The 101,576-nt window shown below is 32.3% G+C and overlaps 7 protein-coding genes across 8 annotated transcripts; 1 reads left to right on the forward strand and 6 right to left on the reverse strand.

The window, feature by feature from the left end:
- The first annotated feature begins 10,785 nt into the window (after positions 1 to 10,785).
- Positions 10,786 to 13,372, forward strand: LOC133294779 (acyl carrier protein 1, chloroplastic-like). Its single transcript, XM_061493533.1, has 4 exons — positions 10,786 to 11,036; positions 11,846 to 11,956; positions 12,710 to 12,832; positions 12,967 to 13,372. Exons 1-4 carry the CDS (start codon positions 10,965 to 10,967, stop codon positions 13,093 to 13,095), a joined length of 435 nt encoding a protein of 144 aa, XP_061349517.1. The 5' UTR covers positions 10,786 to 10,964; the 3' UTR covers positions 13,096 to 13,372.
- Positions 13,373 to 14,219: 847 nt separating this feature from the next.
- On the reverse strand, positions 14,220 to 16,132 carry LOC133294778 (protein CANDIDATE G-PROTEIN COUPLED RECEPTOR 2-like). Its single transcript, XM_061493532.1, has 6 exons — positions 15,626 to 16,132; positions 15,233 to 15,424; positions 14,979 to 15,141; positions 14,790 to 14,892; positions 14,610 to 14,691; positions 14,220 to 14,470 (listed from the first exon to the last, which is right to left on the reverse strand). Exons 1-6 carry the CDS (start codon positions 15,899 to 15,901, stop codon positions 14,393 to 14,395), a joined length of 894 nt encoding a protein of 297 aa, XP_061349516.1. The 5' UTR covers positions 15,902 to 16,132; the 3' UTR covers positions 14,220 to 14,392.
- Positions 16,133 to 21,888: 5,756 nt separating this feature from the next.
- On the reverse strand, positions 21,889 to 28,327 carry LOC133294776 (sodium/hydrogen exchanger 2-like). 2 transcript variants are annotated; one of them, XM_061493530.1, is made up of 15 exons: positions 28,307 to 28,327; positions 27,146 to 27,457; positions 26,832 to 26,950; positions 25,595 to 25,692; positions 25,308 to 25,367; positions 25,184 to 25,230; positions 24,910 to 25,104; positions 24,719 to 24,765; positions 23,972 to 24,038; positions 23,784 to 23,884; positions 23,587 to 23,688; positions 23,154 to 23,292; positions 22,996 to 23,058; positions 22,776 to 22,859; positions 21,889 to 22,496 (listed from the first exon to the last, which is right to left on the reverse strand). In XM_061493530.1, the coding sequence occupies exons 2-15, from the start codon at positions 27,317 to 27,319 to the stop codon at positions 22,161 to 22,163; spliced, it is 1,632 nt and encodes a 543-aa protein (XP_061349514.1). In that variant the 5' UTR covers positions 27,320 to 27,457; positions 28,307 to 28,327; the 3' UTR covers positions 21,889 to 22,160. The 2 variants fall into 2 exon arrangements, with proteins under 2 accessions (XP_061349514.1, XP_061349513.1); XM_061493529.1 differs by lacking the exon at positions 28,307 to 28,327 and adding an exon at positions 27,805 to 28,264.
- A 20,965-nt stretch (positions 28,328 to 49,292) lies between these two features.
- LOC133294676 (probable serine/threonine-protein kinase At1g54610) lies at positions 49,293 to 55,703 on the reverse strand. Its single transcript, XM_061493390.1, has 8 exons — positions 55,527 to 55,703; positions 54,642 to 55,079; positions 53,836 to 54,120; positions 53,409 to 53,726; positions 51,951 to 52,178; positions 51,071 to 51,171; positions 50,427 to 50,538; positions 49,293 to 49,983 (listed from the first exon to the last, which is right to left on the reverse strand). Exons 2-8 carry the CDS (start codon positions 55,023 to 55,025, stop codon positions 49,660 to 49,662), a joined length of 1,752 nt encoding a protein of 583 aa, XP_061349374.1. The 5' UTR covers positions 55,026 to 55,079; positions 55,527 to 55,703; the 3' UTR covers positions 49,293 to 49,659.
- A 1,264-nt stretch (positions 55,704 to 56,967) lies between these two features.
- On the reverse strand, positions 56,968 to 60,673 carry LOC133294752 (double-stranded RNA-binding protein 2-like). Its single transcript, XM_061493499.1, has 4 exons — positions 60,491 to 60,673; positions 59,118 to 59,365; positions 58,567 to 58,786; positions 56,968 to 58,359 (listed from the first exon to the last, which is right to left on the reverse strand). Exons 2-4 carry the CDS (start codon positions 59,361 to 59,363, stop codon positions 57,194 to 57,196), a joined length of 1,632 nt encoding a protein of 543 aa, XP_061349483.1. The 5' UTR covers positions 59,364 to 59,365; positions 60,491 to 60,673; the 3' UTR covers positions 56,968 to 57,193.
- A 13,779-nt stretch (positions 60,674 to 74,452) lies between these two features.
- LOC133294744 (uncharacterized) lies at positions 74,453 to 75,376 on the reverse strand. Its single transcript, XM_061493488.1, has one exon. It carries the CDS (start codon positions 75,374 to 75,376, stop codon positions 74,453 to 74,455), a length of 924 nt encoding a protein of 307 aa, XP_061349472.1.
- A 5,313-nt stretch (positions 75,377 to 80,689) lies between these two features.
- Positions 80,690 to 98,513, reverse strand: LOC133294694 (uncharacterized). Its single transcript, XM_061493427.1, has 19 exons — positions 98,389 to 98,513; positions 96,691 to 96,797; positions 96,022 to 96,180; positions 95,147 to 95,212; positions 94,937 to 95,026; positions 94,462 to 94,767; positions 94,179 to 94,276; positions 93,327 to 93,362; positions 93,105 to 93,225; positions 92,736 to 92,972; positions 92,362 to 92,457; positions 92,173 to 92,238; positions 91,968 to 92,006; positions 91,722 to 91,856; positions 90,506 to 90,870; positions 89,826 to 89,919; positions 82,691 to 82,882; positions 81,762 to 81,884; positions 80,690 to 81,312 (listed from the first exon to the last, which is right to left on the reverse strand). The coding sequence occupies exons 2-18, from the start codon at positions 96,787 to 96,789 to the stop codon at positions 81,786 to 81,788; spliced, it is 2,298 nt and encodes a 765-aa protein (XP_061349411.1). The 5' UTR covers positions 96,790 to 96,797; positions 98,389 to 98,513; the 3' UTR covers positions 80,690 to 81,312; positions 81,762 to 81,785.
- Between the last annotated feature and the right edge of the window lie 3,063 nt (positions 98,514 to 101,576).

Raw genomic sequence — 101,576 nt, forward strand, 5'->3', positions numbered from 1 at the left:
CAATGGATATGTATTTTTTTTATACAGATCAGAGGCACAACCCCAAAGAAACGAAAGCAGAAAAGAAACCAAAAGAGAGAAAACCAGAAAAGAGAAAACCATAAAACAGACAATAGAGGACTAATCAGCGAAAACCATATCAAGGTTTATGAGACCCTTGGCTATTTGCTGGTTTCGTTTATTGTTTTTGCTAAAACCAGTGAAAAATCAACAGAGGTGGCTACTTTTATTTTATTTTTTTAACTAAGATTGGAAGGAGATGTGAAATGTGAATATTAGGATTTTGGAACATTTGAGCCACTTCAATCTTTTTTCAACTCAATGGGCCAAATCTAACCTCACTCTTCTTGTAGCCCCATATAGAAAAAATTAATAATTTTGAAATGACTTTTATATTTTCATTTTTTTTCATGTATCATATTTTCTTCTATTCATATGTATGCAACTTTATTTTTATTTATTAATTTATTTATGGTAATATGTTCATATTCATTTTAATTTAAAATAAAGAATTTATAATCAGTATCCCCAAATTAATAATTAATATATATATGGGTCATGCGGTTGAACTAATGTCCCAATACTCCTACCCATTCAATAACCGGGTTATATATATATATATATTGAATTGAATTGAATATTAAGCTGGCACGCGACATTCCTCTTTTATTGAACTTTTTTATTTTATTTTGCTATCCTTACATTGATTATTTAATTGATGCATCCAATTTTGTTAAACTCATTTAAAGGTTATTTTCTCATTTATTTTCTTTATTTCCAAATATTTAATTTAATAATTATCAATATTTTATAAAGAAGTAATATATAACCATATTATTATTATTATTATTAATTTTTAAGTTTAACTTTGTACCCTTTTTTTGGTATCCTAGTTGGGGACAACCCCCTAGACAGGCTAAAAAGAAGCAATACAACGAGTCTTATCGAAACCACCTAAGTCTGCTAAATATAATAGATAAATACCAAAGGGGGGGTCCAGGAAAGAACAAAAGTCTTCCTGTGCTGGGTTCACCAAATGAAAGTTTGAGAGTCAATGTACACAACAATTCCCTTCTCTGTACGTATGTTTTACCTTCACTATCCAATCTCTGTTCAATAATGCCTATATACGAGTAATAAGATGAGACTCACAGGCTGATCCACCCCTTTTGGTGAGCCACGTGTTGCAGTTTTAGAGTCACTTTCAATAATCACCCTTCTCCAGCCACCCTCCTAAGCAATTTGAATTACCTTTAAGATCCCCCACAATTTTGTCACTATGGCACTGCAATATCTTATCCGAAAGCATAAACTTTTTAGCCACCTCAAGCACTGTCCCTTATCACTCCCCGACATGAGCCAACCCCGAATTACCTTTTGCGGCACCACCAGTATTTACTTTAACCCATCCCACATCCGGAAATTGCCAGGGGATTGAAATCTCAATTTTGTCAGTACAAAGATTACCATTTGTTGTCCTTCTAGCTACAGCCTAAATGTCACTCTATTGGCTTAAAATAAATTATAATTATATGCATTATGTAGGCTTTGTCCTCTATGAATCTTCTCTTCCTCCATTTCCAAATTACCCAAATAGTAGCTGCAAATATAGTATTCCATGGAATATCCCTATCATCCACGGTTTCCAATTGAAGATTGGATATGATCGATCTATTTCTTGTCTATCATTGTGAAAAATATGGGGCAAAATATTTGGGCCTTAATCTTCTCCAAATGAGACGAATACAACAACAATCACAAAGAGCATGCATCAAAGATTCTTCTTCCACGTTACACAGCATGCGTAAAGCATCGCCTATGTGCATATTGGCTAGTCCCTTCTTTGTTGGCAACCTTTGATCAGCCACCTTCCACAAAAGAGCTGAATCCTATGAGGACCTTTCCAACTCCAGATAGTTTTCCATATAACATAATTATCACTTACATGAGCTTGATCTGCTAAAATTTTATAGATACCTTTTATTGAGATTTCACCTTGTGCGGGTAAATTCCAAATTAGCTTACCATGCCATCTTGCTGGTGGGGAGGGGGCAAGACACTTCTAATGATTTGTACATCATCATTAGATAGCCAATTGGACAACATCACCATATCCCATTCCCCAGCATCATTGATGTAATCAGCAACCCTCTTCGATGCCTCCTCCCAAGGAATTGGACATCGAGTCCTATCTATAAGTCTCCCAATATTGGGTGTCTATCTCTCCTGCCAAAACTTCACCTGCTTGCTGTCTGCTAGTTCCCAAACAGAATGCTTGTCCATTATCCCCCAAACAAAACAAATATTTTTCCAGAATGTTGAGTTTCAATTTTTGAACGAAAAAGGTCCATACTTGTTTGATCGGGGCATATTTGGATTTTAGCAATTTCACCTACAAAGCTTGAGGATTGGAATAAATACTCCAAGCTAACTTTGTTGAGATATATAGTCTCACATTGATTGGATGGACAACTAATATGGCCTTTATAAAGCCTTGGGCACTCCCACCCTTTGAGCTAGCTTTTGGGGTGGTGTATCGCAAGGTTCTTTACATGATATCAAAGCTTGAGCCCTCACTGCCTCCCACTTTAAAAAAGTGGAATTAAAAATAAAAAGCACAAAAAGGTAAACCAAAAATTGGGCCTGTGCAATTCCACGCTTCTAGCCCAAAGGGCTCTTGCGTGAGGCGGCGTGTTGAGATATATAGTCCCACATTGATTGTGTGGGCAACTAATGTGGCCTTTATACGGTCTTGGGCACTCACACCCTTTGAGCTAGCTTTTGGGTGGTGTATCCCAAGGTTCTTTACATAGTCCCACATTGATTGGATGAGCAACTAATATGGCCTTTATAAGACCTTGGGCACTCACACCCTTTGAGCTAGCTTTTGGGATGGTATATCCCAAGGTTCTTTACATGGCATCAGAGCCTCATCGTCCCCCACTTTAAAAGTGGAATTAAAATAAAATGCACAAAAAGGTAAACCAAAAATTGGGCCTGTGGGACTATGTAAAGGCCATATTACTTTCATAAGTTTTTCCATTCCGTTTAACTTTGGACTTTTTTTTTTTTTTTTTTTTGATAACATTAACTTTGGACTTTTAGTGAAATAGAATCAAATCAGATACTTATTTATTGATTGTTAGAAATCTTGATTAATAATAAAAGTGAATCCCTATACTAATTTAAAAAAAAAATGATGAAATATATTTTAGTTAACAACTTTGTGAATATGATTAGTGAATTATATAATGTTGAACTTTGACTTCAGGTATATACTCATAAATAAATAATTAAAAAATAACATATAAATTAGGAAATTGTTATCTTCTTTTTAAAATAATACAAAAAATAAATATAATTAAATAATCCCTAATAAATATTTTTAGGATCCTAAGACTCTTTGTTTATTCTTGTAGTTGTAGCTAGCTGCCTACCTCCTTCGCCTGGCTAAGTGGCTCCTATTACATGAAAGCCGATTCAATAATTTAAATTGGAAAACATGATGCATGCAATTGGACGGCACTTTTTCCTTCTTTATTCTTGGCCTCTTAACGTCACGACTCACGGGACGGTGCCAAGTAGTGGCGTTGTCGACGATCACAGCAGTACTTAGGATTTTCAAATTATAATATCCATCGCACGCTTTGTTTTTCTCTTTTTTTAATCTGCGCATGATTTGGTTTATTATTATATTGAATCCGGGTGAGTTATTATTCTACAATTATTTCGGTGACGTTTGCGGCCATGATCCACTCAAATTGGACTAATAAATTAAGGAGGATCTGATTTCGCATTTTACTCGAAGCACAACCAAAAAGAAAATTATATATATTTGATATTTCCTCCCTTTATGCTGTATACTTCTTCCATTTATATGTTTTATCGAACTCTTAAAAATTCTTTTTTAAAAGTAACATTGAGAAACTTTTAACCAATTTGTTTTCTCGTTTTTGCTTTCCTATACACTTTTCACCAAATGGTTTAGCTCGAAGGCACTTTTTTCATAAAAATAAAATATATCCTTTTCAGTATTTTCTTAAAAAAAAAAGTAACATGTTTGTCGGAGAATCGTATGTATTCAGATAAGTGAAGAACAATTTTAATTTTAAAATTAAAAACTGAATGACTTTTAAAAAATAATTACATGTGAAAAAAATTATGAAATAGACACTACATATTATAAATACTTCATTTAACGTTAATGATGTTCACCTATCATTTTGGTTCTTTAATATAATTACTTTCTATTACCATATACTTGTCCCTCATGGATAATATGTACTCTAAAAGTTTATTCACAATTGTCTATGAGAAAATATTTTCTCATGAGAGTTATTTTCTTCTACTAGTGACTCTTTGATTTTTGTACAATATTTTCTTTTGTTTTTTTATTATTTTAATAGATGTGGGCCCCACGTAAGATGTGTCTACAACATGAGATTTTTTTTTCCTACTGGATGAGAAAATCGAAACCCTTGTCTATATATATAGTGTTCATGTCTTAAAAGGTGCGGATCTTCTCCCATTTGTATTATTTCACTGATTGTCTATGTATAGGGTTCATGTCTTAAAAGTAGAGCCAGCAAAACGGGCTCAGCTCGGCGGGCCAACCCGCCCAACCCGTCAAACGGGGCAGGGCGGGCTGAGTTTTTCAACTCATCTCAAAAGCAGGGCAGACAGACTCATTTTTTGACAGGTTGATGGCGTGCCGAGGTGGATCAGTGTAAAATAGGCTCAGGCTGGCGGGCCAACCCGCCCAACTCACCAAACGGGACAGGACGGACTGAGTTTTTCAGCCCACTTTCAAAAGCGGGACGGGGCAGACTACCTCATTTTTTGGCAAATTTATAGCGGGGTGGGACGGGGCAGGGCGGGCCACCCACTTTGACACCTCTACTTAAAAGTTAGGCCCAATAAACTATTACAAAAAAAAATTGTATATAAAAAAAACTATTACAAAATAAGATTAAAATAAAAAATTAGTTAAGACACGTGACCTATTTTCACCTTCTCTCTAAATTACCTTTCTTGTCCTCGATGGAACACGGACAACGATTCGATTTGTTACTCCTCGTCAGTTGTCACTAGGGGTCTAAATAGGCCAGGGCAGGGCAGGCTTTGGCCTTCCTGGCCTAGGCCTACACACAAAAATGTTGAGCCTATCTAGCCTATGAGCTTATCAAAGGCTTAGTTTAAAGGCCAAGCCTGCCCTGTTATTAAAAAATAAAAAGCCTACATGGCCTGTGAGGCCTTTTAGGCCTACCATATTGCATATTAAATTTAAAAAAAAAAATGAAATAATTAAACAATATTTCTAGCATGTGTCCAAATTATTAAAATTCTACAACAGATTTTTTAACAAGAACACATATTATAAAAATTCATGACAACAAAGATTGAATTTTTCTTGGCATACTAAAACAAAAGCAATTAGGTTATCTAACTTTTAGAATAAATAAATAAATATATAAAATATTTTTTTTATTTAAATATTAAGCAGGCCGGCCTACAGGCTAAAAGGCCAGGCATTTTATGTTTAGCCTACGGCCTTGTTTCTAAACAGGCTCATGTACAAGCCTTAACCTACTCTTCTTACCTCGTAGGCCAGGACAGGCCAGGCTTTTCGTAGGCCAGGCTATAGGCCCCTGTAGGCTGGCTTGGCCCATTTACACCCCTAGTTGTCACTCCTCTCCTCTCTTAGACCCCGAAAGCCCTCCTCTCCGCCGGCAGAAACAAAAGAATAACTTAATTCTCCTTATCATTGGGGAACTCCTCGGGACAATTAACACGGATTCTTCCCTAGGTTCGTAAGACTTCAACTAACTAAAAAGAAATTGAAGTAATTTTAGGATACTAGAAGCTTTGAATTAAAAAAGAAAAAATGACTACTACGATATATATATGGGGAATATTACTCTCATTTCATAGGAGGCATCTTATCTCATTTTCTCTCACTTCGATTTCCGCACCTCACCTTTTTTTTTTCTTTCTTCTTATAATGGTGGGACCCACCTATTTTCTCTCTACAACATAAGATAATTATCTTATGTAAAAGGAGATTAATAAAACCCTATATATATATATATATATATATATATATATAATCCACATAAAAGCATTACACATTATAAAGAAAAATAAAATAAAATAAAATATGAATAAGAATATATAATAGGACAGAAGAGAATAAAAAGGTAAGAAAAATAAATAAATGAATAGATAAATAAATAAAATAAAATAAAATAACATAAAGAGAGATATAGGAAAAAAGAAAAACAAAAACAAAATAGATAGGAGAAAAAGATTGAAAAGAAAAGTGGAATAAAAGAAAAGAAGAAAGAGGAAAGAAAGGGGGAGATAAAGAGAAAAAAATTAAAAAAGAACCGTCTAGTGAAATGTAGGAATAAAGATGGGTTTTATATTCTATTATGTTTATAGATTTTCTTTACTCGGTCTTGAAGACACATTATTTATCAATTATATCTCATTTCATTAGTCTTATTTTACTACCTCCTTCAAATAAGTTTTGATATACTTCTACTTCTATTTTTTTTTATATCAAAGTCTTAGTAACAAACCTTTATTCATATGAGAGCCTTCTTATTACATGCTTAAACAACTTCAATTTATATTCTGTCGTGATATGAAATATATAATAACATGTTTAATATGCAACAATAATTTTGTAAGTCAAAAGAAAAAAGCAGAATATGATTATCAATGGAATGGTCAGTGAATACATAATATTGATCATCGATGAGCTATTACCGTTTTATTTTAAGGGAAATTATTATCTCATTTTACATGAGATAATTATCTCATACTATTTTTACATAAAAAATTATGTCACCATTTTTCTAAGGGAAAAAGATCCCTCCTTTTTTTTTTTTTGATAACAAAAAATCCCTCCTTTAACAGGAAAACAAAGCAACATTCTTGCTGATCCATCGATAAATGTGTAAGCATTCCTTTTGTTTTTTAATTTTTGTTCGATAGTGGAGCCCACCAAAGTTCGTGTCTGTAGGACTTTTATTTCTTGTCCTGTTAAAGGAGGGATGTATTTTCCTTTTTTTAATATGTGATGAATCCCATCACATTATGTATCTATAGTAGGAGATAGCTATCTCTAACAATACGAGAAAATAAAATCCCTTATTTTAATTACTTTTATCTTTTGAATTGCCATCATTTCATTTCCTTTTTTATCCCTTTTTTTAATAAAAATTTAATAATTCATTAATTTAAGCTCATCTCAGTCGATTAAGATCAGGCTTATGAGAGTTTAACTAAAAACATTACGTTAACATGCTGATCATTATTTTCAATCTCAATATTCGAAACAACTTATATTATATCTCTATCATCCTTTTTTTTTTTTGACAAGAAAAATAAGTTTTTACTACAATACGTAAGCTTATCTCAAACTTAATATATAAAAAATAGTTTACCGAAAAAAAAAAGTTATTGGACATTATGAGACCCGAAATTTAACAATCGAAAAAAGAGAGAAATCTCTTTGAAATCAACGTTTAACCAAACCAATATTACATGCGACTAAGAAGTCCTTATCATCATTATTGAATTATTTTCTTGTAGCCCCTTGTACAATCCAAATTTGCGTAGAGCATAGACAGAGGGAGGGTTAACATCAAGATACAATAAGTATACCCGTTTTTGACATTTAATTTCAGAAGGACGAAAATGAAAGAAACCAGGTGATTGGTTAAGAATCTGAAGGAGACTTGAGATAGCCAATGGGTGGACACCACAACGAAAATCACTTCTGACCTTTACTTATTTGTTTTAAAGCTACAGCACCTACAGTCCAGCAAAGGAAAACGGACATACCAACGTCAAAAGTTCAAACTGCATAAATGATTGACAAGGCAACTCATTAGAGCTCAGCCAAACGCGTATCAGTCACATTAAATGATGATAAAGAACAAACACAAATTATACACAATGAAGCACCCCAAACAAACGACAACCTTTTACATTTGTCATGGATTACGCTTCACACAAGTTCATCACGTGCAGGTTATAAAAATATATATAAGTGAAATTCTATTTGTAAAAATAAAAACAGGGTAAAGCCAATTATTAATTTTTGGTCTTCAGATTACTGAATGTCTGAATTAGCAACATGAGGTTTTTTTTTTTTTTTTTTTAAATAAAAAGCTCTAATCCAAATAAACCTACAGTGAGAAGCAGAATTACTACTTTCAAAATGGATTAGTTGGTCCCATTAGGTTCTAGTCCATGTAGATTAGAGTCAAAAAATTTACAGAGCCAAATGACACTCTTAATAATAAAGGCTTGCACAAACAAAAATTCTATGGGCAAGAGCTGGCCAGCGGGCCGTTCAAAATTATAATTTCATAAAATTTTATTTTATTTTATCATATTTAATACATTAACAATTATTTTGAGAGTTTGCTTTTTCTGCAATTACTACAGATAAAATATCTGCAGTAAGCCAACACGATGTTATTTTGGAGCAGAAATCATGGTATTTTTATAATTTTAATTTATTTCAGGATTATAATAGTCTTTATTTTAAAAAATTATAAAATTTCAATACCAAAATGACGTCGTTTTGAGAATAAATGCAGATAACTTATCTGCATTAACTGTAGAAATATTTTTTTCCTTATTTTAATAAATAAATATTTAACAAATTTTAAATTTTTATAATTTTTTAATAAAATAATATCTATACACAAATATACAAATAAAAATGTAAACAAAATTTTAATTTAGGTAAAATTTTGATACTACCTTTACTAAATTCGTTGTTAAAGGATATTATCAAATAAATATTTTCTCTATCAAAAAATATATCAGAACAAAGTAATTATAGTGAAAAACCAAAAGTAGCGATAAAAAATAATCTTAATATAAATAACTGCTCTTAGTATGCTATATATTTAAAAGTTAAATAATTGATTTTCTTCAACTATTATAATTAAAAAAATATTTTTAATTATTATTATCTACTAAATTACCAAAGTGCATTGTATCCAGTATCTTTCAGTGCAAATTTAGATATATAACATGCTTAAACATCAATATAAAATTTCATTTTTACTGATGTGCAGATGAAATTCTCTGTTTTAACATGTCACTGTTGAAAAATTCATTTTTACTTATATTATATTTAAATTTATATATTTTTATATAATAAAAATTTTGATGAAGTAAAAAATTTGGCATGCGGTTTGGTCCTAACCAAACCTGCTAATTTACAGGACTTTCAGGGTTAGAGAAAAAAAAAAAAAAAAGTCCTACTACAAAAAGACTCTAATTTGTTAAGACTAAATATATAACTCTGTGGGCTGATTTGCAGGCTTCAACCTAGTTTGACACTGCATCTAGGTACTTTTATTTGCTACAAGGATTACAATATTAGGGTTAAAAGGGCTGTCATCTTGTCTATTTGGGCATTTCAAATGATGATAAAAAAAAAAAACAAATTACACAATGAAGTACCCCAAACAATCGACAATCTTTCCGTCATGGTTTGTGCGTCATGCACACACAAGTTATTCAGTTCACAAAAAATTATATGAGTGAAATACTACTTATATAAATAAACATATTCACTTTACATTGAAAAGTAGGACTAAAGACCGAAATCTCAAACCTCTTTTTATGAAGAAGAGTGATTGATTTCATTTATGAAAAGGATGAAATAATACACAAGCGGAATCAAATCGCCATACGCTTTTTGTATTGCAAGATTTACTTTGAATTTATGTGAAGTCATATCAACAGTATTGTATACAAATTATCACCGGTGAAATGAGGGAAGGGTTAATGGTCGTTTGGATAAGTTTTTAAAAAAATAATTTTTTATGCATTGTTTTTTTTTTAAAATAATTTTTTTAAAAAAGTAAAATTATTTTATGTTTGGATGTATGATCTGAAAATCAATTTTACATAAAAAAAATGTTTCGATGTTAAAATAAAAAAAAAACACTTTTTATATATAAAATTATAATAAAGGAGAGATAAAATAACATAATTGTAGGATAAGTAGAGATAAAATAGATATGATAAGATAAGATTAAAATTGTATTTTAAAAATTTATATTATCTTTTTTTCAAAAAAAAAAATTATATTATCTTTTAATTTCTGTTTTTTTTCAAAAGCAACCAATTACTAGCTATAAAAAAAACAGTATTTTAACTTTTATTTTAAATTTTATTTTTTAAAAAGTTGTTATCCAAACATTTAAAAATTCTCAAAAGAATTTTTATTTAAAAAAAAAAAAACTTTTTTAAGAATAAAAGCCCATCTAATCGGGCATTTAAGAGGGTCGTTCAACTCCTTCAAATTTATATAAATCTTTAAATGAATATTATTTCTAACTTGTTGATCATATATCTAATGCTAGTCTCCTTCAAAGTTTCAAAAAATATGTAATTGTAAGTATCATTTATATTTATTTATTTTATCATATAATTAAAAGGAAAAAATTTGCCTCCTTAAAAATAATTTCTGACTTCTCCATTGCAAATCGTATGAAAAAGGCACAGTTCCACGTATACTTTTATTTCTTTGTAAACTTAATATTGCCCTTTTATGTACTTATTTAACCGACGATTTTGTACTAATTCAGGTGATTTTTGTTGAGTTTCATCTTTGCTATATGGACTAAACCCAATTCCTGGGCCAGTGAGTAGGACTCAATGGCTTGATTCCAGCCCAACTAGTTTGGCCCAAATCCGATACGAAGACTGTTTCAGCTCACTCCGACTTGGCAGAGAGAGAGAGGTGGCTCGAATCAAAGATCGAAGCGAAGGCAGCGCAAGCAAGCAAGCAGCTATTTGTTCTTTCTTTAACGCCCTCTTCGCTTCGCGGTTCACGCTCTTCGCGTTCTCAAATCAAAGCTCTATTCTCTTTTTTTTTTTTTTCTTTCTTTTTTTCTCTGCTTCTTTGCACAACCGCACCAACCTCCATGGCGACAAATACGTTCACCGGAGCAACACTCTCCATGCGCTCTCTCCGTCCTCAGTTGAATCAGAAACCGGTATCATTTTCATTTCCCGTTCGATCCTCCCTCACTCTTTGTAGCGCTTAATTACAACTGCTACTGTGCGCTTTGCTTTACTTTTCTTTCCTTTTCGCAATGATTGATCTATTTACAAAAGTTTCCGAATATTTGTTTATTTGCCTCTCTTTTCATTCTTATTCTCATGTGCAAGTTTTCTCTGAATTCTGTATTCTAGTTCTCTGGAGTTTCGTTTTCAGAAATTATACTTTGTGGTATTGAATACATTAATATCTTTCATTCATTGAGATTGGTTACTATTTGCTCTAATTTGTCAAATGATTTGCATATACACGCAAGTATATACCTCCTGCGTGTGTATCGACATGCGTAGAACATGTTCTGTGGAAAAAACCAGGTTGATTTCTCAGGTTGTGTTGTTTTACCGTAAGAAAAGAAAATGTGAGATCCAAGACTTGTATCTATCGAGTGTGCAACAGAACCGTACAGCCTAAGAAAGTGCCTTAGTGCTTATAGCATTTGCTCTATAGTTAAAGAACAATTAACTCGAACATTGTATTTTGTGGTCACCTTGACTCACTTTGCTTGCAAAGCCATATTATGGCTCACTATCCAATTTTGTCAGTGTAGAGTTAAATTGAAGCCAAAAGTTTTGGACCAGAATATGTGAAATACTCTGCATTGCATATCAGGCCAACATCTTGGTGCTCAGTAATAGTTCACTATTATTCTTTAATTAAACAAAAGCAGCGTTAGTATTTTGTTCTTGCTTTGTTCTTTTATATTCATTCTTCAATGAAGTTTCTTTTAATGCATGTGTTGAACAGGCATTCAATTCAATTTCTGGCCCGATGTCTACCTTAATGTCAAGCTATGGGAGAAGGAATGTGTCTTTTAGCTCGCGGCCGCGTTCAGTTCACCTAAGAGTTTCTTGCGCTGTATGTAACTCCTTGTGAAGTGCTTCAACCTTCTTCTTTTAGAGATTTTACATTTTGCCTGCACGGTCACCAAATTACTAGATGATAGATTGCTTGAAACTGTAGTCAATAGTTGATTAAGAGAAATGTGATGGGAAAGATGAAATGGTATTTTCACAGAAAATTAAAAATATAAATATAAATATAAATATAAATATAAAGATGAAATGGTGTGTACATATTTTATAACCTCAGATCGCACATCTTAATTTTCCTTTTATAGTCAATGAGTATCCTTTGTCTCAAATCCCAATTTATCTCTGGCTAATGGAGGCCTTTGTAAGATTAGAGATGGTTTTATCTATTGAAATTGCGGCATCTAGAACCTTTACATTATAATTTTAATTTTATGCAGATATAGCCGTGTGGGTCTTTAACCCTTTTATTGGAGAAGGTTCTTAATTCTCGAACCTTGTGTTTTATGAAATTTCCTGAGGCTTTATAAGACCATGTTTAATGCTGATAGTTTGGTAGTAGTCTAACTTTATCCATATTTCAGTAATCCATATAGATCTGTAAGTTCATATAAATACTTGATTAAATCAACTTGAATCGTGTGATGTTTTTTGAAAATGACTAATATTATCTTGAGGCATCAGACAATTCCAGGATTTCTTTGTTACTGAATACTCTTTAACTGGGGGTGGGGTGGGGTGGGGGGGGGGGGGGGGGTATATCTTCTATTTTCATGCTTACGTTGAATGCCTTGAGCAGGCCAAGCCGCAGACCGTAGAAAAGGTGTGCAAAATAGTAAAGAAGCAGCTGGCTTTAGCAGATGACTCTAATGTTACTGGCGAGTCAAAATTTGCTGCTCTGGGAGCTGATTCACTTGACACGGTAATCAACATCTTGCCGGACATTTCAATTGCTACTGTTTGATGCTCCTTGGAGTTATTTACCAAAATCTGAGTATATAGCCATATCACTTGATTTGATTATTGTGAATTCCATTTACATGCCATGCCCATTAGGTCGAGATTGTGATGGGGCTGGAGGAGGAATTTGGTATCAGCGTTGGAGAGGATAGTGCACAGAGCATCTCAACAGTTCAAGAAGCCGCAGATCTTATTGAGGAGATCATTAGTAAACAAAGTCCTTAAGAGTAAAATGTACCAGATGAAACTAGTAGACATTGTTATCCACAGATTATGGGGTTGTTAGTCTTTAGTGTTTTATCTTCGTACTCTGATATCGCCTTGTTCCATAGGTCTGAAAAGAAAAATAAATTAGCCGAGCCACTTGATTTTTGGGGAATTTTATGAAGGTTGTTTTTTGCATTAGGAAGGTCTTATAAAATTATGTTAATTGTACTTAATGTTATTGAGCAATGTATGCAATCACATAAAATTGCTGCATAAATATATATATGAACATTGATCATTGACGCAATTCCAGTCTGCCTTTGCTTTACAATTAGGATACCTACAATTAGGATACCTGCAGTCCGAGCAGGTAACCTGAATAACATAAACTGTCAAGTAGATCATAAGTCAGTAGTTTTACTAAAATTTACGACATTTTTTATTTTTCTGGGAATTGTATCATTCTTAAATATTGTGTAATAACTATTTCACGGTCTATGAAAGCAGCTGGAGAAAAATACAAGAGGATTCCCAAAGTAGAAGAGTTTTAAATGCAAACTTACCATTACCAAAGAAGTCAAGTGCCTATTTCGTCCTTTATCATTATTTTTCGATCCTTTTTGTGCACTTGGGGTTCGAATTCGAACCAGGTAAGGAACCTTCACTTATTGAACTTGGATCAAGAAAAAGGGAACACCTTTTTTTTATTAGCAATCTAATGTGCCCAATGCTTGAAGCTTTCGAAGCCATAAGTTGGTGATATGTTCTATTCAGGCAATAAATATTTGAATTCTCATCCTGTGCTTATTGACGGACTTTCCAGCCGATGTACAAGAAAATCAAATGTCTTGTACCCAAAAAAATACTCAAAATGAAAATGTCACTTTTGGGTAGGATTGTAATCGGAGTCGAGTTGAACATTTGATACTTACTAACATAGTAAGATAAATAGCGTTATGTAATGACTACCCTGAAAGATCTGCATAAAATCAATAATACTGTTTTACATATGTTAATTGCTTAAAACATGATTGATTGTTCTAGTCTATATTCTTTTTAAAAAAAATTGATTCATTGCACTAACAGACTACCAAAATTCAATATAACCACATATAGAACATGCTAATATAGCATTTACCCGTGGTTGATGTAATCTGGTAAATAACCAAACAGTCAAGGAGCGAAATGTCTCAACAAACATCTTTTTTTAAATTCTATATAAAAATGTGATCTACTAACATATTTACTTTATTTACATACTTCGTGAACGGGATGACCTGCACCTTATTAATCTAATCTAACAGTTGACACCACATCAGTCCCAATCTGCTTCGAAGAAACCAGCATCTTTCATTTCAGAGTAATACACATTGTCCAAGTGCAAATCTTCCTCCTGTAATCAACACAATAAGGAACAATCTCGGTCAGATCAATGAAAGAAGAAAGGATGTCCTAACTCCTAACTACAAACAATACCGAAGTTTGAATAGTAAAAACTGAATGCAGGGCATCAAGTGGAGGGGCATTATGACCTGAAAAAAGTCTGCCAGAAATGTTATATAGAGCAGGGGAAGATAAAAGGCATGGTAACAAACAACTGTGACACGATAGAACCTGTGAACAAAAGTAAACACAAAGCTTTAGAGAAAGATGCCAAAGAAAAAAAAGCTCAAAAGAATTTCTTTTCTGCTAAGCTTAGAGAAGAACCAAACCAGAAGGCAAATGCAGCACCGTTTCCAGTAATCCCACAAGCAAACAACGCAATTGCATTCAAGATGAACATAACAGTAACATACTTATAAAACGCAGGTCTTGCTGCAAAAAAAAGAAAAAGAAAGAAAGATAAATTACTCAATTATAAAACTAATTACATAATATGACAATCCAGACAATTGACTTACCAGGTAACCTTTCTATCCACCTGGAATGATACATGAACAATATCACCCCATAAACAGCGGTAAGCAACAGCTTGTGGACAACCCACAAGTTCCACTTCACGTGATGCGTACTGTCACTGCTGTCAATGAATAATGGGATCCCAAATCCAAACAGATACACAGCCTAACCAACAAGTAAAAAGGTGCAACAATTCATACATAAATCACAAGGACAAAAGCAGGGTTCTAGTGAAAGAATAACCAAACAAAATTACCTTCAACAAGATATCAAAACCAACAATGATCCCAGATATACCAAAAGTTCGTGTCAATGCTTCTAAGCCACTCGCACTATTCCCTTGAAGTAAAAAAGCCAGCAAACTCACTTCAAGAAACAGCATTCCCGAAGTAGTAAAAAGGGATAACAAGTTCCATGCCAACTCTTTCCCAGAAGAGCATTCCCATGACTGAATCAACCAAATTAACAAAAAAAAAAAGCAATTTTAATTTTTAGTATCATTGCATCAACATTCACCAATGCCAGTAAATCATAAAATAACACAACAAAACAAATGCAGAATCCATCGACCACTATATAAATAAATAAAATAACAATTTTTTTTTTTTTTTTGCTTGATTAAAGAAATTGAAGAGAAACATAGGGTGACCTGAAAAGAGCACCAAGCAAGATTGAGGACGCTGACAACCCAGAGGGTGACGTAATACGATATTATGATATAAGAGCGGTCATGTGAGAGCTTGTGGAAGCTCTGTTTAGCTTGCAGTGCCAAGTACAACACGAAGAGAAACGACGCCGTAATCAACACCGCATTGTGCCAGAACCCATGGCACTCGAACACCCAATTGGAGAATCTCCCTGCTAACACTGGGCTTGAAGATTCCGACCCTTGCGTTGCTATTGCTAGCACCGATTGTTGAACCATTTCTCCGACTACTCGGTTTTAAACGGATAAACCCTAATCCCCAATCTCAGAAAGCGAATGGAATGAACTACGGAAAATTGGAATCGAGGAAAAGAATAAGATTAGTTTCTATGTTGTTTGTAGAGTATATCGTGGGATGAGCTTGCGGAACAGTAACATCTGAATATACGGAATCACAGAAACATCGATGGTTGTTATTGTGGTTATGGCATTTCTGTGCTTTGGTTTTGGGTAAGCTTCGGAATTTCTTATTGAACTCCGTGTTATCAATACTTTATTACTAATCATTAATAATAATTTGAATTTTATAAGAGTTACGTTGTAGGAAAAGTGATTGTGTAATGTTATAGAGATTCGTTTTGCGTGCCTTAATTTTTTATTTATTTTTTGATTTTAAAAAATGTGGGCCCCACAAAATGTTGTGAGGGTAGGAAAGTTTGTTGTGTTATGTTAAAGGATAAAATGAAAACCCTAATAATTTATACTTGAAATCGGCCCGGTGAATGATCCGGTTGTGTTATTGGGTCATTGGTTCTTCAATCCGTGGGTCACTGATTGAATTGTATGATTCGGTAATTGTATATAAATCTATAATTTATATTAAAAAAATTATAAAAATACTCAAATAGTTGAAAAAATAATATAAATTCTAAATATTTTAAGGGAAAAAAGTATCTAATGTTACTTTAAATAACTTTATCTAATGTTCATCAAAGCGACGCCGTTTTGGGTTAAAAAATTTAAAAATTAGAATGATAAAGACTATTATAACCCTGAAATAAATTAAAATTATAAAAATACCATAATTTCTGCCCCAAAACGACATCGTTTCGATAAACATTAGATAAAGTTATCTAAAGTAACTTTAGAAAACACAAACTCATATTTTAATATAAAAATAAATGAATTATACATTATTGTCCAATAAAGGATCAAACAAATATATAATGCTTGTTATATTGGTGTTTTAGGTTCGGTAAACGACATCTCTAACTATAAAATCAAAATTTCCTATATAGTGCATAACTGAGATAATATTAAGATGGTAGGTACATAACTTATATAAGTCAATAAATAATAGATCACTCAAATATATCAATTATGATATATTTTTTGGAAAACTTTTTTTTCTTTGAAAATATTTTTTTTTAAAAACCCGAGCCGGGTCACCGAGTTTTCACCAAAACTGGTCGGGTCGCACCGGGTCGTACCGAGTCCGATACTTGACTGATCCAATGTGATAACTGGACCGGTCAGATGACCTCTTCACCGGGTTCCGAGTCGACCTGGCCGGTCCGGTCTGATTTTCACAACATTGATAGATACTTTCTCTTTTTCTTATTACCTCTTACTATCAAATCTCAACCTTTGATTTTCGTCGATCTAACGGTTATAATTTATTATAAATTAATAATTAATAAATAAGTATGACCCAATAAATTACAATCGTTAAATTGACAAAAATCAACGATTAAGATTTAATAATAAAAAATAATAAGAAAAAGAGATAATTACTATAACCGTTCCTAAATAAAATCTCTGTTTTTTCCCCTTCTGATCTAACAATTTTCACTTTCTTTGTTATAGAAAATTTTAAATTTACAGTTGCGTAGATTTGTGAATGTAAAGATGTTAAATTAAATTAAATAGAATTGAAAATTGGATTCGTGTCACGTAAAGTAACATCTTTATTTACTATTGGCATTTTTTTTGGTTTTATAAGAATTATGTTGTAAGAAAAATGATTGTGTTATGTTATAAAACTTCGTTTTACGTGGCGTAATTTTTTTTTTCTTCAAGACAGGCGAGTCCTATAAAATGTTGTGTGTGTAGGAAACTTTTTGTGGTCATGTTAAATAATGAATGTAAATTTCTTCTTTTTTGTTTAAAAGTAACCGCATAATTAATAACATTTTGATTTTATATGTCATTCAGATCCATCTCAGATATTTTTTTAACCCACTTGACGTGCCTTCATTTCTACGTACTACATATTTTAAAATTTTCTATTTTACCTTTAGATTCATCTAAAATGTGACATGAAATCACTGAAGCATTATAGACTTTTTTTTTTTTTTTTTTTTGTAATCAAGCATGATAGACTTTTAAGGTGTATGGAAAGGTAAAATCGAGAAATTTTAAATACTCAAAGTTAGTTTATAAAATATCCGTGTGAGGATCTGTAAGAAATAACGATAGAACAAAATGTTAAATACCTGTCATCCTCTAAAGAAAATATTGACAGTGACGTAAAGGTCAATAAATTTTTCTTTCGAAACTCTTAACAACATTATATTTACAATGGCAACATTATTTTACAGCGGTATAAGTTATATTTTATTTATATTTAATGGCTTTAATTGATTTAATATATGAGTAATTAGATATAAGTGAACAAACAACAAAAATTGAAGCAGATTTTTTTTTTTTTTTGTATCGACGTAAATTAATCCTACTCTCCCTACATATATATGTTTTTGAAGAAAGTATTGCACTGTTTATTTTTTATTTTATTTTTCATATTTGAAAAATCATAAGCGCTATCTGCTCTTGAGAAACTTTGGATGATGATAAAAGAGTGTTTAAAATCAAACTAATTCAATTAGAATTAAAAAAAATTGAGTTAAATATTAAAAAATTTATTTTTAATATTTTTAAATAAAATCGATCTAATTCAAAATAAACTGAGTCTATCTATTTTTAAAAATAATATTTTACATGAAAAGAATTTATAGTATTCATACTCATTTCAGGACATTTCTATTTACACCTTAAGCCAAACTTTATTTCATCTCTTGAATTCGGACATATATTGTAGGATTAAAAATTAAGTATGAATTAATTTAAAATTTAAACTTATTTAAATTAAATTAGATTATATAAAATTTAAATTAAACCAAACTTATTATATTATAAGGAAACCATTTACCTTAAATCGATTTTTATTATTTTTGTCAAAACTAATCAAATTTAACTGTCGATAGAGTGAACCGAAGGCATGGAAGTCACATGTTAAAAAACCATCACTTTTATGCTTGTGGAAGCTTTTTGTACCGGGTGTTATTTCAGGCAGCGTAGCTCTAAACTCTCGTATCCACCGTGTTTAATGATACAAGGAAGAAGTATTATTTAGAGTAAATATTTTTTTTTGGTCTTCAGTAAATTTTACGATGCCCGTTTTAGTCCCTAGCAAATAAAAATGCCCATCGTGGTCCCTAAGAAATTTAAAATGGACTCATTTAGTTGAAATTGTGATCCCTCACAAATTCAAAAAAGACCCCTATTAGCCTCTAAAAGGACTAAAATGAGTTCATTTTGAATTTTTTAATAACCACAATGGACCTTTTGATTTGTTAGGGACTAAAGCGGGCATCGTGAAATTTGCTGAGGAGCAAAAATGATATTTACTCTATTATTTAACATGATTATGTTATATGAGAGAATTTGTGATAATTTCGTCACTCTCTATCCTAATATTTTTGCTTTCTCATCTCTCATCATAATTAATTTGTTTCTGAATAGTTGAAATTCTCTCAAATTATTAAATAAGAGGATTAATTCCCGTCTACCAAATCTACCATAAAATCGGTATGTCACTTTTGTGTAAGATAGTAGTAACATATGTCAAGTTGAACATATTTAAGCTGTATTGTGAAATATGGATATATCCTAATTACCTATTCATGAATCTCTTGATGGATAATGACACAATTATCCTAATAGCATAAGATGATAAAGATAATGAAAATAAAACTTTTATTTTTACAAATAAGAAGTTAAGTCCTACATCAATTAAGAGATCTACACAGTCCAAGTTCAAAAGATAACTCCTATAAATAAAAAAAACTAAAGACCCTCAGGTACACACACTGAATCTCATTTACTACTACTACTAATACTGTGCACACACCCACATTTTAACTATAAGTCAACCAAAATATTTGTCTATAAAATATGTCTGAACGCATACCTTACGATATAATTCTTCGGTTCTCTGAAACCGAACTAGCTGTATAGTAAAGGGTAAGATCTATGGTGTTGTAGCCGATAATGTTACGAAATAGCGGAATATCTGCTAAAAAGAATCTGTATACAATCAATATGTTAACATCCTTTTGTTCAAAATATCAATTGCAAACACATTGATATAATCTAATACAGTCACAAGAGCTTTGAGGAATATTGTGGAGTATTGAGGTAAGTTGCCATAAACTGGCCACACCCTCATAAACATTTGCCATCAAAATTGGTGTGCACACGCCCCGAGAAAAAGAGTCTTTATTTAGTATTCTGCTTGAGTCTGCAACATTCCTTTATCATAACCGATGCTCACCCCTCAGATGGGGGAAATTTTACTAGTAAAATCTGAAATTGAGGATAAAGTACAAAAGGATACAAGCATAAACATAGAATAAATTTTTGAATATAATTTTAGATATATTAATAATGAGGAAGATTATTCTTACAACTTATTTTAGTTTACAACATTTTATAACCACATTTTAACCATTGATTTTCGTCAACCAATTGTTATTATTTTCGAAAATCAAACTCATTAATTAATTATTAATCCGCAATAAATGATAATCGCTCATGGTCAAAAATAACGGTTAAGATATAATTATAAAAGATTGTAAACGAAAATAGGTTGTAAATATATTATTTCTCATTAATAGTATAATTTAATAATATGTTCATATACAAGCTCAATCGGTAAAAGCATGATTATTTGAGCTCATATAAGCTGAAGTCCAATAGCTTGCATTATCTTTAAGATTTTTTAAATCAGAGAAAAAATGGTTCCAAAATCAATGCCTCTTAATATAATATTTCAAGTATCTCAAAATCCTTCTATCTCAAACCGATAACCTCCTCCTTACAAACCCTAACCTTCTGATCAAAGACTGCCTTGACAATATGTTCGGATTTTTATTTTTTAATTCACAAAAAATAAAACCTTATTTTCATTTACAGGATCTTTTTAAAAGCTCAACTGCGCTGTCTAAATAACGATATTGGAATTTCTTCCCAGCAATCTACTAATTTTTTTTTCTTCTCCGTATATACATGCAGACGAAGAATTAAGGACAACTTTGATGATATTTCCTTAAAATAATTGTTTTGGCATGTCAAAACTAATATAACCTTAAAATAAATTAAAATTACAAAACTTAATTGCTGATTTATGTTGAAGTTTTGGCATTTTCATGAGAAAACTTAATTAGAGACATTTCTAGTAAAGTAATAAATTGCGTTCAGAATGTTTCAATTTTTTAAAAAATATCAACAACCTCAGCTAGGAGATTGGCAGAAAGAAGAATAAGGAAAATAAAATAAAATAAACAAAGTAAGAACAATCAATGCAATTGCTATCATAAACAAGACCGAGGTGCAACATAAAGAGCATTTTGTCACTCATCAATCATCCCATAATAATCCAACAGGTTCTTTCAAGAGATCAAAACATGGCTTTCTTTTTTTGGTAATGCGTGTAAGGCTAGGATAAGATAAGAGGGGTTTAAAAAAGAAGGGAAAAGTTCACCAATGCCCCTGTGGTTTACTTCAGAATCACATATGCCCCTGTGGTTTTTTTCTTATCACATATGCCCCTGTGGTTTGTAAAAGGGTATGTTTTTTATCACATATATCCCTGTGGTTTCTTATTTTTTACAAAGCATAGGGGCATATGTGACAGGAAAAAAATCACAGGGACATAAATGATTCTGAAGCAGACCATAGGGGCATTGGTGAACTTTTCCCAAAAAAGAAAGAAAAAAATGAGCCTTTGGGTGCTCATTAATAGGGACAAAGTTTGCAAATTCAGTATTGCAACCATTTCATAGCCAGTGGTATGTCCTGTCAAGTTCTCATCTATAGGATAGTAGACATTCCTATGGTAATCAGGTACACTAAAAATCCATCATTGCCTCATTAAAGGCATAAGCTGTGCAGAATAAAACCAATATAAAAACTTGTGTAATGTGGAAAATATTTAGTTTTTTTTTTTTTTTTTGAAATTAAAATATTTAGCTTTAGCTAATAAAATTTAGTGCAATGATAATGATGGGTCAGAAAATCTATTCAAATATTCTAGTTTGCAGGAGACGCAGAGAAGAATTATGGTACACAGCCTTCTCAGTTCTCGCTACCCAAAGAGCTAAACAAAATTTCATTAAGGTATTCTTAAACATGCCCTTGCTTTATCTCCACAAAATGTATGCAATTCACAATGCGTTTCACATATTTATTGGCTTTCTTCTCAACGCCATGGATGACCATTGCGTTCATTTGGTGAGCCAGGTTCTACAGGAACGAAGCCCCTGCCACCAAAAACGGGACGCATGAAGGCGTCATCAAACTTACGCCATAAACGATGAACAGTGTGTGTTGGAGTGCTTAGTAAGGCACGAATGCTGCTTGGACGAGGAACTCTGCTATCAAGATCGGCTTCTGAATCCTGAGCACTTCCTAGAAGTGGGACATTGAATGATTTTGGAGTAGAGGGATCTGTGCTTGTCATGCTGTTTGTGCCTTTAGAATGAGGGTCCTGAGGCAGTAAAAGCCTTATGAGCGGCTTAGTCATCAAACCAAACACCTGCAAGATTGTAATTAAGTTGTGTCAGTACCATCGGCAAAGAAATTTTTATATAATATATAACCGCGTCTGATTTGTAGATAATTTGAATAATTATAAGTATCACGACGTGAAGGTGTCACTAGACAAGTGGGCATTTCATCTAGGTGCTAATAGAGTATAGATTTCATATCAAATCTCTAATCTAGTAGAATAAATATCAGTGATGCAGCAATGTAATGAAAAGAAAGCAATGGACCCTGTTTAAGGATGTCAGAAACTACAAAACAGATAACTTACCATTGTGCTGAAAAGCACAACAGTGATGGTGCTAGTAATCATGATTGCATTGCTTCGCAGTTGAGTATGTCCCGACATGGTGAACTGCATTTATAATTGTATCAGTTTTTAACGCATCAACTTTAAGATACTATCAACTGTGACCAGTAATTTTTTTTTCTTTGGCTGAATCAGTGGTCAATCATTCAAATTAGCCAAAATCGAGTAGTGTTACTCCTACCTGATTATATGCGAGTGCAATTGAAACAGCACCTCTCATGAGACCAGCCCACCAAATGATCACCTAGGATAAGAAATAATAAGAAACTTGTCAGCGAAACTTGACAATAGTACAAGAAATTTAGAAAAAGGGTCTCGATGAAATAAATATAGCCATACTTGCTGTCTGAAGGAGATTTTATCATTTGGTGATTTTTTAGTCAAATTGGATAAGAAGGATAAGGGGAAAACAAAAGCTGCTCTTCCAGCAAGTACTAGACCCAACAATACTGCACTCGTTGCTACAGATGTTCCAGGGCTGCAGAAAAAACCAAGTGTGGCACATGAATTGTTTTCCCATTATAAGAGAAGGAAGTTTTGAGAGTGAAAAGATTCAAGAATAAAAGATAAAATGTCAAAAAAGAAAAGCAGAAAACAATAATATAGAAGAACTCTCCAGTCACATCAAGTAATAAAAGGACTGTTTCAGTAAAGCAGCTCATCATACCAATTGTTGATATGAAAGAATGACATTCAACAATTTTTCATGAGTACAAAAAAGTGAGTGTATCAATGACTACTCACTAGTCTCTTGAGAGAACATTGGACATACCTATCACTGACAAACCTCCATTTTTCAATGTCCAAGGCATCCATACCAACATAAAGGAAGATAAAGATCTCAGCAACAAACGACAAGGTTGCAAACGCATGCCTGTGAGAGTCACACGAAAAGTATAGGTTTAGATATATATATATATAGACTTCGACATTGTACGTAGCTCGTGGAAATCTGTTTAAAAGACATACTTAGTAGTGATTCTTGAACTCTCAGACACGTTATGCCAAGTATAATGCGACATAACAATCCCACAAAAGAATACAGTGAGAATGCCACTCAGATAACATAACTGCATAGTATATAGATACATCAGCATCATGATAACGACAAAAGTTGACAGCATCCATAAAACATACTAAAGTTCTTTAAAACGTACTTCAGCCAGCATGTAGGAGAGGTATGCCATTAGCATCATAAGAGCAACTTCACGATCTGTAGAGTGCCTGAAATTAAGGAGAAAATTGTTGATCCTCAATAAAGAATCATATCATCCAGTGCCAAGTCTAAAAAACCTCGTGCTCAAGATAGAAAAACAAAAACTGACAGATAGACACGGGGAAAGACAAGAAGTTGTTAAAAAATTCTACTGAACTAATATAACTTTTTTATCCTAAAAAGGAACAAAGAAATTAAGACAATAGAAAATCATAACAATTCATACCACAACAAGAATTCTGGGAGTATGTCCTTGTATTTTATACTAGAAACCCATGCCTAACTAGTTCATGCAATTTAATCTTTATCGGTATCTCTTCATCAGGTTATTTGATTAAATTTATTCCCTTTTATGCATTATGAAATCATTTATAAAACCCTCATTAAAAAAATTAATGAACCCGGTTATTCTGGCTTCAAGCTGGAATGAACTTCTGAACCAGTTAAGATAGATGGTTTCTTCTAAGTTCAAAAAAATAAAAAATAAGTTCAGTACAATCGTCATAAACATTTTCAAGCTAACAAATAATACATAAAATTGAGATAAGCAGGAACACTATTTATTATCATAGATATGTCTACAACTTTAGTTTTACAATGAATTAACTGCCTATATACAATATAAAACAATGGAATAACACATAGTTACTGAAGTGACAAAGGAAATGGAAAAATGACAAGAAGATACCTGCCAATGTACAGCTTTTTAATAATGTAAGCACTAAGAAGACCTGTCTACAAGGTGATGGAGATACATTAGAACAGAGTATAAGTAATACCAATATTTACATGCATGCTCACTGTTAATATGGATGTTGTCTGTGTGTCTGACTCTGATTGACATATGCATGAAAGAGTTAGAGGGAGAAAGACAGTTACCAAAACCCCAAGCATGGTACTCGCGATAAACAGATATAAGAAGTTGCCAATGAAGTGCAAAGCAATTGTAGGATCAATTTGGTTGAGGTCAAAGCTTTGGATTGCATTGAAAAGCACCACCGATGTAGCATCATTCACAACACCCTCCCCAAATACAAGACTGTACAGCAAAGGTGTCTCATCCTGATTTAGCACCTGCATCATCATTTATAAGTTCAGTAATTAGCTATGATACCTAGTTGCTGGAAGAATGCAAAAAACATATGTTTCAAACCTGCAACGTGCAAACAGAATCTGTCGCAGCAAATATTGCACCAATTGCTGAAAATTATCACAAAATATTAACTCACAAACTGAATAAGAAGTTCCCAAGTAGACGAGGTTGACAAGTATAATACCTAGATAATCCCCAATCTCCAGTGGACCAATATCCATCCTCTTAAAAGCTTGCGTAACGCCTGAAATAATGCTTCAAATTTAAGTCAGCAGAACTAGAAAATTTCTCTATGGTCAGTTTCCTTAAATTAACTATCCATTTTACTGAATTAAGTTGTTCTTCAAACCAAAAAAAGCTTCCAATTGATAAATTTGGGTTAGTAACAAAATGACAACCGTAAGTTTACAAATTATTTTCTCTGTCAAAACTAAGATACCAAATAAATACATCTAAAGGGGTAGGACATACCCAAAGTTATGACGGTACAAGATATTAATGTACCAATAGCACCAAACAACATGATTGTAATGAAGTTAACAAAAAATTGCTTCTTTTTCACCTGAAACCTGAAATAAATCACAGAGAATAAATTCATAACAAACAATGACTGCAATCTACCATGCACATGATGAAGTTAAAAGATAATAATAAAATATGAATTCTCAGATGCAGAACAAGAACTTTTGGATGGGTAAGATTCTGAAGTTTTTCGAATTCAGGATTCAGTCTCTTTACAAATATGTTAGGGGTAAGACTGTATATAAGAATTGCCCTCACTCCTACCCTCGCTAGTGAGGTTTAATGGGGAGTGGTTTATATACAATTAACGCTAATATCACGGGTAAACAGTTTAGCTGTTTTTATCTACACAGTCAATATAATATTTATTACACAGAAGAGATGAAATCGCCCATGGTATGTGCAAGCAGGAGCCAAGAAGACTCAACATCATCAACATCAATATCACCTTTATTCCAAAATAGTTGGGATCGGAGAACCCAAATAAAAAACAAGAAAAAATTGGGAAAATATTAAGGGAAAATAAAAATAAATAAGAAAGAAAAAAGTAAATACATAAATGAATAAATATAAGGAAAATAAGTAAAACTTATTTAAGTTGTATATTTTTCAACATTATTGAAATAATGGAAGAGGAAAATCCACAAAACTAGGACTTATAAGTGCAGGCAAGTGAACGGAATGCTATAACCATTTCAAACTCCAAGACTGCACAGATTTCATATGCCCCTGAAGTTTCTCTGTCATTAATTATGTAAAGTTAATTATGACTGCTTCTGCAAAAATACGTTTTTTTCTACCAAAAAAAGAAGAGATAAAGATGTGCATTATTCGTGCAGTATGCTATAGTATCAGGGAAAATCTAGGCCTTCTAGACCACTTTCAGATTACCACATTGGGATGTCTGCCCACAAATCTTTATTTTGTTACTAGTTTATGGTTTTAAGGAGGCAAAACATAACACTCCCCAATTTTAATCAGACAACGATAAATACAGAGTCAAACATCGATTTTGATTCTTGGGTACGCAGCCCTGTTAAGACTTTGGTAGGGAAAACTTTGTTGCCCTTATCCTGCCTGCCTCGCCCGGATTAGTCAAGTAATCGATTAATGAACCCTGGAGAAATCTAAAAAAAAAAAGTACATGGATTCCTTACTAGACAATGAAATGGAGCAAAAAAATTACCCGGCATTAAATATAATAGGCGGCAGAAGGTATATAAAGAAAAGGTCTTCACTGAAAACAAGAATATGCGAGTTTGTGCCACCACTAAACAGCAAAATGACTACGCCAGTGCAAAGACCCTGAGAACAATCAATATGAAATTAGGTCATCATCCAATAGAAAAAAGAAAAAGAAAAAACAGCATCCAATATTGTTCAAACTAAGCATCAATACACAGATCTTATTTCATCTTAAAGGATAGCAAAATATTTGGAGGAGTTGGTTTCCCTGAAATGATTTATATGCAAACAAGCTAAAGAAAAGTGAACACTTACAATCAAAAGGGCAGTGATAGACTCATTCATCCACCGATTCTCCTCAAGAAGATGACCAATGACAATACAAGCACATAGAAGTGCCACAAATAAGTTCATGGAGACTACGGAGGAATGGTCGGAAGTGGATACCATTTGCAATTTTGAAACAACAGAACTGATTTCAAAAGCCATTTTGTCCTTGCAGAAGAAGATTGTACGTAATTTCAGATTATTGCTGAGTTGCCTAGTTCAAAGTCAATTAATGGTCCGAAATTATGTCTCCGAGCTGTCCATATTAAGAAACTTTGGATCTCACAGATAAATGAATTTCTGCAATCAGAGCAACAAACATGAATGTAAAATATTCCATAATAAAGAGAAAAAATACACCCAGCACCTATTAGGTAACATGATTCTATTTCAGATGCAGACATTTAATAAGGCAAAAAAAAAATTTAATTTTTTTTGGGAAAAGGCGGAAAAAAGAGAGTATATTAGACATCAAAGTACATAATTCAAAGCAAAGGGTAACTAAGAAAACTAGGAGGAAATTAGGGCATACGGTTTTAGAAAATATAATTATTTAGATCCTGTTAAAATCTTCAACAACAGAAGATCAAACACTGCTACAATATTTAGGACCCAATAATTGGTTCACATAATTGCAAAATGCTCACCAAAACGGTCGATAGCAGCATTGATTGAAAGGCAGCGATTTTCTCAGTATTTTGAAAATTCAAATAATCCGACGTACAAAGAATTCGAACAAAGAAAGCTAGGAAACCAATCTCTTGTTCGAATTCCTGGCAAATTGGAACACTTTACAGCTCTCTGCAATGGTTCCACCCAGGAATTACGCACGGAACACGCTTGAAACGAGAAGAAAACAAGGAATGGAACTACAGAACAAGGACAAAATTAAACGTGAAGCTCAAGGTTGGTGGTTGGAAAAGGAAATTCGAAAAAGAAAAAGAAAAAAACAAACAAACAATAGCTGAGGAAATGAATAGAAAGTTTTTGCAATTTTTTATTTTATTTTTGTTTTAAATCAGAGTGAGAGAAAAAAAAACAGGAGGCTACGAAAGCTCTGGAATTATAGAGAAATTGGAAAGACGATGGTTTGAGTATAAAAGGAGAGAGAGAGAGAGAGAGAGAGAGAGAGAGAGAGAGAGAGAGAACCGTGTGGACGCAGAGACGGACACAAACGGAGGAGAAAGAGAACACGAATCAAAATTCTAATTTATAATTGAGTTTTGTTACTATGCGACGCGTTGGGGTTAAGCCCCATAGAGGAATCGTATTCGCAGCCCTTCACGCTTCCTCGTGATATTTATGTTTATTGAATCATGTGGTGGATGATGTGCCATGCAAGAATCTTGGTTGCACTATTGCGGTCAACTATGAGATTTTGCGGAAGCAAATCGAGATATTAGATCGGTAAGTTTGGTCCCTTGATTAATATATAAGTACGTCATGCTCATACTATATTAGGTCTCATATTTAACGTGTACTAAACAAATAGTTTCTGTTTAAATAGAACAAAATTATATAAATTAATGTTATTAAATTCGGAACGATTACGGACTCGTCAAAGTATTTGGTCACTAATATATTCAGTGGGTTACTAGTTTAATCGCATGATCCGATAAGTATATATAAATTTATAAAAAAATATACTTAAATACCTTTAAAAAAAATGATGTCAATTTCAAATATTTAAATATGAAAAATAATAAAATTACACATTATTATTCAACAAAATATCAAACAAACCTATAATACTTATGATACTAGTACTTCAAGTTCAGTGGAGACATCTCTAACTATATTGTAAGTACATAATCTATGTAAGTTAATAAGCAACAGATCACTTAAATATTTCAAAAGAAAACAAACCATTTGTATATGAGAGTGAAAAAAAGAAAAGTATCAATTGATGAGAACAAAACGGTTTTTTTTTTAACTGGGCGGGGTTACTGATTTTTACAAAAATTGATTGGGTCGCACCAGTTCCAATATATAGCCGACCTAATATGAAAATCGGACCGATCATATGACCGGTTCACTGATTTTCGGATCGACCTGACCGGGTTAGTCTGAGTTTTATAACATTGATATAAATAGATAGAAATATATTTTATAACATGATTTTACATAATTTTTAAAGATTTACTTTTTTTATTTTCTTTTGACTTATTTTTTTATATTAATTTAAATTTTTCAAAAAAATATAAAAAAATAATATTAAGTAAAATATATAAAATAATTTACAAAGTTTTCAAAATAAAAAATTATTTTTTAACCAAAAAAAAAAAAAAAGATTTGCATGTCGTATGTTGTGGAACCAAGCCTATAGCCCGCTTCGATGGTAACCCCATAAATTATTGAAAAAGCTTCTGCTTGAGGAGGAATTAATGGTTGCAACAACATGCAAAGGAGAGATAAAAAATTGATAAAAAAATATCAAACTGAGAAAAAATAATCTAAGCATGTTACATAAACTAAAATTGTTGAGATATATAGTTCCACATTGATTATGTGGGCAATTAATGTGGCCTTTATAAGATCTTGGGCACTCCCACCCTTTGAGCTTGAGTAACTATAAGGTCACAAGTTCAATTCTCATGGCCCCCCACTTTCAAGTGGAATTAAAATAAAAAAAACACAAAAAGGTAAACCAAAAATTGGGCATGTGCAGTTCCACGCTTCTAGCCCAAAGGGCTCTTGCGTGAGGGGGCGTGTTGAAATATATAGTCCCACATTGATTATGTGGGCAACTAATGTGGCCTTTATACGGCCTTGAACACTCCCACACTTTAAGCTAGCTTTTGAGGTGATGTATCGTTCTTTACAAAAATAACTCATAAACTAAATATTTTAAAGTTTTTGATTGGGATGTAATGTCTAAATCTACTGAGTTTATCATTTAAACGAATTGATGGTAGTTTTGCAATTACGCATAGCTTATCAATCATGCTGCAGAAATGATAAAATTATTATATTTTGTTTTTATCCTGTTATCCGGTGCTCTTAAAGTATATAAAATATAAATAAATATAGAATTTAAACTTTATTTATTAAATTTTAAAAACTTATAAAATTGTGAATTAAAACAAGAACAGGTCTTGAGTTAAAAAGAATAAATTATTTTCTTAATAAGTCTTAGGAACTTATTGTTATGGAAATCAATATAAATGAATAAATTATGTTTAACTCGATTCCACCTAGTTCATTTCAGTTTTGTGAACCTTCCATCAGCCACCATCACCTTATAAGATACCTTATAAGATTGTACATTTATTCTATTTTTATTATTTGTTGAAGTCCAGTAGTAATCAGTTGGTGGCGGTGGCTCCTTCTATATTCACTTGTGATAGAACTGGTCATGTACTAGATTTATGGCTTTGATTTCTAACAATCCCTTAATGGTATTTGTTATCCTAATCTGTCAATTTACTTTTTTACTATGGTTTATTGTAATTTAAGAATATTATTTATTTTGTATAGGAATAAATCTTCTAATACTGGGACTTCTAGAAAAAATAAATAGAGAAGTAAAGAAAAATTAGCATTCCTCCTATTTGATATTATTTAAAAGAATTTGTGTTTTTTTCACAGCAACTGATGCTTCATTTACTTTGTTTTGTTAAGAAAAAAATAAATACATGTAAATATATACTCAACCTTACATAAATTACTTCACATTCATACTTTTCATTAAAAAAGGATAATAAATGATAAAGCCTGTGAAATTTTTATCCTTCCAAATCTTTTTCTTTCCATTAGTAGCTACAAATTAAGGGATGAGGTTCATTGTCCCAAACAAAAGCCTAAGGTGGTGTTTCGTTGAGAGGGTTTTCAAAGTTTCCTATACAAATGAAGGAAGGAATCCAGAAATGACTTGTTTGGTTGAATAGATTCAATCTAAATACCCAGCTATCCTATTTGCATTGTTTTTTCCATTTGCTGGTGGAATGATAGGTTTTGCCACTGTTGAGAAAGATTTGTTGGAGGTGATTTTTGTGTGAAAACTAGCTAAATGACTGTGTAGAGAAATTGTTAGAGACCATTATACCCTCTTAAAAAGGAAACTTGTAGCAACAGTTAACTCTCTCGCCAAAGCATCCTCTATTCTTGCTCTCTTATTATCCCTTTTTGCAACAAAAATAGACACAGGAGCAAAACGAGGCCTAAAAAAAACAAAATCTCAAACATAGATTTTCGTATGTTTGAGATTTTGTAATACCAAACATACCATAAAAAAAAATTAAAATCAGGGTTATTTTCGTAATACCAACTTGTTTTCCCATCTATATTTTACCTTCAACCAAACATAGATTTCATAAAAGTTACCTAATTTTCCCAGTAAAGTTTTTCCCCACCAAACAACTTTTTTTTTTTACATTTTCCTACCTATCTCACTTTATCTCACTTTCCAACCATTTCCTTATCAATTACATTTTCCTAGTATTCAAAAAATTTCTCCAGAATCAAACGCCCAATTTGAACTATGTAGACAAGGTTGGGAAAGGTTGAATTTGGTCATTAATTTTAATTAATCCAATTTTCATGATCTCATCATGAATCATAATAAGGTTAAGGTTAAGTTATAATCCTTTTAACTTAATTTAGATACTTTCTTTATGGTATTTTGATTATTTTCTCACTACTCTTATAAATATGTTTGTATAATTGTATCTATTACCTTTTTTTTGGTGACATTTTCTAATTCAATTGAAAACTACATAAGAAATGAATACGATATGTATTATTTGCGGAAATATTTATTTTTATAAACTCTTCATAAGTTATAAGGCGAATACATTTTGATCAATTAAAAAGTCACAATAAAATTAATGCATTTTTTAATATCTTATATATTTTTTTGAGTATGGTTATATTTACAAACTAAATTGTTTACAAATTCTTACAACCAAATCATAACTGTTGATTTTCGTAAATCTAACGGTTATAATTTATTGGATCACACTTATTAATTAATTGTTAATTCTCTATAAATTATAACTGTTAGATTTATGAAAATCAACAATTATGATTTATTGTAAGAATTTGTAAATTATTTAATTTGTAAATATAACTCTTCGCTATTTTTTTAGGTACGTGACTAATGTTTTTGTGGAATAAAATTTTACTTAATTTGTATAAAATGAATTCGTATTACTCAATTACATTAGAAACTTCTTATATATTTATAGAATGTAATATTAAATATTAAAAATATAAATTTTGCATGCACATTCTTTTATATATTATTTTCGAACACATTTGATATGACTTGTATGACAAAAATAATTTGATATCATAAAAATGATTTAGCTCATGTAATATAATATTCACTTCTTTATTTAATATTAAAATAATAATATAATATTAAAAAATATAATTATTTTTTAAGTATTTTCATGAGATAAAATTTTATATCTATTTTAAATGATAATTATTTCTTAAATATAAAATTTTGATATATTAATTGTAAAATCTTGTAATTTGATCATTTTATATCTATGAAATGATAAATTTATAATATTTTCAAAACAAATTTATAGTGTTATCAAACACAATTATATTCTCAGGAATACAAATAAATTATTTTATTAAGAATTATAAAAATAAAAAATAATTATTTTTCTCAAAAAAAGTGCCAAAAAATAAAATGATTATCATATACATCCCTAACCATTAGCCATTAATTGTGTATTAATTGAAATAAATTAGTACTTCCGAAATGTATAATTCTTTATTTAAATTATAAAAAATGGATCATAGTATTAAAAATATAATAAATAAACTAAACATAATTAGATGAGTTTTTCATATATATTATTAATTTAATGGGTGTCTCCGTGCTAATCTCTCCTGTGAGCATCGATTCCTCGTGAACTAGTAAAAGTAAATATATTATTGAAGCAATGTACTACTCTCTTTTTTTTTTTCTTTTTTTTGGATACAATGTGTACTACTCTCTATATATACTTAAGCCTTCAAATTTCATACACTTTGTTCAGGAATATAAAAGATTTAAATTAGATATTGACAATGACTTAATTTTTTGTAAAAAAAGTTTCTTAATCGGTTCATAAATTAATCAATTAATCCGGTTGAGGCGGATAGGATTATAGGGATAATAAAATTTTCCGTATCAAATTTTTGTTGGAATTTATGAACAATAATCCATAGGTTATAAATAAGAAGTGGGTTAATAAAGAAAACAGAAAAGTGAAGATGTAGAGGTGTGTGAACAAGTCTCACATTGGACAATTAGTAGGAAGTGAGAGAGTTTATAAGCTCTCACCTCAATCTCCTAGATTGACCCTTTGAGTCACTACACATTTTGTGGAGGGGGAGGAGCTAAGTGGGCTTTGGTCCACCACGCGCTACCGCTGCCGTCCGGCTCAGCTCGGCTCGGCTGTGTGTAATAAAAATATTTTTTTATTAAATATTTTTTAATATTTTGTCTAAAATGTATCTGTTGCTTCCTCCAAAATTTCGAACCCAAACGTTTCTACCCGCTGGTTTTTTGAGCAATTTTGAACCGAACCGGTTCTTCCCTTTCGCGAACCGGTCATCGGTTGTGTCTGCTCGCCAAACCGGTCACCGGTCGCACTCGTTCGCCGCCGTCAGTCACGGCTCATCGTGACCGATCAGTGTTTATAAATAGACACTGACACCTTCAGAAAATGGATCCAATTTTTTCTGCACTAAAACTCTATCGTAATTTTTCTCCTTCCGGTTTGCATATTCCTGTTCATACTCTGGTGTAGTTTCCTCTGGAATTTAGTTGTGTTCGTTTGAGCTGTTGACTGGTAATGTCGCCACTCTTCAAACGAAATCCGTTCTATCCTGGGAGACAAGTGTCCATCAACCTTTGGCATCAGTGAGGGGGCAAATTGTCTTAAAGAGACACGTTCTGTGGGCTCGGATTTTATTCCTTTAATACTGCATTTTTTCATTCTCATGATTCTGTCTGTTTCATACATATCAAGTAAGTCTGTTTTTAATATTTATAATTGCACAGTGATAATCCTGATTATCTACCCCTTCTGTTCTTTACATGAGCTCAAATCTCTTAGTGATATAATATCACTCACTGTCTTCAATAACAATTTTTAATACAATTACATACAAAATTATCCCTACTAAGATTTTAACATTATTGGATATCCAAAAATAAAATTCTAATTTAACATCACTAGTTAAGTTGAAATACAATTTAAATTATAATAATAGCCGCAACTCAGTCAACTGTATAAGTGGGGTTATGTACAGTGGCGGAGCCAGGCTCCAATCGGAACTCGGGCTAAAAAATTATATGTGTATTTATTTATTTATTTATTTTAGTTAGTTTATATTATAATATAATTAAATTATATTAAATACAAAATATCTGAGCAGATAGCATAAAAAAGAGTTACAATTTTATTAAATATTTTTTATATAAGTGAAAATAGAACACATAACTTCATACAACTTACTCAAATCTCTCACCAAATATATTTTAATTTTTTGATAGGGCCAAATTACAAATTTTAGCCCGGCCAAATCATAATTTTAAACCGGATCAAATTATAATTAATTATATAATTATAGATAATAAATATAATTTGTTAAAATTTAACTCGGACCGAGTCCATTATAATAGCGTGGCTCGGCCACTGGTTATGTATCATTCATTACTCGCTGGCGTTAGACAGTTGATCTCTATTTAATACATTGCCCCCTTTAAAGAAACCCGAATTAACAGCACCAAAAAATGTATAGCTGTCCTTTTCTCCCTTATAACCCTGAAATAAATTCAAATTACAAAAACACCATGATTTCTGCCCTAAAATGACGTCATATTGGGCTTATTGCAGATAACTTATCTGCAGTAACTGCAGAAAAAACGAACCCTATATATATATATATATATAAGATTTTATAATAGTTATATTGTAGGAAAAGTGATTGTGTAATGCTATAGAGATTCGTTTTGCGTGCCGTAATTTTTTCTTCTTCTTTTTTCTTCAAAAAGTGTGAACTCCACAAAATATTATATGTGTAGAAAAATTTAATGCAAACCCCATATATATATATATATATATATATATATATATATATATATATATATATATATATATATATGATATGGTTATATACAAAATCATAATCATATAAAAACAGATCAATAGTAATCATATAAAAATGTTGATCTATTAACAATATAATGTTAAACTCTAGCTGCTAATCATTCGATAAGCCCCTCTAAGACTAGACTCATATCAAGACATTCAACACATTTTTATTGTCCATATTCATTCATTTTTTCTTCTATATATTTCATCTTTATTTTAATTTGACTATTTTATATATAATGTAAACCGTTTAATTATATGTTTAAATGGAAGTAAAATAAATAATATTTAATGTTGATCTATTAAAAAAAAAAAAAAAACTTTTAATACAAATAAAAACACTAAATGATGGAAAATGCAATATTTCCTTTTTGGTACACGAAAATGACATAATTTATTAATAATGTGAAATTTTAAATTAATGATAAATTAAATTAAAACTCATCACAAAACGCACATACGCAGACAACATATTGTGAATCTAACAGGACAGAAGATGAATACCCGAATACTAAAGAGCTGCAATATAATTAGAACAATATTTATTTTATTTTTTCTATTATTTATTAAAATTAAAAGATCCTTTTTCTTATTTTTGCAAAAAGGCACATAATTTAGGGTCACCTCAACGGAGGTCTCATGAGTCATAAATATTGAAATAGCGATACCCACCCTGACCCAACCATGCAAGTCCCTCATGAATCACGAGTAATCCATATCAAAGTAGTCTTCCTTTCAGGGTTTCACATGAAGACAAATTTGAAATTTTAATTTTAATTATGATATAATTTAAATTAATTAAGAGTGTTAAGGACGATAGCTGCTGTCGCTAGAGGATATTGACAATGAGTCAATGACAATAGATTGCCATTGGTACATCACGGAGGTCAGTAGCAATGGTTGCTGTCGACAATCGTTATAGAAGTGTATGCTAACGAAAATGATTTTTAGAGTATGGAAGTGATAAAAATAAAAGTAATAATATTTATCATGTTGTATAAGATAAAATTATTTTCTACGCACTTATAAAAGTGTGTGAAGCCCATATAGAGTCATTTGAAGAGAAGAGAGAAAAAAAAATATGGGTCTCACATACTTTTATGTGAATATAAGAGATAAAATTATCTCTTATAACATAAGAAATATTAATTTCAAAAATAAATAATAGAATATGAAATGTCGATTTTAACTCTTGCCTATGGTATTTATTTATTTTTATTTTTTGTATAATGACGCTAATTACCTCTTCGAGATGAGAACAGTGTCAAAGTGTCACTGTTTGACAAAATTTTTACTCAAATGTCACGGGAATAGTATTATTTCCAGACTGTCACGTCACGTAATTTGCTACGACTGGTAGCAAATTACGTTTGCTAAAGATTTCGTGACCCGTAGCCATATTGCGTACCAAATTCGCTATCACTAGTAGCGAATGAATTACGTCCAGTCAATTTTTTTCTGCGAAAAAGTGTCACGTGTCACAAAATCATTGGCGAACGCAATTTGCTACCAGTCGTAGCGAATTGCGTAACGTGACAGTCTGGTAAAAAATACTGTTCGCATGACATTTGAGTAATTTTTTTTTTCAAAGAATGGCACTTTTTGGTGGATCTTCCCTTCGAGGTGAGTTGAGCCCTCGCGTAATTCTATAATCTTCAACTTTTTGAGTTGATTATGAGACTAATCTTGAGTCAGGGTTTCATCACAGTTAAATTTCATTGCTCTTCCCTTTGTATTTGATGAGAATTGAATTCAAGTTCTCATATTTAAAATTTTAATTATTAAGATATAAGCTAAGAATTAATTAGCATAATATAAAATAAATATTTTTCAATTTTATTTAATTTAAGTCAGAGTTCGAAAGTATACACCAAATAAGATAATTAGAACCGAAAGGTATAATTATTAGTTAAAAAAAATTAGGTAGGGTGAGACCGGGTGTCCCACCAAAATCAAAATAAATCCCAATCTATTTGAAGAGGAATACATATGACATATCGCACCACCGGGGTTTTTTTTAGTCTTTTATCCTTCATTAATTAATTAATAATTATTTTGCCTCTTATTCAAAACTATCTATCAATCTGCCCATGTTTAATCGATTAACTTAAAGATTTAATCGATTAAATGGTCAAAACTGACAAAAATGGTTGACTTGAAGATTTAATCGATTAAATCTTCAAGTTAATCGATTAAATCTCTCAAGGTCAAATCTCCTCCATAAACAAAAGCAGATTTCATGCATGTGAAGCAAATCAACAAGAATAGATATCTAAACAAACAAAGAAACCAACAAAAGAAAAACGATTCTTGGAAACTGGATTGATTTACATGAATAGGCCTGGCTCCATTTCTACCTCTCACATGAAAACCTTGCTTATTACATGAATAACGGCGAGAAGTGATCTTATTGTCAACCTCAGAACGATGACAACGATCAAGCCGAACAACGAATCCTTTCCGTCTTGCATATTCATCATAAAAATACTTAATAGAATCTTAAATCAGTTTTCCGTGTATTGGATGTTATTTGAATTTTGAATTTAATATAATAGGAGTTGATTGCGTGTTGTATTTAATACGAGCTGATTGCGTTTTGTATTTAATAGGACGCAATCAGCTCCTATTAAATACAAATCGCAATCACCTCCTATTACATTAAATTCAAAATTCAAATAACCTCCAATACTGTATTTGTCTCATTCAATCAATGCTTTCACGTTCATTTGAGATATTTAATCGATTAAATATAAGTTTTAATCGATTAAATCAATTAAGAGGGATATTTAATCGATTAAATCTTCAAGTCAACTATTTTTGCCAGTTTTGACCATTTAATCAATTAAATCTTCAAGTTAATCGATTAAAAAAGAGCAGATTGATATATAGTTTTAGATAAAGAGCAAAATGATTACTAATTAATTAATTAATGAAGGACAAAATGGTCAAAAAGTCCAATTAGATGGGCCAAATGACTCAATAGTATTAGAGTAGATATTATCATAATTTGGTTTGTTAGTTTAGTCATCTTGTTACTTAAAGTGAGACACGTGATTAGTTAATCTTTTAATCTACACACGTTAGATACTGGAAGTTATATCTCACGTATTCTATCAATCAAAAAATTTAGGGCCTGTTGATTATGTTTTGATTTTGATGTTTTTAAAATTATTTTATGAATGGTTATGAAAATAAGTGTTTTATGTATTTTTGTTATTTTAAAAGTTAAAAGTCAAAATACAAAACAAAAATCACTCAAACATATTCTCTACATTTGATTCTAAAAATAAAAAAAAGTTACAATTTTTAAAACTTTTTTTTACAAAATAGATATTATCAAATGAGTTTTTTTTTTAATCTTTTTATTCTGAAAACCAAAAACTATTTTTAGAAATGGGGCGTTAATTTCTTATTTTTCACTTCCTCTTAATTCTAATTGTGGCTTTTGCCAGATATATCTGCAAAAAAGAAATTGAAGTGGCATGAGTCATGAAAAGGAAACAACTTTCTATTTGAAAGCGAAATTTCAAAAAGTTGAAATGAAATCAGTATTTTGTGTGGCTCTTCTTTTTCCATTCCACGTTCATATTATGGTCAAGTGATCTATTCGAGTCTATTTAAAATCTCTCTTTGGGTGCGTATGTCTATGACCAAGTATTCATAACAATTTGAAAGCAAGTAGTGTACGCACATGTGATATGATATGATGCATATAGCGTTGCGAATTGCATTAAAAAGGTGGACGAGTGAAAGAGAGAAAGAAGATTGAAAAGAAAAAGGGTATTTTGGACAATTTGAATTAATCATTTCTTAATAAAATAAAATTTAAATAAAAACAGAAAAAATGCAAAGCATAATGATAAACTAAGGTGTGATTTGCTTAATTACATATATTAGAGTTAAACTATTTCAAAAAAATTCTTAGACCTACAGTCTAACTAGACTTAAATAAACATTTAATTAAATATGCTAGATTCTAAACCTTTGAAAAAGTCTTCTCGTCTAATGGATATTTATGAATACATAATTTATCTAAAATTTATTATGTATAATTACTAATATAACATAAGACAATTTGACAGTTAAATTTATTATATTTATATTTTACAAAAAAATATGAAACAATATGAATATTCAAAATTCCCTTCAATTTACCCAAGTGTGGTGGGGACCGAGTGGTAGGAGATAACTTCGGTTCAAATTCCACCGATATCATATGGGAAGAAACATAAGTACCGTAATCTTTAAGAGTTGAACCCATGAGATAACAAGAGTTCTGATTCACCTCAAAGAAATAATTAGTATCAATTTAAAAAAAAAATTCCCTTCAATTTGAGACGTGGACGGCAGCACTCGTGAGTCGTGATCACGTTGCGTTACGAGTATTTTTCGGGCCATGCTTTTAAAAAAGCAGGTTGGCACGAAGTTTGAAAATAAACCATATCATATTTCAATTCATTATTATTTCTTCTGGGGCCATCAATTACTGCAGGAGAAAACAAAATAAATGATTGAGAGATTTTTATTTTCCCAAAGTCAAATGAAGATTCAATCAGATAAAGGATTAGCCGGTAAAAGAAAAAGAAAAAATACTACTTCAAAAAATCCCTCACAGATGAACAGAAAATGATTTTTTCGTTTTTTATTTTATACGCACTCTAAATGTATGATCAATTTATATCAGTATAAAAATAATAAATTTTATATCAAATTTTAATTGTTAATTTTTGTAAATTTAATGATTGTAATTTATTGTGTCACACTCATTAATTAATTATTAATTATTAATAAATTATAATCGTTACATATAAGAAAATCAATAATTAAAATTTAATATAAAACTTATTATACTTAGTGAATTGATATTATTCTTTTTTTATTCAATCATTTACTTTTCTACATGTTTTTGTGAGGTTTTTACTTGTGCAACAATCAAGTGTGACAAAATAAAATGGTTCAAATTTCAAAACACAAAATGCATTAAAAAAAAAAAAAACTATACCCCTCTTCTATATGATTGGCCAATTGGGGTAACAATTTTCTTTTTCGTTTGCGTTCAATAATGCATATCTAAATTTGGAAAGAAACAATTATTACCGATTTCTGAGGATGATTTCGTTAGACAATAAATGGTTTTTATCTGTCCGTCGAATAATAGTTGGAAAAAATGATGTACTATCTTACATTAGCCCAGCATCTAGGATCAGTTCTACACAATTCTAATCTTAAATCATTAGTTTCAGCACATGTCGAGAATACTAATGCAGTGTTTGTTTCAAGAATTTTGTCGATTTTTCCAGGTAAGTGATTCTAAGTTTGTCAATTATCTGCGTTTGTTGCACGGATTCTCAATTTTTACCAATGAATATCAGTTAGCTAGCTATCCACAGTTACACGTTAAAAAAGAAGAAAATAACTGTTCCTGAATGCTACTTTGAACATGGTATTTCTATAAAAATTGGATAAGTAGATATAGTGATACAACACATTGACAATATTATCCCTCACACGTGAGCAAAGTTTGCACAATAAGTTTTGTAAAAGCTAAAGGGTTATTTTTAAAAGGATAATCTTGTAATTTCAATAAGTTTTCTCATCAATATTTTATATTCAACCAAACACACATTCATGAATTTCACTCAATTTTCCTGGTAAAATTTTTTGAAACCAAACAACTTTTTTTACAGTTTTCTACCAAACTCACTTTCCAACCATTTCTCTATCAATTACATTTTCTTAGTATTCAAAAAATTTCTCCTCAACCAAACGCCCCCTAAAGGTGTCAAGTTTTACCATGATATTTTAGTAAATGTTGTATTAAGATATATGTTTTTTTATAGGATCAAGATGTAAAAATAATAAGTCTTATAGTTGATTTTAACTATTGATTTCTGTAAATCTAATGGTTATAATTTATTGGGATTTAATAAGTGTGACCCAACAAATTATAACTGTTAGATTCACAGAAATCAACGATTAAGATTTAGTGTAAAACTTATTATTCTTGTATCGATATAAGTTAGTCGTGTCCCATATTTTTTTCTTTCTTTCTATATTAACTTAATTATGTGTGAAAATGTGATTTATATAGAGACCATGCGGGTGTCAACAACAAAAGCATGTCACGCAACATGGATTATATATACGGAAAAATATTTTTATTTTAAATGTAGAAAACTTTATCCACAGTTTATTATGTCTGATCAATAAGACAACGATTTTTTTTTTTAATTAATGGGCCCAGTTTTTTTTTTTTTAAAAAAATTCTCTACAATAAATAGATCCTTGATCCTTCTATGCCATAACTGCAAATTCGATGAACCCTTATATAGTTATATATAATGCAAGAACATAAGTTGTAGCTGCCATTAAAAAATTCAAAGCCACGGATGAGCTTCTGATGTGAGTATGATTTTCATGAATCACGTTGATATTATAAAGATGAGTAAATATCTTTTTTAGTATATGGCAATATCCACAAAGCCCTTCTCAGTCCCTAGCAATAAAAAAGGGACAAATTGTTCCCTGAAATAACAAAAAAGAGGTCACGTTCATCCTTCCGTTAACTCCCACCTAACGATGCACAATTGGCACGTTAGTTTGCTGACGCGGCTTGGATGTGGGACACCGTGGAAGACGAGACGATGACATTTTGATCCCTGTCAAAACCACGAGGGCCATTTTGGTCCCGGTTAAAATGCACGAGGACATTTTTAGTTCTTGACAAAAAGCACGGGGCCTTTATTGGTCCCTAACCAGGGAAAAATAGGCACATGACTTCATTGCTTTTCTATGCAGTCCAATTTTGTAAAACAGAAGTGCATTACATCAAAAACAGGAGTGCAATCCATTTGTTCATCACAAAGTAATTAAACTAAATTTCATCACAAAGTAAAATACTCCTTCTTGGCATTTTATTTCAATGAAGTTTGTGTTTCTAACTGAAGTTTCGACCTTATTAACTATTATTCATTTCTTTTTCAATGCTAATTAAGCTTCCCACTTTGTTAAAAAGGATTCTTGGCTTTTGCAAACAGCTTTTACGATCCCTAGAATACTATGAACTGCTTTAATTCTCTTAGTCTGTATAAGACATAGCGTTATGCGATTTACGAATAATATCTTCGGTAGTGTAGCATTACAATTATACTATTTATTTTTCTATAAAAGATAATTGCATGATTGTTGATATTTAAATACAGAAAAAAATCAGAGAAGAAGCCAGGTAAATGATTGTTGATAATTGCAATGTATGGCAGTTGACTGGACTGCAACAGTTGGTAGTTCTCATCCACATGAAGGCAACTTAAGAGGAAGCAGTCCACCTCCATCAAATCCACAACAGGAAAATGAGCTGTTGAGTAATGAAACAATGAATGCAGCAACCAGTGGCACACGAAGCAAATTATTGGCCTTCATGAGCACACCTGATTTTAGGCCACCAAGGCCTGCCTCAAGAAAATGACCTGCTGTTGTATATGACCTGGGAGTAGTGCATGAGCCAACTGAGAAGGGTTTATTATTATGTGACTGACTTTTTTTGAAAATTTTGGCTATTATGTATTTGGAGGCCTTATTATGTCAATGGTTTTTTTGTAAATTCTGGCCATATTGTATTCGAGGCCTTTCTTTTAATTCCTGGTAGTTGGCTTTATTTTGTAATGCACTATTGTACATCCATGTCTTCAAATATAATGATACTCAAATCATGTTCCAGCTATTATGTTTCACAGGGTTGATGAATGTTTAAGTTTACCATTTTTGATGTTTTTTAACTAATATACGTAGTTGTAGTTTTTGTACATCCATGTCTTCTGGTTTAACAAATTGGACTGCAGACAAATCCAATTTAATGTCATGTTCCTGTTTTGTAAAATTGGATTGCACTCCTGTTTCTGATATAATGCACTTCTGTTTTGTAAAATTGGACTCCATAGAAAAGCAACAAAATCATGTGCCTATTTTTATTTGGTTAGGGACCAATAAGGGTCCCATGCTTTTTGTCAGGAACTAAAAACGTCCTCGTGCATTTTGACAGGGACCAAAATGGCCCTCGTGGTTTTAACAGGGACCAAAATGTCGTCGTCTCGTCTTCCACGGAGTCCCACATCCAAGCCGCGTCAGCAAACTAACGCGCCAACTGTGGACCGTTAGTTGGGCCGTTAGGTGGGAGTTAACATAAGGATTAACGTGGCCTCTTTTTTGTTATTTCAGGGACCAATTTATCCCTTTTTTATTTCAAGGGATTGAAAAGGGCTTTGTGAATATTGTCAGGGACTAAAAATGGTATTTACTCTATAAAGATATTAACACATAAAATATGGGCCATAAAGTCCATAGTTGTATGCCTAGTCAAAACTTGCGACCCACAGATCACCTGATTTTTTTCTTAAAAAAAAATTCCTGCAGGAATGTTTTGTTTTTGGTAAACTATTTTTGGTTATTTTACTCAACCTGAATGTGCTTTTCTTTAAGTTTGACAGGTGTTTTTTTTAAAGTATTTATTATTTAAAAGGATGTAACTTTATATTATTTTAAATAAAATAACCGTATTTTGATATATTTATATATATAGAGTGACGATATTCTTACTACTAGAAAAATTTACTACCAACCCACTACCTCCATAATCACCGTTGAATCAATATTTTCTCTTTTTTCAAAATTTTTCAACATTCTCTCTCCTTGATCCAATGGTAATTGTGGAGGTAGTGAGTTAGTAATGAATATTTTTGGTAGTTAAAATATCTCCCCTCATATATATATATATATATATATATATATATATATATATATGAAAAAATATTTCTGCAGTTACTGCAGATAAGTTATTTACATTTATTTTCAAAACGACGTCGTTTTGGTATTGAAATCTTAAAAAATTATAAATATAAAGACTATTATAACCCTGAAAAAAATTAAAATTACAAAAATATCATGATTTCCGCCCCAAAACGACGTCGTATTGGGTTTACTGCAGATAACTTATCTGCAGTAACTGCAGAAAAAACGAACCCATATATATATATGGCTTATCATTTCTCAAGCTGCCGGAGATAATTTTATCTCCGGCTCTTAAATCATAACCGTACAAAGATGGATCAATGATGATAATGGAAGAGAGAGAAAAACAGAATCAAACCATTCAAAAGTGAATCAATTAATATAAGGAAATAAATAAATAAAACGACATAGTTTTGGGGTGACCGGAGATAAACTTATCTCAAGTTGCCGGAGAAATATTTTTTCCACACAAAGAATGAAAATCATGGGAGAGAAAGTTGATGGTTTTTTTTAATTTAAATTTAAATAAAAAAATACTTTCTTTTGTCTATCTCTCTTAAAATAACATAACTTTATGTCATTTAAAATGACAAACACTTTTCTTATATATTTGTTGATTTTTATATTCTTTGCCTCCACAAAATAGGAGAAGAGAGAAAATATTGTGACGAGAAAATACAAAAAATCATTAAATATGAACAAAAGTTGCGTATTATTATATTGTAGTTGATTTTAATTAAGTTGTCTTCTATTAATGATATTAAATACATATATATATTTATATATAAAGGTAGGATCATTTGACACCAATGTCAAATTCAAATTTGACACCTCATCTGAGAGCATTAAATCAAAAAATATGAATGTCTCTGATTTGTAAGTATGTGACACCATTGATATTTTTTGATCTAATGACTCTCAGATAAGGTATCAAATTTCAAATTTGATACCGGTGTCAAAGGATCCTACCTCAATCATATATATATATATATATATATATATATATATATATATATATATATATATATATATATATATATATAAGGCAGGATCCTTTGACACCAGTGTCAAAAAAAAAGTTTGACACCTCATCTTAGAGCCGTTAGATTAAAAAAAATAAATGGTGTCAAATGCTTACAAATCAGAATCGTTGATTTTTTTTAATCTAACGGCTCTAAGACGAGGTGTCAAACTTTTTTTTTGACACCGGTGTCAAATGATCCTGCCTCTATATATATATATAAATCTTCTTCTTTTTCAAATTTTTCGATTTGATTGCTTCTTCGCCTTCTGATTAGGTCAACTCTAATTTGGAAAATAAAATATTTCAAAAAAATAAATAAATATATTCGCAGTATTATTTAACTCAAATTATATTAAGTATGGTAAGTAACATTACGACTATGACATATCACCATGGATATTATCATCACATTCACTTGTAATGAATTACTTTTAAAATTGTTTTTTTAATAAAATAATCTTTATTAAACAGTTGGTCAAATTAATGATTTGTTGTCATTTTTATAATAATGAATTTTTTTTATTAACAATTATACTATTTTTAAGGGAAAAGTTTGTTTACCAAAAAGAGAGAGGAAAAGTTCAAATTGCTTTGAATCACTTAATTCTCTATTTTTTTATAATCATTTACTTTCTTATGATTTTTTTATTATTCTAAACTCATCCTTAATTAACTAATCTGTCATATTTTACTCTTCTTATTAGGCAAAGTATGTTAAAAATTAAGGTAATTACAAGTTCAAAATTTTCAATCAATAAGAATTCTAATTAATTTTTAATGTCTAACAAAAAAGAAAAAAGTAAAGAAAAAATAAAGTCAAATATATCAGAAACTTACCACACTTGTACAAAAGACTAAAAGTAAAAAAAAATCAAAAATGTCTAAATTGAAAATAAGAAAATAGATTGAGGAAAAATAATAAAAGTAAAAATAATATCCCATATGTTAGAAACAATAGAAAATATTAAAAGAAAAAAAATAAAAATAATCTAAATCAAAAAGAATAAATAGACTGAAGAACAAAAAAAAAAGACCAAATATATTGGAAACTTATAAAATTAATTTTTTTTCTCTTGTTTTTTTCTATTTCTTTTACCAGTGATAGAAAGGACTAGAAGTAAAAAAAGAAAAGAAGATCAAATATGTCAAAATTTACAACATTGATTTCTTTTTTGTCTTTTTTTTTTATATATATATTTTTGTCTTCGGTCTATTTTATTCTTTTTGATTAAGACTATTTTTATTTTTTTACTTTTAGTCTTTTTTTTATGATGTAAGTTTTCAACATATTTAGCCTTATTTTATTATTATTTTTTTTAACTTTTTAAGTATTTTGTATGTATTATACGTTTTTAACATATTTGTTCTTCTATTATTTTCTTTATTGTCATTAGTTTATTTTTTTTCTTCTAAGAAGGGTAAAAAAGATTGGGAAAAGCTATATTTATAAACTTTTTATTTACAAAGTACACCATATCTTACGGGTAAGACACTCTTGAGTGAAGTCTTACTAGTAAGATATAATGTAGTTTGTAATTTTGTAATTTTTTTTTTATCAATATAACCCTCCTTGAAATGATATATTAGTTTAGTTTCTAACGATAAGATTTGGATGGAAAAAATTATAGGAAATAAGTGATTAAAAAAAAAAAACATACGACGTGAAGTGATTCGAAGTAAAACCACGAGGGAGTTTCTAAATTTTTCCCTATTTTTAAACATAAAAATCACTTCCTACCTAAATTATCTTGTGCTTCGCATTTCTCTGTTTCTTTTGTTTGGCCAAGCATCAGTATGCTCTGGACCAGGCTGCCAATACAAAATTTTGCACATAAATTTTCAAATTAAAAATCATTGAAGGGGAACGACCACAGAAGCACATGGTGGAGATTTGCAAGTAATTGTATACTGTAAATTTTTCGTTTACCGAAATAATTTTATAGAAAACATTGATATTATGTTGATTGTTATAACCCAAGTCATAAAGGACTTGTAAAGATGGGAAATACTACCTTTACAAATTTTTTTTACAATTTTTTACAATTTTTTACAAATTACACTATATACTCCAGAGAATATAGTATAACATAGTATTTTGCCCGAAAAACATAGTATAATCTGTAAAAATTTGTAAACAAAAAATTTATAAATATAACCCCACCATCTAAACATATTACCCTTTAAATTCTCGTATCATACTTTTTTCTCTTTCACAACTGACCTATAACAATCTTATTGTTATTTGATCACACATTTGAATTCATGATTGTACAGCGTAGAAAGTTAACCATTCTTGTTTCATACTCCCTTTTATGAATGCTTTTTCACAAGCTCAAGTTCTTAATATTACATAGGCACCTCAATCATAACTAGGGCTGTGGATGGGTGAGGTCGGGTCAGGTTTTTGTCCGACTCGACCCAACTTGGTTTTTATAGGTCAGGTATTTTGACCCGCCCCGCTTTAATTTGATCCAAGTCAGGTCTGACTTGGATTGGATTTTGTTGAACTAGTTCAAAATCAGTTTGGATCTGACCTGACTTGGTTTCTGAAGTGGGTCTCACTTGGTTTCTGAACTGGGTCAAATCTGACCTGACCCGTTTTTGACTTGGTTTTCTCACAAAATTTTGTCTAAATTTTTACGTTGCAAAAGACGGAAATTTTGTCACAAAATTATTTTTTCGTCGAAATTTTTACAAAAAAAAAAATTTCTATTGAAATTTAGTTTCCGTCAACAGTTTTGACGAAAATGATTTCTTCCATCAAATGTTTTAAACGAAAAAAGAATTTTGTCAAAAAATTTAACGGAATGTTTTTCGTTCAAAATTTCGATGGGAATGTGTTCTGACGAAAATTTTGACGAAAATTATTTCGAGGGAAATGTTTCATTTGAAACTTTCGACGAAATTTAGATTCTCTAAAGAATTTTGACAGAATATTTTTTTCGTCAAAATGTTTTTTTTGTCAAAAAAATTTACGGAATTTTTTTATAGAAATGTGTTTCGTGGAAAATTTTGATGGAAATTTTTTATCAAAAAATTTGACGAAAATATTTAGTTGAAAATTTTCGATGGAAATGTGTTTCGCTAAAAATTTCGACGAAAATTTTTTTTTGTCAAAAAATTTATCAAAAATTTTTTCGTCGCAAACTTTCGCTGAAATTTGAAATCTGTAAAGAATTTTGATGAATATTTTTGCCGTCGAAATTTTTTGCCGTAAAAATTTTTTGATGACAAAAATGTTTCCGTCGAAAACTTTCGCCAAAATTAGAAATCTGTAAAGAATTTTGATGAAATTTTTTGCCGTCAAATTTTTTTGATGACGAAAATATTTCTGTCGAAAACTTTCGCTGAAATTTGAAATCTGTAAAGAATTTTGATGAAATTTTTGCTGTCGATAATTTTTGCCGTTAAAATTTTTTGATGACGAAAATGTTTCCGTCGAAAACTTTCGCCAAAATTTGAATTCTGTAAAGAATTTTGATGAAATTTTTTTCCGTCAAAATTTTTTGATGACGAAAATATTTCCGTCGAAAACTTTCGTCGAAATTTGAAATCTGTAAAGAATTTTGATGGAATTTTTTGCCGTCGATATTTTTTGCCGTCAAAATTTTTTGATGATGAAAATATTTCCGTTGAAAACTTTCGCCAAAATTTGAAATTGTATAGAATTTTGATGAAATTTTTTGCCGTCAAAATTTTTTGATGACGAAAATATTTCCGTTGAAAACTTTCGCAGAAATTTGAAATCTGTAAAATTTTTATGAAAATATTTTCCACGAAAAATTTTGACGTAATTGTTTTACGTTAAAACTTTTCTTTTAATGTAATTGTGATTTTTTTTTTTACATAATAGGTATGGGTCAAGTTTTGGATCAGTGGGTCAATATTAAAACGAGTCAGGTCTAAAATTGACCCAAATAAAAGTGGGTCAGTATTTAAACCAGTTCAAAAAATATGGGTATTTATGGGTTGGGTCAAAGTCAGATCAAGGGCAGGGCAAGTGAACCAGTTTTTTTGCACAGCCCTAATCATGACAGGAAAACTTAAGCTTCCTTGCTACTTATATTATTCCTTTTGAGTAAAATAAGATAAATAATAAGAACTTATTTGAGATGATATTAATGCCAAAAAAAAAGAACAGAATTAAATACAGAAAGCAAAGAAGTTACTATTATTTTGGTTTTTAGTACAACTGTAGGTGTAAGCACCTAGACTCATAAACGAGGACACAAAAACATCTCAAATTTATTGCAATTCACAACAAAATAAACAGAATTCAGATATTAACAAGAGAAAAAAAAAAAAAAAATCACAATGTACATCATAGTAATTCTCTATCATACCAAAAGACTGAACCCAGGAAAAAAATCTTTATCTAAATGAAACCCAAGAAATAAAAACTACTAAAAAAAAAAATGAAGGTTGAAAAATGGGAGAAAATGGTTTATGGTATCACCCTTTGAAAAGAAGGAATTAACTTCACTTGGGAAGCAGACATGCAGCAGTAGTTGGACTCCACCAAAAAATGAGGCAGCAGGGTCATATACTTTCTTAAATTTGACTCTATAAGAAATTAAGAATGTACTCAATATCTAAACTATGATTTTCTTTCCTTTACCCTTATCCTTGAGGGCACCTTTATATGGTTTTGATAAATCCAATGCATCACCTGCAGTGTGTTTCTTCCGTTTTGGGACACCAATGCTAGCAGAATCACCAATGGGACCTGACCAAGCTTGGAATGGTTCCTTTGAATAGATATATGAGGTTGAACCCAAAGAGACATCATGAGGAACAATATCTGGATCAATATGATTTGAAGATCCCAAAGGAAAGCCAAGTTGTCCATCTTCATGCGGGGGAGGGAACTTTTCACTCTTGCTCTTGGCATTTGCATGACTGATTAGACGCCTTCTCTGTAACACATGAAAATATAGCAACAAATGTTAATCAACTTTCCTTTTTACTTTCAATCATAATTATGCAGATTTTCAATTACAAAAGATGAAAATGAGTTTTATTAGAAGGAAAGGAGCGGTACAAAGAAATACAAGGATAAAATGAGATCCTTAGACATAGTTAAAAAAAAAAATGAAAATAAAAATCAGAAGCACATCAATAGGTTTAATTATCATTTAGTTTACTGCTAATTTAAACAATTTGAGCAATAAATCAGACTAATCTACTTCTTGAAATTGTTACTCCCTTCTACTTACTCTCTCAATCATTTCATTTAGTTATGCATTCTTGGAAGGTATAATAATTTCAAAACATCTATTGAGTGGCATCATAAACCAACGCATCAAGCATATACCATGATTAGTCATTACAAATAGAAGTAATTTTTTTTTTAACATACATCAATATTGTATTGAAGCTCAGCATTGGCTTCAGGAGCAGCTTTTACAGCACGATCACGTGTTCGATGCTTCTTCGCACCATCAACATGAGCTTTGCCTGGAGCTCTTGATCTGGACATTCATATTCAAAGAGTATCTCAGAGTTAGTCAAATATAATAAGATGGCTAAATTATAACTTGCAGATGTTAACCCAAAAGAACGAAGGGCACTTTTCACTCTATTAATCTCTATAAATGTTGGTGTCACTGTGTGTGTGTGTATAAGTTGAAGCAGGATTAAAGCATGCTTAAATATAGTTCACCACCCATATCAATGTTGTTAACAAAAAGAACATACAAACAGTTTTTCAGTCTCCACTTTTAGTCCCAAAGGTTCCCAAAGAGTCATTATTATTAAAATATATGTAAGTTAATAAAAAATATAAGGTTATAAATGTCATTGAATAATTGAAATTATATAAAATAGAATTGTTTCAGATAACAGCACCTTACATTTTCTCCTTAATGTCCATGTCTTCCTCCCACTTTCTCTCCCCTAATCACTTTTTTAAAAAAAAATTATATAAATCTTTTATATATTCACACATATTTAGCGTGTGCCTCACTTCTAGTATGCATAAAGCAAAAATAAGTGCACAAATACCTCCTTGCTTCATCATCCCGTCGTTTAACATCGATTTCCTTGGTTGGAGGATATTTTGGAAGGCTAGAAGGATCACAAGCATAAGGTTCTGTGGTAAAGAACTGCAAAATAATAGGATAGACAAGCAAAGTAAATGTATATGGGTTTGGTTTTAAAAAATAACATCCCAATTCAACAAAGAAAACATCTACATCAGATTCAAGAGAAATTTCATTTTATTAACATTAATTTTGGAATGCCCACATACTTTATCATGATCATTTAAAACATGCCATTCATTCCAACATTTAGGACCTTTATCTACTTATTTTTCCAAAGAAAAGAAGACAGCGAATTGACTTCCAAGGTAACCCAGAGTCCCAGACACAAACCATTTTATATCAAATCAAACTTTTTTATCCTATTCCAAGAAGGGATACATATTCTAAATTAAACAAATTTTAAGAGAGAGGCACATCATCAGGCTAATATAGAAGTACAAGGTTTTCCTCGGACAACATTCAAGCACACTTTTTGTATAAGATACCCAAGACAAGAAGCTGAAGAACCAGGCTCCTAGAAGATATGTTGTCAACATCAGAAGAATCCACTGGAAATCATTGTAGCTAAGGATCATACTGCCTGGTAAAACTAGTTATGCATCATAAATAATTCATAGGGCTTCACGAAGTTCAACTTGCAGCTTATAGTATGTTTCACAGAAGGGTTTCAAGTATGTATTTCAGGGAATCTATATGCACCAACAATAGATCAAGATCCAACAGATTAAGATATACTAAGTGGCATGGAATCATAATATAAATAACAAGGCAGTACAAAATTTAAAATCATCACGTCAGCATTTTAGTAACAGAAAGGTCAGGAATTTTCAAAAGCCCACCTCACTTTTAAGAGCATCTGAGGCATTCTTCCGTTCTGCTGGATCAATTGCAAGAAGAGTATCAAGAAGGGGCAGCGCAGAAGGTGGAAAATCTTTAAATGTCTCTCTTATGCATCTCTTGTATGGCTCTCGAGGTTTAAACAAGGTAGCATTTGGCAACTTTGACTTCTTCCAATACTCATCAGAAGGCGAACCACAAAGTTTGTATATCTTATGCAGTTGTTCCACCTGCGTAAGTATTCAAGAAAAGGGTCAGAAAATATCCAATTGAGATTTCAAATAACCAGCAAATAAAATGCAAGCAATATATCCTTAATGCAATACAAATTCCTTCAAACTATACAAGAGATATTAGAACTAAACATAAGATCTAGTACGCCACTTGAAAAGGGCAATTTACTAAAAAAAGGATTGGAGATGCATTTAAATAAAACAAAAATCTAGTACTCATTGTAGAGAACGTAATTTCATAGTTATCAGTCCAGATTGCACAATCATATAATTGAACCGAAATTACGATTACTTTTGTCATAACCACTAGTACCTCTAAATTTTTACAAATGCATGCCTTCATTATCCTTCTACTTTTGAGGGTACATTACTTGATTTATCTTTAACCTACAACTAAATGATACGGGCAAGCTATGACTTTATAACATCCACTTGTGCTCCACCACTTTATTCACCCGCCGAATTTTTCAAAGAAATATCCTGGTGACCATAATTTAGCAACCCTATAATAGTCATGCTCCCTTATATAGAATTCTAAAATTTGCATCTCCTTTTTACCCAGATTTTGTTTTCAAAAGTACATCTACATTAAACAGCTAGAACAAGGGACCTAAAGCCAAGGATACAAATGCTGCAATGAAAAGCAATTGTTCATTGAGCAGGTAATGAAGCAATTATCCCCAGAGATTGGAGAGAGTAGAAGAGCTAACAAGTAGTTGCAATCTCTTCCATCTACTGGCTTTTACATAATCTGGGCTTCAATTTGACTTATTCCACTTTCACAAATAATGTTTTGAAGCTCAACAGTGGCATATGCAGTTGTGTATGTAGCACAATCACTACAATGGTTTATCAAGTCATGCAGCAACTCAGCTCTTGGTTATTTCTTAAGCTTTTTTAGTTGATTTCTCATTGATTGCATGTCTTCATAGACATTGCAGATATGCACAATGCAGACCTTCTAAAGGGCAGTACAGCGCATGAGGTTCAAGGTCAACTGTACACGGTCTTACCCCTGTGAGAAGAGAGGGTTTTAGGGAGAGGGGAGAGGTTGCAATGCAGTAGGCAAGGGTTCATACATGCATGTTTAAAAAGCAGACTCTTCCATTAGGATATGTAACTTCTTTTTGACTGATTCAAATGTCAAGAACTACAATAACTGTTAGGCAGAGATTGAAGGAAATGAAAAATTCTATAAGCCAAAAACAAGACATTTTAAGTTTTCACCTCTGTACGGCCAGGCATAATTGGTTTCCCAGCCAATAACTCTCCTAAAATGCAACCAGCACTCCAAAGGTCAACACCCACACCATAATCTGTGGCACCAAGAAGCAACTCAAGAGGCCGGTACCAAAGGGTAACTACTCGATTAGTCAGGGGATGCCTGTGGTTTGGATCAAAGAAAGATGCAAGTCCAAAGTCAGCAATTTTAAGTATTCCTTCGTTGTCAATAAGAAGATTCGATCCTTTAATATCACGGTGAAGTACATGTTGATTATGACAGTGCTCAAGTCCTGATAGCAGTTGATGCATGTAACATTTGACCTACAGTAGGAGACACATAGTATTTGGAGACATCAAATATAGCCAATTGAAAAGAAAGTATAGCAAAGGATATCTGTTTTATTTCTTAAATTATCAAGGCTGGTCTAACCTGAGGTTCTGTGAACTTGATGTCTGGGCTTGCAGCAAGTCCAGCTAAATCATGCACCATGTATTCAAACACCAGATACAAACTCCAGGACATTCTAGATGTAACTAAACCTTCTAGCTTTATAACATTGGGATGATCCAATCTTCGCAAAATAAGAATCTCTCTAGCCATGAATTTTACGCTTTCAGGTTCCAAATTGTCAAATCGAACCTTCTTCAGTGCAACAATCTTACCCGTCAACATGTCTTTAGCTTTGTACACATTACTATATGTTCCTTGACCGATCTAGTATGAAGGGAGAATTAAAAAAGGAAAACAAGTATGAGAAGAGAAGAAAAGTTCTAAGAAGAAGCAAATGAGAGGTTTTATAATATGTAAGTTGTTCTGACTAAAATAATGCAGGCTACATACTTTTTAACCCTGCCCACAAATTGATCATTTCAATAATGCATCATGAGTTTAGATAATTCACAGCCCACCTACCTAGCGTTGAAACTCAAATTTTTTTTTATTAGAAGAATAGGGACGACAAATATCAAACTCTAGACCATTTGGTTATAGAGGCTTTGATATTATGTCATTTTAGGGTGAACACATGGAAAGATTTTATTATATCTCTCTAACATTACATATTTATATTATATCTAACATCAATCAATCATAATCTGCATTGATGATCTTCAAACCCTATCAAATATCCCTTATATGGCATGACCCATCAAATGCATTTCCATTTCAAGTTAAATGTAACACATTCACCCAAAAAATTAAAAGTTCAAAATTTTTGCCAGTAAATACAAACCTACCTTATCAATTTTCTCAAATGTATCAGCCTTTCGCGGAATCCACCCACTAAGTGCTTCCCCACACACTGTTGTAAGCCAAGGTGGCCACCCAGCTGCTACTTGCTCCCCCTGCAAATGCTTAGGTGGATTACTTAGCCTTGGGTTTGGCTTTGATCTTCTTCTTTCACCCCTTGGCCGCTGAACCCCATCATCACCACCCTTCTCTTCCTTCTCCTTATCCTTCTCCTTCTCCTTCTCACCATTCTGAACCTCTCCTATACTCCCCTCAGCTCTGCTCGTGGACACTTCATCAACCTTCTTGTTGGACTCAACCTTCAAACTCTTTTCCTCCTTCACCTCAGAGACTACTCCTGATGACACTTCTCGGCTAATCACACACCCCATTTCTCCTCCAATCTAAGCTTCATTTCCTTGACATGTTTGTTTATGTAAGGGCTTCTGCTTATCAAAACAATCACCAAATCAATCCAGTAAAAAAACAAGATTTCGATTACGATTACGATTATGAATGAATAACATACTTTTACCCTTAATTAACTTGGTAATCCAACTACAATTAGTGACATCATCCCGTGAAAGCATCAAAATTATGCATCATGTGATGAGAAGAATTTGAAATCAAAAGTAAAACTTGTTCAGGTTTTTAATGATCATTGGCCCACAAGGTGCACGAGCACAAACAGAATCAGTAATCCTTTTAAACTTCAGTTAGAGGTCAAAGGTAGCAGATTTAGTTGAAAAATGAAAAAATTTCATTTTTGTTTTGTTTTTCAGATAGAGCACGTGATGGGTTTAGAAAGAAAAGGGGCAAAGAACAAAAACAGAAAAGGTTGTGTTATGTAGCAAAGAAGAGAGAGAGAGACAGAGAGAGAGAGAGAGTCTTACAGTAACAGTAATTGGAGCTGAGATTTGTATAAAGAGGAGATAGTTGTCTTGTCTCTGAAGAGAGACAGAGGATGTGTGTTGTTTGGTGATGTTGTTTTCCTGTGCTGTTTGTGTTTGGTCTTTAGCAGTCTTTTCTGGCTCTCAGACAAGAGAAAGAATATAGGGAAGATGAGATCTTCCTACAATCACAAAAAGTCAAACACCCAAATCTCTTTCTCACAAAGACTTAAATAAACCAATGGGTAGTATTACTATTTAGTTTAGCATTTCTTTTTAGTAAGTGGGGTGGGAGGGATCAAGGGATTCAAGGCCCAAATCAAAAACAAAATTAACTAGAAGAGGGAATCATATTATTAATTAGTATTTTACTTCATTTACTTCCTTAGGAGAAAACGAACCAATCGTGCTAACTTGGTTTAATGTTCATAGTGATTAGGCAGATGATGTGCATTTTTCATATCCATTTTAAAATTATTCCATACAACTTAATTTTTTGTCTTTTTGGGGGTGATAAAATGGGGATCCATATAACTTAATTGGTGTAATGGGAATCACATCCAAAATCACACATCCACATGCAACTTATCAATGTTTTTCAACTTCGAGGGGGAATAGTTTTCAAGAATACGCAACAAAAGTCATTTGAAATTATTGATTTATAGCCTGACTAATATTTAAAAAAGAAATTAATGAGTTAAAGTTCTAGCTCTTGTCAAATGGTAAATATAAAAATTTTAAATCTGGAGCTCTATATCTTTTATATTAAATTGTAATATTTACCAAAAATATATAATAATAAAATCATAAATGATGAATACATATTTTTTTTGATTAATTTAATTTAATTTTTTTTTTTTTGCTTTAAGGATAAACTGTTAGTTAACATGCCCCTTGCAATAAAGGAAAAATATAAACTATTTTTTTTTTTGGGGGTAAATGGAAAACTTTAAACTTTTGCTCAAATGGAATCTTCCTCCTTTTAGCTTCATGTCTTTTCTCTAGTAGCTGGCTATGCTGATGTTTATTCGCCAGCATATTTTTTTTTTATGTTGTAGAAAAAAATTATTTCATGTTGTAGAAATAAAAATATAAGTGGGACCCACAGGTAAGAGGAGAGAGAAAAAAAATGGTGAGATCCAACTTTTTTTTGTGTGTGTAAGAAAGTTGTTTATCTCATGTAAAATGAGATAAACATAACCTTTAAATGCCTAGGTGAGTTTTTCTTTTTCTTTTTTCTATGGCAGGTACAAGAGAAAAAATATCTCAAATCGTTAATTACGTTAGGTTTAGGCTAACTACGTTCATTTAAATATTTGCTCAATCATATTAACAAACAACACTACACACTAATTTGAGCATTTTAGCATATAAGTCCATTACTAAAATCATTTGAATTATAAAATTGGAACTAAGTTTATAGGGAGTTACATACCCGCAATCCATTTGCCACAAAAACAAATGTTGGCAAGATTACTTCTGATCCCCTAATTTGATATATTAAATTCAAATGATATATTTCACATTTATTACTTTACAAAAGATGATCAAGGAAAAGCCGATTCATTTCAGTTAATATGAAAAAGAATCAACTGCCCTCGAAGAGCATCATCATATTGGCATGAACTAAACTTTTGAACTTCAAAATATAACATCTGTAGTATGTATACTCATATTCTAAGATTGCCAAGTTCAGAGCTTGTTCTCGACTCCACTTCAGTTTTTAGACCTTTCTTTTCCTCGTTTTCTGATGCCTCCTCAATGGACATTCTTGGAGGAGCAGAGCAGACTGGCACCACTGATCTGATTCTTACAGCCGGTGCCATGAACCGAGGAGTATGTGCTCCCACCATGCCAAACCTTTCAGACGTGGGCAAGGATGGACATGGAGGGACTCCAGTTCTCATTCTTGAAGGAACAGCCAGAGGTACTTCCCTATGTTGTGGTCTGGAAACTGCAGAAGAAGCAGGGACCGTGGTTCTCATCATCGGTGAAGCAACTGCAGGCGGTCTAAAACTTCTGTTGGAACTTGTTTTTGAGTGTGTTCTGAGAATAGAACTAGATGTGTCAATACTAGATGGGTTTTGCAGCTCAATATTAACTGGTCTGTATACAGAGCCTGTTCTCCAATGAGAAGCCCATTCAGATGTCCCACTTTGTTCTCCTCCCAGCTGAACATCTCTACTTCTCTCAGAGCCACCATGCTTCTGTCTCTCATCCTTTGAAGCTGGTGCTTGGAACCTTGTCTCATTACTGAAGTTGCAAACTGGGGGATCTTCTGCTTTTTCCTCTTGTATCTCCCTAATGGTTACTGTTGATCTACCCCTTCTTAAGTCGGGAACAATTTGGTTTGAAAAGTAAAATGAAGGCCTTGACGTAGCAATAGAAAATTTTGGTCCTACGGGTACTGATGCTAAGTCTCTAGCTGGAAAATAAAGACAGTGGTCTGGCTGGAGCACAGATTGCACAAATGGATATATATGTGGAACAGATGGAATTATTGGGGGAACGGTTAGTGCCAACAGGTGATTCTGCTGCAGTATAATTTGTTCTTGCTGCCAAATCTGATACATGGTCACATCAGGGAAAAAACTAGAGTGTCCACAATGCTGACATTGTGGAGGATAAATGCCTGGAGCTGGCAGGGTTGACACAAAAGACCTTGTATTGGACTTTTGCAATGTATGTTGGTAATCACTTTCTGAAACGTTCTTGAAATCTGATGACTGTAGACTTGAAAGAACCCGAGCAATGATGACTTGTTCTTGTTCTTCATTGCCTTTAGACTCTGAAGGAAGTGAGGATGAAGTTGAAGAAGACAAATGATGCTGTGACACTAAACAGGTTTTAAAACAATGAAAATAAAGTCAAGTCCTGGAAACTAAAAGAAAAACAGAAGCCAAATAATGTTAAAAAAATGGTATGTTGATAAGAAAAAGAACCGAAGTTCTTCTACAGAAAATGTCTCAACTACAGACCCCAAAGTGGAAATGACTATACAACTTGAATAAGAAAGATATAATAACAGCAGCATGATGCTCACATTTTCTCAATGCAGACCAAGCAGATATTGCAGCATTCTTCTGAGCCTGTTTCTTGGTCCTAGCTGGGTCCCCAGAAAAATTCAGTCCAGCAATCTCAACTGTACATGAGAAGGAAGGAACGTGACCAGGTCCAGAACGAATAGTAGTATAAACAGGAAGGTTCAGTCCAGCTCTGTGAGCAGTTTCCTGGAGCAAATTCTTGTATACTCCAGTTTCATCCTGTCAGATATCAAAATACCAAAAGTATTGAAGTTGAGAAGCTACCATTGAATGAAAGAGTTCAATTAGAACCTTTCTGCTGTTTAATTTTTCTTTTCAATTTAATTTTTTCTGCCAAAACTTTTCACCTATGACTTCATAATTCATATTTACTGCATAAAACTGTCGGGCCTTGTGATCATTTGATTTAGTATTCAAAAGTATTATACATCAGTGAGAATCAATCACCCATGACAAGTCAATCAAGTGATTTCAAAAAAAGAGAGAAACAGTTTAAATCTGGAAATGAGGGGGGAAAGTGATAAAAAATAAAAAGAATCCCATTGCTCACCAGAACTCTTGCTGCTAAAGCTCTAGAAGGACCTCTTTTTGCAAGGGTGTTAAGAGCTACCTCAGCTGCTGCATGTTCTGCCTGTCTAAGAGTAGAGCAGAATGTAGGACTTTCAAATGTCTCTCCACTAAAGTTCACAGTTGCTTTAAAACGAGGAGCATGATCTGGTCCTTCGCGGATGCATGAATAGGCTGGAAAATTGAAACAGCTTCTTTGAGCCAACTCTTGCAACTGGTTCTTATACATGTCTGCACACGAATGAACCCACAGGCCTAAGGTGAAAAGGAATATAATATTTCCTAATTTTAAGAGAAGGGGCAGGAGGAAGGGGGGAAGCAATAAGAAACTTCTGTTCATCTGAGAAACAGTTCAGTCAATGAACAATTTGAGGAGTTTTCACTCCATGTGAGATGCTCAAAAGAAAGGCAAAATAAAATATTCCATCCCAACGCAGTAATACATAAATATCATAACAATTATGTATGAGAATATGATAGGAAAGTTATCAACTTGCTACATACTAGAAGTGAGCAACATATTATTACCTGCCCTATCTTTTTCTCTGTTTGATTGAATAATAAAACCACAGATCAGTCTGGCGTCCTATGCTAACATCACATCACACTCTTTACGGAAGAAGAAAGGGGAAAACAAGGAAAACTCTTCAACTATGTCAGCAAGTCACACAGGCTACCAAGATTTCAACTGTTTAACTAAATTAATGCGCAAACAACATTTGAAACATCTAAGATTCTCCAAAATTATATATATGTTTCCAAAAATGCCTAAGATCAAGCATGCTCTTCCCCCAAATAATACCATCCTCCTTGGGTACATGCTTGCAGGTGTGCAATTTAAGATTATTTCTGCAAACTAAAAGAAACTAGAGTAACATTCATAACATGACTCATGAGACGATGGTAACGATAAACTTTAACTATATAACAAAGTATTCTTTGGGCCATGCTCAAATTTAATTTCATTTCTATATAACATGGCTAATACTGAAAGTACAGTAGTTTCAGATATTTTCTTATACATATTCCAGTTTTCCACTAAACCTTTTCAGGAATAAATATAAACAGATGCAAATAGAATCAATATTATATTTTTTTAACTAGGTACCAAGAAATGCTCAAAATAAATGCCAAATGTATAATCACAATTCCACAAAGAAATTCTAGAAAATAACTATAATTGAAGCAAGTCAAAAATTAAATATAACTAATTTACAACGCTTTATCTTACATTTAATCAGCACCTACCAACTACCCATTAGTAACAACCAATATCAGAACCCATTGGTAACAAGCAATTATACAAAAAGTTGAAAAAAATACTTGAATTTTAAGGAAGAAAGCATCGAAGCAGACCTTTTCAAATAACTCCACAAAGCCTAGAGAGAAAGGATCTGGGTGTGAGCGAACGGGTGCTCTAAATCTTCGCACATTTGAGAGAAATTTCCCGAGAAAGTGAACTCTGAAATTGATGCCACTGCGATTCTAATTTTGTATCTAGCGAAGTGAGCTTTTTAATATGAAAATAAAATGGAAAGTTTTTGTATGTTATTGTCAAACAAACATGGTTTTGTTTTGTGGTTGAAAAATGAAATAGGTAATCAACACGTTGCCGTTTGTTTGTTGCAGATGTGATAAATAAATATACTTCAGAGTTCACGCATTCCACTTTTAATGATAGAGTAAATTTATTTTTTTTCGTATTAATCAAATTTCACTAGTATAAAGTAATTAAAAAGGTTATTCGTGATTCTTAAAAAATTTAAAATGGACCCATTTAGTTAAAATAATAATTTTTTACAAATTCAAAAAAGATCCACATTAATATCTCAAAAAGACTAAAATAAATGTATTTTGAATTTTTTAAGGATCACAAATAGTCTTTTTATTTAGTAAAGACTAAAGCGTGCATCGTAAAATTTGCTGAGGAGCGAAAATGATATTTACTCTTAATGATATTAAGTATTAACCATTTCAAAAATATGTTTTATAATAAATTATTTTTGAAAAATCTCATCTTTATTATTTTTTAATCAGATTATCAACTTAGAGCGTATGGTTTAAATTTAAAATTTCATTAATTTAAAAATACAATTATAATTCAATTTTTTATACTAATTAATCAACTACTCTAAGCTGATAATATTGAGCAGAATCAGAGGAGGGGTTAAACCCTTCTTACCAAATTTAATTATAATTCAAATCTTAATTTTCATCAAGCAGTAAACTAATTAAAAAGGTCTTAATAATTGTGATATTTTAACGCGAGTGGTCAGTGCTATTTACACTGCTTTGTCAAAAATAAAAATAAAAAAATCTTTAGATATTTATGAGTCAATCATTAAACTTCTGGATGACTCAAAACAGATTATTAACAAAAACGTTGAGGTTGGCTTTATTTGAATGAAATTAGATTTATATCCACGCCAGACAGAGCAACAAGCATGATTATTATCAAGATGTGGCACTATCCTTAATAATTTATTCTTTTCAGACTCTGGTTTTCCTTCCATATTAAGTATACACATACCCAAAAACTTCTACTTGCCGTGATTGGAAGCATACTTCTATAGAGCATATATGAAAAGGCAAATGGTTCAGTAGGATTCATTATTAAAAGAAGATAAATTGTAGAAGGGGCATATGAAGAGTGGCAGACATGCATACTTATTTTACCTCAAATATCATATAAATTTCTAAATCCTTTTGCAGTTAATAGTTATATTGTGTTTCTAAACAGGCTAGGACTGTAATCATACTTTTTTTTATTGCAGAATTACGCTCTTCATAAAATCCATTTAGTGTAGAAACAGAGGCAGTTCATAGACAAGAGCCACAAAGAAAGGATTGCTAATTAACTAGCACTCCACATATTTATTTAATCCTTACATTTTATATCTTACACGATTTTGCCTCTAAAAACGAGGTACATACACGAATCACACCAACAGAAAGGTTACACATATAGAACTTAAAGGGAAAAAAAAAAAAAAGGTTAACTGACTTTAAACTCAATACATAATATTGTGTATATATAGATATATATAGGGCTTTTCAGACCTTCTTGCCTTTAAAAATCTTTTCAGCCTTCCTACTGTCTATGATCGAATCATCCCTGTAATCAGCATAACGAGGAGGACCAGTTACAATGTTTTTGAACCTGTCAGCTTCCTTCACAAGCTCCATGCCCTTTTCAACTTTGTTTGTTGACTCACCAAGCCAAGAAACATTACCTGTAGCTTTGTGCCCTCCCTTGTTGCTATGCTCATTATTATTATTATTAGAGGTCTCCTTTGCCGCTTTCTTCAACAATTCAATGGCCTTCCCAATATCATGTGTTGGCTCACTTAGTTGGGTCCCTTTTCTTGGTGCTGCTGTCCAACCTGAACTATATTTTGGCCTTTGCACTTCTTTGTTGTTGTAGTCACCATATTCATTATCACCATAGTTTTCATTCCTAAGGGTACTTCCAAATGGCTTGCGTCCTTCTTTGTTGTTGTACTCACCATAGCCATTAGGACCATTATAACCACCATAGTTGTCATTCCTAATGGTACTTCCAATAGGCTTGCGCCCTTCTTTGTTGCCATAGTTACCATAGCCATCATTAGTACCATTATAATAACCATCATGATTGTCATTCCTAATGGTACCTCCAATGGGGTTGCGCCCTTCTTTGTTGCTACCATAGTCACCATAGCCATTAGTACCATTATAACCATCATAGTTATCATTTCTGATGGTACTTGCAACCGGTTTGCGCCCTTCGTTGTTGCTTCCATTGCCGTAGTCAGCATAACCATTAGCACCATTATTATAAGGTGTTGGTTGTGTGGATTGGCGCCAATCAGTTGAAGTCATTGGAGGCAACCATGGTGGACGGCTAGCTTCATTCTGCAACTTGGTTAGGAACTCTTCAGCTTTACGTGGGGATTCACGAACCGGGCTTGTTTGTGGATACCTTTTATCATCAACTCTAATGGGATAAGCCTCTGTTTGAGGGCTATGTTTGTTGTAATCATCATCACCATAAGGCCTGCTGCTACCAACTGGGACTATTATTTTTTTGGTAACAATTCCCTCAGAGTTATTGTTGGTGTTGGGAATGGATGGAACAAATGGCTTTATAACAGGCCCTCGGGTTTCAGCTCTCACAGTATTGAAGTTGGAGTAGCCCCGATATGCGTAACCATACTCTCCCATGGCTTTTAGCACTCAAACACACACTCCCTCTCTCTCTTTCTCTTTTGGTTCTGAGAACTCCTTCAATTTGAAATCTCCTAGAACATCTCCTTATATAGAAAAAATGATTAGAAGCTCCCACCGCCTCAAACAAAAAATCTAAAAAGACAAATCTTTCTCTTAGAGATAAAAAAAAGTTAACTCTCGGTTAAACCTTATCAAAACAATCCTTTTAAGCAGTTTTATGCATACATTTTTGTAAAGAGATTGTTTCTCATATTTCAACATTTGACCTTTTTCAATCAAAAAAGAGTTATTAAAATAAAACTATCAATGTCATTATCACTTTAATAACATGTTGAGTTGAATTAATTGCTTGTATGAGAATTTAAAATCAAGTCGATCAGCACAAGGTAATTAAATAAAAAAAATGAACTCTTGCATTATCCATCTTCAAGTTTAAAAGCTCTGGGTTATGTCAAAAATATTAAAGCAGTCATTACTTATCACCTTAAATTTTTAAATTGAATTGATTTTTAATAGATTCATACTTTGTGTGCATAGACAACCATATGCAACTTTATGTGAAATCAATCAACAGGGATATGGATTTTATTCATGTTCTTACATTAACGATATATATTGTTTATGAAAGTATAGAATCATATTCTGTCAATATGTGGATGGGAGCATAAATTCCAGGTGCTTTTAATGACACACATCGTTTTTCTACTGGCCAGATGTAAATGGACATGTTCGTTGATGTTGGAGTCCAGCGTCAAGAGAACAAAGTAAAGAACCCACACGAAAAAAGAATATGAACAGATTTCATAAAAGGCAAGAATCTATAAAAATATACAGTAAAAAGGTGTATAAGTGAGGTGGGGATTGGTAGAGTGAATTCAACAAAAGTATGTGAGGCACATTTGTAATAAATAACTGAGTAACCTACAAGATTAATGTAAAGAACTTTGGGATACACTATCCCAAAAGCTAGCTCAAAGGGTGGGAGCGCCCAAAACCTTATAAACTCCACATTAGTTGCACATACAACTAATGTGAGACTATATATCTCAACACACCCCCTCACACGAGAGCCTATTGGGCTTGAAGAGTGGACAATGCAACAGGCCCAGCCTACCTGTGCTAAGAAACACCACAAGAGAAAGTGGGGGGCGGCGAGGCTCTAATACCAGGTAAAGAACCTTGGGATACACCACCCTAAAAGCTAGCTCAAAGGGTGAGAGTGTCCAAGACCTTATAAACTCCACATTAGTTGCACATACAACTAATGTGGGATTATATATCTCAACACTTAATTCACAGATCATGACCTGAGTATTTTACAAATGGATGGGAATTCAATATTCTCTTATTTGGTTGGAGGAATAATTTTAAAAAGGAAACTTCATCAATTTAATTAGCTTCGAACAATTATTCTCCTAAAAACTGGAGGATAGGTGGAGGAAAATAGTGACCATGACCAAGTATTTTATATTACTTTACTTAACAATAAGACATGTTTTGTTAGAAAAAAACACATTAGTAAAATATCCTTAAAAGTACAAAAAAAAGTAATCAATAATATTTTTATAATTTTTTATTTTAATCTTAATCTTGTGATAAGAATATATAAATAAGTTTCTCTGAGATTACTCCCATAACTCGGTTGGTAAAGGTGTAAGATATGCAATAAGGTGGTGTTTGGTTGGTAGCTTTTCAGCGGATATCTATATTTCTCAAGTATGACTTTTAGAAACACCATGTTTGTTTGAACGTATTTCACCTAAAATCCATCTATCCAATTTGTCTGGATTTATGAGAAACATAGATATCCGCACTGTTTAGAAACCCAATTTGAAGGTGGGATTTTTTGGAAAACCGATTATCTGGCTTTTAATGCACTGTTATTTCATAAAGTTACCTAATTTTTTCAGTAAAGTTTTTCCCCACCAAACAATTTTTTTTTACATTTGTCTACCTATCTCACTTTATCTATCTTTCCAATCATTTTTCTATCTATTACATTTCCCTACTATTTAAAAAAAAATTCCTCAATCAAACGCCCCTGAGAGTGTGCAAATTTAAATATTAGAATGCACTGCGTTCCTTTTCTCCTGTATATACCGTGTCTTACTCGAACCAAACATAAAATAATATTTGAATAAATTGAGAAATGTTAAACATAAAAGAAAAATTAAATTAATTAGAGAACTTGTGATTTTAGAAAAGGATAAATGATTTGTCCTTTTGGAGGATCTAACTTATGTTGTTTTAGCGATTTATAACTATATACTAAAAGTAATATATAATTATAATATTAAAGTTACACTTTTTTTCTTGTTGACGCGAAAAATAAAATAAGAATACATATACTACTCTTAATACATAGTTATAAATTATTAAAAGGATATAAATTATATAACGACAAACTTTTAACCCTTTAAAAAATGGGAAATATATATATATATATATATATATATATATATATATATATATATATATGTGTGTGTGTGTGTGTGTGTGTTTGATAAAGAAATAAAATATTTTTACTAAGTAACGGACTTTCTTCATTTGACCTTGTGGAAAATGGTCATGTTTATAGTTAAAGAATTGGTTCTCTACTTTTGTTCTGTTACGCAATCAAGTTAGTTAGAGCTATCAACTGTGATATTCTGCTTAATCCCAGATGGCAATATCCATTTCTTACACTACCGCTGAAATCTCACTTCTTTCCCCTTTAGAACTTCTAACCATTTTCTTTTTCTTTTCCTTTCTCTTACCCTTTTTGTTTGACGAGCTAGGTAAAGAATTAATTGGGAAATTAGCGAGGGTAAGGTGTAAAGGTATAAGTAGTAGACCAGTTTCCACGTTGCATTCCACTTCCAAGTTCACCATGGGAACAAAGGAACGAAGAAGCAAAATAGTAATTTTTTTATAAGCATGAAAAATCAGTCTTTTCTCGTTTGGATCCTTCCATCATCATAACAAGAGAATGCAATACGAGAATTTCATCATTTTCTAATTCACTATCTCATCCTTCTATGCATCCACAAGGGAAGAGACCCCTCAAAGTAACACCTGATTTGCTAGTCCGGTGCTGCTACCGGTACAAATGTTGATTCAATTAATACGTCACTTCCATTATATATATATATATATATATATATATATATATTATATATATATATATATGAGGTAGGATCAGTTGACACCAGTGTCAAATTTGAAATTTGACACCTCATCTGATAGCCGTTAGATAAAAAAAGATCAATGGTGTCACATGCTTATTTGACACCGGTGTCAAAGAATCCTACCTCTATATATATATATGTGTGTGTGTGTGTGTGTGGAAAAAATAAAAATTAAGTGATTGGACCATCCAGTGCACTAAGTTCTCCCTCGAGAACATTGTGCACTAAATATTATAATGGTGTTTTCCCGAGAGAACATAGTTATAATATTTACTATAACTGTGTTCTCGCGGAATAACTTAGTGCACTAGACCAAATTTTATATCTAGTCACTGTACACTCACTAAACCCTATATATATATGTGTGTGTGTGTGTGGATCAAGCTTATTTTACAGATGTAAAATTAATAAGTCTTACACCACATCTCAACCGTTGATTTTCGTATATACAACGGTTATAATTTAGGAAGTTATACGAATTAATTAATATTAATTAATCATTAATTACACTACAAATACCAACCGATGATTTCTGTTCATCAACGGTTAAGATGTGGTGTAAGACTTGTTAGTCTTACACTGGTGTTAAAAGAACCTGCCTATATATATATATATATATGGGAAAAATGTTTCTGCAGTTAATGCAGATAAGTTATCTGCATTTTTTTTCAAAACGACGTCATTTTGGTATTGAAATCTTAGAAAATTATAAATATAAAGACTATTATAACCCTGAATTAAATTAGAATTACAAAAACACCATAATTTTTGCCACAAAACGACGTCGTATTGGGCTTACTGCAGATAACTTATCTGCAGTAACTGCAGAAAAAGCGAACCCTATATATATATATATATATATATATATATATATATATGTGAGATATGATATTCTTATTACCAATTTTTCTACTATTATCACTCTAATCACCATTGGATTCAAAAATTATTTTTCTTTTCTCTCTCTTCATTTAAATTTCCCTCTAATCCAATGGTAGACAGAGTGGTAGTAAAAAAAATGGAAATGGATCCTCTCATGTGTAATTTAACATGATCATGTCATGTGCGAGGATCTTAACCATTAATAATTTAATCAACGGTGATGATTGTGTAACTTCATATTCTTATATTTTTTCTCTTTCCTCCCTTATCACCATTAACTCACCCATGTATAGTTATGATTGCCCCACATGACATGGACATGTTAATTAGCACATGAGAAGATCCACTCCCAAAAAAAATTGATAGTAAGAATATCCTAACTAACTAACTAACTAACTAACTAACTAACTATATATATATATATATATAGGGATTGGTTATTTTGTCAACCCTTAATTTGCCTACATTTGCCTACCCCTTTCAGTACCGTTAGATTATAATCTCATTCAAAGATAGAGATTTGCGGGATAAAATAAACTTTTTTTACCTATCTCTTTCCCCTCGTTGCCTCCCACCATTTCTCTCTCCTCCCCCTTTCTCTTTATCCATGAAGATAAACTCAGAGAGGCACGTAGGATCAAAATTCCTTGTGAGTTTTTTGTTCAACAGATAATAATTTATGAATTGGTGGATTCTTTTGCGATTATCTAAATTAAACAAAGCAATATTTCGCCACTTATACTGACCTAACAAGCAATATTAATTAGTGCTTTATCGCCGACAAATTGAATGAGTATTGGAGGTTAAATCAAATTAGTTGTTTATAATAACAAGGAATGAGTTTGTGGTGATAAATTCAAGTTATATATATATATATATATATATATAAGAAAATCAGTAAATTACATATATTTTATTTCATTATCAAGTTTTCTCTAGAAAGAATATGATTTAGCTTAAATTCAAATTGGTGGAGGATGATGACTCTTTTGAAATTTCAATGCTATATTTTTTCTTCCTCGATGTGATTTTTGAGTGGTATTGTATTGAGTATTAACACAAATATATGTTCTTTCGTCGATAAAGAAGAAAGTGGAGGAGAGAGAAAGGGTGGGAGGTAATGAGGAGAAAAAAAGGAGTAAAAGAGTTTATTTTATCCTGCAAATCTTCACCGTTGGATGAGATTATAATCTAACGATATTGAGAGGGGTAGGCAAATTAAGGGTAGACAAAATAACATATACACACACATACATATATATATATATATATATATATATATATATATATATATGAGTTCGTTTGAATAGATATTTTTCTTTTCAAAAACTATTTTTTTAATAAAAAAAACCTTTTTCACTACAACCGAATGTTGGAGGTTAGCTTTTAAAAAAACAAGAAGTGAAAAAAAATTATCAAAGACTTGTTTTTTTAAAAATTAAAAAAAAAAATCAGAAATAAAAAGTTAAATATTTTTTATTTTCAAAATCCAAATTTGCTCCAACTCTCACCAATCTCACCTCCCTCACCATCATTATCGTTGTCGCCACCACCACCACAACACTAACCCTAAGCAATCTCACATCACATCTATCATTGTTACCAACATCACCATCACTACCACCACCTCTTCTACCACTGTCGTCGCTGCCACCATCATTATCACCACACTCTGTCATCACTACCATCACATTATCTTCGCTGCCACCACCTTCATCACTTACTACCACTCTACCACCACCCATACCACTGCCATTGCCACCACCACATCGCCATAACCAAATTTGTTCTTATGGTTTGTTTTCAAATGTCCTTTTAAGTAATTTTATGCATAAAAAGTAATTTTTGATTTTATCACTTGAGAATGTGGGAGCATGAAAATGATTAAACCCAACGATTTGATCTCACATAAATAACATGTATAAATAGTATGATTAAAATTAACTTAAGAGTGATTAAATTACACGATTACTAGTCAAAATTACTTTTATACCATTTAATAATTTTATCAATGTAAGTATGTAACTGTTAAATTATATGTGTGTGTGTGTGTGTGTGTGTTTAATGTTTCTAAGACATGATGCATCTCCCCTCCCATGTGTCTACGAACCTTCTGATCATTGGTCAATAGGTTATGTAGAAATGCAACGTTAAGGTTTTATGGAAATGTGGGTAGATTGGGTATGTTGAGGTATGAATTAGGCTTAGCCTATATTGGATAAAATGCTAAGGGAGTAAAATAAATGGTGAAAATCTGTTTAGAAAACCATTTTGGTCACCTCTCAAATTTATGAAAAATGTATGTCTATGTATTGTGTGATAACTATGTTGGTGAAACCATTCTCACTTTGGCTATAGGTTGCTTGTGCTAAAATTGGTGATTATTGGCATTTGAGGTAAAGGAATAAGAGAATAAAAGTCTACGGTAAAGGTAAATCTTCGGACCTTGGAGTTAATCTCTTTGTGTGTTCCACTATGCTCTGTGTGGAGGAATGGTTATATGATGTGGTATATGATAATGACAGTGAAGGCATGCTCATGCATTGATAAATGATGTAATGATTGTTAAATGATAATTGATGTTATGACTGTTAAAAAATGATTGATGAATGATTGAATAATGTAAAAACGATGAATGAGGTAATAATATGAATTGAGGTTTGAGGTAATAATATAAATGATGAATGAGATAATGATTGATGATTGAGAAATGAGGTAATGGTTGAAAGTTAATAAATAAGATGATGACGGATAATTGAGGAATGAGGTAATGGTTGAGGATTAGTGAATGAGGTGATGACTAGTAGTCGAGAGATGAGGTAATCACAGATAAATGATAAAAGATTGAATAGTCCTTAGATCAGTCGGATGTACATATACATGTGTGATTTTATGTGTGGTCTTTCCTTGGAGTCAACCATGAGTGGAGCTCCTTGTGGTTAATACCTGAGAGGAACAACCCTCGAAGATCCCTCTTGAAAGTATCATACAAGTAAGGACTTACCCTTGGAAACAATCCTATGCGAATCTCCTTGTGGTAATAACGTAAAAGAGACAGTCCTGTTGCGGATTTCTCTTAGAAGTGCCTTGGGTAGTGTGAAATGATGATTGGTAGGGACTTTCCTTGGAAACAATTCTATCTGGATCTCCTTGTGGTAAGAACCTAAGAGAAACAACCTGTTATGTATCTCTCTTGGAAGTTCCTCGATTGAGGTTAGGTGCTTCCCTTGGAAACAACCCTATGCAGATCTCCTTGTGGTAAGGGCCTAAGAGAAACAACCCATTGTGGATCTCTCTTGGAAGTCCCTAGAGTGAGATTATGACTTCCCTTGGAAACAACCCTATGCGGATCTCCTTGTGGTAGAAACTTAAGAGAAATAACCCATTACGGATCTCTCTTGGAAGTTCCATGGATGGTTTGAGGAATGTTTGATATGATGAACTTCCCTTAGAAATAGCCCTATGTAGATCTCCTTGTGGTAAGAACCTAAGAGAAATAGCCTTATGTGGATCTTTCATGGAAGTTCCATGTGATGTTTACATGATGAGTGTATTCACTGGAAGTGAACCTAAGGGTGGAGTGATCCTCCAAGGACCCTTGGTTTGTTGAGATGTTTATCCCACCCCACGTTTCGGGGACCCCCTTTTAGGTACTGATAATGCTAAAGCGTCTGTTGGCAGGAGGTCACACCAGATGGCTTAAGGATAGCATGTTTGGGATTATTTTGGGAGCATCATGTAGATATATATGTTAGAAGAATATGTATAGGATTTATATTGATAGCTCATTAGATATATCATGTGGTATTTTGCTGAACTTAGCATATGCTCATTTCCCTTTGGTTTCTCTTGTTGTTGGAGTGAGCCAAGGATTTGATGTATAACTAAGCTCCAATGTTTATATTTCGAGGATATTGATGTACACGGACATTTGTAATTACGAACTTTATGCATATATAATGGAAGGATATGGATGTCTATTTTGCATGATTTGGATCTATTACTTATGTGCCTTACTACTACGTGTTGGCAATGTATATGGAAGTATGCATGATTGTCAAATGGTCTTGTAGATTAAGTTAAAGGTACATAACTTGTAAACAAAGTAAAGATAAGAAAATGCCTTAAATTGATGTAAGATGTTGGGATGTAAGTGCACCCTAGTTTGTTGAGATAGAGGTTGTCTTTCCATGTCTATTAGGTACCCAAGAAGTATACCAACCATGTGTAGGTTGAGCAAAGAAACAAGTAGAACCTTGCACGTTTTGGGGTTGCTCGCTGGAGACCTCTCTTGAGCGAGGGATCCAGCGAGCTAATTAAAAGCTTGACAGTAGCCAAGTTCGAAGCAGCAGAATCCTCGCTGGCGTGCTCGCTTTAACGAGCTGTATGAGCGAATTGAGCATTGCTCGTTCTTAGGGCTCGCTTGAGCAAGGAGGCAGAGCACCACAGTGGCTTTTATCTCGAAAATTTATTATCTCGTTGTCATGCTCTCTCAATGAGCAAATATCATAATCTCTCTGAGATGCTCGCTCCAATGAGGAACTCTGCGAGCAGTGTAAAAGCTAGAAAATAAAAAGGAAGGTTGTGAGGGGTATGAGACTCTCACAGTAGTGTCTAAAAGAAGTAGTATGATATGTTTAAGCTTAGTGTAAACATTCTGCAATGTCACTGGGTTATAATTACAATTTTATTTTAATTTGAATACGGTAATTTTTTAAATGGAATTTGCAACGTTTAAAAAGAAAAAAGTTTAGTCGTATTCTTAATTGAACTGATGTGATTGTAACTGCGCTTAATATCATATGTAATATTAACATACCAGTTATTAACGGGGTGTTACAGAGCCCCTCATAACCAACATGGAAAATCCCGCCACCTATTTTGAACTTGGAAAGAAAATTCTATCAGATCTACCTCGACACGGATGCAAGCAAATCTAGCTCTCTATGCTTTAATAACAAATTATTTTTGAAACATCTCATCTTTATTAATTTTTAAGCAGATTATCAACTTGGAGCGTATGTTTTAAAATGTCATTAATGAAAAAATAGAATTATAATTCAATTTCTTTTTTTAAATTTTTCTATCAGTTCATCAATTAATTAATCTAATCTGATAGTGTTGAGCAGAATGAGAGGGGTAAAACTCTTACCAAATTTAATTATAATTCAAATCTTAATTTTCAACGAGTAGTAAACTAATTAATTAACGCGAGTGGTCAATGCTATTTACACTGCTTTGTCAAAAAAAAAAATTCTTCAGATATTTATGAGTCAATCATTAAACTTCTGGATGACTCAAGCAGATTATTAACAAAACGTGGAGATTGGCTATATTTGAATGAAATTAGTTTTATATCCATGCCAGACAGAGCAACCAAGCATGATTATTATCAAGATGTGGCGCTATCGTTAACAATTTATCCTTTTCTGACTCTGGTTTTCCTTCCATATTAAGTATACATCTACCCAAAAATGTGTATACTTTTATTTTTTTTGGTAAACAAAAATGTGTATTCTTAATAGGGAAAAATGTTTCTGCAGTTAATGCAGATAAGTTATTTGCATTTATTCCCAAAACGACGTCGTTTTGGTATTGAAATTTTAAAAAATTATAAATATAAAAACTATTATAACCCTGAAATAAATTAAAATTACAAAAACACCATGATTTCTGTCCCAAAACGACGTCGTATTGAACTTACTGCATATAACTTATCTGCAGTAACTGCAGAAAAAGCGAACCCTTCTTAATATAGAGCATTTGTGATGAGGAAAATGGTTTAGTAGGATTTATTATTAAAAAAGAGGAGGGATATTTTAACTATCAAAATTTTCCACTATCAACTTACTACTTATCTAATCACCATTATATTAACATTTTCTCTCTCTTCAAAAGCTTTTTAACATTTTCTCTCTTTGATCCAATGGTGATGTGATAGGTAGTAAGTAAATAGTGAGAATTTTTGATATTTAGAATATCCTCGCTCATTAAAAAAAGACAATTAGTAGAGGGATATTGACTTTTGTGTCACACTTTGTAATAAAAACAACTCGAATGTCACAGATTCAATTTTTTTTTTCAAGGTGCCACGTCAATGAAGTTGCTATACTGTAGCGATTATAATCTTTGCCACGTGGCATATTTGTAGCGCTAAAGGGACCAAAGTAGTTACATGGTTCGGCGACTTTGGCCATGTCTCTGCCACGTGTGTCAGAAAAGGGGATCAAAGTAGAGGTTTTTTTATTATGATCCCGGTCTATTTCAATTTTTGTGATCCTTTTATTATTTTGGGTAAAATTTTATCTCATTTATACCCTTCTCTTTTTTCTAAATTTTCCCTCCATCCTTTTTTTATTCTATATTTGGAAAGGGAGTTCTTGGGCCCGGCCCACAACAAACAACCTCTCAAAGTAGATACAAGGCCCAGCGACTTAGGCCCTGTCTCTGCCGTATGTCAAAAAAGGGACAAAAGTAGCTACATGGCCCAACGACTTTGCTATGAACGCTCCACGTGGTTAGACTATACATTACACAGTGACTTCACATTTTGAAAAGAAAAAAAAATTAAATCCGTGGCGTTAAGGTATTTTTTATTACAAAAGTATGGCACAAAAATCAATGTCCCATTAGTAGAAGGGGCATATGAAGAGTGGCAGCCATGCATCCTTATTATATCTCAAATACCATATAAATTTCTTAATCCTTTTGCAGTTAATAGTTATGTTTCTAAACAGGCTAGGACTGTATGATACTTTTTTTTTATTGCAGAATTATGCTCTTCATAAAATCCATTTAGTGTAGAAACAGATGATAAATTAGGCAGTTCATAGACAAGAGCCACAAAGAAAGGATTGTTAATTAACTAGCACTCCTCATGTTTATTTAATCCTTACACCTTATATTTTACACGATTTTGCCTCTATAAACGAGGTACATACACGAATCACACCAACAGAAAGGTTATACATATTGAACTTAAGGGGGGAAAAAAAAACAAGTTAACTGACTTTAAACTTAATACATATAATATTGTGCACACATATATATATAGAGCTTTTCAAACCTTCTTGCCTTTAAAAATCTTTTCAGCGTTCCTAGGGTCTATGATCGAAGCATCCCTGTAATCAGCATAACGAAGAGGAGGACCAGTTACAATGTTTTTGAGCCTTTCAGCTTCCTTCACAAGCTCCATGCCCTTTTCAACTTTGTTTGTTGACTCACCAAGCCAAGAAACATTACCTGTAGCTTTGTGCCCTCCCTTGTTGCTATGCTCATTATTATTATTATTAGAGGTCTCCTTTGCCGCTTTCTTCAACAATTCAATGGTCTTCCCAATATCATGTGTTGGCTCACTTAGTTGGGTCCCTTTTCTTGGTGCTGCTGTCCAACCTGAACTATATTTTGGCCTTTGCACTTCTTTGTAGTTGTAGTCACCATAGTCATTGTCACCATAGTTTTCATTCCTAAGGGTACTTCCAAACGGCTTGCGTCCTTCTTTGTTGTTGTACTCACCATAGCCATTAGGACCATTATAACCACCATAGTTGTCATTCCTAATGGTACTTCCAATAGGCTTGCGCCCTTCTTTGTTGCCATAGTTACCATAGTCACCATAGCCATCATTAGTACCATTATAATAACCATCATGGTTGTCATTCCTAATGGTACCTCCAATGGGGTTGCGCCCTTCTTTGTTGCTACCATAGTCACCATAGCCATTAGTACCATTATAATAACCAGCATAGTTATCATTCCTAATGGGATAAGCCTCTGTTTGAGGGCTATGTTTGTTGTAATCATCATCACCATAAGGCCTGCTGCTACCAACTGGGACTATTATTTTTTTGGTAACATTTCCCTCAGAGTTATTGTTGGTGTTGGGAATGGATGGAACAAATGGCTTTATAACAGGCCTTCGGGTTTCACCTCTCACAGTATTGAAGGTGGAGTAACCCTGATAAGTGTAACCATACTCTCCCATGGCTTTTAGTTCTCAAACACACACTCCCTCTCTCTTTCTCTTTTGGTTCTGAGAACTCCTCCAATTTAAAATCTCCTAGAACTTCTCCTTATATAGAGAAAAAAAAAAAAAGTTTATGAGACTTGACACTCGAACTATGCTCCCACTGCCTCAAACAAAAAAACGAAAAGACAAATCTTTCTCTCAAAGAGAAAAAAAAAAATCACTCTGCATTAAATTTCTCTAGCAAGAACAATCTTTTGACGGAGTCTTATCTTTACATATTTATAAAATGACTAATTCTCATATTCCAATATTTGATCTTCCAATTACTGAGGAATTATTAAAATAAATTATTAATATGATTATCACTTCAATAAGATATTGGGTTGAATTAGTTGCATGTACGAGTGCTTAAAATCAAGTGAAATCAGCACAAGGTAAATACAAAAATGGACGTGCACTATCCACCTTCAAGCCTAAAAGCTCTAAGTTATATCAAAAATAGTAATGCAGTCATTACTTATCATTTTAAATTTTTAGGTTGAATTGATTTTTGATAGACTCATACACAACCACAAACAACTTTATGTGAAATCAATCAACAGGGAAATGGATTTTATTCATGTTCTTAAATTAACGATATGGGAAATATTAGTCTCATTTTACGTGAGGTAGCTTATCTCATTTTCTCTCACTTCGATTTTCGCACTTCACTTTTTTTTTCTTTTTCTTTTTTCTTGTAATGGTGGGACCCACATAGTTTCTCTCTACAACATAAGATACCTATCTTATGTAAAAGAAGATTAATAAAACCCTAACGATATATACAGTTTACGAAAGTATAGAATCATATTCTGTCAATATGTGCATGGGAGCATAAATTCCAGGTACTTTTACTTACACACATCATGGACATGTTCGTTGATGTTAGTCCAACGTCAAGAGAACAAAGTAAAGAAGCCACACGAAAAAAGAATACGAACCGATTTCATCAAAGGCAAGAATACATAAAAAATAGAAATATGGATTCGTTTTTTGTCACGTGACATAACAAGAGCTTTTGACTTGTACACACAAATCAAATAGAAGAATCATACTTAAAAAAAAAAAAAAAAGGTCAAGATTTAGAACGGGGTCCTTAGGATACGGAACTGGATCTTGTTGCAGGAAGAAACAGTGTCATTCCTACAACACGACAAATTGATTTCCCTAAAATTATACACCCTAAAAAGATACAATAAAAATATGTATACGTGAGGTGGGAATTGGGCGAGTGAATTCAACAAAAGTATGCGAGGCAAATTTGTAATAGACAACTGAGTAACCTACAAGCTTAACTCAAAAGAGGGTGCGAGCTAATTAATGTAATCATGATCTGAGTATTTTACAAATGGATTGGAATTCAATATTCTCTTATTTGGTTGGAGGAATAATTTTAAAAAGGAAACTTCATCAATTTAGCTTCGAACAATTATTCTAATCAAAACTGGAGGATAGGTGGAGGAAAAGTTAACCATGAACAAGTATTTTATATTACTTTACTTAATAATAAAATTCATTATATTATACAAAGTTCCTCCATTACGTACTATTGTTACAGGACATTCAATTTTTTTTAAAAAAAAATTACAATAAGACATATTTTATTATAAAAACACACATTATTAAAATATCCTAAAAAGTAAAAAAAAAAATATAATCAAGAATATTTTTATAATTTTTTTATTTTAATCCTAATCTTGTGATAAGAATATATAAATAAGTTTCTCTGAGATAATTCACATAACTCGGTTGGTAAAGGTGTAGGATATGCAATAACGGTGTGCAAATTTAAATATTAGAATGCATTATGTTCCTTTTCTCCTATACCCTGTGTCCTTACTTGAACCAAACATAAAATAATATTTGAATAAATTGAGAAATATTAAACATTAAAGAAAAATCAAATTAGAGAACTTGTGATATATATATATATATATATATATATATGGGTAAACATTTCTACTGGCACTTTAGATAAGTTTATCTACAACCACCATTTTTAACTATGTTCTCCCGGGAGAGCATAGTTATAATATTAAAATTGTATTTTTTCTCTCTTCTCATTTACTTTTCAGAACTTGTCTGCTGACGTGGAGAGAGAAAAAAAATCAACTTTAGTGTTATAACTATGTTCTCCCGGGAGAACATAGTTAAAAGTGGTGGCTGTAGATAACTTTATCTAAAATGACTGTAGAAATACGTTTCCCATATATATATATATATATATATATATATATAGAAAAATAATTTCTACAGCAACTGCACATACATACAGCAAGCCAGGATATGGTTTCATATACTGGCTTTTACTTTCTTTCTTTTTTTAAAAAAAAACAATAGAGCCTTTTTCTAGGTCAGCTGCATATAGCATCTCTATGCAACCGTTACAGAAATGTTGCGTCCTGTATATATACACGATAAAGAAATAAAATATTTTTATTAAGTAACGGACTTTCTTCATTTCACCTTGTGGGGAATGGTCATGTTTATCGTTAAAGAATTGGTTCTCTACTTTTGTTCCATTACGCACTCAAGTTAGTTAGGACTATCAACTATGATATTCTGATTAATCCCAGATAGCGATATCCATTTCTTACACTACCGCTGAAATCTCACTTCTTGTGCCTTTAGAACTTCTATCCTTTTCCTTTTTCTTTTCCTTTCTCTTACCCTTTTTGTTTGGCGAGCTAGGTAAAGAATTTGGGAACAAGGGTACGAAGAAGCAAAATAGTATTTGTTATGGACCTAACTAATAAGGCCATATCCCAACAAAGTATACCCTATAAACAGTCTAATTATTAGAGGATAAAGGGATAAGATCATTTTCTTAACTAGAGGATAAGCCTTCATAACAGTCCAAGAATAATGAGGGCCCAAATAATTTTATACATAAAAAGTAATTTATTTATCACTTGAGATTGTGGGAGCATGAAAATGATTAAACCCAACGATTTGATCTTACATAAATAACATAAATTTTTTAAAATATCCTTTATTAATTCTCTCAATCCCCAAGACGGCTTAGTTTTGAGATTACTGAAGATAATTAATTTTATCTCTTATGACAAGAGAGATATTTTTTCGTTTCTCTCGCAACAGAAGATAAAATTATCTCGTGCACTTTTGTTTTATAAATTTTATCAAAACATCCTTTAATAATTTCTCTATACTTACAATCTTTTTTTTTACAACTTCTTACAACCATATCTTATCACCGTTGATTTCCAGCAATCAACAGTTATCATTTATTGTGAATTAAATTTATTAATGAATTTAATTTGTTAAAATAATAACCGTTGATTGGTAGAAATCAACGGTGATAAGATATGATTGTAAGAGGTTGTAAGAAAAAAAAGTTGTAACTATAACCTTGCTCATTTAGAGGTTGTTGGAGATAATTTTATCTCCTGTAAAACCCTCAAAATGATATAATTTTGAGGTTGTGGAAAATAATTTTATCTTCTAGAGAAACTATATATATATGAAAAAATATTTCTACAGCCACTTTAGATAAGGTTATCTACAGCTACCAAAAACTACGTCGTTTTGATTAATGAAGAGTGTCTGTAATTTTAGCTGATTAATGAAGGGTGTTTCAGTAAAATGTATATAATAATTTTAGCTATCCCAAAAAATATGTCATTTTGATTAATGAAGGGTGTTTCTGTAATTTTAGCTGAATTAATAAAGGGTGTTTCAGTAAAATATATATAATAAAAAAATAAATAAAAGTACAGAAGCACCCTTCATTAATTCACTTAAAATTACAGAAATACCCTTATTAATCAAAACGACATAATTTTTGAGATAGTTGTAGATAACCTTATCTAAAGTGACTGTAGAAATATTTATTCCATATATATATATGTATATATATATATAGGGCTTAACATTTCTGTAGCAGCCGTAGATAGTGTTATCTACAGCTAACACAGAAAAGTGGGTTCCACGGCTTTTTAAAAAAATAAAAAAAATAAACTCAGGATCCGTTGTCGTATCCTAGGATCCGGACGCGGATTCTTGCTTGCTGTAGGTACAACAGCTGTAGAAATCATTTTGCCATATATATATTATGACTAAAAATTTTTATCACCTTTACAACTAATTTAATCACCATTATATTATAATTAAATTTAATGGCTTATAATCAATTCTTATAAACATAATTATCACTCTTAATTCTCTATTACCCTCTCTCTCTCTGCGTGTGTGTCCTGTCTCTTTCGCTATTGCTGACCTCACCCGAAACTCCTGCACGCTGTTCTCTACAACCATTGCTCTCAAATCATCTATATTCCTCAATTCCCTGACTTCTTCCCTTTTTTCTTGGGTTCTCAACGCTCTCTTGCTGAATCCGTTTTTTCACATTTCTAGGGAATGTTCTTTCCTTTTTACTATCCCTCTCTGATATTTGAATTTACTAAAGCATAATTAAGTTTATAAGGATAGAAAGAAAATGAAGCAAAGAACATAGGTATTCATCGAGAACTGTTTTACCCAAAAACTATTAGGAAAACAAAAATACATTTATTAAAACAAGCTTATTTATTATAGTTTTATTATTTCAAAAGACTGGTTCAATTTAAATATTTAAATATGAATGAACAGTGGAATCGTTGAAGCAATGATCGATAATCACAATTGTTGAATCAATGAAGTTAAAATTTGCTCGTTTATTTTCCAATATCGAGTCATAACTCCCAGAGTTTTAAAATAATAATCTGATAAATCTGCAGCCCGTCTATGATTTTATATACAACGTGGAGTATTTTTTTTTTTTTTCTAATAAGGAAATAGAAAAGAAACAAACCTGCGATTTGAAGAAAATGCAAGAGGCAAATTTATCAATTTTTCATGTGAAATTTAGAAGATCTAGAGAGGAGAGAGAGAGAGAGAGCGCGCGAAAAGATGAAAGAGAATTATGAGTGATAATTAGATTTATAAGAATTAATTCCGAGTCATTAAATTTAATTCTAATTTAACAGTGATTAAATTTGTTGTAAAAGTAAATTTTTTAATGGTAATATATATATATAACTTCTTCGACTCCAGTACTATTCGAGTTTCCAAACCACATTTCCGGATACAGCAAATAAACGTTAGAATAAAGGCATTAAACAAATTTGTCCATTTTTCGGGGTCTCGAAGGGGGGTGGAAACACATAAGAACTCTTGCATGGAAATAGAAAAATAGATGTAACTCCAGTTACTTCGGAAGGGGGTGGAAACACATAAAGAACTCTTGCATGGAAATAGAAAAATAGATGTAACTCCAGTTACTTCGGAAATGGTAAGAAAACAGTATAAGTGATCGTAAATACACTCGTACACTACAGATTCAACAAATAAACCACGACGCAACCAGACACCAGACTGAATACAGTCATTCCCACGGAAAGAGTGACACGAGTGTATAATTTGAACAAATGAAAATAATATTATTTGCAAATAACAATTAACAAAATTTTAAATTAAAAAACAAACAGAACGGGTAAGAATCTGAAGAAACACCTTCAGAACAGAATTTCTATGGCTAGGTATTTAACGCACAATTCAAATGTACAATGTTTTCGTTGTCATCTCTAAATTTACTACCGCTTTCCTGGAAAACATCCCATATGATCCCCACTAATTATCAACAGAATCAAATAGAAAACCATCATCTTGCCAGACAAAGACGATCAATGACTCCATCATGTCCGGTGAAAGTATGCACGCCAGCTAGATATAATTCAAAATTCGCAGTAACAGCTCTCTGATGACGTAAAATATATCGAAGCAGGTTTGAGGAATGCCACTAAATTTGGTGATCAATGAGTATAGAATACACAAACCGCTTACAATGCCACCGATCAAAGCAGGCTCCCCAGAAGAATCAATGCTCCAAGTGTTTTACACAATCACAAGAAAACCTGCAAGTATTAATAACAATGAAGTCTGCAAACCTTGCTGAGGCATCAATCAAAAAAGAAGAAACGAGCATGATAAGAAGCAAATTATACATAATCCGTCCAAAGCCTTTAGAAGTTATTTGTGATACCAATAATCACCATTCAGACACTGGCAAAACTTGCAAAATTTTCATCCAGATTGAGAGTAAATTTTACTGATAAAGAATGGGTTTTACAACCTCCGATTACTTTTCTCAGCAGCCCAACTGCACAAACTGCTACAAAGCCTTCTCAATTTGGGAGGCAACATTGGCATCAACAAAAAAGAAATACAGAATACCATCCTACAAAACCAGCCCCCTTCAAGTTGGCAGTAGGATACATAAAAATTGCAGGAACATTTTTCATGAAAGCATTAATATCATATTGTAGCTGAGAAGATCTAAGCAAAGCTCAAGATACTATCCCACCTCTGACGCAAGTGCTATTTGTAGTCACCTCCCTTGAACCACTCTATAATTTAGGACCAGGTCATCTGTTCTCTTCCATACATAAGCTCGAACTGTGGATAAGCTCATTTCAGGAGACAATACCTGGAAATAATCAAAACAGTTGACTGAATGCATAATACTTCCGAAGAATTAACGTATAAACAGAATATCACATTAAATCAAGGACTATTGTAAATCAAACTGAATTCCTTCCAGTAAATTACGGTAAAACAATATACAAGAGCACTGTACTTTGATCATCAAACATATTAGAAGACATAAGTTAAAAAACTTCTTTAGAACATCAGAAACAAGTTGGAAGAACCCAGTTAAAACTACGGATGAAATACAATGACAGTGATCTATTTTAAGACTTCAATATAATTGTTTAAAGGTTTCAATTAGGAGCATGTAGTATCTAGAAATAAATTTTCTAAAAGGGCATCGCAGTACATTAAGCATTTAAGTCTGAAAACAGAGTTCTTTCAAGTATTATTGTCTGTTCATCTCATCACATCAAGTGAAGGTAACCTAGAACATGATGAATAAAGTTTCTACTAAAAGAAATATTATTTGTTGAATTGGAACACATTTTTTAACTGACCATTTCAAGGTATAATAGGTATAAGGTATATGAACTGATATTAATTCGGGAAAATAAGGCCAAAATTCTTTCAAAGCTACTGACCAAGATTTTATCAATTGATTCTGCATTATAGATTCTAGAAGCTGATCACAGTTGTAACGTTACAATTATAACCCAAAATGTCAAAGGAAGTTCGGAAGTCTGAGGGAATTATGTCTTTGATGACTTGCAGAAAACACAATAATGGGTAACCAAAAATGGCAATAAGGACAGCTAACAGATTCTAAAAGGCATTTGCATGAATTGAAGAGTATAAACTTGCCTGATTGTTGCACAATATCTCAATAGAAGGTCTTATCTTTTGCCAAGGCTTAAACCCAGACCGGAAAGATCCATCCCCAACTGCTTGGTTTTGTAACTGTGACCCAGCAAGTCCAGGGGGGAAATTACCATCGCCATTGACACTATCCATAGGCTTGTCAAGCACCAACTTTTCAACAACATAATTAATAACCTAGACAAAAAAAATTAAAAATTAAAATAAAAGGTGAGGAAGAAGCTCAGTTGATTTTTCTGAAATGCATCATCGACATAGGACAAATATGCCTCCGGAATCCATCCAAAAACAAAGCAATAAATACTTTTGGAAAGTATGATCATGGTCGATTGCCCAACACATAATTCTGCGAATATAATTCAATGACGTGACAGAATCAAGCAACCAAAAAATATTGAAGTTTGTCATCATAACAGGACTCAAAAATCCTACCAGTATTTCTTCAATTATACATGTCTTAACTGCACTTCACTATAGTCTAGAGATGAGGATGCTAACTTACTCTTCCTCAATCCCTCCCACATAAGTCTTTTCGATAATAAAAGATATAAACATTGTAAAGAACCAATTCAACCCAAAAGCTTAAGCTATTAGGTGAGGGCCTCTTTAATGGTTTATATTATACTCTAACAAACATGAAATGACCCGAAAATACCGCTTTGCTTGTCATTAACTGATCATCGAAGTTTAATCTATTGACCTTAGAGTGCATGTCAAAAATGACAAAAAGGCAAAAAATCTAGTGTCCTCACTTCTGTTCAGTATTCTATTTCAATAAATGACCAAAATTAATGCACAATTCATTAGACATAGAATACAAGATAAAAAGCGTAAAACAGTTTTAAGGGGGAGTGATGTACAATAAACAGAATGAGAGGGTAAAATGTAGAGATTTGGAGCAACGAACATAGAGAAAATGATGTAGGGTGCAAAGGACAACAGGGAGAGGGGAGTGGATAATAGAGAGAGAGACAGAGAGATAAGGGAGAAATAGAATAATAGAATGTAAGAGGACATAATAATCTTAAATTCTTAATCAAAGTCTGACAACCCAAATATGTAAAAATAGTACAGCCGAACTTGATATCCAAGTAACCATAATTTCAAATAAAAATAAACGTCATTATTTAAATACTTTCATAACCCAAAATTACTATGATACCCCAATTATAATTAACTTTTAAATCATCCAGATATATGTAAAGAACTCATTCAACCCAAAAGTTTCAGCTATCAAGTAAAGGCCCATAAATGGTTTATATACTTCTCTAACACGCCCCCTTATACGAGAGCCCACTGGGCATGAAAGGTGGATAATGCATAGACCCACCTACCCGTGCTAAGAAATTCCACAAGAGAAAATGGGAGGCGGTGAGAATCGAACCCGGGACACGAGGCTTTGATACTATGTAAATAACCAATTCAACCCAAAAGTTTAAGCTATCAAGTGAAGACCCATCAAAGGTTTATATACTTCTCTAACAATATGTATATTCCATAATCTTAAAACTCCTATATCCTGATATTCTTATCCCATTGACATTCTTCATGAATAAGAAAGGGAAGGGAAGGACTAAAAAGCAAGAATTAAGAGAATCCCTATAGAATAACAATTTAAATTCCAAATGATAGATTGACAGTATAAATCGCACAGGGTATCCAAGCAATCCTAAATTAGTAAATATCCCAAACAATTCCAAATCAGTAAAAGTAATCCACACATTCAACTTACTAATAAATATCCTATTTACAAATTTACAACAAACTCCCAATCTGTAACAATATGATATATGTCCACATTTCCTTTCAGTATTGTCAACGGCAGATGCCATGGCAAAGGAGACTCCCGCCTTAAAACCTCCATCATGTGGCATGTTTGGCATAAGGGGCACCTCAGTGAGGATGTGGATGGTAATTTCTTTCCTCTTGGGCTTCTTAATTGTGGACATAAATATGTCTGTCAGTTCTCTCGGACAAAACTTAGCAATAAATTGGAAGAAAAACACTGCAGAACATCAGTTCATTCCTGACAAACAAATCTGAAACTTGGGCTCTCAACAGAGGGTTCCATTGAGCTTCCTCCCCCTCCACCAACCCTGCACCCCAACCTAAAAAAAGGGGCAAATCCAAAACACAAGGCTTCCCGGCTTACGACGGGTGAGAGTCAATTTTACACAATCTTACAGTTGCATTTTTGTTTCCTGTAACAAGGAGTAACCTTACCGCTGCTCCAAGGCTTGCCCTCCGCTGCACCTCAACCAAAAAAAATAAAATTACAGAGCAGACCGAAATCCTCAGTCACATGATTTTCCTGTATGTTCTTCCTCTAATCTCTTTTGTTCCCCGTTATTTCTTTAGCTGCCAACAGAACTTCTTATTCCTCTGTCTATCTGTCTCTCTCTTTACAATTTCTTCTGCAAATATGGCATGTACAACCTTTTTCCCCTCTTTGTATTCACTCTTTTTATGTGTGTTTCTTGCCACCATACACCATTGACAACACTACTACTTTTTCCATAGCCCACTATTCATATTCCATGCCCCATCAAGAACGAACAAAGGAAAGGAGACACTTATTAAACAACTAATGTAGACATGTTTCAACTACAGGGGAAATGCATGCCAAAAACATTGCAGAGCATCCCTACAAGAAGAAAACAATGTCCTGACTGCTAGTTTTTTTGCATATGGAATAGATTAAGAGTTGGTTTGGATGGGGCTTCTATGCCCAAGAAGAAGCTAGAAAAAAGCAAAAATACTGCTTTTTATTGTTTGTTTTGTTTGAGTTTATAAGTTGATTCAGGATAAAATGTTAGCCGATACAAAGCAAACCTTTACTTTCTTTTTCCTAGAATGGCACTGAAGCTAGCTCAGTCAGAGAATGTTAGTAATAGTTCTGAGAAAGCAAGGTGTAATGATTCCAACATTGAAATTTCCTTTCAAGTTTGTGTTGAAGTCCTCACATGCATTTTACTAAAGAGGATTGGAACAACTTAGTCAACAAATTAATAACAATATTGGAAAAAATTATAAGAAAAATTTGAAAAATAAATAGGATCCGTTGAAACAAGAATTTGGCATGTGGGCAAGGATGGTTGAAAAGGAAACAGGTCTTAGATGGTACATGAAGCACCGATACTCCGAATTTTTTTTTCCAACGTATCCGATACGCTTATCGGAAACGTATTGTATCGTATCGACTAATTAACGGTCGTATCGAGAACGTATCGGGAACGTATCGAAAACGCCGTGTCGGAGTCGGTGCTTCATGTATCCATTGAAGACCACTGCAGTAGTGGTGAACAGCCAATGGCAAAATATGTATTTTCAATTGAATACAATATTAAATGAAATCTTAGATCTTCATTACTAAATGTTTTACTTATTGATTCAGTGTTCACTTTTAATATAAGAGAATTCAAAATATTTGAATTGGAAGGATAAAGTACCAAAATTCTAGACTTCAATGGAATGATGTTTCAAAAATGTGGTTGCTACTAGTTATACTTATTTATACCGCAACCGCATACTTCTTCATATGCAGAAGCAATTGATAATGAGTTAGTTGATGAAAGCAAGCATGGTTTGGAATGAACAGAAGAGAAAGGGATACTAATGAACATCCCTTGGACCATAGTGAGTGGCCAAGTGTACATAACTATGAACCAAAAAAAAGGAAGAAAGGTAGGAAGGGAGAGAAAGGGCAAGGAATAGCAAAAAATTAAACACTTCCCTGATTAGATCCTCGATAATATCATAGTTATTAATATGATAGCAGGTAATGGTTGGTAGCAGCCAACCTCAAAAATGCTATAGCGGTATAACGGATAGCAATATAGCCAATACAGCAAAGTCCACATAAATGATATACTTAAATTATACTACACATATAATATTAATGCATTAATATAATTGTGATGGAGGGGGTCTGACCGTCTTATCATTTATAATCATTCAATATAAAATAATAATATATTACTATATATTCATATCGATAATATATTCAAATTAATAATATATTCTATAATATATATAAAAACAGATTAATAATATACTAAGAGTTTCAAATTTATATATATATATATATATATATATATATATTAATAATAGTAATACCCTATGGAGATCAGAATAAATAAAGTTTGTTTTTGGACTTCAATTGCCACAAAATGATAGAGAGAGAGAGAGAGAGAACTGCTCCTTCACGCTGGTGATAAATATAGAAAAAGAGTCAGAGAGATTGAAGGATGCTGGAGATCGAAACAGAATCTGTAAGATGAGGTTTTGCCGCTGTCAAAGGGGTTGTACCGTCATAGACTTACCAAAAATTAGGTGAGAGAGAGATTGAAGCTAGAAAATGGGTGAAAGAGAGAGAGAACGAAACAGAGGCAGCACTATAGATCGATATTTTGGAGTGATGAAATTGTAAACTAGGGTTCAGAAATAAAAGGGGTAATAGTCTTTTCTACCCTAAAAATATTAAACAATAATACCCTTAACATTAAAAAATTTAACTTTCTCCATCAGTAGCACAGAAATCGCGCCGCTACTCCTGCAAAACTTTACTGCGAATATCAGCCGCTACTACCGCAGCATTGCGTGTGATTTGTTACAGCTAAGTGTCATTACCCGCTACGGATGCGGTATTGCGCTATATTGCATCGCTTTTTCCATCTATGGATAATATTGACCAATTGTCACATACATACGAACCAAAGACATGCGAGGTTTAGTAGAAGGCAACCCTACATACAAATTGGTCACTCTAATCTTTATCCTAAAAGATAATAGAAAGGCATTTATCCATAATAGAGAAAATGAATCTCACAATGCTATCGATTTTCTCAGCATGTTTACGATTGAAGGCTTAAAAAAGATACAACTTGTACTTAAGTTTATATTTGATGTTGACCTCGTGCTTGGTTTTATGTCTGATGCTGAATTTGAACTAGGGTTTATATTTGATATTGAACTTGTACTTTGATTTCTATGTGATATTGAAATCATAATTTGGTTTATATTAGAATTATCGAAATGAAGTTACTTTAGTTCTAGTCAATAATGATTATTGTTTCATAACACAATTTATTTTTGTTGTTTCATAACAATTTATTTTTGTTAAAATAGGATGTCTAATATATTTGACCCAGATAGCACAAATGAATTAATTCAAACGAATAAAAATACAAATAGATCAAGTGAAGAAGGATATGTTACTACCAGCAACTAAACTAATTGTTATATCTATCTTACATTATTGTTCACTACATGTAGACAAACAAAGAACAAAACATCAATTCTTTCAGGACATGTATGTTTGGCAGAACAGAAAAGAGGGAATGAAAATATATATTTTTGAACAATTTCAGAAGAGAAAGGATGTGTTTAGTAGTTTGGTGAGTGACATGATTCAAAACCATAGATTAAAACCAACACAACATGTTGGCGTTGAGGAAGTTGTGGCCATGTTTTTGTAAATGATTGGTCATGGAGCACTTATAGAGAAGTTGGAGAGAGATTTCACCATCTTGAAGAGACAAAATTAAGGGAATTTAATCATGCATTAAAATATGTTCAAAGTATAGGACTTCAGGTCATTAAGCCAAACATGATGTTTAGGGAAGCTCCATAATCTATCAAGGATGATGAAAGATATTGAGCCATACTTTAAGGATAGGATAGGAGCTATAGATGGCACTCAAATTGCTATTCACGATTACTTGCATAAAAAATTTCTTATACTGGCACAAAGGGAATAACTACCATGAATGTCCTTGCTAAATTTGACTTTAATATGTGCTTTACATTTGCATGATAGGATGGGAAAGGTGTGGGTATAATACTAAAATTTTCATGAATCTCTTAAGACAGCCACATTTATAACTGGGAAAGTATGTCATATATTTATTCAATGTTAATGTAAATAATTCATATGTAGTTGTTTCAACTATATAATATATAATTGTTTCAAATGACCTTTTATTATAGGTAAATACTTCCTTGTTGACTCTGGAATCATAGTTTCAAAGGATTTTTAGGTATATATAGAAACACAAGATATCATCTTCCTCAATTCAAGTTGGCCCCAGCTTTTGGATCAAAAAAGAAAGCCTTCAATTGTCATCATTAGTGTTTGAGGAGTATCATTCAAACAACCTTTGGAGTTTGCAAAGCAAAGGGGAGGATATTCTAGAACATGATCAACTTTGGGCTCAAAACTCAATTTGCTATCATATGGGCAGCCTTTGCTCTCCATAATTATATTCAGAGAAAGGATTCTCATGATATAGATGTACTAAGAATATTTAAGAATATCGGTGTGTTTGAAGCCAAATATGATGATCGAAGAGAACATGAAAGGGAATGGCCAAGTGCATAATTGATTAGATTAATGGAAGAAACGAGAGATAATATTAGGAATAAATTGTCAGCATGAGTGTGTCGTTAGCTTTGGGAAAGCTATTGTGAAACTGATAATATTTTTATGACTATAATACGCTATAATATGACTTCGAGTTAAAATTATTTTTCATTAGTGGTATGAATTTTTATTGTTTCGTATCATTTATTTCCTAATTTTTTAGTTATTGTCTTTGTATAAATAATAAATTAAGAAATTTTACAAAAATTCTCTTATTAAATAATATCAAGATGTTCACAAATAAAAACCTATAATCGCAATTTAATTATGATATTATTAAGCTTATGATTGCTTTTCATTCAAATATTATGCGAGCAAAAAAACACTATACATATTCTTTTTAATAATTTTATATATAAATGTGTTTTTTTATTTTAAAATCCAAACAACTTTTTTTACATAAAAATGCTTTTTAAATACTACATCCAAAAGAAAATTAACTTTGGCTTTTGAAAAAAAAAAATCTAAAAAATAATGCATAAAAGTCATTTTTTTTCAAAAGTCATCCAAACGGACTTTAACTAGCAAATTCAAGGATATGCACGTTAAAAGCAATTCACAGATTCAAGGACAAAGATACAGAACATCGTCCTCTTCCCACAGAACCTTTTCTTTTCATATAGAAATGCAGAAAGACTGAGAAAGCACATGAAATTATTATTTCCCATTCGTCAATTACTATGAAATGTTAAAACTTACTTTATGAATTCTTAGTATACGAGGGGCACTTAGTTTCCCTTGCGTGAGGATCTGGACAGTAGAACCTTCACATGGATGCAAAAAGAAACTGCATCTGCAGAGGTTATCACAAAAGAATTTATATTAAAGAGATTATATAACTGGCCAAGATAAATGATGATCATAAAGATTTTAAGCATTATAAAATTGCAATCATGATAAGAAACTCAAATCCATAGGTAATGTTTTCCACTTGTTTTCAAGTCTAGAAAAGTAAGAAAACATTTTCAATCTTTTTATGACTATAACTATCACAAGTGAAAAAATTGTTTAAAGATACTAAGAGAAATACATAGAACCAAGCAACAGATACCACAGGACTTATAGGAAGCAAACTACTATGGCTTCTTTAGAGAAAAAGAGACAATGTGCTGAAACAGTGACTATCATATAACTATCAACAGTTAAGTTCTCATTCAGAGAACAAGGGGAACAGCAACTTCAAATCATCAAAACATGCCAAAGATTTGACGTTGAGCTATAATAATAATAACTATAGTAGATTCAGTAAAGAATCAGTTAATCATGCTATACAAGATACGTAAACTGTCAAGACCAAACTTTCTTCCTTGCTACTACAAGCATGGGTTACATGCAACAATTTCGAGAGAATAAAAATTTACTTGAAGCCAAAACGTTACTTGGTATTTTCTTTAGGAGGTAACCGATTATTCAATACACAGTCCAGACACCACCAGGGGAAGTCTTTATCATCCTCCGTTCCATCTAGATCAGTCATTTTTCTTCTCCATGGACCTCCATGAGTTCCCTCAGTAACAATGGAAGGAGGGGAAACAACTGAGAATTCAAATGGAGGATAAACCATAGCATCATTCTCAGAACTTCCATCAACCTCTATTTTTGAATGTGTAAGACTTCTACTAGTAGCAATATCCTTTCCAGGTAATAATTCCCCATTAGCAGGAGCTGGAGTTCCCATTTTTTGCTTTCGTTTTATCAACCAATGAGCCAAGAGCCCTTTCAGTGTTTCTCGAGCCAAGTTAACCTGTAAAGAGGAAGAGACGTTAGGCTGCTTCCATATATTTAAAGAAACAAACAAGAACCAGTTTTGGTTGTAGTTGATCATAATAAGTGAGCGTTTTAGAAAACTGTAGATGCAGATAAAAGAGCACCTCCACAGAAATATAACTTTTAAATAAATGCTACCATGTCCAGGATAATAGTAGCATTGCAAGCATCATTTCAGATAAAGCAAGAACAGAGTAAAATAGGAAGATCATTACATTTCACTGACAGTAACGAATGTCACATGCATGAAGATGAATTACCTAAACAACTGTATGAACTTGACATTATTAATCATTATAGCCAATAGTAACTAGCAAAAAAAAAAAAAAAAGGAGAATGAACGATGTAGGCAGTTGTGTAAACTGGATATTGATTGTTACAGCCAGTTATAACATACCAATGTTAGGAAACCACACATTATTAAGGTGTATTCCAGGAGGGGCGTAGAGCATTAAACTCCTAGACTAGCCAAGGAAGTGTGACTTGGCTTTGCGCGGGAAAAGATGTCGTATCAGCTAAGGGAGAGGGAAACATAAGAAGAGAGGGGAAAGGGATGTTTGGGGTACATTGAATGTATTGGGAAGTGATTAGGGATGCAGAGCCTTTCAAAAGCTCTGTTATCGATTTCTTTTCTATTTCTACTGTAATTCCTCACACGACACCGGTTATCCCACTGATATCAGGATTATAATACAATATACACTGTTCTTGTTCCTATTTCGGTGTGAATTCTCTCGCATTCCTATCAATAGAATAGGAACAAAAGCATTATGATAAGAAATTAAAGAGAAGGGCAAGTAAATTGCTTACGAGAATATATTCATTTACCTTATCATCTTCAGGCTTGCCTCCAATGTTAAGCTCTGCTGAATACATCTCTGCACAAAAGCATTGGGGAGAGTCCAAATGTACAGACAAACTTCCAAGTTTGGTATCCACTGTGAACCAAGGAGGAATGCTAACCTGAAGCAGTATGGAAAGAAAATAAAAAACAGTCAGAACTAACAAACCAATATAATTAAAACAAGTATAATTAACAATAAAATTGATGATGATGAATATCAATTATCATACCATCTCAAATAGCTCTTCCTTTTTCTCCTCGAGTGAAACCTATATAGTTCACATGTAAAGTATGAGCTATTTTGAACTAAAAAACAAGCCCTATCAGCTATAGTTGAAATTCGCAAATAATAATCAGTATTACTAATTTACTACGCTTCTTCCCTAACAAGATACGGTTATGCAGATTACCAAATAAAGTACAACCAATGCTCACCTTTCCATAATCTTCAACTACAACACCTTTTGTAATTTCCCACAACTTCACTGAACCAGAAGTATCCTACAAAGAGTGACATTTATAAGCTCAGAAGATAACAGACAGAAAGATTATCAACTTAATAACAGAATAGATGACAATTAACACATTCAGCATATTGACATGAACAGAAAACACCATCATTACCTTCGTCAGGATATGCCTCTTGTTATTTAGAACTTCATGCTGTACAATTGCAGGGGTGCCAGGAATAGTTAAGGTAGGCTGTTTATATACAGGAACCTGTTGATATTTGTAAATTTGGCAACAGAAAGAAAAACTATTAGTACTCCAGAACAGAAAGAGCCAAAAGAACATTTATTTTTCAAACGGAAACTTATTGGAAGACAAATCTCATCATATCCCCAAAAAGGAAACACTAAAGAGGGTGCGTAAACAAATGTTTCACCTTGACATGTACATGTGCAACCAGTATTATGAGTTCTCAGACCAATACAACACTTGGTAGATAAAATAATAAAATTAGTAGGTTGAACTTTTGAGAAATAAATATAACATACAGGGGTAGATCCCTCTAGCGAAATCCTTGCTCTCGAAAAGGACAAATTTCCAGCTAAAAATGAATTTCCTCTTTGGAAAATCTTTTGAGGGTTGCGTCCTTCAGCAGGCCATCTGTGAACTGAAGAGTCCGTTGATGCAACCCATATGCTATCATCATGCAAAGCCAATTGAAGAATAGGGTGTTCCCCTGTGCAAAGCAAAACACTCTCTCTCGTTTGCAAGTCTGTCAAGTATAACTGGACAAATAAAAGAGGACAACAGAAGATGAGCTTCAGAAGTTAACAGAACAAGGACACATCACATAAATTAAGTCATAATAATTAGAAAAAAAAAACTATTTTTGCTTTTTAAATGATAGCTGCACTCACTGAAAAGTCTCTGCCACCACTATAAACATGACTAAACGTTGAAGTGCTGGCAAGAGCCCAAACAGAATCTGTATGAACTGCATAAGAATGCACACAACGCTGCTGACCAAGATCCCAAAGCCTATGAGGAAAGTAAGTGAGATTATTCAACCATACAACAAATAGAAATGATTATAACACCATACGCATGCATTACCTTATTAACTAAAAAAAACACACTACCTTATCATAGAGTCCGAAGATCCTGATAAACAAAACCTGTGACAATAAATGATAAAAATCTCTCAGCTGTTGTAGGAAAAAAGTATTACTTAATTCGAACTAACCTAATAAAAGCAATAAAAATATGCAATGGCGAGGCGAAGGAAACTAAACAGCATTTCATATAGTATACTATTGCTCATTCAATAGCAATCGACTGTGACATTGCCAATGAAAATATTGTGTTAGAGTAAACCTCATTTTCATCCTCCAAAGATACAAGCATCATCAACTAAATCCTCAAAAGATTTTTGTCATCAATGTAGTCTGTCAATAATTTAAAGAGCCATCATTTTGGTCATTTGGTCACCATCCGTTTTAAGGCTGTCTAATAGGCTAACAAGGCAAGTAGATAATGAACATGTCCATCTCCAAGTAGATAATGGGCCGCATCAGTGTCTGTTAGACAGCCTTCCAGCAGAGGGTAACAAAAGGACCAACATAATGACACTTTAAATTATTGAGAGCATAAGTTGATAACAAAAAACTTTTGAGGATTGAAGTGATGATGGTTGTATCTTTGGAGGACGAAAATTGAGGTTCACTCTGTCATTTATGTGTCTAGTCATTTACATGTTGTAACAATATATAGAAATACCATATGAGAAAGACCAAAGCTGGAAGAGATTAGGGGAATTTTTATGATGATAAAAAAACTCATAAATAAAGAGAAGGAAAAAAACAAGTTCCTAACTCCAATGTTTGTAAACAGTATCTTGTCTGGAGTAGAAGAAATACTTTAGGCACAAGGGAGGTAGAACACTCTCAGAAATATAAATGTCAGCTAAAAATTATGTGTCCCACTCAACAAACCTGCCAGTAGAATCCAGAAGCAGAGCCCTGATGTTATCTGTATGCCCTTTTAGCTTTAAAGTCTTTGATCCAGACCTTGGATCCCAAACACGAACAACCTGGATAAACAAAAAAGGAAAGCAAAAATAAACCATGATTTTAGGTTATAGACAAGCATCCCACGATCTAGCTAGTGAAATTCAATGCAATATAATTCAGACTTAACGCCTCTTAAATTCCAAAGGTAATAGCAGAAGCCACAAAAAGTTAGAACATACATGCGAACATGAATAGCACATTGTACCTTTTCTGTACCACCAGAGACAAGAAGTGTTCCACCTTCATTCATTGCCAATGCATAAACAGATTCCTTATGGCCTTTGGCAACAATTGGAACATATCCTTGAGTTTGAGTAGTGTGCATGGATATACTATTGCTTGAGCTGATGGTACGTAAGCTTGTCACTGGTAATGAGTTTCCAGAACCATTGAAACCATTTGAAGCATCATCATCCATAGCATCATCGCACTTTGCAGCTGAAGCAAGTGCAGCTTCAAGATCCCATATAAAAACCTCCCCACCAAGGCCACCAGAGGCAACAATATTGCTCTAAAATTCACGACACTATTAAAGGATCAGAAAATGGATTGGATAAGATACAAACTTTAAATTCAATCAAACTATACATCATATTTGATGTTGAATCCATAAAAACAAGAAGATGAATCTTTTTCTTGATGCACTTAATAGGAAGCACGGAAAGTTTGAAGTACATTACATTTTTTTCAGCTGCTGCAAGGCAAGTAACATAATCTGAGTGTTGGCGGAGCGTCCTAGTACATGTTCCATTGGACAAGGCATTCCATGTCTGGTACAAACACACAATAGCCCAAATAGAAAAACAGGAGTAAAAATTAAATCAGTATTGCTATCATATCAGAAGAGCAAGGATTAATTACAACAAAATAACAACTAACAATAAACAAACCTTAAGTGTCGTATCTGAAGAACAAGAAACAAGTGTACTATCACCTACAAGAACTGCATCATTAACCTGCCAAAATAGAAAAGCAACTTCCATATAGTTAATTGTAACTTATGCTGTTATGCATGTGTCATAAATTGTGTGGATATCTTGTTTTATTTGTATGCAGAGTTCATTATTTCCATTCCCAAATAACGTAGCATGTAAACACTCACAGGATCTTAGAATTAAACCAAAAATATATAAGCTGCACAATGTTTCTAGACTCAAGAAAATTGACAGACACAGTGAAAGATTGGCTAGATCTCAAGAAACTAGTAACTGGAATTTCTAGTAATATAAAACTAGACCCAAAAAAAGAGGTTATTTTAAAGGAAAATAAATATCATATTTACATGGCAAGAAAATGAAATATGATTAATCAACAGTCAAGAGAAGTTCAAGAATTCAGTGACTATTGAAGAGTATTACAACAAATCTCATTAGTAGTTTTGAATATTTTGAACTGACCTACTAATAAAATAAAATAAAGACACCAAAGACAATTAAAAATTACATGCATAATTAAATACTTTACAAAATAAAAAATAAATAAATAAAAATTTATATCCATATTCAAAAGCTGCAGACCACCTTTGTAGATAAAAGACTAGAAATTAATAAAAATAAAGTCATCTCAATCAGACTTCATATAAGGGGCCCAAATAATTCGTTACATACGTCCCAAGAATGAGAAATATTTTGCACATAAGTGTTTAAGCAAGAAGATTACATGCATAATTAACATAAAATCCATGTAACTATCCATCCTAGGAAAAAGTTTTAAAAATAATAAAAATTATTATATACACACACATATATACATATAAAAGAATTACCCAATCAACATGAGATTCAAAGGTAGCAGAGCATGTCGCTGCATCCTCAGCTAGTGCCCACCGTTTTAGCTTGCCATCACGGCTCCCAGAAAAGAGATAATCAGACCCATCAGATACAGCAGACTTATGTACAGCCAAACAATTTATGCCTGCACAATGCTGCGGAAAAGAACCCACTTTCAAGAGAATGTAGATAGACCAACTAAGAAAGAAAAATTTCAAATTATAAAGAATTTCCAACTAAAACATGCAAGATTGATGCAAAAGTAGCATCTATTACATGCACTTTATGAACAAAATGTAGTACCTAGCCAAAACAATTCAGACACCAAAGTGACACAAACTATTGATGAAACTTTAACTGATTATAAGTAAAATAGTGGGTAAATAAAAACAATTATGCGAAAAACAAGAACTCAACCAAAGGATCTATTGTTGAAAGATAGAGAAAAATAGGAATACCACTTCAAATAGATTTTCATCCAACTAAGTGAAAAATCTATGAATTTATTAACTTTATGAATGAAGCAATCGATCTCATCTAGTTGCCAGGTTTATATGCAAATATCCAAGAAAAGATTTGTAGGGATAAAGATGTACATTACAAAAAATAAACATGAAACTTGTTCATTTTCCTGGAACAAATAAATAAAGAAATAACGAGTTCACCTTTGTGTCATCAGAATCATTCAACACATACGTTAATCTCTTCTCTTTGCGAGGGCGAGTTGAATTGTTTGTGTTCCCAGCACTACCCACGCGGTGCATTGCCGAAACTATGACAGTACATCAATGATATATCACATAGCATAAATAGCACATCCAGGAGTAAATTGAAGAAAATGTAAAGTTGCTATACTAAATTAAATGATTTGCTTCAACCATACATAAGTCATATGGCATAAGATATATACAATTTAAATTTAGAAGTGATTAGCAAAATGAAGAATCGGTAAACTCAATTGAATAATTTCTGTAGTTCACAAGTGTTACAAAAGGGAATCCAGATCTAACACCTTGACCTTATGTTAGAAGTTATTTTGTTGGAGAATCAAGAATAGACTCGTATGCCTCAACTATCAACCGTAAAACTTCTACTAATTCACACACATTTAAATTTCAAAAAATGTCTCAAAATGTCTCCGACAAATTCATCTCACTAAACCCAATAACAAGATAGCAAACATCAGAAACAACCCACCTTCTGTCTCTAGGCGCTTCAAAATCTATCCCCATTACCAATAGACCAAAAGAAATATATCCACAATTATTAAAGCCACAACCATAATTGAACAGTTAACAATTTGTTCATCAATCCTAATAGTTCATCATAAAACAATTCCAATAGTTCACTGTACAGAAGAACCCTCAAGTCTCAAGGGAACTGTCAGTTTCCACAAAAGTGCCCGCTATACCAATGCATTAGGCATAGCCCAGGAGTTTTGAGATTAAATAAATGTAGTGCATCTAATTCTTTGCAAATATAGAAACAATCCAAAGTATATCCAAAATCAAATTAAAAAAAAACATATTGAGACAGATTGCGAATATAGTGTACAGTCTATACAATGCAAAATAACAAAAACAAATACTAAAAAGCACCTTAAAAGTCAAAACTGAGCCCAGGGGAACCAATAATTTCACTGAACCACAAGAAACAAGACTACCTCAAATAAGACCACGATATTATGTACAAATAACATAAAAAACCAAAATAATGATTTGCTGAACTGAGGTCTAAACTACATTAAAGCTTTTTCCCAATCTACGTCCTATCCTTTTTACCAAAATAACTTCTATCAGCCAATCGCTACTCAATTTGCTGACAAATGTTTCCTGCTATGGAATGAGATTAACTAGCCTCAAGAGTCTTCTCAATATCTCAACTAACGGTATACTGAATTCTTCAATTCCACAGTCTATCACCAGTTTTGTTTCTTGCAATCATGCTTCGATAACCCTTGCATCCAACCGAAGCTCAAACTCCTTCACCAGTCAAAGCTATATTTGATATCGAATTCGCAGAAAACTCAATGTGAATTTAAAACCAAACCACAAAGTTACATAATCAATCACCAAAGACAAACCTAAAAGAGAAAATAGATTGAGCCAGCCGAAGCTATCGATTATACACAAAGTACGAAAACGTAAAAAATTTAAAAATATATTTACATAATAAAAAAAATTCTTAAACCGCTACGGTAATTAACTGTCCCGATCATAAGGTTGGGCATTTCAACGCAGTAACGCGGTCTAAGCTAAAACCAACTTATATAAGATGCATAGAATTTTCTACAATCGTTGCGTATAAATAATCGAAGAAATCGAGAATGGAAGAGTGGAAGAAAAAAAAAATGAAGTCCTAACCTCGATCAGTAATGAATGTGCAATACTGTTTTTGTGCTTTGTTTGTTTTTCTACCGCGGAAGCTTCAATTTGTAGAGAGAGAAAGTTTCTTTTTGAGAGAGATAGGGAATGGAGAAAGAGGAGAGTGAACAACAGAACATGGATGCAAATGTAAATGGGCTTTCGATTTTATTGTGGCAGCTCATTTGACTCAGTTTGTGTTTTTTAATTGAGGACAAGATCGTCTTTTCATGTCCAGGATAAAACCATACATGGAAAATCCGTAGGCGCTAACACGATGATTTGCGCTTTAGGTCCCGGAATTACTGCATGATTCATTACCAATTTACCACATGTCCCTATTGCGTGGCTATACCAAATCTATAGATTGATGACAAATCAATTACTTGTAAGCTTTTAACAGAAATTTTATACGGAATATGCAATATCCTTTTTCTTTTTTCGATATTCCCTCCTCCACTCTAGCCTTCGAGAGAACTTTTTGTGACTCAAGGAGCACTTTCATAAAAAAAATGTGATATTTGGATTAAAAAAAAAATTCATCTCTCTCCTACGTACACATTACCATTTTTATCAGTTTTTTTTAAAATATTTTTATCAGTTTTTTATTGGCTCGTCCCATTGAATAGTATTTCAAGAGCACCGTAATAATTTCGTTAGCCTTCAGCCATTTATTTTTCTTAAAGAAAAAAACAAACAAATGGAGATACCAAAAGAACTTATGTGATTTAGTGTTTCAATATAATTTTTTATGATATTATTTAGCATGTGACGCTAATCATGGCACATTAGGGGTTGAAATTTGGGATATATTTTTTATTGGATTTGATTTAATTTAAATTTTCTCATTGAGGAAATAATTTGTTACAATCCGAAGCATGATTGTGTGTCAACAATTATTTGTATTATTTGAGAAACAATTCAAAAAAAAAAATTCTTTAATAAGTATTTTTTTTTTTGGTACATGATCTTTAATAAGTATTTGATGTTGATAATACATGCTTTAAAAAGTGAATGGTGCAAAACAACTCTTTAGATTTTGAGAATTGCTTCCATGCGTGGATGGACTTAGGGGTGGTAAACAAACAAGGCTTTTGACTTGGCTCGTGAAAGCTTGAGTTTACATGTTTAAAATTGATTGTTGGAATCAGGTTTGGACTCGTATAAAAGCTCGTTTAATAAAAAGGTCTCAGGCTCTAATTCAAAAGCTTGGCCTTAGAGCCTTCCAGACTGGCCTAATATATTAATTTTTATTTTTATTTTATATTTTTTATACTACTTTCAGTAGCTCTCTCTCTCCTCAATTCATTTCACCTCATTTTATTGATTAAACAAACTTTTTGAATGATTTTGTTCTGTATTATGCTGTTTAGATGTACATTGAATTTATGAATATTTATGGAATTACTAGTATTGTTGATTGTATATTCTGTTTGGATAAATTTTTGTTATCTTAAATTTTTTAAACAGGCTAATAGGCTAAACCAGGCTTATATTTTTTGTAAATAAGTCAGGTCACATGCCGATAATTATATTCATAACAGATAACAGGCTTGGTCAGATTGACACATTTAAACACAGGCTTAACCTTTTAAGATCAAAACTCGGCTCGGCTCGACCTGTTAACACCCTTAGATGGACTAAACAAATATGATGGGAGGTAAAAAATAAAAAGGAAGAAATTATGATGTTTTATATGTTAAAGTTTGGGGATTATTTTTCTTATGTTGTATAAAAAAAAAAAAAATTCTTCCTATACACATAAATTTTATGTGGAATCCATTTTAATTTTTTTCTCTTACCTATTTTTCTCTCTTCTTTTTTCCTTTTGTGAGTATAAAATGATTGTTTTTTTTTTTCTTAAAAACAATCTTCTTAAAGTTTTTAGCCATCTACCTCAACGTCCTTAATTTATCAAATAGCATCCAGGCAAGCAACATTCACAATTGCAAATAAAAAATATATATAGAAGGTGGAAAAGTAGTATATACATTTTATTTTGTTACACTTCAAAATGGAAAAGTGGGTTTGCCTTCCCCACCAAAAAGAGGATGGAAGAGGTTGGCCCGCCTTTTGAATGTGAGTAAAAATATCAACCCATTTAGAAGGTTGGCGAGTCAATTCATTTAAAAAATAATAATTAAATTTAAAAATAAATTATACTTTATGAATTTTATAATTTTATTTTATTTTATTTTACACTTTTCTTAATTTTTTAAAATCTAAAGCATAAATGTATGCTAATATTCAGTCAAACATTCTTTGAAACTCATTTTTGCCTCCATATATGGATAACATTTGTCATAAATAAAAGTTTATCTTTTTATTTTTTTCTAAGGGAATAATACTAAGATAAAAACAAAATTAGGTATCACAAAAGTCTGCTGATAAATAAAATTCTACATAACATTAAAAAAAATGACTCGTAGGCCAACCCGCCCCGCGACAAGTTGAACCTATTTTGACCCTCTTATACAGGGCGGGTTGACGGGTTGAAAATCTCAACCCAACATCGCCATTTGTGGTGCCTGGTTAAACGAGTCAACTCGACGGGTTAGGCCTATTTTGTCACCTCCAACTTTAATATAAGGAAACTTTCAGAAAATTTATTATTATATTTTTGTATTGCACGTGTTACAAGCACTTAATTACAATAATATATAAATAGCATAGATAGATAACCTTAAATTGCATCAAATATTTATGTGCCCAAATACAAACCAATAAATAAAAAAGCATAAATAAACTCAAGACTCAAAGTAGTATTAGGTCTCTATGAACAAGACCCTATTGACTTTATCTATGTCATGGAACATGAGTTGTTGACTAGATCACTACTAAAAAAGTCCATTTTTTTAACGAAATAATTTCGTCGAAAACTTCAATTTTGACAGAATTCAAGCCGTCGAATTTTCCTTCGTTGATAACCCATTTTTCGACGAAATTAAAAATTCAGTCGAAAATCTTCAACGGAATTTATTTCCGTCGAAAATCTTCGACGAAATTTGTGTCTGTGGAAAATCTTCGACGGAATTTGTTTCCGTGGAAAATCTTCGACGGAATTAGTTTTCGTGGAAAATCATTGACGAAATTTGTTTCCGAGGAAAATCTTCGACGGAAAAATCATTGACGGAATTTGTTTCCGTGGAAAATCTTCGACCGAATTAGTTTTCGTGGAAAATCATTGA

The sequence above is a fragment of the Gastrolobium bilobum genome, unplaced genomic scaffold (assembly GCF_033153095.1).
Source record: "Gastrolobium bilobum isolate Gb01-03AN ecotype WA unplaced genomic scaffold, APGP_CSIRO_Gbil_v1 utg3268, whole genome shotgun sequence".
In the NCBI taxonomy this organism is placed as follows: Eukaryota; Viridiplantae; Streptophyta; class Magnoliopsida; order Fabales; family Fabaceae; genus Gastrolobium; species Gastrolobium bilobum.

Coding starts and splice junctions, on each gene's coding strand:
- LOC133294676 (XM_061493390.1), bottom strand. CDS start 55,025: ATGGGGTGTGTGATTAGCCGAGAAGTGTCATCAGGAGTAGTCTCTGAG. Junction 53,727..53,835: donor TCAAGTTCACAGAACCTCAG/GTTAGACCAGCC, acceptor CTCCTACTGTAG/GTCAAATGTTACATGCATCA. Junction 49,984..50,426: donor AGCTTCAATACAATATTGAT/GTATGTTAAAAA, acceptor CATGTGTTACAG/AGAAGGCGTCTAATCAGTCA.
- LOC133294694 (XM_061493427.1), bottom strand. CDS start 96,789: ATGCACCGCGTGGGTAGTGCTGGGAACACAAACAATTCAACTCGCCCT. Junction 94,277..94,461: donor TCTCTGGTGGTACAGAAAAG/GTACAATGTGCT, acceptor TTGTTTATCCAG/GTTGTTCGTGTTTGGGATCC. Junction 92,458..92,735: donor CGCTAGAGGGATCTACCCCT/GTATGTTATATT, acceptor AAATATCAACAG/GTTCCTGTATATAAACAGCC.
- LOC133294776 (XM_061493530.1), bottom strand. CDS start 27,319: ATGGCTTTTGAAATCAGTTCTGTTGTTTCAAAATTGCAAATGGTATCC. Junction 25,693..26,831: donor CCTATTATATTTAATGCCGG/GTAATTTTTTTG, acceptor GATTTATTTCAG/GTTTCAGGTGAAAAAGAAGC. Junction 23,059..23,153: donor AAATCTCCTTCAGACAGCAA/GTATGGCTATAT, acceptor TTCTTATCCTAG/GTGATCATTTGGTGGGCTGG.
- LOC133294744 (XM_061493488.1), bottom strand. CDS start 75,376: ATGGGAGAGTATGGTTACACTTATCAGGGTTACTCCACCTTCAATACT.
- LOC133294779 (XM_061493533.1), top strand. CDS start 10,965: ATGGCGACAAATACGTTCACCGGAGCAACACTCTCCATGCGCTCTCTC. Junction 11,037..11,845: donor CTCAGTTGAATCAGAAACCG/GTATCATTTTCA, acceptor TGTGTTGAACAG/GCATTCAATTCAATTTCTGG. Junction 11,957..12,709: donor ACCTAAGAGTTTCTTGCGCT/GTATGTAACTCC, acceptor TGCCTTGAGCAG/GCCAAGCCGCAGACCGTAGA.
- LOC133294752 (XM_061493499.1), bottom strand. CDS start 59,363: ATGTATAAGAACCAGTTGCAAGAGTTGGCTCAAAGAAGCTGTTTCAAT. Junction 58,787..59,117: donor CTTTAGCAGCAAGAGTTCTG/GTGAGCAATGGG, acceptor GATATCTGACAG/GATGAAACTGGAGTATACAA. Junction 58,360..58,566: donor TTGGTCTGCATTGAGAAAAT/GTGAGCATCATG, acceptor AAACCTGTTTAG/TGTCACAGCATCATTTGTCT.
- LOC133294778 (XM_061493532.1), bottom strand. CDS start 15,901: ATGGTTCAACAATCGGTGCTAGCAATAGCAACGCAAGGGTCGGAATCT. Junction 14,692..14,789: donor GGTGCTGCATTTGCCTTCTG/GTTTGGTTCTTC, acceptor TTTTGTTCACAG/GTTCTATCGTGTCACAGTTG. Junction 14,471..14,609: donor TTCTGGCAGACTTTTTTCAG/GTCATAATGCCC, acceptor TGTTGATTACAG/GAGGAAGATTTGCACTTGGA.